The sequence below is a fragment of the Entelurus aequoreus genome, linkage group LG01 (assembly GCF_033978785.1).
Source record: "Entelurus aequoreus isolate RoL-2023_Sb linkage group LG01, RoL_Eaeq_v1.1, whole genome shotgun sequence".
In the NCBI taxonomy this organism is placed as follows: domain Eukaryota; kingdom Metazoa; phylum Chordata; class Actinopteri; order Syngnathiformes; family Syngnathidae; genus Entelurus; species Entelurus aequoreus.
This window is the reverse complement of record NC_084731.1, coordinates 83,434,005-83,578,183: the sequence shown is the minus strand read 5'-3', so window position 1 is coordinate 83,578,183 and position 144,179 is coordinate 83,434,005. Positions and strand designations below refer to the sequence as shown.

Sequence of the window (144,179 nt, the reverse complement as noted above, 5' to 3'; positions counted from 1 at the left end):
CGGAATAGTGTTCCACCCATCTCTCTATCTGCTTGCCTTTGTCCTGGATGGTCTCGCCCGTGGCAGACTTCAGTGGTGCTGTAACCTTCTTGGTGGGGCCCATGGCTTTCTTGATGCCTTCGTACATGCCCCTGATGTTTCCAGTATCAGCCGCTAACTGGATGCTCTGGCAGAGCTGGAGCCAGTATTTGTTAGCATATTGCCTTGCTAGTCTCTGTACTTTGCTCTTGGCAGATCTGTACACCTGCAGGGTCCTCTGGCTGGGGGATCGCTTGTATTCCAGGTGAGCTCTGCGGCGTTATTCTACGGCTGGAGTGAGTATAGAGGAGTTGGCCTCAAACCAGTCGTTGTTCTTTGTCTGCTTCTTTCCAAAGACCATCATGGCAGTGCTGTGTACTGACTCTCTAATGTGGTCCCATCTGTCTGTGGCTGAGCCACCAGGAGGATCTGAGTCAAGCACCTCTGAGAGAGATTGGGTGAATTCCGCTACCTTGTCACGATGTGCGGTCTTGCTCACATCTAAGCGGGGTTTGCCCTGGGGCCTGGAGCGATGGATCTTCTTAGGCAGAAGTCTCATCTTGGAGTACACCAGCGAGTGATCAGTATCGCAGTCAGCGCTGTGAAAGGTGCGGGTAAGTAGGACGCACTTCAACGCAGATCGCCTGGTGATGATCAGGTCTAGCTTGTGCCAGTGTTTGGAGCGAGGGTGTCTCCAAGACACTTTGTGCTGGGGCTTTGTCTGGAAGAAGGAGTTGGTGATGCTGAGGTCATGGTATGAGCACAATTCCAGGAGTCGTTGCCCATTCTCATTCATCTTTCCAAAGCCAAACTTTCCAAGACAGGAGGGCCAAGAGTCGTGGTCAGCGGCCACTCTGGCGTTGAAGTCACCTAGCAGTATCAGGTGCTCTTCTTTTGGGATCCTGTCGATAAGAGAGTCTAGCTGGCTGTAGAACTCGTCCTTGGTATCCTTGGTGGCGCTGAGTGTTGGTGCATATACACTGATCAGGTTGACGGGCCCAGTGGTGGTGTGGAGACGGAGTGATAGCAGTCTTTCTGTGCCTTGTTGACAGGGTTCTATCATTCCCAGTAGAGAGTATATATACTGTATATATATATATATATATATATATATATATATATATATATATATATATATATATATATATATATATATATATATATATACACAGTATAGTACATATTATAATAATATAATAGATGCATAATTAATAAATATTATAATCCCCTAAGAGCGGAGAAACCTGCGGAACAGGCTTGTAGGGATGAAATAGCCTCTCTGTGTTTTTTCCTGACCTAAGATATATTCCGCTCTACCCCGGTATTGAGCACTCTATATGGGATAAACCACAGAAACCTTGACTATATATATATATATATATATATCAATCAATCAATCAATGTTTATTTATATAGCCCTAAATATATATATACATATATATTACATTATAATAATGTAATAGATGCATAATTAATAATTATTATAATTGGTTATTAAGAGTATGTGAAAGTTCAACTTCTACCTTGTCTACTAAAATAGTTTTAATTAATCAGGCAGCTAAAATGTGTCAAACATGGATAAGTGTGGATAGAGTGTTTTGCATTTTTCCATCTTCCCTTATAATGGATTTAAAAATGTGTAATTTTGATTTTTTTTTTTTATGTTGATTGGACGTTTTTTCATAATAGCTACAAAGTTCAATGAGTAGGATGTGTTATGTGTGACCATGTTTGTTGACTTTTTGTGGTGGTTGATTTTTTTTTTGTGTGCACCATGACTCTGGAAGGTTGTTTGTATTAGTTCATATAATGAAATGCTGTTCATTATATCTTGCAAGTATACTTATCGGTTGAGGTACTTTTTTTTGTTGTGCACCATGACTCGGGAAGGTTGTTTGGATTAGTTCATGTATAATTATATACTGTGCAGTATGTCCTGCAAGTATACTTATCGGTTGATGTACTTTAGTTGGCCACTAGATGGTGACAAAATGGCAGCACTCAGACCCTTGGCTAGATGTATATGTTATGACTACACCACTCCCAGCCATGTCTCATTGAACTCATGCCATTTCAAATTGAAGGCCGAGCTGTAGTTTGGATACTCTTGCTTTAAACTGTCTTAGGAAATAGAAGCACTGTATTTTTCGGACAGTACGGCGCACTTAAAATCCTGTAATTTTCTCAAAAATTGACAGTGCGCCTTATATCCTGGTGCACCTGGAACTGGAAGTAAAACCATACATAGCGTTTCTGCACGTATTAATCATTCATTCATCACTCCAAGCAACGTTTGTAAGTTTTAAAATTTAACTAATATAATTCATACCTGCTTAACCGTCCCATGTGTGATGTCTGTAGGAGTGCTTTCATGCAAATTTGTACATGCTAATATGCTAACACGTTTACGAGTGCCTGTGTTAGTTTTATTACAATGGTATTATTTTTGTATTGTTTCAGTTTCACGAAACCCTCAATAAATTCTTTAAGATGTCACTGTGGAGTTATTGAGTTTGTTTAGCTGATTAGAAAGCTAGCTTCCGCAGTCAGTAGACAATGACTTCTGTTTTATTTGATCAGCCATTTTTGAGGCACTGTTTGGAAACAATTAAGGTATGTAAACAAACATTTACAAATTATTCCTGTGTAAATAACTAATTTCACAACGTATATATCTGCAGCTAATATATAATAAATGAAATATAGACAAATATTTTTAATTTAAAAATTATTTATATTAAATAATAGATAGCTTGAATCGGTTTAAATCGAGAATCAATTCTGAATCGAATCGTCAACTTAGGAAAACGAATGAATCGTTAGGTGCCCAAAGATTTACACCCCAATTATTGTGTACGATTGACTTTGTTTTGCTCAAACAAATGCATGTAATGAAAGAAAATAAATACATATTTTAGATATTGTGTTAATATTGTTACAGTGTCAATAGCACTCACCATGAATACATTTTAAAAATGTTGCTATAACTGTACAGTACTAAAATAAATTAGTCACTCCATACGACCTTGACAGCCATCCTCCACTGTATCTTCTGTTCGACAGTACCGACAAAGGTCAATACTTAACCTCAACCCCTTTCTCACATTCATTTTATGGATAAAGGGATGAAGGCATCCTGGTCCTTTAACGCTACACCACGGATGAGGACATTTCATCCATGCTCCTGTTTTGTCTCTAAATCAGCCGGCAAAGTTGTAGCGCGCCCTGCTATTTGTACATGACGCCGGCAACTGGGCCCACTTGGCTGATTGTCTGCTCCATCTGCCAGAGGTGACTGTGGCCAGATTAGAGAAGCTTCCTGGGTCATCTCCACATGTCCATGCATTCTCGGGATGAATCAGCCTAGCACCAAATTACTTCTTTCTTTGATTTTGTAGCTGCACACCGGTGAATCTGGTCCATTACAATAAAAACAAAAAAATGTATATATATATATATATATATATATATATATATATATATATATATATATATATATATATATATATATATATATATATATGTATAATGTATGTGTGTGCATGCTAATGGTTTGCTATATTAACGATTAGTGTAATCAAGATACTCCAGTACATTTTACTCAAATTACGATGTGCGATTTGACATCATTTAAAGGGGAGCTGCACTTGTTTTGGAATTTTTCTTATCGTTCACAATCATTATGAAAGACATGACGACATGTGTATTATTTTTATGCATTCTAACTCGTAAATGAAAATCCCGCTTACAACGTAGCCAATGGGAGGTCCTCTATTCAGCCCAAAAAAAACTATAAATAACCATGCAAAAACCACCGACATTACTCCATTTTCCTTTTTGCGACTTGAATATTAACCGAGTATTAGTGATATTGTTATTATAAGCACTAACGCACACAAATTATTTATAGCGGCGCCTTGATCACAAGCTTGTGTGCCTATGTTTACATCAAATGGTAAGCTGCGTCCTCGCTTCTGGACGTTTATTATAGATTATAAATCATGCCTCTCACCTGGGTAGTCGAAGGTTGAGGACGTTATTTTAACAAGTTGGTACAGTTTGACAGCCAATTTAGACCCGGTAATGGCGAGAATGACACGAAAAGACGCTTGGTTCCATCCCCCTTTTCTTCGCGCGGATTATTAATTATTCTTCATCTAAACGGGAAAATAACAAGATTCTATCAGTCGGCATCTTAATGACAGCAGACATTGTACAGTAGGTAATGTTTTATTATGTTTGTTGGCTCTCATGAAGTCTGCAGTGAGTGTTAATCAGTGATGGCGTTGGAAAAATCATGCCTCTCACCTGGATAGTCGAAATATGAGGTCTTATTCTGACAAGTTCGTACAGTTTGACAGCCAATTTAGACCCGGTAATGGCGAGAATGACACGAATAGACGCTTGGCTCCATCCCCCTTTTTTTTGCGCGGATTATGAGCCATTCTTCATCTAAACGGGAATATAACAAGATTATAATCCTAATGACAGCGGACATTGCACAGTAAGTGATGTTTTATTATGTGTTGGCTCTCAATAAGTCTGCAGTGAGAGTTAATCAGTGATGTTGTTTGAAAAAAGCGAACGCCGTGAAGCGTTTTTGAAATTAAAATGAGCAAAATACGTAAATAATAAATGTTATTATAAATGGGCTCGCTATCACATTACATATATACTTACATCATATATATGAAACCTTAATGGAGGTTTTTGGAAGCTTTTTTTTAAATGGCTTTTATCGGTAGAATAGAGCGACTCCCTGAAGCTCCATCACATCTATTTACTATTTAGAATGCATAAAAGGTGTGAAAATGTGTTCTTTTCTTACAAACCCCATTTCCATATTAGTTGGGAGATTGTGTTAGATGTAAATATAAACGGAATACAGTGATTTGCAACACATTTTCAACCCATATTCAGTTGAATATGCTACAAAGACAACATATTTGATGTTCAAACTGATAAACTTTTTTTTTGTTGCAAATAATCATTAATTTTAGAATTTGATGCCAGCAACACGTGACAAAGAAGTTGGGAAAGGTGGCAATAAATAATGATAAAGTTGAGGAATGCTCATCAAACACTTATTTGGAACATCCCACAGGTGAACAGGCAAATTGGGAACAGGTGGGTGCCATGATTGGGTATAAAAGTAGATTCCATGAAATGCTCAGTCATTCACAAACAAGGATGGGGCGAGGGTCACCACTTTGACAACAAATGCGTAAGCAAATTGTTGAACAGTTTAAGAAAAACCTTTCTCAACCAGCTATTGCAAGGAATTTAGGGATTTCACCATCTACAGTCTGTAATATCATCAAAGGGTTCAGAGAATCTGGAGAAATCACTGCACGTAAGCAGCTAAGCCCGTGACCTTCGATCCCTCAGGCTGTACTGCATCAACAAGCGACATCAGTGTGTAAAGGATATCACCACATGGGCTCAGGAACACTTCAGAAAACCACTGTCAGTAACTAAAGTTGGTTGCTACATCTGTAAGTGCAAGTTAAAACTCTCCTATGCTAGGCGAAAACAGTTTATCAACAACACCCAGAAACGCCGTCAACTTCGCTGGGCCTGAGCTCATCTAAGATGGACTGATACAAAGTGGAAAAGTGTTCTGTGGTCTGACGAGTCCACATTTCAAATTGTTTTTGGAAACTGTGGACGTCGTGTCCTCCGGACCAAAGAGGAAAAGAACCATCCGGATTGTCATAGGCGCAAAGTTTAAAAGCCAGCATCTGTGATGGTATCGGGGTGTATTAGTGCCCAAGACACGGGTAACTTACACATCTGTGAAGGCGCCATTAATGCTGAAAGGTACATACAGGTTTTGGAGCAACATATGTTGCCATCCAAGCAACGTTACCATGGACGCCCCTGCTTATTTCAGCAAGACAATGCCAAGCCACGTGGCTTCATAGTAAAAGAGTGCGGGTACTAGACTGACCTGCCTGTAGTCCAGACCTGTCTCCCATTGAAAATGTGTGGTGCAATATGAAGCCTAAAATACCACAACGGAGACCCCCGGACTGTTGAACAACTTAAGCTGTACATCAAGCAAGAATGGGAAAGAATTCCACCTGAGAAGCTTAAAAAATGTGTCTCCTCAGTTCCCAAACGTTTACTGAGTGTTGTTAAAAGGAAAGGCCATGTAACACAGTGGTGAACATGCCCTTTCCCAACTACTTTGGCACGTGTTGCAGCCATGAAATTCTAAGTTATATATTATTTGCAAAAAACAAATAAAGTTTATGAGTTTGAACATCAAATATCTTGTCTTTGTAGTGCATTCAATTGAATATGGGTTGAAAAGGATTTGCAAATCATTGTATTCCCTTTATATTTACATCTAACATAATTTCCCAACTCACATGGAAACGGGGTTTGTACATAATGATAGGCAATTTTCCCCCAACAAGTGCAGTTCCCCTTTAATACAACCTCTGGACTATTTTATACAACACAGAAGAATGACTCTATTCAACAATGTACAAATAGCTTTCTTTAAAATAGTTCTATTTCTTCTGTTTGTACTTTAATATTACCTCAGATATACAACAAGCAAGGCTGTAAAAAAGTGTGCTTTCATATGAAGACGAACAACCTATCACACAAAACAAGCTGAGTCCAGTGTGCATTTTGCTCTGAGCCTAGATATAAAATACTAGTTGTTAAAGGCACTGGAAAATAACGTTTTGGTACTTTGCTCTTATTTGTTTGTAATACAAAACACATTGCCAGAGCTTGTCGTGCTTTCATGTTGTCGCCCCCCCCCCCCCCACACAATACACACATGTGATTGGGTTTTCTTTAAAAAACCTTTTCTGGGAGATACAACTCTTGTCCCAGTCTTCCAATGTTGGGAGGTTCCAACATGCATTCACTCTCCATTGCCACTTATCTGTTTTGTCTTCGGAAGGACACTCTCCAAGTCAAATTAGTGTAAATAAATGGCTCCAGAATGAGGCTCTTGAGGAAGATGCCAGCAATTCTAGCAGCAGCTGGCGGCTCAGCACTCTGTAAATTGTCTTTATAGGGCTAACCTGACATGTACCTGCAATTGAGAGCCAATTAACATCTCAGTTAACGAGTTTAACATATGTTACTATGGCGATGACAATTGTAAAAAAAGAAAGAAAGACTATTAATGTTAATGATCCTAAAAAAAAAAAGAGTAAATACGTAAGAGTGGGTAAGTTACAGTCTTGTTAGACCCTGTCTACAATAAGCCGAATAACTCATTAAATAAATAACTATTTAGCCTAAGCCCAGTTTCGGCCAATCTAACCCATCGTTTAAGGTTCCCTTCCTCTGGTAATTTTTTACACGGGTAAGTGCGCCATCTATTTCTTGAATCTACGGCTCTTAGCTTTGTATGGACTCATTGATTGTTTACAAAAGTTCGGAGAGGAAGTGACATCAGAAAGAACGCACCACAGCCACCTTCATAATAAAGCGGTTTCGTAACTCGGAGCTAACCAGTGGAAATATGGAGGCGAGTCACACAGACATGCCCGTGTTTCTCCTTCCTCTACATGTACAGAAAAATGTCGTCCATTTGTCGAAGGAGAGACAACGAGAATGCGGGCTCCCGTGGATGTGATAAAAAAAAAAGGTAGCGTGCGGACATGGCGCGGTTGGTAGAGTGGCCGTGCCAGCAACCTGAGGGTTCCTGGTTCGATCCCCACCCACTGCCAACCTCGTCACGTCCGTGGTGTCCTTCAGCAAGACGCTTCACCCTTGCTCCTGATGGGTCGTGGTTAGGGCCTTGCATGGCAGCTCCCGCCATCAGTGTGTGAATGTGTGTGTGAATGGGTTAATGTGGAAATAGTGTCAAAGCGCTTTGAGTACCTTGAAGGTAGAAAAACGCTATACAAGTATAACCCATTTACCATTTGTATTACCTGGCCGTCGAGGGAAGACTACGGAAAACGGCGAATGCTTTTGGACTGGCAAAGCAGACTGTATCAGTTATTGCCCGCCATGTATGTCGCGGACTCAACGTCGAGGTCCAGAGTATATAAAGTCACCAAAAACGAATGGACAATGAAGGTAAAGGCAAAAGAGTGAGGAGTGTCCTGACCAGATATCTAGATCCCAAGATTGATTGATGTAAAATGTTATCTATCACATTGTTTACTTTCACGCGTCCATTAAATATTTTATAAATTTATGATGGCTCAGGTGGGATTCACTACAATAGGGCCCCACAGCACACTGGATTCCAGTTCAATTATTCAATCAATCAATGTTAATTTATATAGCCCTAAATCACAAGTGTCTCAAAGGGCTATATCCGCGATATCCGCGGTTCAGCGCCCACATAAGGGCAAGGAAAAACTCACAACCCAGTGGGACGTCGATGGGAATGACTATGAGAAACCTTGGAGAGGACCGCAGATGTGGGTAACCCCCCCACCCCCTCTAGGGGAGAACGGATGCAATAGACGTCGAGTGGGTCTGACATAATATTGTGAAAGTCCAGTCCATAGTGGATCTAACATAATAGGGAGAGTCCAGTCCATAGTGGGGCCAGCAGGAGACCATCCCGAGCGGAGACGGGTCAGCAGCGCAGAGATGTCCCCAACCGATGCACAGGCGAGCGGTCCACCCCGGGTCGCGACTCTGGACAGCCAGCACTTCATCCATGGCCACCGGACCTGTGTCCCTGTTGTGGTATTACCGTATTTTTCGGAGTATAAGTCACTCCGGAGTATAAGTCGCACTGGCCGAAAATGCATAATAATGAAGGAAAAAAAACATATATAAGTCGCACTGGAGTATAAGTCGTATTTTTGGGGGAAATTTATTTGATAAAACCCAACACCAAGAATAGACATTTGAAAGGCAATTTAAAATAAATAAAGAATAGTGAACAACAGGCTGAATAAGTGTACGTTATATGACGCATAAATAACCAACTGAGAACGTGCCTGGTATGTTAACGTAACATATTATGGTAAGAGTCATTCAAATAACTATAACATATAGAACATGCTATATGTTTACCAAACAATCTGTCTCTCCTAATCGCTAAATCCCATGAAATCTTATACGTCTAGTTTCTTACGTGAGTGAATGAGCTAAATAATATTAATTGATATTTTACAGTAATGTGTTAATAATTTCACACATAAGTCGCTCCTGAGTATAAGTCGCACCCCCGGCCAAACTATGAAAAAAACTGCAATTTATAGTCCGAAAAATACGGTAATTGGAATACCACAACACTGGATATTGTACAGATAAGTTACATTTAAGAACTTGCACACAAAGCAACACTGGAGGTGACTATGACGTGCGCATTTTCCGCGCATGCGTACTCGGTCATGTTGGGCCGGCGGACGGAGGGGCGGCAGGGGGTCTTAAACGACCATTGTGTGTGTGTGGACAAGGATAAGGTTAGGTGGGATTTACCATGGATAACCTTAGCCGGCTTAGTGTAGAAGGGACTTTAGCAATTTTTTTATCACGCTGCCGTGATGTAGCGGTCGTTGTGACCCAAAGATGCGGGGACAGGAGACAGGGTGCAGGTAAAACTGTATTTAATATTCAGTAAGCAAAAACTAGTGCAGCTGGGAGTGCACAAAAAAAAAACTAGTGCAACATGGAAGTGCACAGGAGAGAGCTTACATCCATTAGTAATGAAGCATAGGTAACAATAATAACGTTTTCTAGAAGTAGGGTATGGTATATGTATTCATGTGCAGGTGATCATGTGATAAAAAGAGTCAATTGCAGCTTGCGGTTATGGTCTGTTCCTGGCTTGTTTTGTATTTGTGTTGTTTTATTTTGATGTTTTGTTTGTATTCTGTTTTAGATGTGGTGGTTTCTGATAACGAGCTGTGTAACGAACAGCAGCTGCAGCCACTCGGTAATTAGTCTTGGGAGTATTTAGTGTTTGGGTCGCTTTAGGATTGTGTCTCTATGGTCCCTAGTTTTTTGTTGTTGTTGTTTTTTGACCACAGTTGATTTGTGGTCTTTGGCAATTCTAATAAAGCCTGCAGTCATTTTTGTTCGAAGTTTTTGCCTCAGCCAAAAAACTAACAAAACACATTGTGGATTATTAGTTTCACCCAAGACAATTATTTAATGAAAACATTTTTTGGAAATGGACGGAAATAGTAGATTTTTTTTTTTTTTACTATTTTGGTTTTGTATCACCTATATTTTGTCACTTCTCCTAAATCAGGGGTGTCAAACTTGTTTTCATTGCGGGCTACATCACAGTTATGGCTGCCTTCAGAGGGCCACAAGTAACAGTTAATGTAATATACATTTGCCTCTGCATTTTATTATTATATATGTTTTAGGTAAACTGTATGACATAAATCTATAGACTTTGCAGTAAAATCTGGCAACTAATAATTTTACTGTGGAATATATATATATATATATATATATATATATATATATATATATATATATATATATATATATATATATATATATATATATATATATATATATATTTTTTTTTTTTTAACAACGTAATACTGTAAGTGGAAAAACTGTACCACTGTTTATTTAATTCTGGCAAATGAGCTGCCAGTTTTTTGGCTTTAATTTAATTTGTTTCCATTTACAGTAATACACCGTAAAAACGACAACCGTAGATTATTCAGTAAAAAACTGGCAGCTCAGTCGACAGAATTATAACATAAAAAAACAGTCAATGAGCTTGTTTTAATTTACAGTAATATGCTGTAAAAAACAAACACTGTAAATGTTACCGTTAAATACATTGTCTTGTTTACAATGTACAATTTAATGGATTACTTGCTTTGAAATCACACGTCAAGCAGATATTTCAGTATTTTCTTTTTTTTTTAACAAAACAAATAGTTTTGAGCGCATCATAATAAAATATTTGCTGCAATATTGAATAATATTAATGTTTAAAAGGTATGCAATTGCCTGCAGTACATACTGTAAATTCCGGAATATAAGCCGCTACTTCTTTTCCAACACGTACAGCTAATTTATGGAGTTTTTACACTAACAGCCATAATACAAAATAGTGTTTTTTTTTAATAACCAAGCAAATGCACCTAGAAGGTGTTTTGTTGTTTGCGCTATGGCGCCATCTTTTGTCCATAGCGTTTCTACTCATATGGATTCTTCATTCATAACTCCAAGCAAGGTTTCATAAGTTTTACAGTATAATTAAAACGGTTTATAATTGCTAAACCTTCCCATGTGTGATGTCTGTAGGAGTGTTTTCATTCATATTTGTATGTGCTTTTGTAATGTAATGAGGCTAGCATAGCTAATATGCTAACACAATTACGATTGTGTGTGTTAGTATTATTAACTTACAATTGCAAATGCATTCTTTTGTATTGTTTCAGTTTTACAAATGCAATAGTAAATTCATCAAAACGTCACCGTGGAGTTATTGACTTCTGTTTTGCCCGACCAGCCATTTTACTGCCGTGTTACAGACACTGTTTGGAAACAATTAAGGTATGTAAATAATGATTTACATATTTTTTCCGTGTAAATAACTAATTTCACAACATATTTATCTGTTTAAGTTAAAAGTTAAAGTTAAAGTTAAGTTTATAGTCCGTTACGGCTAATAATAACATATAGTGAATGCGAGTTTTATCCTCGTGTGACTTATATCCTGGTGTGCTCTGTATAGTCCGGAAAATACGGTATATATTTCTTTGTCAAAATGGAAAGAAAAAATACATTTAAAAAGAAAATATAAAGTACTTTATTGACGCATATTAGTTCCAGGCTTTTACGGGCCAGATAAGATGACGTGGCGGGCCAGATCTGGCCCCCGGGCTCTGAGTTTGACACCTGTGCCCTAAATGCAAACACAAATTCTGACATTCTGCATGAATGAAAAAGTAGCCATATGAGCCATTTTGGTCACAACAGGATACAGTTCATTTAAATATTCCTGTGACGATAAAAAAACTTTTCCAGAAATACATTAAAAATAGGGCTGTGAATCTTTGGGTGTCCCACGATTCGATTCAATATCGATCCTTGGGGTCACGATTTTATTCAAAATCGATTTTTTTTCAATTCAACACGATTCTCGATTCAAAAACGATATTTTCCCGATTCAAAACGATTCTATATTCATTCAATACATAGGATTTCAGCAGGATCTACCCCAGTCTGCTGACATACAAGAAGAGTAGTAGATTTTTGTAAAAAGCTTTTATAATTGTAAAGGACAATGTTTTATCAACTGATTGCAATAATGTAAATTTGTTTTAACTATTAAATGAACCAAAAATATGACTAATTTTATCTTTGTGAAAATATTGGACACAGTGTGTTGTCAAGCTTATGAGATGCGATGCAAGTGTAAGCCACTGTGACACTATTGTTCTTTTTAAAAAATTTTTTATAAATGTCTAATGATAATGTCAATGAGGGATATTTAATCACTGCTATGTTGAAATTGTAACTAATATTGATACTGTTGTTGATAATATTCATTTTTGTTTCACTACTTTTGGTTTGTTCTGTGTCGTGTTTGTGTCTCCTCTCAATTGCTCTGTTTATTGCAGTTCTGAGTGTTGCTGGGTCGGGTTTGGTTTTGGAATTGGATTGCATTGTTATGGTATTGCTGTGTATTGTTTTGTTGGATTAAATGATGAAAAAAAAAATGGAAAAAAAAAAATGAAAAAATTATACAAAAAAATATATATATACTTAAAAAAAAAAAAAGAGAATCGATTCTGAATCGCACAACGTGAGAATCGCGATTCGAATTCGAATCGATTTTTTCCCACACCCCTAATTAAAAATATGTTGATTAAAAAATGATATCTCAGTTAAAACTACTGTCAGTCATTTTGCACCCATGCAAGTATCAATCAATCAATCAATCAATGTTTATTTATAGTCTCAAAGGGCTGCACAAGCCACAACGACAACCTCGGTACAGAGCCCTCATAAGTACAACAGCTTAGTCCTTTAAACGCAGCAAAGGCATGCCTGTTAGTCATTTGTTCTCCAAACACAATTGGCTGATAATGCTAATACGCTTGTCTTATCCAAATGTAAGTCATTTGGTCTGATAAATATTGTTTTAGCTTTATCTGAGCCCTGAGCTTCATTTCCTCAACTGTGTCAAGGGCAAAGTTGAATATTCCGCAAATAATCATGCGCTGGCAGACATGTTCATCAGCACATTTTGAGTAACACACGGCGCAGGCATTTATGTGAGGGGACGTGAATGTCACTAATGCAAATCAGGGTGTTGATAAACAAAAGAAAATTCACCCCCTGTGACTTCCAGCCATTCAACAGATAAGGCATCCCTACACCTTTTGTACTATAGCGAGCTTTGGTGCTGGGTCAGATTAGCATAAATGGGAAAGGGGAAAGTGGCAAGGCTTTGATTCATTCAGCTAAACTAGCTTGCGAAAGCTTACAAAAGGCTAACCTTTGAAAAACGGAATCGTCCCGTATTTAGAAACCAACCTGTGTATTTAGCCGTCAAGGGACGCACTTTGCTCCATATTTATAATACCATTAAAAAAGAAAATTGTCCGTAAAGTATTCCATCAAATGACAAGGCTAAGCTAATCAATGCCAGAGTGCCTGATGTGGGCCTCCGGAGGTTCGCTGGTCCCTATAATAATAATACATTTTATTTGGTATAGCGCTTTTCAGAGTACTCAAGTACGCTTTACAGGATAAACAAATTAAAATATAAAACAGTTCAAAGTAATAATATAAAATACTGGAAATATAAAAGCAGTACTTTGTAAAATACATAATAATACAGGACAATTACAAGACCGGACATTACAGGACACAGAACACTAATCACTGGATAAAAGCAGATCTGAATAAGTGTGTTTTGAGAAGGCTTTTGAAGGTGGGAAGGTCTGAGCAGTCACGGATAGGTTTGGGAAGAGTGTTCCAGAGGGTGGGAGCAGCGATGGAGAAGGCTCTATCACCCCAGGTCCGGAGCTTGGTTCTGAGTGATGGGGAGAGGAGGTTGGCATCAGAGGAGCGGAGGCTGTGTGAAGGGGTTTGGCGGTGAAGCAGTTTGGTGAGGTAGCAGGGGGCCTGGTTGTGGAGGGCTTTGCGGGTGAGTAGGAGGGTTTTAAAGTGGATCCCGTGAGGAACGGGGAGCCAGTGGAGTTTCTGGAGGACTTGGGTGATGTGCTCACGGGAGCGGGTGTGGGTGAGCAGGCGGGCGGCAGAGTTTTGAATGTATTGGAGTTTATTGAGAATTTTGCAAGATGAGCCGTAGGGGATGCTGTTACAGTAGTCAAGTCTGGAGGGGATGAAGGCATGGATCAGGGTTTCAGCGGCAGAGAAGGAGAGGGATGGGCGGAGACGGGCAATATTTTTGAGGTGGAAGAGAGCAGTTGTTGTGATGTGGTTGACATGGTGTTCAAAAGAGAGGTTATTGTCCAGAATGACTCCGACCGTTTGGCCTGGTCACATCGCCATTCCTCACGCGTCTGCGCAGACAGAAGCCGTCCAGAAATGCTTCGGCTCGCTGCCATGACGCGTCAGTCCCGCAATCTCCATCGCATCACCGAGCGACCACGTCGTAACATAAATATCTTCAAAAGGAAAGAGAGAAAACACAAGAACAAGTTGAATAGCTACTTCTTGGTTGGATTATTTGAGAAACAGCTAGCAGGTGATAGCATTTTCGAGGCTATATGGCGATTTGATGGCCAGAAGTAATCATTTTAAAATGAGGACGGGAGTAGAATTTAAGGCGAGCGGTAGCTGGTTCGTAAAATTCAAAAAGAGGACCCGTATCCAGAGCGTAGTGTGCTATGGCGAGGCTGCAAGCTCCGACAAAACCGCTTTGGAGGAGTTTTCCAAGCACTTCGAGGATTTTATCATCCAAGGGGACTTTCTCCCACAACAAGTGTTTAACTGTAACAAGGCTGGGCTTTTTTGGAAAAATATGCCTAAACGGACCTACATTAAGCTGAGGAAAAGGCATTACCGAGATAAAAGCCGATGAACTATCACATAACTTTGCTAGTTCATTCTAACGCTAGCGGCGACTGTAAGGTTAAGCCGCTGCTTGTGTAGCATTTCGAAACTTCCAGAGTGTTAAAAAAATATAACGCTATTAAAGACACTTTGAATGTTATGTGGAGGTCAAACAAGAAGGGAGGGGTGACGAGACAGATCTTCACAGAGTGGGTAAACTATGTGTTCGGCCCCCAAATAAAAAAATATTTATTGAACGAGGGCTTGCCGCTCAAGCTTGTGTTGCTACTGGACAGCTAACCCTCCAAGACTTTTGGAGGGATCATTTTACCAGCCTGACTTGTGTGAGACTTACTGATAAGGCGTGGAATCTGTGGCCCGAATCTGTTGCGGAGCGGCACACCACCTAAGTCAAACTTGCGTCTGCTGCTTTGTCGAGGAGATTGTGTCCCTCGAGGATGACGTGGAGGAGTTGGTGGACGAACGCAACATCGAGCTGACAACAGAGGAGCGTCTCTGTCTTCACGAGGAGCAACAAAAAGAGGCAGTGGAGGAGCTACAGTCGGGGTCAGAGGAGGAAACCACAGAGGATATCCCCTCAGCTGAAATTAAAGAAATGTGCGGCTGGTGCGAGAACATTCAGGGTGTTGTGTTGAGCACATTTCCGGACAAGACAGTGGCCAGTAGGATTCTCAATCTTTTTAATGGCTCCATTATGACGCACTACGGACAGACTTTAAAGCGCTGCCAAAAAAGCAAGGCACGCTGGACAAATTTCCTGGTGCAGCGTGGAACATGGCAGGCCCAGCCGGGTCTGACTGTAACCAGCAGCAAGAAGAATAGAGGAGAGGGAACACCAGCAGAAGATAACTCCCTTTTAGAACAATAAGACAGTGCCCCTTCCCCCCACACTCCCCCCTCCTCTCTCTCAACCTACACTCTCGTCTTTACATTCATCTCTTGTTGCTTGTTGAATGTTGATAGTTGTGTGCCTCAAATAGAACACAAAGTAAAGAGGAGTTACTCATTTTGTATATTGTTGAAACCTAGTCGTTAACGTTTGTGCGTGTGTTGACATTTCAGCTAGCCGTTGTTGCTGTTTGCTTAATAAAGTCAATGTCATGTCTGTGTTCATGTTTTTGTTTGGCCATGTGCTGTTTTGTTTTTTGGACACTTCCTTAGTTCCTGGTTTCACTTCCTGGTTTTGTTTTGTTTCCATGGTTACTCACTAGTTTCACCTGTTCCACGTTTGGACTCACACACACCTGTCTCACGTTTTCACATTGTCATGTCACGCACCTGTTCACAGTTAGTCACGCACCTGTTTTCACTTATCATGTCACTATATAGGCTTTTCTGTTTCTGTTGTTCGTCCTGGCGACATCACCCATTCATGCCATGTCCACAGTTCCTTGTCACGTTAGTTCTTGTTTCATCTCTTGTCACGTAAGTTTTTGTTTGTTTAATGTTCATAGTTCTCCGCCATTGTGCGCGCCTTTTGTTTTCTAGTCAAGTTTTTTACCTCCGCTGTGAGCGCCTTTTGTTTGTACCTTTTGTTTGAGTTTATAGTAATAATTAAATATGTCTTTACCTGCACGCCACGTCCGTTCCAATTCTTTTGCACCACGGGAGAGCAAACCACGCCAAAGACCAAGTCGTGACAGATGTCGCCAGCACGAGAGCTCTCCCGCAAAAAAATGGGACAATTTTGACGAGGTAACGTGGGAGGTCCTGCGCGCCATGGAAGCCGAGACACTCCGCCATTCCCCCATGGAGCGCAGGGATCTCATGTGGGGTCCGACCGGCAAACTGGTGCCGATCAGCTCCCGTTGGTCCGAGGATGGCGCTGCGTCACCGCAGTCCCGGAAGCGCCGCTCCCAACGAAGGACGTCAGGGAGGGCTTCCACAAGCATTGGAAAGGACGCATCGTTCCCGCAAGCTCCTCCCCCTCCGGGCGGAAACAAGCTGCAGCCAGCCCGGCTTCCCCAGGACGACGTCACGCCGCTGCCAGTGGGTGACGTCATGGATTTTTTTCCCCTGAACTCTTTTTCTTGTCAGCCACATCCAACCAAAGACTCTAAATCCATGATTAAATATTACCAAGACATGTTTTTAGAAATCAGATCCTGTCAATCACAGTCACCCAATTTTCATGCCCCGCCCCCCAGGACTCATGCCACGCCCAAGTCAGAAATTTTTTTTTCACCCACAAAAGCCCAGGTGGGGGGGAACGAAAGACCTTTTGGACAATTTAGAGGGGAGGATTCTGCCCTCCCCCTGAACCCCCTCCGCCCACCCCAAAAGACGGTTCCAGACCGCGGGGAGCGCGTCTGGGATCCGCTCCTTGAGGGGGGGGCTAGGGCTGGGAATTGTTCAGGTGGGGTGGGTCAGCATCGTCACGCCAAGCCACAGCCTCCAGCACGACCACCACCACCTGTCTTTCGACCTGCCAAGCCACAGCCACCAGCACGACCCCCACCACCAGTCTTTCGTCACGCCAAGCCACAGCCTCCAGCACGACCCCCACCACCTGTCTTTCGACCTGCCAAGCCACAGCCTCCAGCACGACCACCACCACCTGTCTTTCGACCTGCCAAGCCACAGCCACCAGCACGACCCCCACCACCAGTCTTTCGTCACGCCAAGCCACAGCCTCCAGCACGACCCCCACCACCTGTCTTTCGACCTGCCAAGCCACAGCCACCAGCACGACCACCACCACCAGTTTTTCGACCATGCCAAGATCTACCTGCTCCACGCCAAGCGCCACCAGTACCTGCTCCACGCCAAGCGCCGCCAGTACCTGCTCCACGCCGCCAAGTGCCGCCCGTCGCAGCCCCACGCCGCCAAGTGCCGCCAGTCGCAGCCCCACGCCGCCAAGTGCCGCCCGTGGCTGCCCCACGCCGCCAAGTGCCGCCCGTGGCTGCCCCACGCCGCCAAGTGCCGCCCGTGGCTGCCCCACGCCGCCAAGTGCCGCCCGTGGCTGCCCCACGCCGCCAAGTGCCGCCCGTGGCTGTCCCACGCCAAGACCAAAGCCAAGACCAAGACCCGCCAAGTGACCAAGACCAAGACCCGCCAAGTGACCCAAACCAAAGCCAAGTCCAAGACCAACCATGTCAACACCAAGACCAAGTCCAAGACCAACTACGCCAAGACCAAGACCAACCACGCCGAGTCCAAGACCAAGACCAACCACGCCAAGTCCAAGACCAAGACCAACCACGCCAAGACCAAGTCCAAGACCAAGACCCAGACCCTCGCCAAGACCAAGACCAAGACCCATGCCAAGACCAAGACCCTCGTCAAGACCCGCCACGCCAAGCTTCGCCGCCTGACGCACCACGCCAAGCTTCGCCGCCTGACGCACCACGCCAAGCTTCGCCGCCTGCCACGACAACGCGCCCACCTCCTCGTCGGCCAAGGATGTGGCCATTCCATGGGCGTCCGCCACGCCAGGTGCGCCGACCTCCTCGTCTGCCACGAATGTGGCCATTCCCAGGTCGCCCACCTCGTCAGGTTCAGCGGCGGTCTACCCGCCGTCGCCACCTGACTCTGCCCCGGTGGATTCGGGGACACCTGGTCTGGCGACCCACCGCCATGTCCCCCTCCCCCCCTCCCATGACTCTTGATCCTGTTTTTTGTTTTTGGCCATCTGGGATCTGTCCGTAAGGGGGGGGTTCTGTCATGTCTGTGTTCATGTTTTTGTTTGGCCATGTGCTGTTTTGTTTTTTGGACACTTCCTTAGTTCCTGGTTTCACTTCCTGGTTTTGTTTTGTTTCCATGGTTACTCACTAGTTTCACCTGTTCCACGTTTGGACTCACACACACCTGTCTCACGTTTTCACATTGTCATGTCACGCACCTGTTCACAGTTAGTCACGCACCTGTTTTCACTTATCATGTCACTATATAGGCTTTTCTGTTTCTGTTGTTCGTCCTGGCGACATCACCCATTCATGCCATGTCCACAGTTCCTTGTCACGTTAGTTCTTGTTTCATCTCTTGTCACGTAAGTTTTTGTTTGTTTAATGTTCATAGTTCTCCGCCATTGTGCGCGCCTTTTGTTTTCTAGTCAAGTTTTTTACCTCCGCTGTGAGCGCCTTTTGTTTGTACCTTTTGTTTGAGTTTATAGTAATAATTAAATATGTCTTTACCTGCACGCCACGTCCGTTCCAATTCTTTTGCACCACGGGAGAGCAAACCACGCCAAAGACCAAGTCGTGACAGTCAAGTCAAGTCAAGTCAAGTCAACTTTATTTATATAGCACATTTTCAACAACTTTTTAGATTGCACCAAAGTGCTTTACAGGTTAAAAAAGCATGGAGCAAACAAAAAACAAAAAACAAAAAACCAACAACAAAAAAAAAAAACAACTAAGCAAAACAAAAAAAACAAACAAAGAACATAAACAATGAGTGTGCTAAACAAGATAATGCAAATGCAATACGGTAAAAGGGGTCGAATAAAAAGTTTTAAAAAATTTGCAGAATAAAAAAAAATAAAAAAAATAAAAGTGCTACAAATTGAAAAATACAACTAAAGCGAAGGGGTGGGAGGGGGGGGGGACTAGAAATGGTGGCCTAGTGGGCGGACTCAGCTCGGGTCAAAGGCCAGCGAGAAGAGGTAGGTCTTAAGGAGGGTTTTGAAGACCCCCAGGCTCCGGGCTGACCTAATGTGGAGGGGAAGGCTGTTCCAGAGCTTAGGGGCGGCAACGGAAAAGGCTCTGTCCCCTCTGGTCTTTAGCCTGGATCTGGGGACCGCCAAAAGCATTTGGTCAGCTGACCTCAAGGCTCTAGACGAGGTATGGTGATGCAGCAGCTCGGTCAAGTATTGTGGGGCCAGACCATTTAGGGATTTAAAAACAATTAAAAGTAATTTAAAATCAATGCGGTGATGGACAGGGAGCCAGTGGATTGTAGAGCGGGAGACTCCCGAATTTCAGTGCCCCTCCTGAAAATCTCCCGGGGCAACCATCCTCCCGAATTTTTCCACCCGGACAACAATATTGGGGGCGTGCCTTAAAGGCACTGCCTTTAGCATCCTCTCTCACCTGAAAAGGAGACTATTATATATGTCTCCGTTATCCATAGGTTTATCTATAACCCATAAAGTAGGCAGGCACAGAGCTATTTCTCAGCGTGTGTTTATTCCAGCCAGCACGTTAATACACAACATCCGGATTCCCATCCTGCATTGCTTCAAAACTACGGCAAGTAGTAATGTCCAAAAACATAACAGAGACGAAGCAGAAGAACGAAGAAGAGACATGGCGACGACGAGTAAGAAGAATAAGTACGCTTGCAAGTTCCAAAATGACTGGAAAAAAATAATTTCAGTTCATCCAGGACAGCTCGAAGGGGAAGTGGTATGCATAAGAAATACTTGAAAATATATACACCCCCCCCCCCCCCCCCCATCTCTGGTCTCAAGGTTGGCAAGTATGTAATAGGCACTGATCCAATTCAGACAGGTTTTTTGGGGAAAACCACTTTATTTTGCTTGAGGAAAGTGATGCTATTGTCTTATAGTAGAAGGCTAAGCTTGCTCCACAACAAGTCGAGCTAATATTGATAACCTATTTCTAACCTTCTGTTACTTTTTGTGAAGGTTGAGGGTGGAGCAGGACTCATCTTGGCACACACTGAGCAACATCTCCGCAGTTAAAGGCACATTGCCACGAATCAAAAATGTTAGCCAGGCACTTTTTACTTCTTAAGATGAGACTGGAGGTTTCAATGGTGTTCTGTGATGGGTAATGCAACCAATACCAGCATTTTCGTTCTCCAAATCATATCTTGGGCATTTTGTCCTTCTAAACTATAGATGCGGGCGCATAAACTAAAACGAAAAATGGCTGACCCGGTCCAGGAAGTTTGTGTAGATTTATACCATATATGGATAATACGCTGACGATGTTCTTAACTGGTAACGTCACCAATTGGCAACATTTCAAACGGGCCGTTTGTAGGAAGTAAGCAGGAAGACAGGATTGTTGTATAAATATCTCTGCAACGCGTCCACACTTTGATTAACATTTTTCGGGACTTATGCAGATCCCAAATGCACAACCGCCGGTACCAATAGGCACGGAAAATTGGTTTTATATGGGCCCCTTTAACTTATAATAATATTACTATTAGGGTTGGGAATCTTTGTGTACTTCACACTTTGATTTTCGATTAATGTGCCACAATTCCATTATAACTTGATTATGCATTTTTAATTATTATATTCTATGTGATTTTTATTAATAAGAAAGTCCCGCTTGGTGAATATATTTATCGATTGCCACAACATAACAATTAAAAATAATAACACATATGGCACTGTTATATGTATGAGTCATGACTTAATTTTGGACAAAAATATGTGTAATATGCTTTAGAACATAAACAAACAAAAAACATCCGCAATGTAGTGAAGCAGCTATATTTGAAACGCAATGTAGCGAGGGACAACTGTATTCTTTGTTTTCTCCCCGTTATAACCCCAATTATCCCTCAAATCCTACAGCACAGGGGTGTTCAAACACTAAAAAATTAAAGCATTTTGAAAACCATTAGAGTGCCCCTCAATTTTGGTGAACATTAAAGGTCCCAGGGACCCAAAAGGCTCTCAGTCATAAAAGAGTTAAAAGATATATATAACTGTATATATATATTTTTTTACTTTCAAGACTTATATCTATGTTTTTTACATATATATGTTCTATATCCTTTTTTATAGCAAAAACACAAACTATGCAATATTTTCCCCTAAATTTATATTTTAAATGGAATATTTGTCAATTAATTGGTGCATTAAATTAGTCAATCATTCGTATCAACATTGATTTTGATTCATTATTATGTTTTGAACAGTGACTGTAAAAAAAAAAAAAATCTGACGGAAGTTCTCGGACCCTCAAAAGCCCCCCCCCCCCCCTACCCCCCCGCCCCTCACTCATAAAAGTGATACAAATTAATAAAAAAATACTTTACTTTCAATGCATAAATCTCTAGATTAACGTCTGTCGTTCTTTTTATTACTTTTGGAGCATTGACAGTTTTAAAGTAAAATACTGCCTTTAGGGCAGCTTTGTGTTTTTAGCGTCAATTATGCAACATTTTCTCGTTACTTTTCACCTGTTTGCTCTTTCATTCCACTTTTTAAAGTTTTTTTTTCCTGTAATAGTATTTTCAAAATGAGCCAAGGGCAGTTGAAAAAATAGCTCCGGGCCGCACTTTGGACACCCCTGCTATAGTACATCCCTGTGCTCTTTAAAAAAAACAACAACCTCTAAAACCTAACCTGTTTCATATCATCAATTCTTCTTTCTTCTCATTTATACCTATGGCTGTTATCTTCCTCTTTAACACCACTCTCACCCTCTCTCTCATATTCACTGCAAGTAATTATAACATGTTCACAACATATTTGTATTGTTTTACTTCATATACAGTGCTGTATCCCTAATTGCATAATTTTTTTCTCTCTTTACTGCACTTCCTATCCTTTTCCTCCATTTTTCATATATAACCTCTGCCTATTTCAGATTAATATGCGTTTTAATGTTTAATTTTCCTCTAGCTCCTTTCACCAATTCATCCGTCTTTTCATTCCCCTTCACACCTACATGTGCCGGCACCCACAAAAATCTAGCCTGTCTCCCCTAATTTATTATTTTTGTGACTCTCTGCCAGACGTCAAATGGAATATGTTGACGGCTGTTGGAACTGAGAGATGTTAGGCATGCCAGGACAGAAACTGAGTCAGCGCATATCAAAACTCCATATTTTTTAGTTAGCCCCATCCATTTCAATTCAACCAAAACTGCCACCATTTCCTCCTGTAGACCCTTAATTTATCAGACTTTTTTTTTGCTTATCTTAATTCCTTTAGTTGGAACCAGCAGCCCAAATCCTGTTTAATATATCTGTATAAACCAATGTCCCATACTTATTTTTAACAGGCCCACTGAGTGTACTTACCACCCCTCAAGTGTTTTCATTCTCAGCAAAAGCCAGTCTATGTCTGTGCATATCAACTTCCACGGTCCCACAAAAATGTCAGCCTGAATGCATTCCAAAATTGGCCAGATTCTTCTTATTGTACCGTATTTTCCGGACTGTAAGGCGCACTTAAAATCCTTTTTTTCCCCCTCAAAACTCGACAGTGCGCCTTATAACCTGGTCCGCCTAATGTAAGGAATACGTTTGATTGAGCTTACCCACCTCAAAGCTATTTTATTTGGTACATGGTGTAATGATAAGTGTGACCAGTAGATGGCAGTCAAACATAAGAGATAAGTGTAGGCTGCACTATGATGGCAATATGACTCAAGTAAACAACACCAACATTTTATATGTTCCATTGAAAATATAGAACCAGACTGTGCTCAAAAATCTGTCAAAATGTTTTAGTACAACTTTGGTAAGCTATGAAGCCGCACCGCTTGATGTGCTTCAACATACGAGTATTATTATGGTGTGTGTATAAGGTAGGATATATTATCTGGCGTTTTGTTTCGATATATTATGCAAAAGCAACTTTTCTTACCTTCTGGTACCTGCTGATCTGTATTTGGGATCTGCATCAATCCTGAAAAATTGTGTGTAGTTGATAAGCTTCTTTTTTTCTCTATCTTCTTGTTATGGGACATTCATCCTCCGCTTTTGCCATTTCTAGTATAACGTAGTGTAAAGTTCTTACTTATATCTGTCAGTAAACTCGCCATGAAAGCGCTAAAACATACTTGTGTTGTGAGTTTACATTATTCACCCAAGGAACTTTAGATATTAAAGAGTTCCGGTCAGATGGTTTTTCACGGGACACATTTCCGGTATTGTTTCCGGATGAGGAGATGCTGCTCCGTTGTTAATTTAAGTTAAGTCTGAATGTCATTAAAACAGTTAGCTCCATCTTTTGACACTTCTTCCACTCCCGTCCTTGCACGCTACACCGCTACAACAAAGATGACGGGGAGAAGACGCTGCCGAAGGTGAGCCACGTAAGTAAGACTGCCCACAAAACGGCGCATTCGGAAGCGACTGTCAGAAAGCGGCTTGAAGATGGTCTGTAAAACATAATCTATGCAACATTTTTGAACAAAGAACCACCATTACATGTTATGTAGACCACAAGGAAGTGTTTTACATTTAGAAAAATGTTATAATAATATGACTCCTTTAATGTGCCCTATAATCCGGTGCGCCTTATATATGAAAACAATGGACCATTCATCGGCAGTGCGCCTTATAATCTGGTGCGCCCTATGGTCCGGAAAATACGGTATTTCAAATTTTGTAGGACTTCCGCTGATTTCCAAATAGACAATAAACAGCGGGTCTTCTCAGGCATCCATGATTTAACAGGGTTTACATTTTATTCACACAAAAAGTTAGCTTAGTGTTGGGTTGCGTGAAAAACAAGATGGGGGTAGATTGCTGCCGTTTACTTTAAGTAACTCCACCCACCTCATTATACAGACCGTTCGCATCTGTCGGCCCAGCACGATTTTGGGGTCGGAGTTAAACCAAAAGAACACACAGAGGTGCCTTGACAATGGCTAACGAAAGCTCTGAAACCTGACTCTGAACCAGCTCTGGAGCCAGAGCAGCATCAGTAAAGGACATATGTGGAGAATTTTGGAATCCTATGCAATACTAAATACTGAAAGCTTGACCCAGTGGGGTCTTTAAGTTCACTGTGGAGGGAAAGCGTGACCAGCGCGCCTGCAGGAGCCAAGGTCACAGCCTCTGTCCATGGTGCTGAAGACAGAGCACCATCAGATGGGGGCATGGCAGTGCTGACGGCGAGACACAGCTAGCAGGTGATTACATTTTCCAGGTGGTACGAGTTGTCTAATCATCTGTTGTCTTTAACAGTAAGCAGCCGGGAGCAGAGAGGGAGAGAGGATACGGACGTGACTGAAAAGTCACGTTCTGGGGAAGAAGAACTTTGTTGAAACAATTTTAGTATTAAAACCTTTGTTAAAAACTGCACGCTTGGCTCTTGTGCCGTGTCTTCAGTGGAACTGCTAGGAAGCGACTTCCACATTCACATTTCATGAGTATTCCACATTTGGCTAAGAATGACGTCGCCGTCAGCAAAATATTTTTTCAAGGTTGTATTTTCTTCAAGTGGATTCATTGATGAACACGATTTAGTGTAACTGATTCATACATGTCCGACAAAAGTGTGTAAAACAGTAAAAAACCCTGTGATGGTGACAATCCAAGGAATGTTGAAAGTTTCAAACTTTCCATGAATTACATTAAAGGCCTACTGAAATGTGATTTTCTTATTTAAACGGGGATAGCAGGTCCATTCTATGTGCCATACTTGATCATTTTGCGATATTGCCATATTTTTGCTGAAAGGATTTAGTAGAGAACATCGACGATAAAGTTCGCAACTTTTGGTCGCTGATAAAAAAGCCCTGCATGTACCAGAAGTAGCAGACGATATGCGCGTGACATCACCGGTTGTGGAGCTCCTCACATCTGCACATTGTTTACAATCATGGCCACCAGCAGCGAGAGCGATTCGGACCGAGAAAGCGACGATTTCCCCATTAATTTGAGCGAGGATGAAACCATCGTGGATGTGCAAAGTGAGAGTGAAGGACTAGAGGGCAGTGGAAGCGATTCAGATAGGGAAGATGCTGTGAGAGGTGAGTGGGACCTGATATTCAGCTGGGAATGACTAAAACAGTAAATAAACACAAGACATATATATACTCTATTAGCCACAACACAACCAGGCTTATATTTAGTATGCCACAAATGAATCCCGAATAACAAACACCTCCCCCCTCCCGTCCATATAACCCGCCAATACAAGTCAAACACCCGCACAACACACTCAATCCCACAGCCCAAAGTACCGTTCACCTCCCCAAAGTTCATACAGCACATATATTTCCCCAAAGTCCCCAAAGTTACGTACGTGACATGCACATAGCGGCACGCACGTACGGGCAAGCGATCAAATGTTTGGAAGCCGCAGCTCATGTGTACTCACGGTACCACGTCTGCGTATCCAAGTCGAAGTCCTCCCGGTAAGAGTCTCTGTTGTCCCAGTTCTCCACAGGCCAATGGTAAAGCTTGACTGTCATCTTTCGGGAATGTAAACAATGAAACACCGGCTACGTGTTTGTGTTGCTGCAGCCGGCCGAAATACACCGCTTCCCACCTACAGCTTTCTTCTTTTCTGTCTGCGCAGGCATCATCATACCGAGACGTTTTCAGCAGGATATTTCGCGCAAAATTTAAAATTGCACTTTAGTAATCTAACCCGGCCGTATTGGCATGTGTTGCAATGTTAAGATTTCCTCATTGATATATAAACTATCAGACTGCGTGGTCGGTAGTAGTGGGTTTCAGTAGGCCTTCAAGAGGATCGCGCGGCCATCCCTCGCCACATCGCGCTCACTACATTTCAGATTCAGAAACTAATAATCCAAAACATTTTCCATATATTTTGGCATAAAATCAACTGTTAAATTGGGTCTTATTCATGCGTTGAGTATTACAGTGCAGTATTTGCCATATATTATTATGTTTTGTTGATCAATAAAGATGCGACTCATGTTTCTAGGTTGAGGGTGAATAATGCTAACAACACAACGGTTAATCTTGGCGCTACTGTAGCTTCACTGTGAAAATCAAGTTAACTTTTCACAAAACAAACTTTCTGGTGCACTTAATCTTCAAACTACTGCCTCATTAGTATCACATTTCCACATTGGTGAGGCTTTAGCGTAAACAATGTCAAAAGATGAGACGCGAGATGTACTAGTACCGGCGGGCCACTAAATGCTAACAAGACGGCTATCGGCAGCTGTCTGGGCAATGCTAAGTGGATATGAACTCTGTTGATGTTCTTCATCTTTGACATCATCAGCTCCACATGACGGTGAGACTTCAGCGTAAGCGATGTGGAATGACAACACAGGATAGGCAATGCTAACAACACAAATGCTAACAACAAGGCTAATGGTTGTAGTTGCGACTGTCAAGTTGATCACCTTTTGGCAGAGCTATGCACGCCTGTGGTTTCAGCAAATTGAAGACCAGGACTTAGCCAATATGTGGCAAAGTATTAACACTTAGTGGCCGGGCTACGGCCATAACAATGAGGTACGGAGGATCCTCCAGGCTACTGGTGAGTACTGTAATCTACAGTTGAATACTGAACAAGTGTGAAGGTAACTATACGGGGGTTATTTCATGTTTAGAGTGCTCTAAATATGTTAAATCAATTCCTATGGAAGGTTGTAAACAGTGTTTTAAATTTTTGGACATATTCAGTTTTTAAATTCTAACTCTAAGGTACACATCTTCCAGTCCCATGGACACAACACACTTAACACCGGGGCTAATGAGGCCACATTCACAATCAGCAACACCTTTATTCTATTCACATGTATTGTCCCGTTTAAAAATGCACTTTGAATAATACTGAAATAGCCAAGCTCTACTTCACATTGAAATGTTCTGAAAGTAGAACATTGCCTGTCCCCTGTGCATCTATCTATGCAAGTTTATCTAATATCATTGCAAAAATGGACCAACCAGATAGGTACAAGACATTGAAACAACGTTGAGAACTTGTTGAATTAGGTCCTGGCGTTGAGCAACTTAAACTTAACATTTGAACAAAATGCTTTTTTGACGGCTTTTAATCAATGTTGGGTTCTGATGTTGGTTTGACCATTGAAATTTGGTAATTTCCCAACCCTTATTCTACAATATGAATACAACGTTAAAACACCATGCTTTTTGACGATGTTTATTCAATGTTGGGTTCAGACGTTGATTTGACCATTAAATTGTGCTCATTTCCCAACCAATATTTTACAACATAAATACAACGTTGAAACAACATGCTCTTTGACGATGTTTATTCAATGACCGGTTGTGATGTTGATTTGACTGTTGAAATGTTGTAATTTCCCAACCAATATTCTACAACATAAATACAACATTGAAACAACATGCTCTTTGAAAACGTTTATTCAATGTCCGGTTGTGACGTTGATTTGATTGTTGAAATTTGGTCATTTCTCAACCAACAACCTGGATCAATCATTAGACATCAACGTTTTCTTAGTTAACAGTTTTGCAGTGTTGTTTCAAAGTCAGTTTTAAAGGACATGTATGTATAATAAACGTTGTATCAATGTCTTGTGCCTGCTGTGTATGTTTTCATTTTCTGCTAGTATGATTTGTGTACATGCTGTATAACCTTTCTTTAGTTTCCTAGCATGTATAGAAGCTTGACAAAGAACAACCCCATTGCACATCCTCTTCTTGCTCCACCACCAATGAGAAACAGACCTTCTGCACAGGGTCATATTCACACCACATCGCATCACACACAGACAACAGAGCCAAGACAAATCAGAACTGGGGCCATTATGGCATAAACAACAGCGGTGGTTGATTCACAGCAAACACGAGCTAGCAAAAAATCCAGATCTGCCATCTGCAGAGAAATCAAAACGAGTGACTCACCTGTTCATGTACGTATTTTTTTCCCTCAAAGATGACGTTCGCAAGCCAGGGATATGCTGCCCCTACTGCTGCTTTGTTTGCATCTGATTACTATTGCTTTCTAAGTTACAACTAAAATCCTTTTATAATTTCAATGCGTGCCATTGTTTGTACATGGAACAGAATGATATAGTGATTCAGGTTTAAGTGTAATTTAGATGAATTACGACAGAATATTTTCCATCTTTAAGCAAAATGGAACGTCTTGGAAATCACTAGCTTTGCCCTTCGGTTCTGCTTGAAGAGATGCAGAAGATAAGCTCAGCCCGATTGTTATCTATATGCACAGACACATATTCTTCTCTCTAGTTAAGTAGTGTCACAAGGTACAAGGTACTGAAGAGAGAGAGTGGAGGAGAATGTGTGTGTGCTCGGCACACACGTCAAGTTAACTTTGAGTTCCGAGATGGACAAAAGCATGAGAGATGGATGACCATTCTAGAGATTGTTTCGACCTTTAGATCTCACAGCGTTGGTATTGTTTGTACTTACCCCTTTTTGTAAAATAAATTGTCAAACTTAAATTCTAGTAACCTGGTAAGGGGGAACCAACACAGAAGACCTATTCCTCGCAAATATTGTACTGTACCTGTGCAATATTCATGCTATTTAATCAGCTTTTTGATTTGTGTTGCGTCTGACCAGTCTTCCTCTAAGGGAATAAAACACACTGGTCAATCCCAAGTTATTTCGGATGACATATACACTACCGTTCAAAAGTTTGGGGTCACCCAAACAATTTTGTGGAATAGCCTTAATTTCTAAGAACAAGAATAGACTGTCGCGTTTCAGATGAAAGTTCTCTTTTTCTGGCCATTTTGAGCGTTTAATTGACCCCACAAATGTGATGCTCCAGAAACTCAATCTGCTCAAAGGAAGGTCAGTTTTGTAGCTTCTGTAACGAGCTAAACTGTTTTCAGATGTGTAAACATGATTGCACAAGGGTTTTCTAATCATCAATTAGCCTTCTGAGCCAATGAGCAAACACATTGTACCATTAGAACACTGGAGTGATAGTTGCTGGAAATGGGCCTCTATACACCTATGTAGATATTGCACCAAAAACCAGACATTTGCAGCTAGAATAGTCATTTACCACATTAGCAATGTATAGAGTGTACTTCTTTAAAGTTGAGACTAGTTTAAAGTTATCTTCATTGAAAAATAAGGACATTTTACTGTGACCCCAAACTTTTGAACGGTAGTGTATGTTCAGTAAGAAGGACCACCAAGACAGAATAGCAATATTATCAAGTTTTACTAAAGCTTTAGGAGACCAGCCCTCACAATGCTATAATAGCAGCATCAAGAAGCGGTCTAAAAATCCAACGGAAAGAGTCAGCTTATTTAATACGAAAACAGCCCCCTCCCGCCCAGAAAGAAATATAGCCTTCTTGTTCTAAACCGATAAGGCCTCCTCCACAAAAAGGGAGTACATTATACTCTCTATAGACATTCCAGCGCCTTCAAGGTGAAACACAGAGTTTACTAGCGGACATAAGATAAAAGCACGGAGATCACGAGAAGACACACTACATAGGAAAATACTAGCTGCTTTAAACATGACCATGGATTAAAAAAGAACACTTAAAAATATCTCGTTCTCACATTTGTCACACTTGTGAGGTGGAATGGATTATCATGTCAAAGAAGAAATGCTCACTAACACAGTTTTAGACAGATTTGTGAACAGTATTTTGTGTATATAGTAAAAGTTTTAGATCTTTGAGTTCAACTCATTAAAAAATGGGAGCAAAAACAAGAGTGTCGCGTTTACATTTTTGTTTAGTGTATGTTGGAATTTCCTGTGTGGCGCTACGTATCGCTTCTCTACTACATACACTATACAAGCAAGGGGCATGAAGTAGTCTTTGCTTTTACCTCAACAACATCATTGATTATTACTTGCTACAGACTTCATGAAAGCCAACATACATAATAATCACTTACTGTCCAATGTCTGCGGTCACTAGGATGCCGACTGCTAGAATATTGATATATTCCCATTTGGATGACTTATTATTCTTGCAAAGACAAAAGTAGGCGGAACCAAGTGTCTTTTTGTGTCGTTCTCACCATTTCTGGGTCTAAATTGGATGCCAAAGTTGACCAACTTGTCGGTTTATGTCTTCATCCATGTATTATCCAGGTGAGAGGCATTATTTATGATCTAGAATAAACTTTGGCGAGCTCCGAGGCGTGAAAGCAGCTCAAGTCGTTCGCTCCCTCAGATCATGGTGCCGCTAAAAATAGTTTGTCTGCGTTAGCGCTTATAATAACAATATTGCTAATAGGCAAGGCAAGGCAAGGCAACTTTATTTGTATAGCGCTTTTCATACACAAGGCTGACTCAAAGTGCTTCACAGACAACAAAGTGAAATGAAAGAAAATAAAAGCAAAATTAAAATGCAGACAATAAAAATAAAATAAAAATAATAATACTTGATTATTGTTCAAGTCACAAAATGTAAATGGATTATTGTTAGAGGGATTTATGGGCTTCCATTAACTCCTTTATAAGCGTACTTTTATTTACGTTTAGTTAGAATGCATTACAAAAGAAAAAAATACATCCGTCATCTCGTCTCTCATAATGATTGTGAACGATAGGCAAAATTCCCCAAAATATGCAGTTCCAATTTAACCTCGAATAAGAAGTACCGCTTGGTGAATATCTTTATCGATCGCCACAACATAATTGAAAATTATATAACACATTAATCAAACTTAAATCAATATAACTTTAAGTCAAAAATATGTTTTTTAAAATAAAATATATCTGTTATATATTTGAAGTGTGATGTGGCGAGGGACGACCGTACGGTATCTTGCTTTCATGTTCATTGAAATAGCAATTTGAAACCGCAATATAAATTGCCCAATAGTCTGTTACCCAATTTTCTAAGTGTATAATGGAAGAAATAAAATGTAACCGTCACACAAAAAATACAGAGGTAAAGGCAGCATTATTTTTTAAAAATGCATTAAGGCACACATTTGTTCAGGAAAAAACTGTTGAATTCTGTAGCGTATCCCTGGTCTCTCTTGCACTTAAGAGCAGCTGTAGCGGTAGCACCGGCTATGTGGTTGTAGATGAGGTATTTCCTTATATTTTATGAATGCTTAGAAAAAAAAACCTGCTTATAAATAATGCACTGCTGAAAATACCCTCTGTAGTACAGACCGTAAAACCGTGGCTCAGACATGTATGTCACAGGCTGACATTAATGGACACCATGTGCAGTTCATTTATTAATTTACTGAGCAAGAGTGCAACAAGAGTCATTGGTTTGCATTTTTTCCGTGTTTTATTAGTCGGCAACAGAGGTGGAGGCAAGTGGCAGGAGCGCTAACGTGGCAATCATTCACCAATGGCCTCAGCCCACCTTGGTGTAAGTGCAGCGCCTAATTTCTATTGCCCTTCCGAGGCCATTATGCCTGCTAACCCAATAATGTAATTGACTGGCTTTGGGGACTGCAGCTTGCTACGAGCAATCTCCTCCAAGGTGGAGACGGTGTCTACGTGTGTGTGTGTGTCGTTTACTGGATGAAATACTGTCAGCTGCAATTGAAACAGATTGCCGCCCCACAGTAGAGTTCATGTTTGGCATTTTGGCAGCTTGCTGTTCTGTTTAAGAAGCTATCATCCATTAAATTAACCCCTTTGCTCCACGTAACTTTCTGATGTTTCTTAAAACAAATGCTCTTTTAGTAAGCGTGTCTGGGATCGTGGCCGTAACTACTATCGAGGTCCTGTCCTGTGTGTTGTTTTCAAGTGACAAAAAGAAGATGACCTGACCTTCTTTGGTCAACGAACGCAGTAGTTTGTACAGAGTCCTGCAGACAAGGAAACATAATATAACTACTAAGTACTTTTACATTTACAGTCATCACATCACGCTAAGAAATATCGCAGGTTTACTACATTGCATTTTTTTTATACAGAAAAATTTAAGCATATTCTATACCAGCTCAGTGGCCTTGTGGTTAGAATGTCCGCCCTGAGATCGGTAGGTCGTGAGTTCGAACCTCGGCCGAGTCATACCAAAGACTATAAAAATGGGACCCATTACCTCCCTGCTTGACACTCAACATCAAGGCTTGGAATTGGGAGTTAAATCCCCAAAAATGATTCTCGGGCGCGGCCACGGCTGCTGCTCACTGCTTGCCTCACTTCCCAGGGGTGATCAAGGGTGATGGGTCAATTGCAGAGAATAATTTCACCACACCAGTGTGTGTGTAACAATCATTGGTACTTTAACTTTTTAACTTTAATATTTTGTCCAAAATGAAGTGTTAAAGGCCTACTGAAACCCACTACTACCGACCACGCAGTCTGATAGTTTATATATCAATGATGAAATCTTAACATTGCAACACATGCCAATATTAAATTACTAAAGTGCAATTTTAAATTTTGTGCGAAATATCCTGCTGAAAACGTCTCGGTATGATGACGTTTGCGTGTGACGTCACGGACTGTAGAGGACATTTTGGGACAGCATTGTGGCCAGCTATTAAGTCGTCTGTTTTCATCGCAAAATTCCACAGTATTCTGGACATCTGTGTTGGTGAATGTTTTGCAATTTGTTCAATGAACAATGGAGACAGCAAAGAAAAAAGCTGTAGGTGGGAAGCGGTGTATTTCGGCCGGCTGCAGCAACCCAAACACAGCCAATGTTTCATTGTTTACATTCCCGAAAGATGACAGTCAAGCTTTACCATTGGCCTGTGGAGAACTGGGACCACAGAGACTCTTACCAGGAGGACTTTGAGTTGGATACGCAGACGCGGTACCGTGAGTACGCAGCTGCGGCTTCCAAACATTTGATCGCTAGCCCGTACGTGCGTGCCGCTATGTGCATGTCACGTACAAAACTTTGGGGACTTTGGGGAAATATATGTGCTGTATGAACTTTGGGGAGGTGAACGGTACTTTGGGCTGTGGGATTGAGTGTGTTGTGCGGGTGTTTGATTTGTATTGGCGGGTTATATGGACGGGAGTGGGGAGGTGTTTGTTATGCGGGATTAATTTGTGGCATATTAAATATAAACCTGATTGTGAGGAGCTCCACAACCGGTGACGTCACGCGCATATCGTCTGCTACTTCCGGTACAGGCAAGGCTTTTTTATCAGCGACCAAAAGTTGCGAACTTTATCGTCGATGTTCTCTACTAAATCATTTCAGCAAAAATATGGCAATATTGCGAAATGATCAAGTATGACACATAGAATGGACCTGCTATCCCCGTTTAAATAAGAAAATCGCATTTCAGTAGGCCTTTAAACTCATTGGTATTGGTGTCATTTTTGACAATGTTGTGGCGATCAATAACAAAGTGGGACTTTCGTTTCTGGTTTAAAGATGAACAATGCCATCAATATGGCAGCTAATCTTGGCGATATTGTATCTTCCCAATAGTGATAGTAATACCCAATATTGTATGTTCACCATGTTTTTATGTCAATATTGATAGTAATACCCAATATTGTATCTTCACCGCAACATTCAGGTTAAGGATGGGTACCGTTCACATTTGTTTCCATACAGTACCGGTTCTGACTCGTACATGCACATGCATCCTCTGCTGTTGCCATTTCTAATACAAAGTAAAGTATAATTCAAATGTATTTGTCAGTAGACTCCATACAGTGTAGAAGTGCTTAAAAACTACAACATGGCTTACAGAAGACAAGGCACAGTCGAAGTAGAGCCACGTAAATAAGACCTTCCACAAAACGGCGCATGCTAAAGAGATGGTCAGAAAGCAGCTTGAAGATCGTCTGTAAAATATAATCTATTTTGACCAAAGAACCACTATTACATGTTATGTAGACCACACGAAAGTCCTTTAAATGTAGAAAAACAATCATATTATGACCCATTTAAAGTACCAGGAGAGTGAAAAAACAACTATATTGAAGATATTATCATCTGATTTATGAAACCAAAAGACTTCCAAAGTTTTTCAATTAATAGATATGATCAAAATAGTACCAATCTCATAGATATTCATTCACAAGCCATTTTGAGAGTTAATGAGGAAGCCAGTCAGGTGATCTGTGATGTAGAGAAGGAACCTCAGATCATTTACCATCAACAACAATGCTAATCAAGTCGATTTTGTAAGAGCCAACTACGATTTCTTTGTTAAAAGTTATGATCCACAACCTTATATTTTTGAGCCGGAACATAAAGAAGCTGAGCAAAAAGTTTTAGAAACCAAGTGCGAAACGAATGAGGCTTTATTGTGACACTGTAGCAGTAGCAGCATACATAATTCCGTAATATTCAATCACAAAAAGTTAGGGTTAAAAACAACTGGCAACTAGCGTCTTCTTGTGTCTTTCTCGCCATCTCAGGGGATGTCAAATCCGACTCGACTATCGGCCCATGGCCACATTTGTCTACTACCAGGCGAGAGATGCATGAATTATAATCTAGAATTTTGATCTAGAAATGTTCTAGAAGTTTGAAATGAAGCAGAAGCAGTCGTCGGTTTAGTGTGTCAACAGTAGTTGCGTAAGCTAGCATTAGCTTACTGCTATCAATGCACCGCTAAAATAGGCCGTCTGAGTTAGCATTTATAATAACAATATCACTCAAATTTGGTTAATTTTAATGTCACGACATGTAAATGGAGTATTGTTGGCAGTTTCTGGATGTTTTTAGAAAGTATAATTGGCTGCAATACAGGACCCTTGATCTGGTGACTCAATTCTCAGCTATCTTTTTACAATTTCGAATGCATAACAAAGCCAAGAAAATGTGATCCCGTCTTACATACGGATCGTGAATGATAAACAGCACATCTCTTTGCAATTTGTTTGTACTTCCAGTTTGACTGATCTGATAATATGGTCAGAGTGCAGAAGCGTTACTCCAGTGACGTAGAATCTATGCAAATTGCCTGAGACAAACGGAGCAGGATAGTCCAAATGGCCGACTGAATTTGTGGCATTTTGTGATGTTTAGACTGCATTTTTGAAACGCAGGTGAGCACTCCCAACAGGTGTAAAAGAAAGGGCATCTCTATCCTCCTTCAAAACCGCACTAAAACAACACCTCCAGGCAACTTCAACCCTTGACTAACACCCTCTCCCCTCCACATCCCACCTCCCCGGATTGTAAATAACCAAATGTAAATAATCAAATGTATTTCTAATGTATATACTTGTTCTTATGCTATCTGAACTCACTATGTTCTCTGCTCGCTGTACATATCCTACCAAGTCAGACCTACACTGTTTCAATGCCCATTTCTCTGATGATGCAATTGTTGATGACTGAAGTGCTGGAATCAACCAAACCCTCCTCAACCCACCCCCCGGATTGTAAATAATGTAAATAATTCAATGTATATACTCTGATGATTAACTTCTGTGATGACTGTATTATGATGATAGTATATATTTGTACCATGAATTGATTTACGTGGACCCCGACTTAAACAAGTTGAAAAACGTATTCGGGTGTTACCATTTAGTGGTAAATTGTACGGAATATGTACTGAACTGTGCAATCTACTAATACAAGTTTCAAACAATCAATCAAAAACACTTTGCGGATTGTATATACAATTAGATATGGTTTAATGGATACAATGAAACAATTAACTATATAAAGTCAACTTGTTTTTCCACATTGCTGGTACTTTCAGAGCTCCTGCACTCTCATACTCTCATTCGATGGATGCAGGCCCGATCCCTGGGTTGGACCAGGTGGGTTTTGTTCAAATTTTTTCAGGTTTTTAAATCTTGTATTTTTCTTATTTTATGTTACATCTAGACTAGATCATATTTGAATCATTGCATAGAGCATTTAGATGAATTAGTCAACAGACAGCATATTAATATAAATATTTGATGATGTACATGCCCGGAATAATCCATTACATTCATGTAATTTCAATGAGTTCTTGTGGATGGTGACTGGCTGCATCCATCTCCCGTCTCTTGCTTTCTATGTCAGTTTGACCTCAGTATTTTTCCAATCCTGGTTATGGCCTCGGCAGAGTATATTTACTTGTAATTAGAATAAAAATAAATGATTAATCCACGCGAACCTTAGGCAGAGCCCTCATGGATTTGCTATGAACTGAAAATCACTCCGCTCAAACGTTCATGTTTTTTTACTCAGTGTGGGGCCTAACAAAGTCACACTGTAAATGTGATAGTGACAGATAATGTGAGCAATTGTGCACTGAAAACAACACATGATGAGACACACTGTGGGACGTTGGTGTCTCTCGGGAGCAAATGCAGCCTAATTGGAAAGTATTGATTCTCCACCGGCCATTTGTTACACGCCAGCTACCAATCACAGGACGGCTCCCAAGTCCTAGTGAGGATTCCCGTGCATTGATCTTGATTAGCTGTTTCCAATTAATTGCTCTGACACAGGGGAAACAACCGTGTGTGTGTGTCCGTGTATGTCTCTGTAAGGTGGTGGACACTATCAGTAAAATGCAGTCAATGACTTCAGTCCCGGTGCATTTTGTCGGCATCTTATGCAGTGAGATTGCATTTAAAAAAGAAAATTGGAAGTGCGTGTTTAAATAATACCAGGACTAACGATTTTACAAATAGTATTGTGTATTTATTAGTTTTATGTTTATAACATTAACTTAATGTGCGTGGAAGTAGCATCTAACAAGCCCAGGCAGACTTCAACGGCCTCATGCCAGCAGCTCCTGGTGGATAAAGTGAACGTAAGACTGTCTTTGAAGAACTGTAGAGACAAGCTGGTAGAAGTTGAAACACAATAACAAGTTAGATTTGTAGAACGTAAAAATGAGACAGTGACACCATAGTTTGATATAATATTTGGCCATTTGACCTGCAATTGTGTTTTTAGCTCTCCGTTGCATTGACCCTAAGTGTGATGGTAAGGCATTCCCTACATAGAAATTCTGCAACAATGCAATTTAAAGAAAATAACCCGAGGGCTAGTGTTTTCCTGTATGAATCTGATCAACAGGCTACTACCCTATAAAGGTAAGTACACAAGAACACTTGTACAGAGCTAACGGAGGCAGAGAGATGGAAATGTATGTCTCCCTTCGGTAACATGGCTCATTGTCCATGTTGGATAAATGAGACGGCGAGACACCAATCAGAACAAACCAAAAAGGATTTTGAAGTCATCTTCAGTCTGCTGGACGAGGTAAACTGATCATTATAATTACATTACGTCATACGTTCCAAGAACGCCGGGGTATTAGTGATTCCCAGAGCCCCAAAAAAGTCTGCAGGCTCTAGAGTGTTTTAATCTGCTAGATATGCAACCTCAGTAGAAGCATTATAATTAAGTTCCACATTAAAACTCATTTATATACTGAAGCTTTTGGATAGATCCTGTCTAGACCAGTTGACCTGCCGCTTTTCTTTTCTCCTCCGTCCGCCCCCTCTGCTAGCTAGGATACCAGGTGGCCACGGATAATCTCTGGAGAGGTACCAGCCTGGAAGAGGCGTTAGCTGTTCCAATTAGTGACCCGGGGTGACTTCTCTTCTATGCATCAGTTGGATACGTCTGTGTTGTCGACTTGTCTACATGGAAGAATTTCCCCTTAGGATCTTTCATGGCTTCCCGATGGACTACTGGACTCTCACATTATTGAATCATGTAACAATTCAATAACTGGCATCCATTGCAGCCGGTCACTCAGGAAGGGGGTCCCCACATCTGCGGCCCCTTCCCAAGGTATCTTCTTTTCCCCAGCTTGTACTTTTGGAGTTGTTCCTTGTCCGGGTGTGCGTTCTGATCAGGGGATGTTGTTGTGGTTTGCGAAGCCCTTTGAGGCACTTGTGATTAAGTGCTATATAAATAAATTACGCTTGAGTGACATAACTACTTTATTGTATTGTTTTTCATACAATATTTCTTATCTAAAAGTATTTATTTTACATTTTTAAAAGGATTGTTAAATGGTAAAATTGTAGTGTTTTGGGTGGAGAAAAGCACGGATTAAATGTATTTTAATTATTCAATAGGCAATTTTGAGTTATAAGCTCGGTCATTGAAACCAGTTGAGTTGGTAAGGTTAGGTACTACTGTACTTGACTAAGACAAAATATACAATGTAGAAATATACTTTATTTTAGGCTTCTCAAGTGATAACCTTTTAATCAGATTAATCACACTTTTCCAATTAATTCATCAATCTCGCCCATGCGGACTATGTTGCGCCTCTCTCACCAACTTAACAGTAAGATAATTGACAGGACACAATTATATACATACTGTATGTTTTTTAACAGCTATACGTGAAATTAAAATGCAAATCAAGCTAAAATATATGACACGCCATTAAATCATTTGTCTCTCTCTGCATACTTTACTCCCCCTTTTCCCATTTGTTAAAATGACGACGAAAACACCTGCGTGCCGCCAGAAAACTAAAAGAAGAAGAAAAACGCCTACGTGCATTTACTGCTGAAGCTGCAAAACAACCAAAGAAACGAAAAGTTTTGTCTGTAGAGACACAAAAGAAAAAGGGAGGTTACCCGGATAAAAGGACAGTCAAGGATCAACATTGGCCTGGCCTTCACTCATTGGCGTGAGCTCAAAGATGAGGAGGATTTTCGGTCGATGTTGCCCTGGCTCTGTTCCTGCTAAACTTGTAAGTGACTTTCGATGTTCAAATCAAAATGATAATGCTAATGTTAGCAAGCTTGATAGTCCACAGTTCCACACAACTTCCTTCGAAAAAACTCTTCCGCCAGTCTTTCTTTGCTACATTCTTGGTAGCGTCATGACTGTAGCGGAATTTCTTGATAGTGTCTGCTATTTAACATCAGCATAGCCATTAGAGATGTAATATTTGTGCCAATATTACAGTTTGATCAGTCAGTTTGATGCTATGTGCGCTAGTCCTCATGGGAAATGTGGTCTTCCTTCTTGCAAAACACTAGAGTTTTGGTCCACTGGCACCGCCAAAATCATCCAAAACGGAATGTTCTTAAGTGGTACTTTAAAACAACAATTAAATTAAAACAACAGGGGCAACATCATAAAAATGGTAACAAAAGTTTAAAGGTCCATTAACTAAAAGCTTTTCTGAAAAGTGCAGTCTTTAAATGTTTTTTTAAAAGAGTCAACACGGTCAAGCTCGCAGAGGGACTGGTGCAAGTCATTCGAGTGTCTGGGGCTACAGCCTCAAATGCCAGGTCTTCCCGAGGTTTAGGGATCTTTAGGAGACCATGGCCTGAAGACCGAAGGTTGCGCCCTGAAGTATATGGGCACAACAAATCAGCGATATACTGAGGGCTCTTCCATACAACGCATGGAAAGTCAGAACTAAAATCTTAAACGCAATGTGAAATTTGACTGGAAGCCAATGAAGACTTGATAGAATGGGGTTGATGTGGATGGTTCTGGCAGCCTCATTCTATAGTCTTAAGTCTCTTTAGAGTTGACTTGTTGAAACAAGTGAAAACAGAATTACAACAATGGGAGACGAGATGAACGTGTGAATGATTATTGTGAGATCAGATTTTGACTACAAATTCCTCACTTTAGAGATAAGTTTTCATCTCTGTGCCGAAGCACCTGAGTTACACTTGATCACCGAGGTAGCATAGCTGCTGCAGATCCTAAAGCTCTGAGTTTGTACAAGTTTGTGCTATCATTCCTTGCACTTGTTTAGTATAGGCCATACGCCGATAAGTTGGTCAACTTTGAAATTCAATTTAGACAAGGAGATATCGCTACAAAAACGTGGCAAGATATTCGTAGTCAGCATCCCAGTTGGAGCGGACATTATACAGTAAGTGACTGTTTTGGGATCGTAGTTTGTATTTCTTATTTAGCACTTAGCAATAGGGCTACATGATGCTTCGCGCTTCACTAGAGCTAAATCTGTTTATCACTCAGCTTCTAAAACGTGTATGTCATCCTCTGTATATTCATGCTCAAAAGTCCACCATGATTAGTTGATGTTGGTGAAGAAAAGAGCGAACTTTGCGATGTCTTTGGTGAAATCAATGCACCTAAAAAAAAGTTCTGGCAATGCTTAAAATGACCTAAATACGTAAATATTACATGTTATTGTGCCAGTTACTACAATACATATATACTTACAGCCAACGTTCCCTCTAAGGTGCACGCCTGCGCAATTGCGAACTGCTCAAGCGTCCTCTGCGCACAGCAAATATATGCCGCGCACCAAATCAAATCCCATCTGAATTTTAAACAAAATAAACACATTTATTCTGTGTAATTTTGCAATGCAACTCTGAGTGACAGTGACAACAAGCGGCCCTAATGGTGTTCGTCAACACCGTTCAATTGAACACCCTTCAATTATTGTAACTTCTATCGAGATGCTTCGAGGACAGGAATTATATCGATCACTTTATTGAGAAAAACTGTTTATATGCGGCCATAACCACACCAAAAACACGAGTAAAAAACTTCTCTCTTGAAAAACTAGTCATTCTCTGCCGTACAAACCAGGCCAAAACCAACTTGTCATCTGTCACCAACACGCATACCACTAAGCCAATGGTGCGTTTATGGCCAAACAAAAAGTCGGACAACTCAAACACCACACAAAGTTACACTATGACTCCTCAGTCATACGTGTGCTTATTCTACTGTCATTTATTATTAATGTTAATTTATTTATATTAATCATGGAATGCTGTTACTAGAGAAAGTTACAGGAATGCACACTTCATCCTATGCTTACATTTCATTGTGCAACATGAGGATGTTTAAGGGGAACTACATGTGATCTCTGAAAGGGGTACAAATTATTTCCAAAGCAGGACCCCCACCCAGACATATTGTACAATACTAATCCATAGCTTATGAAAAACAAGATTTATTTTATTTTCATTACAAGTGGGCCAAATCACTAATATTACAAAATAATCTCATGAAAATGACTCCTCTCATTGGAGTGTTATTATAAAAGATTGGTTTGAGACAGGTGTGCTGCTGGTATTGCCACATGTGATGTTGCTCACATGTGCTCCACTGAATGCTCAGGGAGTTTTTGTGTTTGCTCAGACACATGAACAATTAGAGGGAACATTTCTTACAGCATGTGTATGAAACACTTTTGGAGGTTTTTAGATGTTTTTTAGAAAACGGAAAAGATCGAAACCCCATTATCTGTTGTTTTTTTTATGATTTAGACTGCACAAAATATTAAAATACATCCGTTCTTGTCTCTTCAAAAACATTAAAAAAAAGAGTAGAGTTCCCCTTTAATGTTGGAATATAGGTAAAGAAAAAAAAGCGTCAAGACGCTTGACTGCCTGCCGCCGTCGCTATAACAAAGAGGTGTGGGTGAAATGAAAACGCTGCAACCAAAGGCATCAAAGAGCACAAAAGAGCTGAAGTAAACAACTTGCCACCACTGTCATGTGGGGAAAACGCACACTTTAGAAAAAGAAAGAAAAGACCAAATGAAGGTGCTTACAGAATCGAGCGGACTGCGTGCTGAGCATACTTGGCGTGGACGGTCTGCAGTTATCAGTGCTTCCTTAGTTCCCGTGCTGTTTACTCTTTTCAGTCGTGGCGCCTTGTCCTGATGACGAAGTAGTGGAGCTGCTCTACCTGCTCGTTTTGCAAAAGAGTTAACTAAAGCGATGGTAGTTGGTATGTATGGCCATTAAATGCCTCAAGAGACGAAGGATGAGAGTATTCTCGGGGAGTTGTGCAAAGCCTACCGTATTCTTAAAATCATTTTTTTCCCTCAAAACTTGACAGTGCGCCTTATATCCCGGTGCGCCTAATGTATGGAATAATTATGGTTTTGCTTGCCAGCCTCAAAGCAATTTTATTTGGTACATGGTGTAATGATAAGTGTGACCAGTAGATGGCAGTCAAACATAAGAGATATGTGTAGACTGCAATGTGACTGAATTAAACAACACCAACATTGTATATGTTCCATTGAAAATATAGAACATCACGGCACTCAAAAATCTATCAAAACGTTTTAGTACGACTTTGGTAAGCTATGAAGCCGCATCGCTTGATGGATTGTCGGCGCATTATACATATGAGTATTATTATGGTGTGGGTATAAGGTAAGACATATTATCCGGCGTTTTGTTTTGCAACATTATGCAAAAGCAACTTTTCTTACCTTCTGGTACCTACTGCTCTGTATTTGGGATCTGCATGAATCCTGAAAAAGTGTGCGTGTCCGCCTTTGTAGTCTGTAGTCAATAAGCTTCTTCTTTTTCTCTATCTTCTTGTTATGGGACATTCATCCTCCGCTGTTGTAATTTCTAATATAAATTAGTGTTGAGTTATTACATATATATGTCAGTAAACTCGCCAGGAAAGCGCTAAAACATACCGGTATAGTAAGTTAACATTATTCACCCAAGGAACTTTAGTTATTAGAGTTCTGGTTGGACGGTTTCATTTCCGGCTTTGTTGTTGTTTCCGGATGAGGAGATGCTGCTCCGTTATTGATTTAACCTCTTAAAGCCCAAGCTGTTTGTTTACATATTTTTTTTTATTTATCTTTGCTATTTGGGCTTATTGGACCTTAATTAGAATAAAAACTAAAAATCATCTTTTTATATGATGTACTTAGTCCATAAGTAACACACGTGTACTTCATGTGTAGTGACATGCTAATTTTTATTTTTACACTTTTTTTTTCCAAATTCCATTGTATGTTATACTCTTCTGACACCACCAGATAGCAGTATACGTGTCCATATGTCGGCATAAGACCCCAATTCAGTAGTGTAGACAATTTTGGAAACAAGAGCGAAAAGGTGCTGTCCACACATGTGGCCACTAAGGCCTTTAGAGGTTAAGTAAAGTCTGAATGTCATTAAAACAGTTAAATGTGTTATTGGCCCAGGCCTACTTGTTACCAGCTGCTGTGAGCAAAACGTAATCAACAGTTATCGACTCGGCACATTCAATTTTTTCAGAACTTTTTTTAGAGGTGATTCGTGGAAATATGAGCATGGTTTTTAATTTTAGAATGTGTTTTGGTGTCAAAATGTTGATGGGTGTACTATGTAAAGTTGTTCGAAAAATACAAGTTGGGCGAATGCCGAATTCAACCAAAACATTGGGTTTTACTCGCTAACAGACACCAAGACACTCACAACTCTGTTTTCCAACCATGGGAACAAATTAACTTAATGTGAAGGAAGTGGTGGATGTTTATCCATGAAAATATGGAGAAGCTGCGATAGTGTTTTTAACAGAGAAGCAGCTCGAAAAGGATAGTGTAGAAGTCCACGCTCTAAGGTAAATATCATTTTTATAAGATTACGTCATAAAACTACAGTAGTTGTATTTATTTATAGTAAATTCTTTTAGATTGTTTTTATACAATATTTCTAGCGAAAAGTTTTTTCTTTCATTTTAAAAGGCATGTTACTTATTCAAATTGTGGTGATTTGGGCGACCAAGTACGGATTAAGTTGATTTTAATACATTTTAATGACAACGTTAATTCGCATTACGAGTTTTTGAAGGTACGAGCTGCGTCTCAGAACCAAATAAATGTGTATCCCGAGGTACCACTCAAACGATGTGGGTCCACTGTGGGCCACTCAATATATAAATATACAGCAAAAAGATCAGAGTCCTACATGAAAATGAGGCTAAAAGAATGTTTTTGAGGTTTTTAATGACTATCAATATGTCTCAAAGGCTTGTGTCTTACTCATTGGATTTGTTTACGTAATGAACCTCAGATACCCCCAGAAAATGAAATATACATTTGAAGTTTTTTCAGATATTCTTTCTTGAGCTTGAGGTCCTGAAGATATTAGAAGTCTTTGTAGACATTGTTAAAGCAAGTAGAGCTTACTTGAGAATGAACCTTTGAAGTAATATTTACAGAGAACCTCTATGTAGAACAAGTATGAAAAGCTTTTAGGTAAATTTTATTTGAGATTTTTTTCAGTGTGTGTGACCCGCAGATAAGCATTACTCCCAGAACTAAAAACAGCTGTGTGAACAAGCAGGTGATACAGACACACTACATTGCAAAAAGTATTTGGCCACCCATCCAAATGATCATAACCAGGTGTCCTAATCACTTGGCCCAGGCGTATTAAATCAAGCACTTAGGCATGGAGACTGTTTCTACAAACATTTGTGAAAGAATGGGCCGCTCTCAAGAGCGCAGTGATTTCCAGCGTGGAACTGTCATAGGATGCCACCTGTGCAACAAATCCAGTCGTGAAATGTCCTCGCTCCTAAATATTCCAAAGTCAACTGTCGGCTTTATTATAAGAAAATTGAAGAGTTTGCGAACAACAACAACTCAGCCACGAAGTGGTAGGCCACGTAAACTGACAGAGAGGGGTCAGCGGATGCTGAAGCGCAGAGTGCAAAGAGGTCGCCGACTTTCTGCACTTTGTCAGTTGCTACAGAACTCCAAACCTCATGTGACCTTCCAATTAGCCCACATACAGAACGCAGAGAGCTTCATGGAATGAGTTTCCATGGCCGATCAGCTGTATCTAAGCCATACATCACCAAGTCCAATGCAAAGCGTCGGGTGCAGTGGTGTAAAGCACGTCGCCACTGGACTCTAGAGTCCAGTGGCGACGCCTTTTCTGGAGTGATGAATCACGCTTTTCCATCTGGCAATCTGATGGACGAGTCTGGGTTTGGAGGTTGCCAGGAAAACGGTACATTTCGGACTGCATTGTGCCGAGTGTGAAATTTGGTGGAGGAGGAATTATGGTGTGGGGTTGTTTTTCAGGAGTTGGGCTTGGCCCCTTAGTTCCAGTGAAAGGAACTTTGAATGTTCCAGGATACCAAAACATATTGGACAATTCCATGCTCTCAACATTGTGGGAACAGTTTGGAGCGGGCCCATTCCTCTTCCAACATGACTGTGCACCAGTGCACAAATTAAGGTCCCTAAAGACATGGATGACAGAGTCTGGTGTGGATGACCTTGACTGGCCTGCACAGAGTCCTGACCTGAACCCGATAGAACTCCTTTGGGATGAATTAGAACGGAGACTGAGAGCCAGGCCTTCTCGACCAACATCAGCGTGTGACCTCACCAATGCGCTTTTGGAAGAATGGTCGAGAATTCCTATAAACACACTCCGCAACCTTGTGGACAGCCTTCCCAGAAGAGTTGACGCTGTAATAGCTGCAAAAGGTGGACCGACATCATATTGAACCCTATGGTTTAGGAATGGGATGGCATTTCAAGTTCATATGTGAGTCAAGGCAGGTGGCCAAATCATTGTTTTTGTTTTTAATGTATGTTTTATTGTTTTGTTTTTTAATGTATTGTATTCTGTTTTTATATGTTTAAATGGATCTTAAGGTCTGCAATAAAGATTGATGATGATGATGATGATGATTTAGTAAATTTGAGTGTTTCATTTTTTTCCAGCTCTTTGTAAATTAACTTGTACACACAGAACGTTTAAACTACACAAAAAGGGGATTTTTGTAGATTGTTCTCATATAAACATTGCTTTAGATCCAGTGGCACGAGAATGTTGCTATTTTCCTCGAGACCAATCAGCTTTGATGAATGGAGTGACAGGATGGAAGGCGGGGTCGGGGGAGAACAGGAACAAATATCATAGGGAGGGGAAGGTACTTGGTGTTTGTGAGGAGACTGCGGTGGTAGATGTCCTCTACGGTGATTAATTCCAGACCTGATGTGATTTATGGCCTACTCGTGGATGTTTTGTGGGTCACTTTGGTGCCACATCACTCAAGCTGTGCAAACAACAAGTCCGATTGCACCGTTGGTTAACCGTAAGGACACACACACTACACACACACGAGGCTGCATTTATTATATTTCACTTTTAATGCTGGATATGTAGAATTATTCTGAAACTAGGCTAAAAAGGCAATATTGGATTGTAAAATCATAGCCTGAAAAAGATTCAATCCCACGTTCACTGATTCTGGTGGTCAAAGTTATCCATATTTTGTGCATGCTATTTTTCAATTTATACTTTTGTGTGCTTAAAACTTTTGCATACAAATGTGTGCACCTTGAGATGATTGTGAGTTCTTGTGGGGACTACAAGGGGTATATGATACTCTCAAAGACGTGACAACATTTTCCAAAGCATTGGCATGTTGTACGTATTCTTACTTTTGAGTACACTCCGCTTCTCTCCTGGTACAAATTGTGTGGCATTTTGCTAGTTTTGACTCCAGTCTCTAAAGTCTGGATAGCATGCACCCCTAAAAATATGTAAACTTGCACTATTGATGTGCGATACCACAGATTTTCTTTCCGATCCGGATTTTTTTCTAAAATGTAAAACACTTCCTTCTGGTCTACATAACATGTAATGGTGGTTATTTGGTCAACATGTTGCATAGATTATGTTTTGCAGATCATCTTCAAGCCGCTTTCTGACAGTGGCTTCCGGATGCACCGTTTTGTGGGCGGTTTTATTTACGTGCCTCACCTTCGGCAGCGTCTTCTCCCCGCCATCTTTGTTGTAGCGGTGTCGCGTGCAAGGATGGGAGTGGAAGAAGTGTCAAAAGATGGAGCTAACTGTTTTAATGACATTCAGACTTTTCTTAAATCAATAACGGAGCAGCATATCCTCATACGGAAACAACCACACCGGAAATGTGTCCCGTGAAAAACCGTCCGACCAGAACTCTAATAACTAAAGTTCCTTGGGTGAATAATGTAAGCTCACTACACCGGTATGTTTTAGCGCTTTCATTGCGGGTTTACTGACAGATATAAGTAAGAACTTTACACTACTTTATATTAAAAATGGCAACAGCGGAGGATGACTGCCACATTACAAGTAGATAGAGAAATAGCAAAAGCATATCACATACGGCGTTGGCACGGATGTGCGCAATTTTTCAGGATTTACGCAGATCCCAAATACAGATCAGCAGGTACAAGAAGGTAAGAAAAGTTGCTTGTGCATAATATTGCGAAACAAAACTCCAGATAATATATCTTACCTTATACACATAGCATAATAATACTTGTATGTTTAGTGCGCTGACAATCCTTCAAGCGGTGCGGCTTTATAGCGTACCAAAGTCGTACTAAAACATGTTGATAGATTTTTGAGCGCCATGTGTAATGTCCTATATTTTAAATGGAACATATGAAATGTTGGTGTTGTTTACTTGAGACCCATCATAGTGCAGGTTACACTTATCTCGTATGTTTGACTGCCATCTACTGGTCACACTTATCATTACACCATGTACCAAATAAAATAGCTTCGAGGTGGGTGAGCTCAACCAAACGTATTCCTTACATTAGGCGCACTGTCGAGTTTTGAGGGGAAAAAAAAGGATTTTAAGTGTGCCTTGTAGTCCGGAAAATACGGTAATATCTGTTTTTAGCATTTTCGTTTTAAATAAAAAATATCAAAATGACCCCCCTCCCCCCCCCCCCTCTCCAAAACAATTGATATATAATGAGAAAAAGCTAAAACGTTCTAATAATTAATAATAATGTACTAAGTGACCTATAATACATAGCTGACAAAATATCAGTTTTTAGCATTTTATTTGAATAAAAAAAATATGAATGACTTTGCAGTATACATCCCTTGGTGGAAAAAGTCTGGACACCCCTGAATTAAAGTATCAAAACTATTGATATTTTGATTTGAGGATTGATATTAGAGCATAAAGATCTGGTATCGGTGGTATCGATATTTCAGTATTGATATGCACATCACTACTTTGGACTGCAAATCGTAAAAACGCTATCTCGATTTAGTCAAAGCTCGATGGTTTCTCTGAGAAATTGTTAATACATTTTTCAATGTTTGCAAGAAAACAGTGGGAAAAAGCCATGACTCAAAGAAACCGGAGTGGTACACCATTTACAAACTCCACGTTTTTAGTCCGTAGGTTTACGCATAACTGCCATGTTTTTTGACAAAAGACCAGCCATTTACCCCACCTCTCTTTTTATGGGCCTGCATGCACCGTATAACACGCACTAGCATATCATAAAAACATGTTTCCTACGCTAAGTTCTCAGTGCTGGGCCGGATGTCCAATTCGTATTTTTATGACAAATTTGATAATTTTTATGGTCGTTCACATTGCAAAAAAAAAAGTGATTTCTAATGTGAATGCAATCTGACCCGCAGGCGGACAGACGTCGCACGCACTGCACTGTTTACAGAACTAAACAAGGCTTCGACTACAGTCGTAGCATTTGTGGCAATTTCAAGTATTTTGTGTAATCAAACTCAACATTTTTTTTAACCAAATTATTGCATGTAGAAGATTAAGAAGTGTGCCAAGTATTTTGGCTCTGGGAGTCTTAGGGGATAATTAGCTTCGATGTCTGCTTGAAGAGCGTGGTGGAACTTTCACATTTGTTCCTAAAACATATTTTTTTCACCTGTTTTCTGCTTTGTTAACTATTTGTTTTGTAACCGTCTATTTTTGCAAATAATTATAACGCTTATCGCTTTTTGATGACGTTCTGGTCGGGTGAATGCAACCTGAGCGCAGTAGCGTTCACATTCCTATAATATGGTCCGCTACGACTAAGTCTGACCTGAACAAACTGCAACTTGTACAGAACAGAGCGGCTAGACTGCTACTTAAATGTTCTTTGCGCACTAATATTTCATATATGCATTCACGCCTGTCCTGGTTGTCTGTTGAACAAAAGATGCATTGTAGTCTCCTTATGTTCTTTAGAACTATCATTTTAGATCAATCACCAGATTACTTTTACAAACAGTTTTTAAAATCAACTAACAGACATATTCATGACACTAGGAATGCCAGCAATGGCTATTTGGCACTTCCTGCTCCCAGGACCAATCTCCTCAAACATACAGTCACGTATAGATGTACATCACTCTGGAATCAATTGCCATCTCACATTAATCTCTCACAAAGTAAATTGTCATTCAAGACAGCTTTGAAGATACACCTATTGCAGCTGCCCACATGACGTGAATTTTTAATACTGGTTTTAACTAGCTTTTTATATTCTGTTGTATTTTTACATTGTATAATGTCTGGTAATGCATGTATTCTTTGTATTTTAATTTTGTATGCTCCTACATGGACCCCAGGAAGACTAGCAGTCGCCTTGGCGTCAGCTAATGGGGATCCATTCAATAAACAATAATCATTGAGGATGTATCGCAGATATATCCGATTTATTTCCACATACAAAAGAGACATGAAAAATTCGTAATTGCACTGTTCACACGAACATGAAAAAAATCCGCTACAGGTCGCGTATGATTTCAAAGATAAAATAGAGGTCATTGTACATCTAATATATTGATGACCAGAAGTATTATGTGCCAGTGGTTGCATTTACTAAATTAAACAAATTGCGTCTAACAAATGATGTTTTTATATGGACAAACCTTTTTTTTAAATCTCAATTGTGCAGATGGAGGTTTTTACTAACCAGTGTGGTGGAGATGTCAATTTATTTTTATTAATCACATTCGGAAATATTTTACTCGCTTGATGTTCTATTTCCCAACAGTCTGAGGCCCCTTCTACACTAAGGTTATCCAGGGTAAATCCCACCTAACCTTATCCTTGTCCACACACGCACACAATGCCTTCGTTTAAGACCCCCTACCCCTCCGTCTGGCGGCGCAACGCAACCTAGTACGCATGCGCGTTCTTTCTGGCGTCACTTCCTCTCCGAACTCAGTTTGTAAACGATCGATGAGTCCATACAAAGCTAAGAGCCGGAGATTCAAGAAATACACGGCGCACTTACCCGTGTAAAAAATGATCCAAGGACGGGAACCTTAAACGATGGGTTAGTCTGGTTGATACGGGGCTTAGGCTAAATAATTATTCGTTTAGGGAGTTATCCGGCTTAAAGTAGACAGGGCCATGAAAGTCTGCAAATGCTTTCTGACTGGTTGGTTATTGGGCAAGTCAAAGAAAGGGGATGTTAAGAGGGACCAGCCCCTTTAAGAGAGACGGCTGTGATTGTTTGTTTGTTGAACCGACCACCTCCTCATTATCCTTTCAACATCCAAGCAGAAGTTAAAAGATTTCACTTTCACACAAAAACATCAGAACCCTAGCACCTCCAAAACCCTCAAATCTAAACTCCAAACATCCCAGAACAAGCTAGTCAGATTACTTCTAGACCTCCACCCCAGATCCCACCTCACTCCTACCCACTTCTCCGAAGTGGGCTGGCTCAGGGTGGAGGACAGAGTAAAACAACTTGCACTGAGCCTAGTCTATAAAATCCGCTACACCTCCCTGATACCGAAGTACATGTCAAACTACTTCCTTAACGTAAATGACCGCCATAACCACAACACCAGGGGGTGCTCCACTAACCACGTTAAACCCAGATTCCGAACTAACAAAGGTCTTAACTCATTCTCTTTCTATGCCACATCAATGTGGAATGCGCTCCCAACAGGTATAACAGAAAGGGCATCTCTATACTCCTTCAAAACCGCAATAAAAGTTCACCTCCAGGCAGCTACAACCCTAAACTAACACCCTCCCCGGATTGTTAATAATCAAATGTAAACAATCAAATGCAGATACTTTTTCTTATGCCTTCTAATCTATCTCTCTCTCTCTCTCTCTCTCTCTCTCTCTCTCTCTCTCTCTCTCTCTCTCTCTCTCTCTCTCTCTCTCTCTCTCTCTCTCTCTCTCTCTCTCTCTCTCTCTCTCTCTCTCTCTCTCTCTCTCTATGCCCACTACTTGCTGTCCATATCCTACCAAGTCAGACCTACACTGTTCCAATATCCATTTCTCTGTTCTCAATGGTGATGACTGATGATAACAACCAAACCTAAACCCCCCCACCCCGGATTGTAAATAATGTAAATAATTCAATATCATTATCTTGTGTGATGACTGTATTATGATGTTAGTATATATCTGATTGTATATATCTGTATCATGAATCAATTTAAGTGGACCCCGACTTAAACAAGTTGAAAAACGTATTCGGGTGTTACCATTTAGTGGTCAATTGTACGGAATATGTACTTCACTGTGCAACCTACTAATAAAAGTCTCAATCAATCAATCAAACCGTAAGATTTGTAACTCCAGGATGTTTGTGGACCAGGTCCAAGAGTCGTCCTTAGAATGCAAACGAGATGGCAAGTCTGAGGAGGAGGCAATTTCCCAGCATGCTTTGTTGTAGTAACAATTATCACTTTTGGACTGTGTTATCTTTGATGTGTTAATTTGCACAGACAAGGTGTAATAGTTAAATTGGTGTTGTTTTGAGTCGTTAACAAATAAATTAAAGCCACTTTTAGAAGTAATCGGCCAAACTTAAACATAATGGTTAGTGCAATGCATCCTATTAACACCAATGTTGCCTCCATAATGTTGTACAGCAGAGGTTTAAACATCGTCAACCACAAGTACAATGTTAAGTTGTTTATGTTGCGTGAACTGGGCTAAATATAACCAACCTATAAAAGAGGCGGGGTCGATTGCTGTTTTTTTTGTCAAAACATTGCCTCGGACAGAATTTACGATGGTCTGCAGCAATTATTCGTATGCCTTTATGGACGTAAGACTGGGTCATTGTCAACGTAAAAGAGACAATTTTTGTCAGAGATTTGTTGCAGTTGGAACATTATGAGGCTTTAACGGTAAATTGCATCTAGTTTTATGTTTGTGACCGGTCCAACATTATTGTTTACCAAGCCTGCTGTTATTACTGTATCCTGGCCTGATATATATCAGTCTAATCTCAGCAAGACGGGTTGGAAGGTTAAAGGCCTACTGAAACCCACTACTACCGACCACGCAGTCTGATAGTTTATATATCAATGATGAAATCTTAACATTGCAACACATGCCAATACGGCCGGGTTAACTTTTAAAGTGCAATTTTAAATTTCCCACTAAACTTCCGGTTGAAAACGTCTATGTATGATGACGTATGCGTGTGACGTCACTAGTCAAACGGAAGTATTCGGACACCATTGAATCCAATACAAAAAAGCTCTGTTTTCATCTCAAAATTCCACAGTATTCTGGACATCTGTGTTGGTGAATCTTTTGCAATTTGTTTAATGAACAATGGAGATTGCAAAGAAGAAAGTTGTAGGTGGGATCGGTGTATTAGCGGCTGGCTGTAGCAACACAACCATGAGGACTTTGACTTGGATAGCAGACACGCTAGCCGCCGACCGCACGGATGATCGGGTGAAGTCCTTCGTCCTTCTGTCGATCGCCGGAACGCAGGTGAGCACGGGTGTTGATGAGCAGATGAGGGCTGGCTGGCGTAGGTGGAGCGCTAATGTTTTTATCATAGTTCTGTGAGGTCCCGTTGCTAAGTTAGCTTCAATGGCGTCGTTAGCAACAGCATTGTTAGGCTTCGCCAGGCTGGAAATTATTAACCGTGTATTTACATGTCCAGGGTTTAATAGTATTGTTGATTTTCTGTCTATCCTTCCAGTCAGGGGTTTATTTCTTTTGTTTATATTTGCATTTGAGCCCGATGCTATCACGTTAGCTTCGTAGCTAAAGTGTTTCGCCAATGTATTGTCGTGGAGATAAAAGTCACTGTGAATGTCCATTTCGCGTTCTCGACTCTCATTTTGAAGAGGATATAGTATCCGAGGTGGTTTAAAATACAAATCCGTGATCCACAATAGAAAAAGGAGAAAGTGTGGAATCCAATGAACCCTTGTACGTAAGTTACGGTCAGAGCAAAAAAAGATACGTCCTGCATTGCACTCTAATCCTTCACTCTCACGTTCCTCATCCACAAATCTTTCATCCTCGCTCAAATGAATGGGGTAATCGGCGCTTTCTCGGTCCGAATCTCTCTCGCTGCATTGTAAACAATGGGAAAATGTGAGCAGCCCTTCCTCCTGTGACGTCACGCTACTTCCGGTATAGGCAACGCTTTTTTTTATCAGCGACCAAAAGTTGCGAACTTTATCGTCGTTGTTCTCTACTAAATCCTTTCAGCAAAAATATGGCAATATCGCGAAATGATCAAGTATGACACATAGAATGGATCTGCTATCCCTGTTTAAATAAAAAAATCATTTCAGTAGGCCTTTAAGGGGTTAATCACCACTATTTTTTGGCGACATGGGAAGCTAACAAGCTCGATAATCAATGAGTCGTGGTTGCTAACAAAGATAACGTCACGTTACACACTCATAAAATATCTTGGCATGTCTGCTCATAAGCCAATGGTGTTCCCTGCCCTAAATTCATGTCTGGAAAACAAGACTGCCCTACTGGGAGCACAGAAAGGATGCCATGCATGCATGCTGCTAACCTGCAAAGCCTCAGCCTCGTCTTTGACTGATTCGTCCCTTTCTGCTTGCGAGCATATGTTCGTTTGCCCAGGTGGAGAGTTAGCACAGTTGGCTTCATTAACACCTTACGCAAACCTCGAAATGATTGCATCGGACCAAGTCAGAATGAGGTCAGACATGCACGCTGCCGCTTAATCCGGCATTACCATTGAGATGCAAATTCATTTGGGAAGAAAAAGGCGCGCAACTCTGGCTGAAGTAATCATTTTGCTCCCAATGGAATCCGACATATTTTTTTCCGTGTCTCTGTGCTCATGCTAAATAATGCCAGAGAACGGACAGAGGCCGCATGAGGTCATTGACTGCATCAAAAAGTAGCAGATGCTCAAGTTAGACCCGCTGCCTCTCCCTTCAGGCATACTGTGTAATTGGAGTTACATACCCGCCTGCCTTCACACAAACTCCTATAAATCAGAAACTTTGCCGGCCTGACACTTTGGAAGGTGGGTGCAACTCTTGAGCAGTGAAAAGCAGGAGTTATCTCTTGGTTGTTACACCTCTGTTGCTGTTGGACCTCGGGTTTTCAATCAACGGACCACTAAATGGTCTCGCAAATCCTAAATGCATTTTAAAAAAAAAAGTTTGAGCTATATGCGAACGAAGAAACGTGGATTCTGTAACAAAGATGTTGCGTAAAAGGCCTCTCATAACCAATGTATGTATTGGAACACTTTGAGATTGATGTAAATGATAAGTATATACCAAGTAAAATATATTATTACGTTACCATATACTACTTTAATGACCCTGACTAGGGTTCACTTTATTTCTTTCATCCAGGTATAGATATAAGAGCACAATTTGACTAAACTTTTTCCGAAATGTCAGAATCGGGATAAGGAATAAGTCATTACATTTTGGGACTGATCCGGGTTATTTGTAATGCGTTTTAGTCTTAAGTGTCATGGCTCGTTTACCGGGTCATGTATACACTGCAAAAACTGAAATCCCAGTAAGATTAAATATCTCAAATAAGGGTGATATTTGCTTATTTTCTATCTGAGAAGATAATTATTCTCACTAAGCAGATTTTCTGTTAGTGTTTTACTTGTTTTAAGGGTTTTGGTCCTAAATTATCTCAGTAAGATATTACAGCTTGTTGCTGAGATTTTATGACCTATATTGAGTAAAACATGCTTGAAACTAGAATATCAACTGTTGCAAAGCTGTGTCATCAACACTCACAAGTATAAAAGTACTTTTTTAAAGTAATAATTTCTTATTTTCAAGCATGAAAAAAAAATCATGACTTTGACACAATTGTGTCTCATATAAAAACAGATGACAGCCAAATGGACTTTGCTGTTTTATTTTCAATGAAACAATAAAAAAATACGTACTCATAAGGTAGTACAGTTGTTATTAGTGAGAATATACTTATTTTAAGGTATTTTGGTTCATTGAGGGTAGCTAATTTTACTTGTTTTGGAAAGTCTTGACAAGCCAAATGTTCTTGTTCTATTGGCAGATAATTTTGCTTAGTTCAAATAAAATACCCCTAATTTTTGTATTTTTTTTTTCTTGTTTTTGAACACTGACTTTTTGCAGTGTAGTTTCCTAATATTATTCTTAATTTATTGTCTATTTCTATTTCAGTACCCTCCTTAATTGCCATGGGCGCTGATTTCCTGCACCTGCCTCCGATTAGTGGTTGAGACGCTCACCAGCTCCTGATCACTAATCAGAGAGCTAAATCTACCTGCCTCGCGCTACACTCAGTCTGGCAGTCTTGTTTGCTATGCACGACTGTTTGTTTGTTAGCTTTCTTTGAGAATAATCATCATCTGCTTTCTGCCGTGGTTTCTGCATCTTGGGGACACGACCGCCGCAAACATGCGACCTGTTCGCAAAACTTCTTATTGTGTCTGTTTTTATGGTTAGGCATTGATTGTTTTATATCTTTGACTTAGACAAAATTTATTGAGCCACAAGGGAAATTGTTCCACACAGTAGCTTAGTTTCAAAGGATGGAAAGGATAATGCAGGTATTAAGTAGACTAAAACTGTACAATAGTAGCAATAAAAAATATAACATATATGTAATATTTATACATTATATATACAGTATATATTATATTTTTATATAATGTACACAGGTGTACTCCGCCTTCCACCCGAATGCAGCTGAGATAGGCTCCAGCACACCCCGCGCCCCGAAAGAGACAAGCGGTAGAAAATGGATACAGTATATACCAAATCCCAATTACCATGTACAATATTACAGTATATGTAAAGGCTGCAGCATAATACAGAGAGTAGATGCAGCAGAAAATAGACATTATATACAAAGAGAGTTAGCTAACATAGAAGCGGTCAGGTAATAGACAGATATCATCTATTGCTGCATGGCGAGTGATTATACAGCTGGATGGAGTGCGGAATGAAGGAGTTGTTGCTTTTTATTGGTTATGGATACATGTTGATTAAACGTTCAGGACAAGTGTCAGAAATGGGGTTAGGAACAAGTGATTGCAGCAAATTCCTTAGAGGTGATGGACAGCTGGGCAGCGCCTGAAAAGCTGCAGCCTGCCACCGTAGCCCCCACTCCTTCCCCTCTGTTGCAAGTCCTAAGTTGTATATTGTAATATGTATATGTGCTTTGCAATGGAGTTTTTTTCCCACTTCAGGGGGGCCAGTCTAGATTGTATTGTTTTTTACTCATCCTCCCCCAGCGTTTACGCTTTTCCCATCTTTTACTGCGCGCCGTGTGGCGACCCATCATCGTTCCTGTTCTGTAACCCTGTACACGGTTTGTTTGTCTAACCTTGAACGGGTTTGTGCTGAAAACAAAGTTTTGTTGTACTTGTGCAATGACAATAAAGACCTACCTACCTACCTTGATCCAGATCACCGTCTGCATACAAGAAGTATGACCTCGTGAATGTCTGCTTATTTGTTTTCTTATGGCACAGATTATAATAAATGCAACATGTGTTATTTTGACCCTTTTATAAAATACTACAATATACACTACCGTTCAAAAGTTTGGGGTCACCCAAACAATTTTGTGGAATAGCCTTAATTTCTAAGAAAGTTCTCTTTTTCTGGCCATTTTGAGCGTTTAATTGACCCCACAAATGTGATGCTCCAGAAACTCAATCTGCTCAAAGGAAGGTCATTTTTGTAGCTTCTGTAACGAGCTTAACTGTTTTCAGATGTGTGAACATGATTGCACAAGGGTTTTCTAATCATCAATTAGCCTTCTGAGCCAATGAGCAAACACATTGCACCATTAGAACACAGGAGTGATAGTGGCTGGAAATGGGCCTCTATACACCTATGTAGATATTGCACCAAAAACCAGACATTTGCAGCTAGAATAGTCATTTACCACATTAGCAATGTATAGAGTGTATTTCTTTAAAGTTAAGACTAGTTTAAAGTTATCTTCATTGAAAAGTACAGTGCTTTTCCTTCAAAAATAAGGACATTTCAATGTGACCCCAAACTTTTGAACAGTAGTGTATATAGTTCACTGGTTTACAATAAGAAGATTTGTGTTTGTAATATTGCGTTTTCATGCCTCACCTTTTACTATATCTTAATTTTTAAAAATGCACATTACATAATGACTTTTTTTTGTCACTATGTATTTAAAATGGATTTCAAGGTACAGTTCTGCAAACTGACTGATAATGTTCACTAGTTTTGGCTTTAGGATATTAAGAGAGGAAATTCAGAACAAACTACTAACTGCACATAAGCAGAACTTATTTTTTCTCAGTAGAGGCTGTTCTTTAATTCTGGCACAAAAGCAATCAATCAAAATTGATATTAAACAATCCTGTTGTGAAGACTTTTACATCATGTAAAGTCAGCATCAGTGCACTGGTCCACAAGAGGAGAGACCGTCTGCAGCTGAAGCCTGAAAGAAAAAGAGGAAAAAAAGAGAGAATTTGAGCCCCTCTGGAAGTTACTGGATTCATCCCCGTCACAGCTAATCGTATTCCCCGGGTTGAGAGTATCATTAAAGAGCCGAAATAACAAAGTGGCAAAAAGTGAAACACAGTGCAGAAGACTGATTTGAGAGCACAGCGGTGGGCGGATTAAGGGAGGATGTTCATTTGTGACATATTGGAGTTCAGAGAAGCCTGCTAAAGACAAAAATGATTTCAAAAGTTCTGCACAGAGAAAACAGACCTTGTTGCTACTATACTGCAGGTGTCCGTTATAAACATTACAGAAGCTGTTCAAACCTTGCTATTAATAGGGAGAAACAATATATCAATTACACTGTTATGATCCGCTGCCCGGATCATGTTCTGTTTGGTTTTTGGACTCCCTCAGTTCCTGTTTTGTGCACCCCTGGGTTTGTTTTCAGTTACCATGGGTGCTTATTGTCTTCACATGTCTCTGATTGGTGTTCGGGACGCTCACCTGTTTCCCGAGCACTATTTAATACTTCCTTTGCCGATCAGTCGGTCTGGCTCCCTAATTTGCTACAAGCAACAGTTAACGACGATTTGATTCCTGTTTTTTTGTATATCAATCATTCAATCAATGTTTACTTATATAGCCCTAAATCACGAGTGTCTCAAAGGGCTGCACAAGCCACAACGACATCCTCGGTTGAGATCCCACATCAGGGCAAGAAAAAACTCAACCCAATGGGATATTATATAGCATATATAGTATATTAGCTTCCACATTAAGCTCCTTTTTGTTTGCTAGCTCCCACGCTAGCCCCCTTAGCTTTTGCCTTCTGTGCTATGAGCACACTTTTGTTTGTTCCCGCCTGATTTATTGCTAAAATAAATAATTTCCTACCGACACGCTGTGTCCGAAGTCCGTCTGCATTTTGGGAGAACGACCCCCGCATCACTACGCGACCCGGTCGTTACAGTAGGAAGCCAGCCTGACTGACCGGCAAAGGCAGGACTAAATAGTGCTTTGATTAGTGCTCACGAAACAGGTGAGCGTCCCGAACACCAATCAGAGACAGGTGAAGACAATAAGAACCCATGGTAAGAGAAAAAGAACCCAGGGGTGCACAAAACAGGAACTGAGGGAGTCCAAAAACCAAACAGAACATGATCCAGGCAGCGGATCATAACAAACATATCTATATTTAACTGCTGACTTGATCGGGTTCGTATTTTAGTATTCATCTTCATGTTCAAGTTCAGGTATGTGAGCAGGGAAACTCCTGTAGAGATTCCACGCATTCTGCACGTTTCACCCGAGTGGAGATCAGTGCGAGTGTGAGATTCGGAAACATGCAGTCGATGGTATCTGTGTCCTGACTGTACAATGACTTTGTGACTCGGTAATCTGTTGCTGCTGTCCCCAGCAGGGCACAACATATACAATTAAACATGGCTAAGTCATCGTTTTTCTTTTTATTATTTAGATTTAAGATTTTTAACTGGGATGTCTGGATTTGGCAATTACTTTATGAGTAACAAATCAATAATATTCATTAGTCTAAGCCGGTGGCCCTCAAGCTGTGGCAGTTGTAACTACACAATGATGAAATACATTTCAAATGTATGCGTGCGGCATCTTTTTGCACGTGTGCAGACTCTGTTTGCATATTGAATAAACAGCTCAGCAACCCTCCTCCTTTGTGATTGAGCCCACTGTCCCTTGGTTAGGCCCTATCTGAGGGAACATGTGTGTACCGTAAGAAGAAGATTAGAGTCTTCAAAGAAAATAACCTGATATTACTGTATATTGTCACTTTTTGTAAATGTTTTACATTATATCCTACAGTATTAAACGATGACATTACTATTTATTATGAAGTCGTGTGAGCATGTCAAAATTGTGATCTTTAACTACAAATTTTAACAACTTGATGTCATTTAAAAAAAAGTAAATTTATTATTATTATATATATATATATATATATATATATATATATATATATATATATATATATATATATATATATATATATATATATATATATATATATATATATATATATATATATGTATGTATGTATGTATGTGTGGGAAAAAATCACAAGACTATTTCATCTCTACAGGCCTGTTTCATGAGGGGTTTCCTCAATCCTAAAGAGATTTAATCTCCTGAGGATTGAGGAAACCCCTCATGAAACAGGCCTGTAGAGATGAAATAGTCTTGTGATTTTTTCCCACACATACATATTACGCTCTACCACGGTATCGAGCACTATTTTTTGGATAATCTAATTAAGACAAATATATATATATATATATATATATATATATATATATATATATATATATATATATATATATATATATATATATATATATATATATATATATATATATATATATATACATATGTATATACTGTATTTATAATATATTATTATATCATTATTTATTATTTTTATTATATCATTATCATTATTATGACATTTTTAAACACTTTTATGACTTTTTCAATATATTTAAAAATATATATATATATTTGGATTGGCAAAATGTTTTTCTGGATATATTTTCCCCAGGTAATTGCAATAATGCATTTTATAGACATATTTAATATGATAAAAAAAGTAGCTATTTTATCTATGCTCTGATGTTGTAGTGCCTAAGTCACAAACGCGATTCTAAAATGTGTTATGTTTTTGTCTTCACTTGATAAGGAATGCAATAATGGGTTATTTTGTCTGAACTTAAGACTTTAAAGCAGAGGTGTCAAAGTCGTTTTCACTGAGGGCCACAATACAGTTATGTTTGGTCCCGTAAAAAAAATATGGTAAGTTGCAATAATTTCACCTCAAAATGTAGTGTACATTACTGTAAATTGAAAAACAGTACTGCTGTTTTTATGGTTAAAAAAAAAAAAAAAAGGCAGCTCAGTTGCCAGAATTTTACTGTAAAATGTACTTCTTTTTTAACTGTAAATAAAAAATACTGCAATTTTACAGTACAATTTTGGCACCTGAGCTGCCAGTTAGTTTTTTGTTTTTTTTACCACAACTGTAGATTTTTTGGTGTATTACTGTAAATGCCAAAACGGCACCACGGTATATTACAGCACAAATGTACAGGTTTTATCATTTAGAAAAAAATACTGTAGAAACCACAATCAATTTCACAATTTTACCATGAAATCTATTGCTACTTTTACATTGCACAATTTGATGGATAACTTGCTTTGAAATCATTATTATTAGTATTTATTTCTATTAAAAAAAAACGGTTTGAATGTTTGATAATATATTTTTGCATAATTAGACAATATTAAAGTTAACATAATTTGCGATTACATGGAGTACATACATTTTTTTAAGAAAGAATACAATTAGGAAGAAAAGTTACAGTACTTTATTGATACATATTATTTGCAGGCTTTCGAGGGCCAAATAAAATGAAGTGGCCGGCCACATTTGGCCACCGGGCCTTGAGTTTGCTTCAAAGAGTATTCTTTTGCAGAAGGGACACAGTTGGACAGTAACAGTTCCCTCTGATTGGGTCTGACACGACACAGTAGGTGTATAAAGTGACCAATCAAAAAGGAGGGGAGTTGCAGAGGCCGTGTATTTTCAGTGCCAAAAGGAGGCGCATGCGTATTGTGGAGGGGGGCGTGGTCGGCGCACCTCCTGCAGGAAGGGAGTGTGTATGGCCAGGCTTCGAAGCCCAGCTGACAGGTGAGTAGATTGCCCAGCTGGGGATGGTTATCTAATCACCTGTCTCCTTTATCAGCAGCGTCCGAGGCCATGAGGGGGAACGCTGAGGAGAGAAGGGAAGAAAAAAACCACACGAGCGAGAAGGAGGCCATTATAAACATCAAAATAAAAGACTTGTTTGAACCTGGACTTCGGGCTCCCGCAGATTCTGTCGGTCCCAGGAGAACCCACACACAGAGACTTTCACAGTATAAAAACAGAGGAACACTTCACTAGCGCAAACACGCAAAGTATTGTTTTTACCCGAAAGTATCTTGGCACTCTTTTCAATTCCTACATGAGTCTTCCCATCGCAGACTTTTATCCATGAAAATATGGAGAAGCTGCTGATGGTGTGGCTACGGAGACAAAAATCCAACCACCAGCGTAAAACCAACGTAATCTCAGAATTTCTCTAATGTAAACGTTGTACAATAATATTACGTAACTTCATAAAACTATTGTAGTAGTTAATTACATTGTATTGTTTCTCATACAATGTTTCTTAACTAAAATAAATACATTTCAATGGCCGACACTGATATGAGATACAAGTGTTTTGAGTTAGGAGCTCAGTCATAGAACCAATACACTATATTGCCAAAAGTATTTGGTCACCCATCCAAATGATGAGAATCAGGTGTCCTAAACACTTGGCCCGGCCACAGGTGTATAAAATCAAACACTTAGGCATGGAGACTGTTTCTACAAACATTTGTGAAAGAATGGGCCGCGCTCGGGAGCTCAGTGATTTCCAGCGTGGAACTGTCAAATACAGTCGTGAAATTTCCTCACTCCTAAATATTCCAAAGTCAACTGTCGGCTTTATTATAAGAAAAGTGAAGAGTTTGGGAACAACAGCAACTCAGCCACGAAGTGGTAGGCCACGTAAACTGACAGAGAGGGGTCAGCGGATGCTGAAGCGCATAGTGCAAAGAGGTCGCCGACTTTCTCCACAGTCAGTTGCTACAGAGCTCCAAACTTCATGTGACCTTCCAATTAGCCCACGTACAGTATGCAGAGAGCTTCATGGAATGTGTTTCCATGGCTGAGCAGCTGAATCTAAGCCATACATCACCAAGTCCAATGCAAAGCGTCGGATGCAGTGGTGTAAAGCACGTCGCCACTGGACTCTAGAGCAGTGGAGATGTGTTCTCTGGAGTGATGAATCACGCTTTTCCATCTGGCAATCTGATGGACGAGTCTGGGTTTGGAGGTTGCCAGGAGAACGGTACATTTCGGACTGCATTGTGCCGAGTGTGAAATTTGGTGGAGGAGGAATTATGGTGTGGGGTTGTTTTTCAGGAGTTGGGCTTGGCCCCTTAGTTCCAGTGAAAGAAACTTTGAATGTTCCAGGATACCATAACATTTTGGACAATTCCATCACTCTGCCAACCTTGTGGGAACAGTTTGGAGCGGGCCCCTTCCTCTTCCAACATGACTGTGCACAAAGCAAGGTCCATAAAGACATGGATGACAGAGACTGGTGTGAATGAACTTGACTGGCCTGCACAGAGTCCTGACCTGAACCCGATAGAACACCTTTGGGATGAATTAGAATGGAGACTGAGAGCCAGGCCTTCTCGACCAACATCAGTGTGTGACCTCACCAATGCGCTTTTGGAAGAATGGTCGAAAATTCCTATAAACACACTCCGCAACCTTGTGGACAGCCTTCCCAGAAGAGTTGAAGCTGTAATAGCTGCAAAAGGTGGACTGACATCATATTGAACCCTATGGGTTAGGAATGGGATGGTACTTCAAGTTCATATGTGAGTCAAGGCAGGTGGCCAAATACTTTTGGCAATATAGTGTACGTTAAGGTACTACTGTATACACTTTTACTTCTGGTTGAAACGTAACTGACCCGTTTTTTTTTTGTTTTTTTTACCATTGACAATTATTTGTCAACATTAAAGTGACTAAAACAGGCAAGCAAGGACGAGTATTCAGATGTATTGGAGCTCACGCTACTCTTTGCCATACTCACACCGACTCCAGTACGTCCAGATGCTGCTTTTTTGTGTCCATAAAACGGAGCAAAGCCAGCATCCGAGCACATGCGCCTGGTTTCAAATGATTCCAGATGCCTGGTGTGATTTATCTCTTGATGTTGCGGCTTGATCTAATCCACAAATCCACCGTAGAGTTCCACTTTGCTCATGTCCAATCACAGCAATAGATTGTGTCCTTCTGCGGTGTGCCGAGCACCCTCGGAGGGCTCCGATACAGTCATGTGGCCGTCCATCATTCTCGAAAGCTTAAATCGAGGCCGCCTCTCCCCTGCACACTTGATGAATCGGCAGCCATTCAAAAGATCATTTGAACGCCGTTGGCCGTGCCTCACATTCTCTTGACCCCTGCTGTGTCGGGTCCCCTGTTTGGTCAGCGTGCCCTTAAGTCGTCGTTCATCAGATCTTAGGAGACCAAGGCGAGTTAAAAGGAGACTGATGGATGTACTGCACTGAGCATTGAACGGATTCTAGTCGTCGTAGACAGCAGAGATTGGGTTTAAATGATCACATAGTACAGTAATCGTGTTTATCGGCATTTTGCCCACTGCCTTCTATACATTGAGAAGTCAACATGAGCAACTCCATCGTCTATCCATTAGATTAGAATTGATATCATTCCATCTCCATTGTTGGGGTCCCTGTAGGTGGGGCAAGAGGTTCCCGCGTACCTGCTGCGTCCGACTCAAGTGGGGCATACTCTCCTGGGGGAGGGGTTTGGCTTGTGGTGGCCCGGTTGCTCGTGGGGCGAGGCGGTCTTCCCGTTCGGCTGCGGGGAGTCTTTGAGTGTCCCGTTTTTCTGCCCCGCATGGGGCAACTTCACTGGTTTTGTGCATACATACCGTATATTACCAAATGAATTGCAGACGAAACTGAAACTTACAGAACTACTTCCATTTGGAGCCTTCCGTTCTGTCCTGAGGGACAAACAGCGAGAGACGTTTGCACAGTGCCTGTGTTTTTAAAGATGTAAATCTCTGTTGTTTTACACTTCTCTTATGTATTTTAAAATGTATGTCTTAATGTATTTATTTTGAAACTGCTCTGTGACATGTGCTGTTGACCTCTTGGCCAGGTCACCCTTGTGAAAGAGATCTTGATCTCAATGGGTTTTCTTATCTGGTTAAATAAAGGTTCTAAATAGTAGCCCGGGCGTTTATTTCACAAAATGGGGTCAGACCCCGGGCGGCTATTAGGACATGGGCGGTTATTTGCACAAGGCTTTTATTTATTTTTGCACCAGCCTGCACCAGGCCATTATTTGGTTACAATGGTTACTGTCCAGTATTTTTTTTTTCGAACAAAAAACTTTAAATGTAAAAGCTATTGTAAACATACAAACAAAAAAACAAGAGATCAACATGAGGTAGGCTATCAAAAGACAAGAGATCAACAAGGCCTCAACATGGCAGTAGTGCAACAATTGTCAAATAGAAAACCAATACTAAAAATAAATAACGTTTTTAAATAAAGCAGCCTACCGGGGAAAAATAAAATTATGGTACCAAGTACTCAAGTATAAAACCCACCATCAAAACAGAACAATAATACTGTAACAATCCCATGAATGTAGGCTCATAGACTTCTTCGTTTGTCTTGTCTTTAATATACAAGATGCAATGTAACCACACAACAGCTCCAATGTGAGTCTCTCCTCTTTCCCGGCAAAACTCGAACCAACACTTCCTATCAACAATGTCACTTCCCTAACTTCCCCGGAAGTCCCGCCCCCCAGTCAAAGCCATTGGCTAACACCCCGTAGCCAGCCGCTACATCACTGTCACTTAATCAAATAAAGGCTACAGTACTCCAAGTTTTAAATAAAGCAGCATACGTGATGTATCCACTGACACAAATTAGCATCAAGCTCGTCGCTCACTTTCTTCCTACCTCCACCAGATAAGCGAGTCTGTTTTCCATCGATTGCCGACTGAGATAGTAGTTATCCCTTTTTTTGTTTCCATTCTCGTACACGTTTTGGGTCAACGTTAAACTGCCTGGCCGCTGCCAAATCCGAATTCTGCTCCGCATATTTCACAACCGCTAGCTTGAACTTTAAGTCAAACTTTCTGTTCTTCTTCCCCCTTAAAGTATTCCCGTCCATCAGTTGTGGTGTACCGGTATCCTGTTCATTCAACTCACTGCTACTGTTGCTTGCCATGCTGAAACTTTTCCTCGTGGGTTTGTTGTTGTCGTTGAGTGTGTGTTGCGCTATACTGCAATATGTTGATTACCCAGAATCCTCACGTAACGTCTGCTGTTACCGTAATTACCAGAATTACTGCACCTTTGCTTTTCCTTTTAGCTTATAAATTGGGTTTAAGGAAATCAATATGATTTTAATCTAAATTATGCAAATAACAGCCCATGGGCGGTTATTAGGAAGAGGCGTTTAATTCACAAAATGGGGTCAGACCCCGGGCGGCTATTAGGACATGGGCGGTTATTTGCACAAGGGCGTTTATTTGGTAATATACGGTACATTTACGCACACATAGGTATATACCAGGGGTGCTCATTACGTCGATCGCGAGCTACCGGTCGATCGCGGAGGGTGTGTCAGTCGTTCGCCAGCCAGGCATTAAAAAAATAGTCCTAAAAATGAGCGATCATAAATCTTCACTATGACGTCACTTTCATCACTTGATTGACATTCACGGCACCCGAGGGTCTTCTGAGATGACGCTGGCTGCTGCCAGCTCATTATTAAGAAAAAAATTACCGACAGGAAGGCGAGAAACACTTTTTATTTCAACAGACTCTGGCGCCGTACCTGTCGTCAAAACTCCAAAGGCCGACTGCACAGTTCCTGCCTTCACAATAAAAGCTCTGCTTCATCCTGCCTGCGCTAAGAGTCTCAGAAAGCTGGCGTGCACAAGCTAGCAAGCTACGGAGTTTGCCGCCAATGTATTTCTTGTAAAGTGTATACAAAGGAGTACGGAAGCTGGACAAATAAGATGCCAAAAACCAACCACTTTCATGTGGTATAGGACAGAAAGGAGGACTTTTTTTCTCCTCCATTTGAAAATGCGGACGTTATCAGCACCACTGTCTGATTCCAATCAATGCAAGTCATCAGAATCAGGTAATACACCAACTTATATTCTTGTCTTCATGAAAGAAAGGAATCTATATGTGTTAAACATGCTTGCATTATCATTAAACACCTTTAACTTGTTAACAATATTAACTATATGTGTTAAACATGCTTGTATTATCTTTAAACACCTTTAACTTGTTAACAATATAACTACGTATATGTGTTAAACATGCTTGTATCATCATTAAACACCTTTAACTTGTTAACAATATTAACTATATGTGTTAAACATGCTTGCATTATCTTTAAACACCTTTAACATGTTAACAATATTAACTATATGTATTAAACATTCTTGTATTATCATTAAACACCTTTAATTTATTAACAATATTAACTATATGTGTTAAACATGCTTGCATTATCATTAAACACATTTAACTTGTTAACAAAAACATATATTTCATAAATAAGTAAATATAAATTATATATATGAATGAGGTAGATCCCCACGACTTGATCAATTGAAAAGTAGCTCGCCTGCAGAAAAAGTGTGAGCACCCCTGGTATATACGCCCACACATATGTACACAAATACCGTACAGTACATACATACACACATTCACCGTACAAATAAACATATATACATACTGTATGTGGCTGCGAAGGACATGTAAAAAAAATATATATATATGGATAAACACTTTTCAAGTCAAGGCCTTGTTCCAACAGAGAAGCTTTCCCATTTACCCAGGTAAATAAAGTTCCTCTTGAGTTTCCACCAAAAACTACCCTTGTAGATTTAGTTTTTTAGGAACTATTTTAAGTTCCTAGTAGCGAGGCGGGACTCTCAATTAGTTCTGGGAACTTTAGAGGAGTGTGGGCTGCACTCTCGACCACTGATTGTTTAAACACAGTTAGGGGTGTTTCTAGAACTAACTATTCTAAGCTTCATCCGCCATTACAGTATCATTGTTTATGTAAACGATCGTGCAGTTTCGTGCTGTTTATTATTCTTTTTGTATTTGTATTTTTTTATTTTAATTTTTTTATTAAATCAACATTAAAAAAAACACAATATACACTTTCAATTAGTGCATCAACCCAAAAAACCTGCCTCCCCCATCCACACCCACTCACACAAAAGGGGTTGTTTCTTTCTGCTACCAATATTCTGGTTCCCACAACATAGACAACACGGTCTGCAAGGGACACAGTCCCTGAAGCACACATGATCTAGTGGACCTGCTGGTCCACTAACATTTTCATTAATTACTATTTTTTATGTAATTGTTTTTATATTGTTTTACTTTCTTTTTTATCCAAGAAAATGTGTTTTATTTATTTATCTTATTTTATTTTTTAAAAAAGGACCTTATCTTCACCAGACCAGGTTGTCAATGAAATTAGATTTGTTTAAAGGGTTTTTAAAACCAGGTCCAGTCCAGTGTTTATTATTCTTTACAAACCTCATTTCAATATGCAAAGCTACAAGAAGTGGACAGACTATTTTAAAAGTATTTCCAGAGGACTATAAAGTACCCACTTGCAAGCGGCGAGGTAAGCGGATTACTTACCTGACTTAAATCACATCAAATATTCACTATTTACTTTGTTACATGTTGTAAAAGTAGTCGATTGTGTAGTTATTCATCTCAACCCGATTGAAGCCAGTGCTAATACTAACGCTACAGCGGATGCGTTTATGTTGTCCCCGTGGAATAAACACTGACATTCTTTATTTATATGTTGTTATTTACAGCTGAAATGGACCTGACTCTCATGAATTCAGCATTTGCTGAGAGGCGGACTTTCTGACATTCTGACTTTAGACGCTGTGGATAAAAGCCTGGCTGACTTTTTATGTAAAATAAACCGTTTTGTATATTATTGCTCTGTATTTGATTTACTTACACTTAAGTAAAAGAAATACGACCAAAGATTGTCTGTTTATTTACATGGTTGGTATCAGTGAAGAAAATGTCAAAAACCACTCCTCCGTAATACGTCATCAGCCTGATTTGTGTAATTTACCCTTAACTGTGAAATGAAGTTGACACACAAACCCCTACAGGGTGGCTCAGCAACCCGTGGCTCTTTAGCGCCGCCCTAGTGGCTCCCTGGACCTCCTTCAGAGATGTGTGAAAATGGAAAAAAATGAAGAAAAAAATACATTTTTTGTTTTAATATGGTTACTGTAGGAGAACAAACATGACACAAACCTTCCTAATTGTTAGAAATCCGACTGTTTATGTTATTTGGCGAGCGCCGTTTTGTCCTACTAATTTCACCAATCCTTGAACTCATTGTAGTTTGTTTACATGTATAACTTTCTCCGATGCTGCCACAGAAAGACGTTGTATTGTGCCACTCCTTCTTTGTGTCATTTTGTCCACCACAAAGGTGAGCTTTGTTGATGTTATTGACTTGTTGGAGTGCTAATCAGGCATATTTGTTCAGTGCATGCCATCACCGTCACAATGTTCTGCCCTGCAGCACGTTGCGGAACATTATGGGCAGTGTTTGCAAGTCGGCTTTTTATAAGCGACTTCAGGCTCGTTGTTTTTTTTTGGAAGTCACTCGAAAATTTTGTGAGTCGTCGGTTATGGTTTTCTGTGTTCGTTTTTGATCGAATGGTTGCTTATTTGGACTTGCTTTACTGTCACCACAATAAAGCAAAACACAAGTGCACCGAAAGTCTGTCTTTTCTTCACACTGGTTTTTGTACCCTCAAACACACTGACACACGGTATAGCTCTGTTGGTAGAGTGGCCGTGCCAGCAACTTGAGGGTTCCAGGTTCGATCCCCGCTTCTGCCATCCTAGTCACTGCTGTTGTGTCCTTGGGCTAGACATTTTACCCACCTGCTCCCAGTGTCACCCACACTGGTTTAAAAATGAAATTTAGATATTGGGTTTCACAATGTAAAGCGCTTTGAGTCACTAGAGAAACGCACTATATAAATATAATTCACTTCACTCCACACACATGACCCATGTGCAACTACTCCAGAGCCCACACTTTCAGAAACAAGTGACGAGACAAAGTAAGGATTAGTGGCAGTAAGGGGGAAAACTTAATAAGAAACATAAATTTAAATAATTATATTTTAATGGGAGAAAGAGAGTGCACTAAAGATTAGCCCTGAAATTGTCTTGAGGGCTTTTAAAATAACCACCTGCCGATAATGCAAGCGTGTGATACCTGTTCATCATGCTAATACCAAGAAGCAGGAAAAAGCCCAACAAGACACATTAATGAGCTAAAAAAAAGCCTCCACGTAACTTGTCACACAAATCAGAGCTGTTCATCATCTTCGTGAATTTATTGGAACTACTTCAACAAACAGTGACGTTTAAATACACCTTACTGCATTATTTACTTCCACCTAGGGTTGTACGGTATACCGGTACTAATTAAGAACCACGGTACTAATGAATTAAAAACAGTACTATATTGCTTCTGAAAAATACCAGTGATTTATAAAAAAAATTTTCGGACTTGACGGCGCACCGTCGTGACATTGCTGGTGAAATGAGCATGTTAAGCAATGCTTACGCACGGTGTACTTACAAGCAGACAAACTGTGGAGACATAAGAGGGCGAATGGACGTATTTTGGCTTAAAAACAAAAGATAAAGGAGAAACTTTTCAACCTGAAGCGCCACTCTAGAAGAGGTGGTTTGAACATGGCTAGCTAGCTAGCGGCTAACGTACATCCGCTGTCAGCAGTGTTTTGGCTAATTCCAAACGACTAATCCTTGCCTAAATTGCGTCAAATAAAATTTGTTTCTTACAAATATCATCCCTGCAGGACGAGGAATAGCCAAACATGCTTCATTATACACCGCAGGAGAATATAATAGCTAACCGCTAACAGCAAGCTAGTGCTCCTGAATGTAAACAAATGCCATGGGTGGATCGACACAGACAACAGTCGATACTAAAATGATTACATCAATATTTTTTACGATCTCAAAATCTAATGTCATTTTTTAATTGTTTATAAAGTCAGGAAATATGTCCCTGGACACAATAGAACTTTACTTTGGACCAGTGTATGACCCTGTAACTACTTGGTATTGGATTAATACCAACATTTGAAGTATCACCCTAAACGTATGTAAAATATCAAAAAACAGACGTATAGGTACTTATTATTATTTTAACAGAAGTGTAGGTAGAACATTTAACTATAAAGAGAATAAATACATAAAATACATCAAATAAATTAAAATCACAACTCTCATGCCAAAGAGTAAAAATATGTTTTAAGACATGATTTAAAATTCATTAAAGAGGGAGCCGTTTGAATAGCAAGAGGGATATTGTTCCAAAGTTTTGGAGCCACAGCAGAAAATGCACGATCACCTCTGGATTTTAAACAGGTTTTTGGGACGACAAGAATAAACTGATCAGTTGACCTCAGAGACCTTGTGGGGGTGTGCATTTTTAAAAGGTCTGACATATATTGTGGCGCTAATCCGTTAAGATAATTAAAAACAAACAACAATATTTTAAAATGAATTCTAAAATGAACTGGGAGCCAGGATGCTAAAATGGGGGTAATGTGTTCATGTTTTTTAGTGCCAGTTAAAATGGTAAATGGGTCATACTTGTATAGCGCTTTTCTACCTTCAAGGTACACAAAGCGCTTTGACACTATTTCCATCAACCATTACACCCATTCACACACTGATGGTGGGAGCTGCCATGCAAGGCCCTAACCACGACCCATCAGGAGCAAGGGTGAAGTGTCTTGCTCAAAGACACAACGGACGTGACGAGGTTGGTAGAAGGTGGGGATTGAACCAGGAACCCTCAGTTTGCTGGCACGGCCACTCTCCCAACTGTGCCACGCCGTCCCCAACCAATAAGCGAGCAGCATCATTTTGGACTAACTGCAATCGAGCGATTGAGGCCTGGTTCATACCAACGTAGAGGGAGTTGCAGTAGTCCAAACGTGATGAAATAAAAGCATGTATTACCCGCTCAAAGTCGTTAAAAGATATAACTGATCAAATTTTTGCTAAAAGTCTTAGATGATAAAAACTAGATCTTACAACGGAGTTAACCTGCTGCTCCAATTTAAGATCATTGTCGAACTTAAAACCAAGATTTGTGACTGTTGTTTTTCAATTAGGCATCAGGGGGTCCAATCACTGGGGGAGGAGCATTCTGTTTGACTTTGGAGTCAAATAAAATGATTTTTCTAATTATTATTTTAAGGGGTTTTTACTATTGAAATAACTTTTGAGTGATTTTCTAGTATGTATTCTACATTATGTGGATAACTGCCCAGTGAATAATCACATAAGTGGTGCCACATTTAAAAATAACTAAATGCATATTGAGGCGTTTGTCAAAAAAAAAATCCCTGTCGTTTTGAGTAACGACAGCTGGGTTTCAGGCTTGTGTATAAAATAATAACGTAGGCTTTTTGCTCGTTTGTCTGCATTTGAATCCAGGTTTCAAATCCCAAGAGTGAACATGAAAAATACATGAAAGCACATGGAAAAAAAAGTGGGCAGCACATTAAACCATTGTATTATTGCCGTCCCAAGTCTCAGCCAGCTGCTGTGGGAACTAAAAGCGTTGGTTTTTCTAAGTATATCCTAAATCCTTATTCGACTGTGTTTTGAATTATAAACGAGGCTCGGGTGGATTATGCTTCAGACACCTGCACCTTTGGACATCGGAAGACTGCAGCCACATTCCGCAAATCCCTGAGATTTGCCTCTGGCATTTAATTAATCCAAATGGAAAACAATATGGACTTAATCAACTGTGACATCTCTAGATTCTCTCTGGGGAGCAACGCTTATTGTCTCTCTGTATTAACTCAATTTTAATCATGATCCGATTGGACTGAACCGTACTGGCATCAGATGCTCTGTCACTATGTTGAATAAGGACATCTTAGCCTGGCAGAAGATGAGGAAGAACAGCATGATGACTCCTCATTTGGTGTTTTGGGTATAGTGCCAGCCAATCTGAGCAGTTTTAAAACGAAAGCTCCACTATTGTCACCCTCAAAACTTTGACTTCTTTTGTCCAAAAATAAATTGTATCTGTTCTCTTTAGTGGTGGGCCGTCAGGGCCAGCGAAGCCTTCTCTGCTGATTAATAAAAGTTAATTTTAATTTACTTTCCATAAAGTATTCATCTTATTCTCTTCATGTCTTATTAGGCTCCAGTGTTGCTTGTTTTTAGGGTAGAGTTTTTATCCAATCAGAATTCAGCTAAGTTGTTGCCAGCGTTGTGTGAATTGTGCCGGTTGATAGACAGTTGCGATCGCCAATCAGATGACGAGTTGTTGACAGTAGCCCATCTAGGTAGCCTTACGTTAAACGTGACTGTGATTGGATTTTCACTTGTCACTCCCAAGTGAGTATCCAATCACAAGTTTTCATTTGCGAAAAGCAGGAAGTGAACCCGGCCAGCGGAGAAATCATCGGTACTCACTTAAAGTTAAAGTTAAAGTACCCATGATTGTCACACACACACTAGGTGTGGTGAGATGTGTCCTCTGCATTTGACCCATCCCCTTGTTCACCCCCTGGGAGGTGAGGGGAGCAGTGGGCAGCAGCGGTGGCCACGCCCGGGAATCATTTTTGGTGATTCAACCCCCAATTCCAACCCTTGATGCTGAGTGCCAAGCAGGGAGGTAATGGGTCCACTTTTGTAGTCTTTGGTATGACTCGCCCGGGGTTTGAACTCACAACCTACCGATCTCAGGGCGGACACTCTAACCACTAAGCAACTGAGTAGTACTCACAAAGAAGGAGAGCAAAACATGAGTTTAAATATTTGTATTTATTAATTTAGTTTTTTTTTTTACAATAATTGTAATTTTGACAGTACCAGGTAAGATATGTTTTAAATGCTTTATTGATTTTTAAATGTGCCGAAATATTTTGGTGATTCAATGCCCAGGAGTGCACAAGTGTGTTTCTGTGTAGTATTTCTCCAGCCGTGGCCATGTGGTGACATAAATTATGGTATTTTGAGGGGGTATTTATTAAAGTCAGACATCACTGAAGGCCTAGGTAGGAAACGCACAACCCGCCACTGGTTCTCTTAGTGTACTCTAAGTCCCCAGAGTAGTTCAGGCCAGACGTGCTACAAAGGACTACCACAGAGTTTAAGCTTATTCACAGGAAAATACCTGATCTAAATATCCCTAACACAGAACTTAGAGCTTTATCACACTCATCCTATGACCTTAAAAGCTTGCCTCAGGGTTTGATGAACGAAACATTGTGAAATCCTCTCCTAAATACTCTTTGCATTAGTCCACAGAACATGTTCTCTTGTACTATCTGCAAGTGTATGCCGCTTGCATCGAGTTGTTGGAGTAACACTGGACTAGTGTTGTAACAATACCAATATTTTGGTACCGGTACTAAAATGTTTTCGATACTTTTTGGTACTTTTCTAAATAAAGGGGACCACAAAAAATTGCATTATTGGCTTTATGTTAACAAAAAATCTTAGGGTACATTAAACATATGTTTCTTATTGCAGTTAAATCCTTATATAAAATAGTGAACATACAAGACAACTTGTCTTTTATTAGTAAGTAAACAAACAACGGCTCCTAATTAGTCTGCTGACGTATGCAGTAACGCATTGTGTCATTTATCATTCTATTTTTTTGTCAACATTATTAAGGACAAGTGGTGGAAAATTAATTATTAATCTACTTGTTCATTTACTGTAAATATCTGCTTACTTTCTCTTTTAACATGTTCTATCTACACTTCTGTTAAAATGTAATAATCACTTATTTTTCTGTTGTTTGATACTTTACATTAGTTTTGGATGACACCACAAATTTGGGTATCAATCCGATACCAAGTAGTTACAGGATCATACATTGGTCATATTCAAAATCTTCATGTGTCCAGGGACATATTTCCTGAGTTTATAAACATAATATATATATTTTTTAAACGAAATAAGATGTTGTGATGCCAAAAAAAAACGACGGAATCATAGTAGTATCAACTAGATCAGTGACTGTACTTGATATCATTATAGTGGATGTCAGGTGTAGATCCACCCATGGCGTTTGTTTACAGTTTGATGCCGGTGAGCTACGGTGTGTAGTGAAGCATGTTTAGCTATTCCTCGTCCTGCAGGGATACTTGTAAGAAACATACTTTATTTGTCGCCATGGAGACCAGGATTAGTGATTTACAAGTCGCTAAAACACTGCAGACGGCGGATGGACGTTAGCTGCTAGCTAGCTAGCCATGTCTTAAAGCACCTCTTCCTGAGGGTGTTTCAGTGTTATAACTTCACCTTTATCTTTAGTTTTTAAGACAAAATGCGTCCGTTCTCCCTTTTCAGTCTGCACACTGTGTCTGCTTGTAAGTACTCCGTGACTGTGCGCTGCCGAACATGCTCCTCTGCTCGTAAAACCAGCAATGTCATGACGTGACGACGACGCGGGCGCGGGGGGGGACCGGTACTATTCAGAGGCAACATAGTACCGAATATGATTAAGTAGTATCGCAGTACTATACTAATACCAGTATACCGTACAACCCTACACTGGACTAACTAAGGTGAGTATAGTCGTTTACGATTTGACACGCTTTTTAAAGCTGGGAAGGAAGGAGAGGACATTTGATAACCAACTAGAAGGTGACTCAATAGAAAAATACAGCACCTGATCCGGGTCAACAACGACGTATTTCTCTCTCAGACTGACATTTACATGTTCTGTGTATGGCAGGCAGACAGACACGGGATGTGTTTATATAATTCCACACAAGCTCGCAGACTGTACAGAATTACGCTGTATTATGGTTGGCACTACAACAGTAGCAAGGACAAGTAAAACATATAAAACCGCTCAACAGTGCTCAAGGATTTGACAAAGTTAAACTTTTAAAGAGTAGCGGTGCTTTTTGCATGAACCTTTTCAAATTGACTTTCCCCCAATTGATGTAGTTATGTTGGAGGTAAAACCGGTGACATAAATAATTTATTTCATAATTCAGTTTAAATTGAAAAATGTCTTGGATCACAAATACATTCTGAATCTGAAATGGAACGAATTGTGAGTTGTTGTAAGGTCCGCACCCTAGTGATGTGTGACAGATACAACACCGGCAAACATTTTAATGGCTCCGTACACAACAACAAATTGGGGAGACCTGAGACCTTTCAGGTCTTTTTTATTGCCTTTGAAGATCATGCAACAGAATGTTCATTATAAAAGTTATCCATCCATCCATTTTCTACAGCAGAGGTGTCAAAGTCGTTTTCACTGAGGGCCTCGTCGCAGTTATGTTTGGCCCCAGAGGGCCGCTTCTAACGGTGAATACTATTATTACACAATTTTTTAATGCATTTTAATAGTAGATTTTTTTAATAACTAAAATTTTAAAAAATATATGGTAAGTAGCAATAATTTCACCTGTATATTACTGTAAATGGAAAAAGAGTACTGCTGTTTTTATGGTTAAAAAAAAAGGCAGCTCAGTTGCCAGAATTTTACTGTAAAAAGAACATTTAGTTTTTTACTGTAAATAAAAAAAATTATGCAATTTTACAGTAAAGTTTGGCACCTGAGCTGCCAGTTTATTTGTTGTTTTTTTCCGCAAATCAACAACTGTAGATTTTTCGGTGTATTACTGTAAATGCCAAAACGGCACCACAATGTATTACAGTAAAAAAAAAAAGTAGTTTTTTTTATTTAGAGAAAAATGCTGTAAAAAAACACAGTCAATTTCACAATTTTACCATGAAATCTATTGCTACTTTTACATTGCACAATTTGATGGATAACTTGATTTGAAATCATTTTTCTTAGTATTTATTTCAATTTAAAAAATGGTTTGAATATTTGATCATATATTTATGTATAATTAGACAATATTTAAGTTGACATAATTTGTGATTACATGGAGTACATGTATTTTTTTTCTCCCAAAATAGACAGAAAGAAAATACATTTAGTAAGAAAATTTACAGTACTTTATTGATACATATTATTTCCAGGCTTTCGAGGGCCAAATAAAATGAAGTGACGGGCCACATCTGACAATCACTACATTTGGGGCATCTCCAAGTGGATCTACTATGATTTTCTGACTCATAAATGCTGTTAAGATATTGGATACTCGTGTTAAACCATGTCAAGGCATCATATCATAAGGTTCATGTATTTGGGCGTGAACTTGCACGCAATTTTTGATGTCTCTGCCTGCTGTGTTTTGCAGACTGGCTACGTTGTGACGCCACAGCGATTAACTATTTGGACATTATGAGCCAGACGGGGAGGAGCTCTGTATGACGCCAGCTGAGTTTGAGGAAACACAGTAAAAGGTACGATGAAGTGCTATTTTATCTAAACTTGGCACGTGCATAATAACACTGAGGTGTGACATGCAGCTTTTTTCCCCCGCATATCTGTGTTAATCGGAGACTGTGCAGATGTACTCAATGTTGTAACCGGATGAGTCTATCTATTGTTTGGAAGAAAAATAGCAGTGGCGCTCGTCTTTAAGATATACATTTAAGAGTGTACATTTTCAAAATATACATTTGGATACTTTTGGGGCATGGTTTCATTTGCAGACACACGCAGAAAGTACGTCATAAATGTGAATGTGGAACAAAATTTATGGAAAGTTTAAACGAAGCATATCTAATAACATGTCATCTGGACCACGAGGAGGTGTTTTAAATTTCAATTAAAACCAGAATACTGTATTTACTGTATTTTAAATGCCCCAATGGTCTTGGCTTATCGTGATATTATATATTTTGTATTCCTTATTTTTATTAATGATACAAAATAATAATAAAAGTGATACTATTATTATGATAGTAATGGTCTTCTTATGTTTCGTAGCGGCTTTTATCATACGAGTGAGTCTTTGTGGCCCCGGCAGTCCTGCTGCACTGGCTTCCTGACCATTGCCAAAGTCCGGACACACACTCATGGGGAGGCGTCGTTCCAATATTACGCCCCCAGCATGGGCCTCAAGGATTTTGAGAATGTTGCATTTTTTAAAAACAAGCTCAAGACCTACCTGTTAGACTCGACGTTGAACTACCGTATTTTTCGGACTATAAGTCGCAGTTTTTTTCATAGTTTGGCCGGGGGTGCGACTTATATTCAGGAGCGACTTATGTGTGAAATTATTAACACATTACCGTAAAATATCAGATAATATTATTTAGCTCATTCACGTAAGAGGCTAGACGTGTAACATTTCATCGGATTTAGCGATTAGGAGTGACAGATTGTTTGGTAAACGTATAGCATGTTCTATATGTTATAGTTATTTGAATGACTCTTACCATAATATGTTACGTTAACATACCAGGCACGTTCTCACTTGGTTATTTATGCGTCATATAACATACACTTATTCAGCCTGTTGTTCACTATTCTTTATTTATTTTAAATTGCTATGTCTATTCTTGGTGTTGGGTTTTATCAAATACATTTCCCCCAAAAATGTGACTTATATATGTTTTTTTCCTTCTTTATAATGCATTTTCGGCCGGTGTGACTTATACTCCGGAGCGTCTTATACTCCGAAAAATACGGTACTCATTTGTTATTTTTGTATTTTACTATCTTTTTAATCTCATCATTTATCTAGTCTTTATTAGCATTTATTAAGTATTCATCAATTGTATTTCCTTTTTAATTGAAGATATAGAAAAAAAATCTTATTTTCAAATGTTACTGCATTTATTCTAATATCCTATTTTACCTTTACCACAAGGTATTTTATTTTCCAGCGTTTCCTCAGCAGTAGCCTGTGGCTCTGTCTCGTGGGCTCCTTGGCGAGGCGGCTCTTTAGTCCCTAGCTTTGTGCTCTGGGTTGGTGTCCTGGCCTGTCGGCAGCTGCTGGTGCAGTTGGCACCCTGAGATAGTGTCACCTGGCGTCTTGGATTTCAGCAACATGAGTGGCTGGGGGTCGACTATTTGAGACAGAAGGGGGACTGTTATTTAAATATTTTTGGGCTGTTATATTAAAGAGGGCTTTATAGGCAAAGTTGATGAATCCCAATTACCCACATTGTTGGCTACCTCGTAATAGCAGTTTTTCCACTATTTAGAACACACATAAAAGAAAAAGGTGTGTTCTTGTCTCACATAGGGATTGTGGAGGATAGACGCAAATCCCCCAAAATGTAGTTTTTCCTAGGTAGACTATGCGATCAAGTTGGCAACCTAAAATGTTGAAAGAGCCATATTGGACCAAAAAACAAATGGTAAATGTGTTATACTTGTATAGCGCTTTTCTACCTTCAAGGTACTCAAAGCGCTTTGACACTATTTCCACATTCACCCATTCACACACACATTCACACACTGATGGCGGGAGCTGCCATGCAAGGTGCTAACCACGTCCCATCAGGAGCAAGGGTAAAGTGTCTTGCTCAAGGACACAACGGACGTGACTAGGTTGGTAGAAAGTGGGGATCGAACTAGGAACCCTCAGGTTGCTAGCACGGCCACTCTCCCAAAAGCCTTCTATATACGTCTTATAATGAAGGCAACACATGACGTAAGTGTCTATATTGGCTATAATAGCCTACTATCAAAATTACAGAAATGTCGACATTTTATATTTATTCTACAAAATTTTACTACATTAGAAACCATTAGTAAATCAGAGGCTACTCAGAAGGTGAGATAACTCCTGGATATGATGGCCAAAATAATGGCCAAAGGTATAGATGTGTGTGTCCAAGTTAAAGGAAACGGCAGACTATCTTCTTCTAATAAATGTATTACAATCTTTGGCAAGCTAGTTAATGTTTGTTGTGGTCTGGAACAACATGGCACACAAAGAACTATCTGAAATGCAGCCAATATTACATACAGATAATGTGTCATGAGACATGCAAAACTGAATTATATACAAAGAGGATAAAAGTCAAGGTTATTAATTGAGCTCAAAAATACCTACAAATGAGGCATAATGATGCAATATGTACATACAGCTAGCCAAAATGGCATGTTAGCATAGATTAGCTTGCAGTCATGCACTGACCAAATATGCCTGATTGGCACTCCAACAAGTCAATAACATCAACAAAGCGCACCTTTGTGCATTCACACACAGCATACAACTTTTGGTGGACAAAATGAGACAAAGAAGGAGTGGAAGATTTTACATGTAAACAAACTGTTGCATCACAGTCCACACTATGGTGAGTTCAAGAACCGCCAAAATTATTAGGACAAAACGCTTTTCACCAAATACTCTCATCAGTGAAAGCATACACACAAACATATTAAACAGTGGGCATTCTAACAATTGGGAAGGTTTGTGTCATGTTTGTCCTCACACAAAAAAACATACTAAAACAAAAAAATATTCCCCCCCCCATCTTTTTCCATTTTCAATCCTTTTTAAAAAATGCTCCAGGGAGCCACTAGGGCGGCACTAAAGAGCCGCATGCGGCTCGAAAGCCGCGGGTTGCTGACCCTCGGACTCGTACATCAATAGCAAAACTAGTGGTACTTGCATGATATCGTGCCACCATCCACAGCGTGTCCTTCACTTTGGCTATGCAGCTAAAATCAAAAAATAAAACAAAACCACACAAGAAGATCAATTTCCCACTTTTATGAGTTTGCCGTGGACAGTTTGAGACCCTCGCAACCTGCTTCTTATGATTTTACTGGCAGATAAATTCAACCTTCCTCGAGCTCGCTGGGAATTTACTGAAACTCACTCTGAGCAAATATCAAAAGTTATTTCAGGAGGCGTTCGTTTATTCCGGTGAGGACCTTGGCCTCCCTCTTCCACCTCCTTTCATCAATGCAGCCTTCATCTTTGTGTCTGCTCCGACGCAAATGTTTCTGATCACTTATTCTTTTCTATCTTCTGTATTTCCACAAAGCTTCTCGACGGGGGAAATAAATGACCAAACAATACGCAATGAAAAACACTAGCTGATGATGTGAATCACTTTAGATGGAATTTGATGTGAGGAGTAAAGCTATAGATTTAACAAACCTGGCTAATTAAATACAGCACATGATGCCAACCCCTTTGGGGAGGACGGAATAGTTCACGTAATGATTTATTTTGCTGATTATCAATGGGCTTACCAAAGTGAGCAGGTTCGTGCTTAAAAGAGACGTTTGACACTAGATCCAACAGACTCATTTGAACAAATGAGTCTTTGATGATGGGGTAGAAAAGAAGGGTCAACTGTTGAGGGCGCTACCAGTCAAAATGTTCTTCAAATATAATGTTTATTCAAACTAACAACATCCAATTTAACAGAATATCATCAACAAATTCTCTTTTGTGGATGTGTTGCTCCTGAATATGAATATGGCAGTCATTTACCATAACATCAATTAGTTTTTGAGTAATTGATAATAACTAACTGAAGAAGTATAGAGCCCATTACCCCGCAAAGACGGCATGCCAAACTATTATTTTGATTCATTAATTGCATGTTGTTACCCTGGTCCACGATTACTTCAAACCTCAATTGGTCAAAAAATATATAACAAAATAAATAAATCGCTATGTCTGGGCTTCCCTGCTCGTTCATCTTCTCTTCCATAGTCTGTGTTTCCTCATGCTCTTTCAGAATTTAATCAAGCATCTTGAGGAAAACATCAGTAGAAGAGGATGCAAAACTAATTTTGTTTAATTATTTGCATGTTGTTACCCTGGTCCATGATTACTTCAAAACTCAATTGGTCAAACAATATATAAAAATAAAATAAAATCTCTATCTCTGGGCTTCCCTGCTCGTTCATCTTCTCTTCCATAGCCTGTGTCTCCTCATGCTCTTTCAGAATTTAATCAAGCATCTCGAGGAAAACATCACTTTTATCCAAACTCCAATCAAACTTCTTCTTTGAAGTCGGAATTATTAAAACAATCGCTGTAAATTATACTCTGGCATCTGGCAGCAATATTTGCTAATTCCTTCACATTCTGCAAAAAAAATATAATGATTCGGGCTGACGATGCTACCCAACACATATTACGCAATACGAAAATGTCTCCCGTCTTTTGTGGGTGTCCTGAAACCGATTAAAGACCTAAAATCCCTGCTATGTCTGTTTGGGGGGAATTTTACTAGAAAGCATTTTTCAGATCCAGAACTATACAAAAAAGTGCCAACGACTATTTAAAGTTAAAGTATCAATGATTGTCACACACACACTAGGTGTGGCGAAATTATTCTCTGCATTTGACCCATCACCCTTGATCACCCCCTGGGAGGTGAGGGGAGCAGTGAGCAGCAGCAGTGGCCGTGCCAGGGAATCATTTTTTGGGTGATTTAACCCCCAGCCAAGCAGGGAGGTAATGGGTACAATTCAAGGGGCCCTTTAATTTGTTCATGTATTGGTATGTCGTGTTATAGCAAGACTTATAGTATTTGTTACACTGCACTAATTCACAAATTTAAACATATATCCACATTTGGAGAGATTATCCTTCCATGTTAACCAAGATATGACCCCTTATTGATGCATGTCTGTGTCATTAAATGCTTTTCAAGCCCACTAAAGTACTTTGTGGTAGAGCCTGTTCACCCTTTGTTTGTTCCTTAGCACGATTTTTGACTTCACTTTCATGGGCAGTAACTTTGATACTGACTTCACTTTTACTTTAATGTGTTTTAAACACATTAAGCTGGCTACTCTCTTATTCGGGAGTGAGGGAGTGTGGCATAAAACGTTACGACACATTTCCCTTGCCCATGCCTGCTGTTGTGTGCCAGTAACTGAGAAAATGTCAGTCGATTCCACTTAGAGAGAGGAGGGCAAGTGGTAGGTATTCTCTACCGAAGACCAAGCCCTTATACAGTCTGATAGTCTAAAAGCCTTGCACATACCATTGACACCAATGTCTCCTCTGTGAAATATGTAAAATGGAATAACAAAGTACAGTTTAAAGTCTAGGATATTTTGTTTTAGTCAAAGGAACTTGAACACATGAGAAAGAAGGGAGGATACATGTTTTTTTTCTTCTTCTTTAGGTGCCATGTCCTGAGGGGGCCCAGTTGAGAGTGAGAAAAAAAACTCTATAGCAAAGCACATATACATATTACAACATACAACTCGAGACTTGCAACGAGGGCTGAGGGGGTGGGCATCCGGCCCAAAGCTGCCAGCCACTATGAGCGCTGCCTTGTCCGTCATACCACGTGGGGAAGCGTCGAAGGTGTGGGATGGGGTATTTTTTTGTTGACGCATATGTGTGTGTAACCCTGCAGTGTGTCTCTGTTCCGCGACCTTGGTGCTGTCGTAACCGCCAGTCAGTCCAAAGTCAACAACAACAGATGATAGGAGAGGAGTTTGTTGTGTCTTCGCTGCACTGCCCTTCGGGAGAGTCTCAAAGTCAGGGAAACAATCCAAGTTAGAATGTTTGTGTTTGCGAGCCGGCCGAGTCATACCAAAGACAATAAAAATGGGACCCATTACCTCCCTGCTTGGCACTCGGCATCAAGGGTTGGAATTGGGGGTTAAATCACCAAAATGATTCCCGGGCGCAGCACCACTGCTGCCCACTGCTCCCCACTGCTCCCCTCACCTCCCAGGGGGTGATCAAGGGGATTGGTCAAATGCAGAGGACACATTTCACCACACCTAGTGTGTGTGTGACAATCATTGGTACTTTAACTTTAAATAAAATTTGCTTTTCACTCTTAATTGTCTATTTCTGGTCCTCAACTTCATTATGCAGGGCAGATGGTCCTATGTTATCCAAAATCACAAGAGTGTCCAGAGTTCTGCCCGCATCCTCTAGTCATTTGTGGCAGCTTTAGGGTACTTTGAAGGCTGCAAACATCTTCCAATTTGTCGACAAACAACGCTTACTCCAATCGGCAGATGTCCTGTTATCAAGATTCCGAATAGGTAGATATCTTTAACGTCCTCGACTGGAAGGGTCGCCAGGCACGCAGAACTCCTTCTCCTCCCAAGAGTCCGTCGTGGGTCCAGCAATAACCACTCCATCAAGACAGGCAGGTTCCCCTAAACCCGAGATCTTGTCAATTACGTTGAGAGGCCAGTTAATTAGTTCCATTGTTTAGATTTGTAGAGCAGTGCAAAAAGAGTCAACAATAAAGTTCAGACAAGACAAAACAAAGAAGCAAGCACGAGAGGAAAAGGGAGCACCCTCCCTCAATGAGTGCCAGTGAGAAAACATTTGCAACAAAAGAGGGGAAATACCAGTGGCTATCTGCAGCCATCTTAAGTACAGATATGTCAGGCGTTGCCATCCCCATGATCTTTGGTCCTCTCTATCCTCTCTGGTAGGGCAAGGTCATCAAACTGCTCTTTTCTCAAAATGTGTCCAATGAAACAGATTTGTTTTGTAATAATAGTCTTGATAAGCTGTCTGCAAGTGGCTTATCAAGTTCATTGTTATTCTATCTGTCAAGGACATCTTTAGTATCATTCTTTAAAAACCACATCTCGGGAGCTTGAAGACAATTTTGCGGGGTCCTGCTGATTGTCTAGCTTTCAACTCCTTAGAGCAGCACTTAACCATACAGAGCACTTCTTGTTGTCAACAGGATATTGTGTGATGCCAGAACCTTTCCCAACCTTTTTGCCATTTAAAATCGTGCTTGATTTCCAGTTTGATGAGACCAAACTGAAACCGTTTCAGTTTCTTTAGTATATCACCCCTAGTATCAATGTTACAGTTCAGATTGTTAGTTTTCTTTGTAAATACCATTATGATAGAGTTCCGAGTGTTATTGCCCTTAAGAAAACAACAGAATAATGAACATTATGTTCCCCACTTAATAATCTGACGTGTACTTTGAGTGGCAGGGTGACATTACACCCACCCAGGAGGCAAAAAACATACAGGAGACAGAACCATCACATAACAGCAACGCTCAGTTGCTGGTGGATCTGAGCAATCTTCCAGAAGAAAACACTAACTAACATAAGGACTAACCAGCTACTGGTCGACCATGCAGTCACATGGGCACAGCCATCTGTATCACCGACCGACTCTGTAGCTGTGAAACTTTTGTAACTGACAGCCGCTACATAAACCTAGAGCAGTTCCACATACGCTGCCTTCAGCACATCTTGGGAATCACCTGGCAGTATTGTATACCTCATTTTGAAATACTTGTAAAGACTAACTGTTGAAGTATTGAGGCAACAATTACTCAGCACCGGCTAAGATGGTTGGGTCATGTGGTAAGGGTGCTTTCAAATCGACTACCTCACAGAGTGCTATAAGGCCAAATACCCTTTGGTCGACACTCTGCCAAAAGTGCAGATAAAGCGCTACAAAGACCAGCTTAAGATCCGACCAGAGACCCTGGAGAATGTTGCCACTGACCGTAACACCTAGCAGCAGCTAGGCCTGGATGGAACAAACATGTAGGAGGCAGAGAATACAGCCAGGCGACAGGAGAGGAGACGAGATTCGGGAGGAATGCGCCTGCATCTGTAAGTGCCCCTTTTTCTATTTATTGTACCTGCCCTACCTGCGGTAGAAACTGCAAATCCAGGATAGGACTACACAGTCACCAGAGGACTCCAAAGTGGACATCCTCATCAAACTCCATGCACAACTGCAAGCAAAGCAATCACTTGGTAAAGCAAGACCAGATAGAACAATCTTGAACACTGCCTGGATTGACAACAAGAAAGACAACAACTTTTTTCAACGCTCATGGATAAAGGGCTGCTTGGAAATATGCAACATCACCAAAACAGTGGAGATATGGAACACAACTCAAAGCCTATTGCACCAATTGACATTAAGTGTGGCATCTACCAACGAGATGCTCTGTCTGTCCCTGCTGCTGTCCTACATAGGCCTCAACCCACTAAGCCAGATCATCACAAAGATTGGATTCTGGTTTTGCAGAGGGGTATTCATCAGCCATCTTCTCAAAATGGATGACCCAAAGCTGAACGCCAAAATCTACAGCAATGACATTGGGATTTCATTTGGATAAGAGAAGTGTGGCAGAAGGGATCCAAAGTAAGGAGATATAATCAAAACGGAAGGAGTTGAACTAACAAAAAGCAATCTTGCAGTTGTTCAAGGCAACTGCAAATACCTTAAGATACAAATGCCTTTGGTGAGTAAGACCACTGACATCAAGACAAGAAAGCTGGTAGCAAGGCATTGTGGGATTCATCCTAAATCCAGCATCCTGAGACACATACACTAAATGGAAGTCAGGTGGAAGACTTGTGAGCGTCTGAGCCACAATCCAGAATAAGACAATAACTATAAGACACCATGGAAAGGGCACAAAACAATGAGCTGCAATGTGAAGACTGTGCAATGCAGAGAAGCAGAAGGAAGAGGAACAAAGATCAGGAAGATGGCCCCAAGTCGTGAATGCCACAAAAATCTAAAATTCCATGACAAAAAGCAGAATGAAGACAAACTAACAAGGCGGGACAAGCCCTTGCACGGCACGTACCATCGGCAGTTAGAAGAAACAGCTGTTATGGAGAAATAGTACCGGTTGAAAGACTGCACTGAGGCACTTATCATAGCAGCACAAGAACAAGCTCTTAACACAAGACCCACAGAAGCCTGGTTCTACTCCATTAAAGATGGCAAAAGGAGCAGGTTGTGCAAAGATGTCCCTGAGACAATCCAGCGTACAATCGCAGCGTTTACAAAGCCGGTGGGTAGAGCGTACCGTCGTAGTGAACAGAAACACACGTTTTCATTTTGGGTTGCAGTTCCCAACGTCAGCGCAATTGAGCGAGAGCTGAGATCTCTGTACAGAAAAGTTCAGTCCTAGGAAAAGCTATTTGTAAGATACTTCACAGAACCAGTACACTTGCTTTGTGTTTCTTGTCGTCCTAATTAGTAACCTGCATCAACAATGATTACAGTATATTCATTTAAAGTTTTAAAAAAAGCTTCAAAATGCCTCACCCGGCGTGAACCTCACTACACGTCACTGCCTTGTTTATACACTGCCTGCCCCAAAAAGCTCAGTCACTCTAATATTTTATTGCGCCGCCTCTGCAGCCATTCAATTCTCGTCAAGATTGATCTGGCTTCTGTACAGATTCATGGCAATGTCATCTTAGAACAAAAATGGAAGTCAAAAATCCATTGAGGGAAAAACATTGCTAAACCTGAACCTGACCAATTACAGCAACCATTGACTTGTTTGCTTTGTTTAATCCGGGTGGTGGTATTTTGCCCTAGCTTTTGAATATTTAATATAGCCATGCCACAAAATTTTGTCTGTATACGTACCATACTCGGCAGAACAATCAGCATCAAAACACTTTTAGGCATGTACCTCACTGAAACCTTCAGGGCAATTACTTTAACAGCATGCTCCTCACCCTAAGAAAAGTTTCCATGGCTGAAAATTGTCTGAGTATTTTAATGATTTTAAATTGATTTTTCTTCCTCCTCTTCATGGCCTGAATCAGAGTGGCACTTTCCCAGGATCACGTGACATACTGGTGCACCTGTCTAGCTGTCAATTATAATGGTAGTGGTAAAACGTGAGTGGTCGAGGGCACTGATTGTAGGGCACTCTAAAATCTTGGAATGTTTTTTTCTTGCTCCGTTTACTTGCATTGCAGTAAAATAGAGTGCTTTCCACTTTTCAATGGAAAGGCATAAAGTAGATTTTGGTGCCAAACTACGGCCAAATGCGGCCCGCCAACCCTTAGAAAATAGAATGGACTATGGCCCGCACAAAACATGGTAATTAACTGTTTTGTACTTCTTAGTTTAAACTCTAGATAGAGCTATGTCTTGAACAAGACAGAGTCTCCCAGATGAAAGAGATTGGAAGCCAATAATTAATTTTTCATCTTAAAGTAAATGGCGGAACCAAAGAGATGTAGGAATACAAGTGAGTGAAGACAATTTCAGACTCTGTGGACAAATTAATATTATTTCATAGAAACCAAGGGGGAATGTGTTTGTTTAATTTGTTGTGAGAGTGTGGCCATGATGAAAGACTACAATAATTATCACTCCAACCTCATCCATCTAAAATAAATATCCTAAATATTTGTTTAACACAGTAGCATCGCTAACCCAGCAAGCGTCTTCTCCTAGTAGGTCCACTCAATCGGCCGATCACGTCATGCTTTTTTTTTTTAACAAAATTGTGCTCATTAGAAAGGATATTAGATACACAACGTCCCAGCTCCAAGTGAGTTTTATAAACGCAGATACGAATGTATGCATTATGGCAAATGCTCTCCAAAATAATCTCTCATTTTCAGGAGGTAACGCGAGAGGAAATCTCGCAAAAACAAACATGCCTACTCGACCCACTTCCTGGGAAAATCATTAAGGAGCGGTTTGCAATATTACAGCCATCAGTGCTAAACATCATTAACTCATCACTCTCCTCCAGTACTGGTCCCCTAGCATTCAAAACAGCGGTTATTCGTCCTCTGCTTAAAAGACCTCGCTTCGACCCTGACCTCCTGCTAAACTACTAGCCGGTGTCACAGCTCCCGTTTATCTCTATAATCCTGAAATGCTCTAAAGCAGTGGTCCCCAACCACCGGTACCGGGCCGCGCAAGAAAGAAAAAAACGGAAAAAAAAACACATTTAAAAAAAAAAAATTAAATCAACATAAAAAACACAATATGTACATTATATATCAATATAGATCAATAGAGTCTGCAGGTATACAAAGTCCGTAAGCACACATGATTGTATTTCTTTATGAAAAATAAAAAAAATACAATAAAATCCACCCTTCCTCCCCCACCGTGGGACACATTTTCAAGCGTTGACCGGTCCGCAGCTACAAAAAGGTTGGGGACCACTGCTCTAAAGGCAATAGTTAGAGGTGCTACCTCAGTAGAAACATTTAAGTCCCACCTTAAAACTAATGTATATACTCTAGCTTTAGGCTAGATTCTGTTTAAACCAGTTGATCTGTCGCTTCTCTCTTCTGCTCTCCTGCAAAGACCTAACCTCGACTCTGACCTCCTGCTAAACTACCGGCCGGTGTCACAGCTCCCGTTTATCGCTATAATTCTGGAATGCTCTATAGGCAATAGTTAGAGGTGCTACCTCAGTAGAAACATTTAAGGCCCACCTTAAAACTAATTTATATACTCTAGCTTTTGGCTGGATCCTGTTTAAACCAGTTGACCTGTCGCTTCTCTTGTCTGCTCTCCTGCATGGAGAGGATCCAGGTGGTCAAGGATAATCTCTGGTCTGGAAGAGGCGCTATCTGTTCCAAGTGGTGACCCTGGGTGGACCATTTGTCTCTGCACAGCTGGTGACGTCGCTGCGTTGTCAACGTGGAAGAAGATCCCTCTACGTCCCTCTGCTGGCTTCCCGATGTGGTGGCCTTTTATTGTGGCCAACATAAAGTGCAATAATCCTGCTGCCCAAACAGCATTTTTATATGTCACACCTATCATGTGAATTAGCTCAGCAAACTAGAAGCACTCACTAACTAACACAGATTTGTCACCACTATTTGAGATAATTTGACTTTTTTGTGTCTTTTTTTAGTTGAACACGAGAAAAATTGGGACAAGAATAAAAACATTGCGTTTATCTTTTTGGTCAGTCTACATAAAAAGAATAAAGGTCATCCTTAAGCAAGCCACAAAAACACAACATTGAACTACGGCCTCAAAAACAAAAATATGTTTTAGGTTTGGGGTGCAACAATTCATTGACAATGTCGACAAAAATGTTCGGTATATTAAAAAAAAAAAAAAATCATCGACGTCACAGTCATTAAGAGTTTTTTTCCGGACGTAAACAGTAACGCAGACATTACTTTTCATGGCAGTATGTCTGTGATTTGGCAGCATTTAAAGCAGAAGCGGTCTACCACACTACTGGGTAAGATAGTTAGCCTGTTAGCTAGCCAGCTAACAAAAGAGACGGAGTTGTGTGAAAAACCTATTAAACGATTATTTTAGCCAAAATCTGCCAACTAACCTTCCCTATGGACCTGTGTACATCTTTCTAAACACATTATTATCACAAAATGCAGTTTTCTTATTGAGTAGTCTAAATACTATAAGTGTTGTTTTTTGTTGCTGCTATTTTGACTTGTCTTTGTTTTACATAAAAAAGTTATACTTTATTGGAACTTTGCCTGTCCTTGCTTTTAAATGGACAAAGGTTTAACAGTTACTTTTATTTATTATACATTTTTTTATATATTATATTTATTATAAAGAAGTAGTCATCTTTGTTGTTATTTAACACATACCTAAAAATTAGGGCTGCAAATCTTTGGGTGTCCCACGATTCGATTCAATATCGATTCTTGGGGTCACGATTCAATTCAAAATCGATTTTTTTCGATTCAACGCGATTCTCGATTCAAAAACGATATTTTCCCGATTCAAAACGATTCTCTATTCATTCAATACATAGGATTTCAGCAGGATCTACCCCAGTCTGCTGACATGCAAGCGGAGTAGTAGATTTTTGTAAAAAGCTTTTATAATTGTAAAGGACAATGTTGTATCAACTGATTGCAATAATGTAAATTTGTTTTAACTATTAAATGAACCAAAAATATGACTTATTTTATCTTTGTGAAAATATTGGACACAGTGTGTTGTCAAGTTTATGAGATGCGATGCAAGTGTAAGCCACTATGACACTATTGTTCTTTTTATTTTATTTTATATAAATGTCTAATGATAATGTCAATGAGGGATTTTTAATCATTGCTATGTTGAAATTGTAACTAATATTGATACTGTTGTTGATAATATTCATTTTTGTTTCACTACTTTTGGATTGTTCTGTGTCGTGTTAGTGCCTCCTCTCAATTGCTCTGTTTATTGCAGTTCTGAATGTTGCTGGGTCGGGTTTGGTTTCGGAATTGGATTGCATTTTTATGGTATTGCTGTGTATTGTTTTATTGGATTGATTAATTTTTTTAAAAATGAAAAAAAAAAATCAATAAAAAAAATAAAAATCGATTTTTTAAAAATGAGAATCAATTCTGAATCGCGATTCGAATTTGAATACATTTCTTCCCACACCCCTACTAAAAATGTTTGAAGCTGAATTTAAAAGCCAATGGTTAACATTTCATAATCCAATTAGTCAACTAATCGTTAAGACAGTTGATTAATCGACTATTCAAATAGTCATTAGTTGCTTGGAAACTGGACAATAATGAAAGAATGTATGCATTTGTGACAAGAGATGGCGAGCCATGAAACAAAACACTAGAACTTTAAGGTGTCATCATCATCATTTGAACCAATTTTTAACAAGATCTGAATTTGTGGAGCCGAGTTACAAATGTTGAAAGTTTTGTGGCGAAATCCTTTGCAATTTTATATCGCCCATCTGTCTATCTGTCATTCTAACGGCGGTTCTTTTGGTCATAGTCTGTAGGAGGAATTTGTTAAAGTAAGACCACTGTTTTTGGCCTAAAAATGGCCGACGGAAACTAAGATGGCCACTTTTTTTTTTTTGTCTTTAAACATGGGTTCTCGAGACTTTTACGTGCGTCCTGTGACGATATGAGAAACTGGTGGCAGGGGCAAATGTTCTATTTTTTTCAAGAGGGCGCTACAAAGTAAATTTTGACATTCCGTGTTTTGGACTTAAAAATTATGCATTTTTTCACCAGACTGGATGCGCTGGATGCGGTGAGTTTTTGTGCATGTTAAAGGCCTACTGAAATGATTTTTTTTTATTTAAACGGGGATAGCAGATCCATTCTATGTGTCATACTTGATCATTTCGCGATATTGCCATATTTTTGCTGAAAGGATTTAGTAGAGAACAATGACGATAAAGTTCGCAACTTTTGGTCGCTGATAAGAAAAGCCTAGCCTATACCGGAAGTAGCGTGACGTCACAGGAGGAAGGACTCCTCACATTTTTCCATTATTTACAATGCAGAGAGAGCGATTCGGACAGAGAAAGCGACGATTACCCCATTAATTTGAGCGAGGATGAAAGATTTGTGGATGAGGAAAGTGAGAGTGAAGGACTATAGAGGCAGTGCAGGACGTATCTTTTTTCGCTCTGACCGTAACTTAGGTACAAGGGTTCATTGGATTCCACACTTTCTCCGTTTTCTATTGTGGATCACGGATTTGTATTTTAAACCACCTCGGATACTATATCCTCTTGAAAATGAGAGTCGAGAACGCGAAATGGACATTCACAGTGACTTGTATCTCCACGACAATACATCGGCAAAGCTCTTTAGCTACTGAGCTAACGTGATAGCATCGGGCTCAAATGCAGATAGAAACAAAATAAATAAACCCCCGACTGGAAGGATAGACGGAAGATCAACAATGCTATTAAACCATGGACATGTAAATACACGGTTAATAATTTCCAGCTTGGCGAACCTTAACAATGCTGTTGCTAACGACACCATTGAAGCTAACTTAGCTACGGGACGGCGGCGGCGGGCGTTGTAGCTTTCGATGACACCCCGGCAGCCATCAGAGTCGGCAAGAAACATATATTTCCCCAAAGTTACGTACGTGACATGCACATAGCGACACCCACATACAGGCAAGCGATCAAATGTTTGGAAGCCAAAGCTGTACTCACGGTAGCGCGTCTGCTATCCATCTCAAAGTCCTCCTGGTTGTGTTGCTGTAGTCCGCCACTAATACACCGATCGCACCTACAGCTTTCTTTTTTGCAGTCTCCATTGTTCATTAAACAAATTGCAAAAGTTTCACCAACACAGATGTCCAGAATACTGTGGAATTTTGGGATGAAAACAGAGCTTTTTTGTGTTGGATTCAATGGGTCCGAATACTTCCGTATCAACCATTGACGTCACGCGCATACGTCATCATACATAGACGTTTTCAACCGGAAGTGTGGCGGGAAATTTAAAATTGCACTTTATAAGTTAACCCGGCTGTATTGGCATGTGTTGCAATGTTAAGATTTCATCATTGATATATAAACTATCAGACTGCGTGGTCGGCAGTAGTGGGTTTCAGTAGGCCTTTAAGTGCCTCTAAAATGCAATCGAAGTGGGAGATTAATGATAAACGAAGCAATTGCATCTTTTGCTGCTCGGGCCCTAATAAAACGAATGTATTCACAGAAATACAAGCAAAGACTTGGACAGCCACAAACCAACCAAGTGACGTTGGTCATTCAACTTGGGCATTTATTCTTGTAGGCCGTCATTTATTAGCTGATTCTGAGACCTTCTCATCACTAGCAAGGGAAGGATCACGCTCTTTGCCAAAAGCTCTGGTTTAAACAACACCTTCCCTGAGAAAGTCTGGAGAGCGTTTAATCCAATTCCACTTCGCCTGAAACTTTTCCTTCTTTCTTCCAATGTAATATTCGCCGTTCCTCACGTCAAGAAGATGACGACAGAATCTCACATGGCAGCTTTGTAACCTCACTAAACCCATGCAACACCAAGTTGGTTCTTCTTGCTCACTCCATGAAGACTTGGTTATTGTCCCACTAAGCCTCCCCTCACAAGTAATTAAAGTTTAAGCAACTATTTCAAAGTCGACTGCATTCATAACCTTGAGAATAATCTCCCCCCAAAAACAGTTCATATGTTTCCTCTTAGCTGTTTTAAGAGCAATGCAGATGTGTTTCATGTATTTGCACTAGTGTTGTAACGATACCAATATATTACCGGTACTAAAATTATTTTGATATTTGATACTTTTTTAAATAAAGGGGACCACAAAAAAATTGCATTATTGGCTTTATCTTAACAACAAATCATAGGGTACATTAAACATATGTTTCTTATTGCAGTTAAATCCTTAAATAAAATATTGAAAATACAAGACAACTTGTCTTTTAGTAGTAAGTAAACAAACAAAGGCTCCTAATTAGTCTGCTGACAAAATTGAGTAACATATTGTGTCATTTTCCATTCTATTATTTTGTCAACATTATTAAGGCCAAGTGGTAGAAAATTAATTATTAATCTACTTGTGAAGTGAAGTGAATTAGTGAAGTGAATTATATTTATATAGCGCTTTTTCTCAAGTGACTCAAAGCGCTTTACATTGTGAAACCCAATATCTAAGTTACATTTAAACCAGTGTGGGTGGCACTGGGAGCAGGTGGGTAAAGTGTCTTGCCCAAGGACACAACGGCAGTGACTAGGATGGCGGAAGCGGGGATCGAACCTGGAACCCTCAAGTTGCTGGCACAGCCGCTCTACCAACCGAGCTATACCGTCCCAACTTGTTCATTTACTGTTAATAACTGCTTACTTTCTCTTTTAACATGTTCTATCTACACTTCTGTTAAAATGTAATACTCACTTATTCTTCTGTTGTTGGATACTTTACATTAGTTTTGGATAAAACCACAAATTTGGGTATCAATCCGATACCAAGTAGTTACAGGATCATACTTTGGTCATATTCAAAGTCCTCATGTGTCCAGGGACATATTTCCTGATTTTATAAACATAATATACATTTTAAAAAACGAAAGAAGATGTGATGCCAAAAAATATCGACATAATCATAGTAGTATCGACTAGATACATGCCTGTACTCGATATCATTACAGTGGATGTTAGGTTTAGATCAACCCATGGCGTTTGTTTACATTTTGATGCCGGTGAGCTACGGTGTGTAGTGAAGCATGTTTAGCTATTCCTCGTCCTGCAGGGATGATACTTGTAAGAAACTTACTTTATTTTTCGCAATGGAGACCAGGATTAGTGATTTAAGGTCGCTAAAACACTGCAGACGGCGGATGGACGTTAGCCGCTAGCTAGCTATCCTTAAAGCACCTCTTCCTGAGTGTTTCAGTGTTATAACTTCACCTTTATTGTTAGTTTTTAAGCCAAAATGCGTCCCTTCTCCCTTTTCTGTCTACACACTGTGTCTGCTTGTAAGTACTCCTTGATTGTGTGCTACTGAGCATGCTCCTCTAAAACCAGCAATGTCACGACGTGGCGACGACGCGGGTGAGTGGGGGTGCGGGATCGGTACATTTCAGAGGCGATATTGTACTGAACATAATTAATTAGTATCGCGGTGCTATGATGATACCGGTATACCATACAGCCCTAATTTGCACACTTCAAAGAATAGCTACTGTTGTTTTTGCTTTAGTGTATCAAATACATCCGGCACGTGCTCTGCAGCTGAACATGCAATGTTACAGCCACGTACAACCTCTGGCTCAGCAGCTGGATGACTAAATGATAGGATGTTGCTGCAGGTGAGAGATAAAGACAACATAAGCCTAGTAACAGAAAATCCTGACTTCCATCTGTTGTCGTAAGGAATGTGGTGCTGCCGCCTAACAAGACGGATGAGCTCGCCTCAGTAGACTCTGCAGGGAGCTTTCCGTGCGAGTGAACTGAAGAAAACAAAGGCGTGCAAAGAATGGAAGTATAGCCATGACATTTTTATCCGTTATTGATGGCATGATTTGGGGGAATCTTTTACATTGGGAGTCTGAAGTGCAGATATAGCCGAGGTTGAAAAGCCACAGTGGTGATTGTTAACACGTTCCCATTGAATTCTCACCAGTGTCACAATGTGGACTGTTTTGTTTGTGAACGCTCAATCTGAGTCAGGGCTATATGTGCAGGCTACCAAGTTCTTTTACACCAGGGGTATTCAACTACATTGTTGTAGGGGCCACATTTTCAGAAAAATAATGACCAAGGGGCCAGACTTCTCCCATCGCTATTATTCCTGCTTTGAGAACCTATATTTTCTGTAGTGAAAATTTTTTTGGAGTACATTTTTTGTCAGTTACACATTTCTGAAAAAAATAACAAATGTACAAATACAAGTGTCCATTGCTTTGGAGGCTGACCTTCTGGGTGGTTTAAATGTCAAAGCAAGCATCTGCCTGTCAAAACGTGGACCTTGGGGTGTTGTGTTTTCCCGGAATGCAAAGGAAAGTTGGCGCGGGCAAGGCGTGAAGGTAAGGACATGTTTATTTTTACACTAACAAAAAGAACAAACGAAAAGCGCGCACAAGGCGGAAGTACAAAAACTTGGCTAATGAAACAAAAACTTGCACAAAGGCAAAAACTATAAACATGAAAACAAAAACACTTACTGTGGCATAGCATGAAGCATGAACTATAGTAAACGGGAACCTCATGGGTAGCAGAGGTAGTAAGGATACTGTCACCAGGACGATCAACAGAAAAAGACAGGCTTAAATAGCAGTGACATGATTAGTGACAGGTGCGCGAGTGCTAGGCGTGAGACAGGTGCGTGACATGAGGACAGGTGAAAACTAATGGGTAGTCATGGAAACAAAAACAATGGAGCGTAAACAGAAACTAAAGAGTCCAATAACTAAACAAAACAAAACATGATCCAAAAGACATGACACTGCCAAAGTATTCACACTTGTCTAAGTTCTTCTATACAACAGAAGTGCTGTCGTGTTTTGAATATACAGCGAAACCTTGATTTATGAACCTAAGTGGTTTTTGAACATGTTTATAAATCGAAAGCTCTTCCTGGCTTTGCCTAAAACCAGGCTCAAAACCAGAGGAGACAGAGTCTTTTCAAAAGCAGGGCCTAGACTGTGGGACAGACTTCCATTATCTATTAGATCCTGCCAGTCCCTGAGCCAATTTAAATCTAGACTAAAAACATTTTTTTTACTCCCTGGTGTTCAAATCCAGTCAGGCAGGATAACTTGGTGGTTCATTTCTTGTTTTATACATTTGTATTTATTTATTAAATTTAAACATGGTCCCCACACACACAGCAGGATGGCACAAAATGTTAACCGCTGAAGTTTCAATGTAAGGAAGGGGTGATCGAGCCATATGTCGATACTATCAATACCTAGTTACAGTAGAAGCAAAAAAGTCCCATCTTAAAACTCTTTTTTATACTTTAGCCTTTAAATAGACCCCGCTTTTATACCAGTTGATCTTCCGTCTCTTTTCTTCTTCTTCTTCTTTTCTTCTTCGTGGAGAGGGGGGCACAGATTAGGTGACCCCAAATGTTGCGCTAGCTGTTCAAAGTCAGGACCCTGGGTGGACCACTCATCTGTGCATCAGTTGGGGACGTCTCTGCGCTGCTGACCTGTCTCCACTCAAGATGATCTCCTGCTGGCCCCACTATGGACTGGACTCTCACACTATTAACTAGATCCACTCGATGTCCATAGCACCGGTCGCCCGGGGGGTCCCCACATCTGTGGTTAAAGTTAAAGTACCAATGATTGTCACACACACACACACTAGGTGTGGTGAAATTATCCTCTGCATTTGACCCATCACCCTTGATCACCCACTGGGAGGTGAGGGGAGCAGTGAGCAGCAGCAGTGGCCACGCCTGGGAATCATTTTTGGTGGTTTAACCTCCTATTCCAACCCTTTTATGCTGAGTGTCAAGCAAGGAGGTAATGGGTCCCATTTGTATTGTCTGTGGTATGACTCAGCCGGGGTTTGAACTCACAACCTACCGATCTCAGGGCGGACACTCTAACCACAAGGCCAAGATTTCTCATTGTAGCCCATTGGGTTGAGTTTTTCCTTGCCCTGATGTGGGATCTGCAGCCCTTTGAGACACTCGTGATTTAGGGCTATATAAATAAACTTTGATTAATTGATTGATTGATAGTATAGTATAAGCATATACACGATTCAAAAGTGATTAGATGGATATTTGTCTTGTTCTTATTATTACACAATTATTTTTTGAGTGTTTTTGTTAGTGTTTACAAACTCATGGACTAAGTCTCTGGTTACTGGAAGGCTTAGAGGGCACAAGCTAAATGTTTTAAATGGAAGCCAATTGTAGTTTTCACTTTTGTTCAGTTATTGTACCTTAGCCATATTTTTTGTGTTTAAAATTTAATACACATACTTGCCAACCTTGAGACCTTCGATTTCGGGAGGTAAGGGGGTTGGGGGGTGGGGGCAAGTTCGGGGCGTGGTTGGGGGCGTGGTAAAGAGGGGAGGAGTATATTTACAGCTAGAATTCGCCAAGTCAAGTATTTCATATATATATATATATATATATATATATATATATATATATATATATATATATATATATATATATATATATATATATATATATATATATATATATATCCTGAAAATATGCAAACAAAACTGTGTTTAGATAATTGATACTTCAAACTTGCATAAATAAATCTTAAGGAATATAACATAACTTGGCTTCTGAGAGCTTCAAAATGTAATGAATAAAATGCAAAAGTTGTTGATAAACAAGCAATTATTTTAATAATTAAATATGGTCATTTTAAATTAATTATTATGATCATTTAAAATTAATTATTTCAAATATGTTTATTTTAATGTATAATTCTATGGCTGGATGTAATAAGGAGTCAGAAAAAATATAAATTAAAATACAATTAATTTTGATGTTTTTAGCAAAGTATAGTAAAAATGTATTTATTTATTTATTTATTTTAATTAATAAATATATTTATTTTTAGGTAAGATAAACATAATAATAAAATGTATCTCTAGTCTGGATGATTTAGTTCTTGTCACCCTCTTGTCCTCCCGTCTCTTCCCCGAGCTCCATGAGCTGGGCAAACGCCTGGAGATGCCCTACGTCAACAACACGGTCGGCGGCCCGTCGGTGCGCAGCTCGTACATCGCCGCCCTCTACTTCACCCTCAGCAGCCTGACCAGCGTCGGCTTTGGCAACGTGTGCGCCAACACGGACGCCGAGAAGATCTTCTCCATATGCACCATGCTCATCGGCGGTATGCTGGACACCTCGTATGGAATAACGTGATTGGGTAGGCACGCTGTTTATATCGTGGGAAAGCGGACGTGAAAACAGGCTGTCCTCACTCAGGTCCGCATGTAGATTTTCGGGAGAATATTTGTCCCGAGAGGTTTTCGGGAGAGGCGCTGAATTTCGGGAGTGGAATTTTGCGATGAAAACAGACGACTTAATAGCTGGCCACAATGGTGTCCCAATATGTCCGCACAATCCGTGACGTCACGCGCAAACGTCATCATACCGAGATGTTTTCAGCAGAATATTTCGCGGGAAATTTAAAATTGCACTTTACTAATCCAACCCGGCCGTATTGGCATGTGTTGCAATGGTAAGTTTTCATCATTGATATATAAACTATCCGACTGCGTGGTCGGTAGTAGTGGGTTTCAGTAGGCCTTTAATGCTTCATTACACGCAGGATTCTCACAGGAATGAGGCCAACAACCTTACCTACTGTTTCAAATACCGTATAAAGGTGTGAAATATGATCCGATTTGAACACGGAACAATAATTTATTTTGTGTTTGTGCATGACTTCCTGTCTCGCACAAGATAATTTTTGCTGAATGATCCCCCGTGCTGCGACGTCTGCCAAAAATAGAAGGTCTGCGTGTACTTAGCGGAGGTCTCCGGAGCTGTGACACATTTCATGGATGCATAGTTTGCCCTAAAATGTCAACCAACACCATTGCTCCAAATCTCCCCCAAAACAGTCCAACAGCGAGAAAAAAACAAAACATACAAATATTTGTTTTACGTTCAAACCCAATTCATTGCAGATTTTAAGCATGGAAAACTTGAAAGAAAATGTTATAAAAAGGCCAACCTTGATCTCACCGTCTTAACATTTGTACGTACCACTGCTGTTTAGTTGCCAGATGTCTTCAGATCAGATGTTAAAGGTGAGTCGCGAGCTTGAAACTATCCCTTGAATCACCAATCTTCTTTCAAACTTATCAGGTTGATAGTGAGCCCCTTTTTTTCTGTTTCCTGGAGAAAAGTACAGTATAAATATCAGTCATCCCTGACACACATTTAAAAATGGATACAAAAAAGTTTAATGGTTCTGTGATGCAGCTTTTACCTAAAAAAAAAAAAACTTGTATTGTGAATGTATTTCCCCTCAAAAAACACTCCTGTTCAAATAAGTAACATGCCTTCTAAAAATTAAAACGGTTATTAAATAAATAATATATGAAAAACAATACAGTAGAATGTACTACAAAGAGTAGCTTTATGAGGCATTGTAATAATAATGTACATTTTATACCTTGTAGAGCATACTTGTAAACCCTCCCGTTTTTAGCGGGAGAATCCCGATATTCAGCGCCTCTCCCGACAACCTTCCGACAGAGATTTTCTCCCGACAAACTCCCGGTATTCAGCCGGAGCTGGAGGCCACGCCCCCCAAAAAAAAAGTCTGCCGCAGCTGCGATTGGACCTGACCAGCCTCCGGGTACAAGTACTGGAGTACCAATTGCTTGCCAGGGAATATCTTCCCCAGGAAGCAAGGATTGACCGGTTTTAGTTTAGTCTTTATTTGAAGGGACAATGTACAGAAACATTAAGCTCAAAGACAGATATGTTCTGTACCAGATTATAGCTAAATAGCTAATTTCCATCTGCAGTCCCTGGCTACCTAAATTAAAGGGATACAAAAATCATGCAATAAAATTATGACAATAAAATCATACACAAGTATTAAGAAAAAAGTCATAAAATGCCCTTTCATGGACACATACTTAATATACAATACAACCACACCTCATTTACATCATCACACAAAGACAATACATGCTTTTGTTCACATCTGTCATCATTTGTAAAAACAACCTTGATTTTAACACACACACCTCACAATTTACAATAAAAAATGCTCTCATGGATAAATATAATACACATTAGGTTGATGTGTCAAACATAATGCCCATCTTAGTGACCGTGTGAGCAGCTTTGATTGCTCCAAAGCCACTTTTTAACTTCAATTGTGAATGAAGAGTAATCTGTTAGACTTTTCAAGTTTGTTGTGAGGTCGTTCCATTCCTTTATGGCTTTATATGAAAAGGCTGATTGTGCAAAAGAGGTTTTACATCTGGGTACGCTACACTGCCCCCTGGTGGAGGCTCGTGTGTTTCTAGTTGTCACAGCAGATGTAAACTGGACAAAGTTTTGGGCCATGCTAGGGAAAGATGGAAGATTCCACACTCTCGTGCATTTGATGAAAGCACTTTTGTGCGTGCCACACAGCAATGCATCATCAGAGAGGGTGTTCAGCATGGTTAGAAAAATAGTGACAGAGAATAGAAAGAGGATGGCCAATTCAACCCTTAACAAAGCATTGTACTTTCAAGTACAACAATGAGTAGATGAGTGTTGTGTGTGTGTGTGTATACGTGTAAATAAATGAACACTAAAATTCAAGTATTTCTTTTATTTATATATAAATGATAAATGGGTTATACTTGTATAGCGCTTTTCTACCTTCAAGGTACTCAAAGCGCTTTGACAGTATTTCCACATTTACCCATTCACACACTGATGGCGGGAGCTGCCATGCAAGGCGCTAACCAGCAGCCATCAGAGGCAAAGGGTGAAGTGTCTTGCCCAAGGACACAACGGACGTGACTAGGAAGGTAGAAGGTGGGAATTGAACCCCAGTAACCAGCAACACTCCGATTGCTGGCACAGCCACTCTACCAATTTCGCCACGCCGTCCCTATATATATATAATAAATAATAATATATAATATAATAAAATAAATATATATATATATATATATATATATATATATATATATATATATATATATATATATATATATATATATATATATATATATATACACAGGGTATATATATATATGAAATACTTGAGTTGGTGAATTCTAGCTGTAAATATACTCTCCTCTTAACCACGCCCCTAACCACGCCCCCGCCCAACCACGCCCCCCACCCTCGACCAAGCCCCCCCCTCCACCTCCCGATATTGGAGGTCTCAAGGTTGGCAAGTATGTTGTAGAGTGAACTTCTACGGTCTAACACACTATCAGCATCTTTTCCATCATATTTTCATGGATAAATGTACACTGTTTAGATATTATTTTAGTATTTTTACCTGACATTAGACCCTTTCTGTTTCAGTATGTTGCAGGCTAATGTTATAGCCCTAGGAAAGGTGAGATATGAATGCAGATGGCCGGACACGATGTGGCAGTGATGGCAGCTTCATCCAGAATCAATGTATTTTCTTTTTACAAACAAAGTCTCTGCATTTACATTATGCAAGCAAAAATAGTCAATTTAAATGACACATGTCAATTTACTTTCTATCTTTCTTTAGTTTATTTCGAACATGAACACACTTACAGCATAATACATCACACAATTTCATATCATTTCACTTTACATCATGTCCGAAAAGGAGTAGGTAGAAGCAAAGCTTATTTAATCCTACCCCTTCCCCACTTCAGAGCGTTTACAAATACATACGTCCATTTACTGACTTTTTTTTGTAGGTACAATGACATCCGTGAATAATTAATACAGCAGTTTTTTAATAGATAATTAAGCCAGTCATGATAAACATAATGAGATGAAGAAGAGGTGTTTCTCATAATTCTTCTTCTTTGTACTTTGTAAGCACAATTAATTTGAACAACCTCTTAAACTGTACATATCAGTACAGTGTTTAACTTATTTATTTATTTCATTCCATAATTTAATTCCACATACTGATATGCTAAAGGTTTTTAGTGTTGTATGAGCATACAAATGTTTTAAATTAGATTTTCTTCTAAGGTTGTATTTCTCCTCTTTAATTGAGAAGAATTGTTGTACATTCTTTGGTAGCAGGTTATATATAGTTTGCGTTGTACATCATTTTAGCTGTTTGCAATTTTACCAAATCATCGAACTTCAATATTTTTGACTCAATAAATAAAGGGTTTGTATGTTCTCTATATCCAACATTATGTATTGTTCTAATTGATCTTTTTTGTAACACGGTTAACGAATGAAGCGCACATTTGTAATTATTTCCCCATATTTCTGCACAATAACTCAGATATGGTAACACTAGCGAGCAGTAGAGAATATTAAGTGATTTTTGGCCCAGGACGTATTTTGCTTAATTCATTATTGACGTGTTTCTTGCCACCTTATGTTGTATATTTTGTTTATGAGATTTCCAGTTCATTTTATCATCTATTAATACTCCCAAAAATCTGGTTTCTTTTACCCTTCCAATATCTACTCCGTCTATCTATATTTGTGTATGATGCTCTTTTCTACTGTTTTATTTTTTTAGTTTCAATAACAGTCAAATGAAATAGTTTCCATACATCCAAACAATTTCAGTGTCATCAGGATTCACATACTTTTAGAAGAACTGCAAACCTCAGATACATTAACATGTAATCTTCTCAGTAAAAATACACACAAGTAAATATACATGTACTTCAACCTCAAAGAAATATACAAATGTGTGCTACTTGCATCTCCACCGCCGCCATAGCTCCCACTGCCAGCCATGAGCACAGCAATTTATTAGCTTCCTAGCATGCTACTTAGCACTCGACCTCGCACTTAACTTTGCTTGAAATGTGCCCAAAATGTGCCTAACATGTTCTGAATACAGACACCGGCAGCAACACTAGAACCAACAAGTCAACATACCTAGGAAAGGGGAGATATGAATGAAGATAGCCGGACACGATGTAGCAGTGATGGCAGCTTCATCCAGAATGACCAAAGCAAGCCAACAGCTCCCCTCCAGTCTTGTAGACATAACTAATCAATCTATGAGCAATCTATTAAAAGAAGGCAGCCTTAACTTGGACACACACATCTATACCTTTGGCCATTAAAAGCCAGTCATTTCCAGGAGTTATCTCACCTTCTGATTAGCCTCTGATTTACTAATGGTTTCTAATGTTGTAAAAATGTGTAGAATAAATATTACATTTCAACATTTCTGTCAACAAAGATTTGCTGCAGCCTGCGACACATAGTCATTTTGATAGTAGGCTATTATAGCTAATATAGACACTTACGTCGTGCGTTGTCTTCATTATAAGACCTATATACGGCTTTTCATTTTTTGCGGCTCCAGACAGATTTGTTTTTTGTATTTTTGGTCCAATATGGCTCTTTCAATGTTTTGGGTTGCCGACCTCTGCTTTAAGGGGACCTACAATGCAAAACCATTGGTCCCTGTTTTTGTGTATTTGCGATATGCATACAGTAGGAGGGGGATTCATGTGACCCGATGCGTCTGGTTTTACTTGACACATGAAACGTGAGCAATTTGGGGGTGTGCACTATCCACTTTAGCTGCCAAATTGTGTTTCTTTGTATCCATTAAACCATAGCCAATGTTATCTACAATCCGCAAAGTATGTGAAAATACTGCACTGCAAAAACTGAAATCTAAGTAAGATTAAATATCTCAAATAAGGGTGATATTTGCTTATATTCTGTCTGATAAGATAATTCTTCTCACTAAGCAGATTTTATGTTAGAGTGTTTTACTTGTTTTAAGGGTTTTGGTCCTAAATTATCTCAGTAAGATATTACAGCTTGTTGCTGAGATTTGATTACCTATATTGAGTAAAACATGCTTGAAACTAGAATATCAACTGTTGCAAAGCTGTGTCATCAACACTCACAAAAATAAAAGTACTTTTTTAAAGTAATAATTTCTTATTTCAAGCATGAAAAAAAAAATCATGACTTTGACACAATTGTGTCTCATAATTAAAACAGATGACAGCCAAATGGACTTTGCTGTCTTATTTTCAATGAAACAATAGAAAACACGTACTCATATAGTAGTACGGTTGACACAGTACAGTAAACTGACAGTTAATATTTAAAAATTTAACATGTGACATTTCTAACAATTTTGAACAGAAATAGTTCATGCACATTAAGGTAAATTCCTCAAAATTACAATTAAAATATTTTTGGCCGGGGGCCGGGCTGTATATATGCGCACTAATTGACTGAAAGAGCACGCACTTGGCGCGATGATGTCATGTTGTCGATGGGAAAATGCATTTTTAGACCATATGATTTGCCTGAGCGGCGAGGAGACCCCGAGAGTAACGAGCCTTGTTGCCTTTCCATTAAGAACAATAAATTAGTTTTTAGTGTAAATTTGCTGGTTTCAAGAAATGTAATGGCAAGCGCATATCATTATGTCAAGATAATGGCACTAGCATTTACTTAAAGGCCTACTGAAATGATTTTTTTTTTCATTTAAACGGGAATAGCAGATCCATTCTATGTGTCATACTTGATCATTTCGCGATATTGCCATATTTTTGCTGAAAGGATTTAGTAGAGAAAATCGACGATAAAGTTCGCAACTTTTGCTCGCTGATAAAAAAAAGCCTTGCCTGTACCGGAAGTAGCGTGACGTCACAGGAGCTAGTATTCCTCACAATTCCCCATTGTTTACAATGGAGCGAGAGAGATTCGGACCGAGAAAGTGATGATTACCCCATTAATTTGAGCGAGGATGAAAGATTCGTAGATGAGGAACGTTACAGTGAACGACTTGAGAGGCAGTGATGGACGTATCTTTTTTCGCTCTGACTGTAACTTAGGTACAAGCTGGCTCATTGGATTCCACACTCTACTTTTTATATTGTGGATCACGGATTTGTATTTTAAACCACCTCGGATACTATATCCTCTTGAAAATGAGAGTCGAGAACGCGAAATGGACATTCAGTGCCTTTTATCTCCACGACAATACATCGGCGAAATGCTTTAGCTACGAGCTAACGTGATAGCAACGTGCTTTAACTGCATATAGAAACAAAAAAAATAAACCCCTGACTGGAAGGATAGATAGAAAATCAACAATACTATTAAACCGTGGACATGTAAATACACGGTTAATACGTTCCAGGCTGGCGAAGGTTAACAATGCTGTGCTAACGACGCCATTGAAGCTAACTTAGCAACTTAGCAACCAGACCTCACAGAACTATGTACTCTCTCCTTTTTCTATTGTGAATCACGGATTTGTATTTTAAACCACCTCGGATACTATATCCTCTTGAAAATGAGAGTCGAGCACGCGAAATGGACATTTAAAGTGACTTATCTCCAAGACAATACATCGGTGACACACTTAGCTACTGAGCTAGCGCGATAGCATCGTTCTCAAATGAAGATAGAAACAAAATAAATAAACCCCTGACTGGAAGGATAGATAGAAAATCAACAATACTATTAAACCGTGGACATGTAAATACACGGTTAATGCTTTCCAGGCTGGCGAAGGTTAACAATGCTGTGCTAACGACGCCATTGAAGCTAACTTAGCAACCAGACCTCACAGAACTATGTACTCTCTCCTTTTTCTATTGTGAATCACGGATTTGTATTTTAAACCACCTCGGATACTACAGGCTGTATATCCTCTTGAAAATGACAGTCGAGCACGCGAAATGGACATTTAAAGTGACTTATCTCCAAGACAATACATCGGTGACACACTTAGCTACTGAGATAGCACGTAGCATCGTTCTCAAATGAAGATAGAAACCCATCAACAGCCGTGCTCACCTGCATTCCAGCGATCAACGGCACGACGAAGGACTTCATCCGTGGGTTTGGCGGCAAGCATCGGCTAGGCGTAGTAAGTAGTCCTTGTTGTGTTGCTGTAAGTATTGTAATGCCCCGCAGTGGAGAAGGAGTCACACAGACGAGGAAGCGCTGCTCAATCGCTTTATTAAAAAGCGGTAACTGGTTGTAGTTCAAAAAGTAACGCACACACATACACAAGCTGCTGTTAGCCAAAACTCACGCTCACACACACAAGTTCTCCGCCAACTCACTCGCGCATGCGCGTTTCCCAAACCCTTAAAGACAGTACACTAATGCAAATATCACAGATATTACAGTATTGTACTTAGCCGCTAAGACACCGATCGATCCCACCTACAACGTTCTTCTTTGCAGTCTCCATTGTTCATTAAACAAATTGCAAAAGATTCACCAACACAGATGTCCAGAATAATGTGGAATTTTGTCGAAGAAAACAAGAGGCTTTTCTATCGGGTCCGATGGGGTCCAACCACTTCCGTTGCTTTTGTGACGTCACGCGCATAAATCATATCCAAAGGAGTTTTTTCAACCGGAAGTGTGGCGGGAATTTTAAAATTGCACTTTATAAGTTAACCCGGCCGTATTGGCATGTGTTGCAATGTTAAGATTTCATCATTGATATATAAACTATCAGACTGCGTGGTTGGTAGTAGTGGGTTTCAGTAGGCCTTTAATTTAAGAATATATTTCAACATATTGAGCAAAAAGGTCTAATTTTTTTTTCTACCAAGAAAAGTGCACTTGTTATTAGTGAGAACATACTTATTTTAAGGTATTTTGGGGTTCATTGAGGTTAGCTAATTTTACTTGTTTTGGAAAGTCTTGACAAGCCTTTATTTTTTAGTTTTATTGGCAGATAATTTTGCTTAGTTCAAATAAAATACCCCTCATTTTAGTATTGTTTTTGAACACTGCCTTTTTGCAGTGTGTCTTTACATCACAAAATGCCACAAATTCAGTCGGCCATTTTAAATATTGCACTCTGAATATCTTTGGCAATTTCCGTAGATTCTACGTCACTGGAGTAACGCTTCTGCACTCTGACCATATTATCACATCAGTCATACTGGAAATATGCAAACATTGGAAAGAGATGTGGTATTTATCATTCACAATCCGTATGTAAGACAAGAACACATATGCTTGGGTTTTTTCATGCATTCAAAATCGTAAAAATAATAACTGACAATTGAGTCAACAGATCGAGGCTCCCCTATTGCGGCCATTATACTAACTAAAAACATCCAGTAACCGCCAACAATATTCCATTTACATGTCATGACCTAAACATTAACCAAATATGAGTGATATTGTTATTATAAGCGCTAACGCAGAGGGACTATTTCAACGGCACATTGAGCTAATGCTAGCTTACGCTGCTATTGTTGACACACTGAGCCGGCGGCTGTTTCTGTTTCGTCTCAAATTTGTTGAAAGTAAATTCTAGATTATAATTCATGTATCTCTCACCTGGTAGTAGACAAATGTGGCCATGGAACGACTTTGGCAAAAAAGACACAAAAAAACGCTAGTTGCGGCATCTTTTGTTTTAGTCCTTTAGGATTGTGATTGTATCTTAGTTTTAACAGGATTATGTGACTCCCGCCGGTCTGCATCCCAATGAGAGTGGGAATTGTACAGTAAGTATTTGTTTTATTAATGTTTATTACGGTTAGTTTGTATGTTTGGCACCTAATAGTGCTGCTAATGCTATGTTACAAAAAAGCCACATCCGTTTAGCAGTCGGCTTCTAAAACTTAGTGCTCATCCTCTTTGTGTTCAGACTCGAAAATATATGGGTCTGGATAACAATTTGTCCCTAAGTAATTGTTGTTGGATCTCACAAAGTCGGCTTGAATCACCTGACTGGCTTGCTCCTGAACCAATTCTAAGCAATGCAAAAAGTATGCATGCAATAGTTGGCCCCTTCTTGATTAACAAAGAAAATGTTGTTATATTTACATATAATTTTGGTCGGTAACAGTGAAGCAATGACTCAAATAAAAACTTTCAAAATAATAATCTTTTTCTCAATGATTAATGACATTTTGTGGGTCGACATCGTAAACACCCAACTCAAGGTCATTTCAGCAAATACAAAGACTTCTATGGGGTCTCAGTAAGGATATTTCCAGCTTTAAAACTGTTTTATTCAGGGAATACATATTTTATTCATCCATGGATTAGTTAATATTTAACAAAAGGACATCATAATATTAATCCAGTTAATCATAAAAGATACGTGTGTAAATCCAGTCCTCACTAGTGTTAGTTCATCAAGTAATCTTATTTAGCTTAGCATTTGACAAAAATGTAGTGCTTTGTTAAACATAGAGGTACATAATATACAGTAAACCTCTTTCTCAATGGGACTGTCCGGCCCGCAGGATGAGTTTGCCAAGTACCAAAATGAGCCGAAATTTTTTATTGAAAGAAACAGCTGTTCTTAATGTGTCCTCTAGATGTCGCAATAGCAATTATTTGTATCTTTGTAGATGATGCTACATATGTAAAAAAAAACAAAAAACACATGATGTTAGTACATCAATCGAGGAAAATGAGCAAACTACATACCTAACATCCTGTAATTTGATTTTGATATTATTTTTCCATCTTGATAGATTGAAAATTAACACCAATGAGTTGACTGATGAACATTATCAAATAATTTAGTCAGAAAGTATAAATAACGACACATAAAGATAGAATACTATTAACCGCAATGTGTAAGTGTAAAAAAAAAACCCAACAACATTATGATTTGTACATTTTCAGAACGTGCTTGTTCTATTTTTAATCAAAGAAAACAATCTGAAGTTGTCTTTATTTTTAAGTTATCGTGCCGTGATTTTACCACTTGGGAGTAGATTTTTCTCCATGTGGCCCCCGATCTAAAATGAGTTTGACACCACTGATTTAGCCTAAATACTTAATGTAGTAAATGTTTTTTTTTTCCCAATGCATCAAATGCATGTGTACAGTAATTCACAGCCAGTGTAAAAAGTGTAAACACTGCAAAATGTGGTTTACCGTAATTTCCGGACTATAAGCCGCACCTGACTATAAGCCGCACCAGCTAAATTTAGGGGAAAATACAGATTGATCCATATATAAGCCGCACCCGACTATAAGCCGCAGGGTTTTGATGTGTAATTACCGCAGTATATAGGGGTTCCTGCTACCACGGAGGGGATTGTCGGGACAGAGATGACTGTTTGGGAACGCAAAGCGTCCCATTTATTAACAATACATCTTTCAATCAATCTTTCACATCTTTGACATGGCGAACAGCATTCGTGCAGAGTACAAATAATACAACGGTGCAAAGTAATACAAAGTGCTCGCCTGTACGTTATCAAAATAACCAGTCTACCGGTATATGAAAATTCAGTCTTTAATCATTGTGTCATCGTCTTCCTCCTGCGTACTAAAACCACAGAAATCCTCTTCGTCGGTGTCGGAGAAGAACAGGCCGTAAATAAGCCGCACCCTTGTATAAGCCGCAGGGACCAGAACGAGGGGAAAAAGTAGCGGCTTATAGTCCGGAAATTACGGTAGTTGAGCAAAATGGATAACTGTTGTGTTATATGCCGCTAACATGGGTGATCAAAAGACGTTGTTTTATTACATTTATTTATACCATTATTTTTGGCATTAATTTGTGTACACATGGATAAAGATAAAAATAGATATTGGTAATTTGATTCAATGAGAGTAAACTAATGCAAATGTTCATTTAGTTCACAATCAGCACATTGCCAATAGAGCTTTGAGTGACATAAATCATGACATCACACCTATAAATCTAATAACAAAAATAAAATAAACAATGCTCCAATGAGGCGAGATTACATTTACTGTGCTATAGGTGGGTTAGGGTGAGAAAACCAAGCGCTACCATTCTCCCATTCTCCCATTCGCCGATCGTGTAAGATTTCTTCACTGATACAAAGGAAGCCTTGTTGCATTCAATTTGCATTAAACATTTTGCAAAATTTCCGCGAGAACGTCACGCTTCAACACATTAAACCTTTTTCAGCCACCTGACATGTCAGTGCCCCAAAGCCAGACACAAATTAAGGCCCGGAATTTGTTCCTATCTCCTCAGGCGTATGCCGTTATGTGTGCTGATCGAGCAGCCTGGATGATGTCACAGATGCTGCGAGTTCAAAGCCATCCAGGAAAGGTCTGCTTGATTACACGGCAGATCGGGAGTATGAAACTCTGGTCAATGAACCAAATAGTACACAAAAAAAAAACATTTATTGTAAAATAATAATCATCCCACACTTTGGAACTTTTGACAACCTTGGTGCGTTCAAAGATGGCAAAATAAAGTGGGAAAAGTCAAGGCCCAGCAAAGCACAATGTAACAAAATGACCTAAACACAAAAAAAACCCTGCGAGTTTCGGAACTGTATGTTATTTTTACGATAACATATTTGCGGTGTTTAGGACCTCTAGTGTAGCTTACGTAAAGTGTCGATTTATAACGTTCCCTGAATGCAACATGAAAGGGGACACTCGTAACCTTTTTGCTAAGCTGTCTGCCATGATTCCACGCCCATCTCATTTGAAAAAAAAGTTGGGCCAAAAGTCTGGATCTGAAAAAAATAAATAAAAATGATATTGAATTGAAAAAAATGGTATAAATAAATAAAAAGATTTCAATCTGAAAAAAGCAAAAGATCAAAATCAATATCAATACATCAAAATATATTGAAGAGAAAAATACAAATTTAGTTTATTCATAATTACCGCAGTGAATCACAATTAGAATCAATCTAAAAAAAAAAAGTGCACTTATTTTTATTTTGAATACACCGACGTATGTTTCAAAATTCAACACTAAATCTAGAATTTTCAACTTCATAGTTTATTTTATCAAGTACAAAACTTTACTTTAGCTCCATACATCAATGCAGTATCTTTTGACCCGTCAACCACTTAAAAAGATATACAAGTCTTCAGTTTTTGTTGTTTAATAAATGTATTTTAGGGTTTTCATTTTTGAATTATGCTTTTTTCCTTAAAGGGGAACGGCACTTTTTTTTTTTTTTTCCTATCATCCACAATTATTATGAGATGCAAGAAGACACGTCTTTTTTTAAATTTTTATTTTAAAGATAATAACAATCGCTAGCAAGATGCAGTCAATGTGAGTCATCGTAGTAGCCGTGAAAGCCTTCTAAAACAACATAAAACCCCTCCATCAACGTTTTATATACACACTACAAGTCCACATATAATGCAGTAACAGACACGTTCATAACAATGTTCAATATTTATCGTAATTTTTAACATTGCCGGAACTAATTATTCGGCGCATTTATTTCCGTTTCCATAGCAGCGCACTTTTGCGTGTCTTCTAATCATGACAGACCATAACAACTACACTATTTTTGGACCAATGAGGATTCACAACCTTATCTTTTTGAAGCTGAAAATACAGAGGATGAACTACAGTTTCTAGAAGCCGGCGCAAAGGGAGAGGGAGACGTTGGAGCAGACGGAAGCCGATAGAGTGAGGTGATAGTGACTCGAAGCTGTAAATGTGGAACTTAAAGCCAAGCAAATGGAGTGCTTACCCAAAAACTTCGGAAGAAACGTCCCTGGCCAGCTGGACCAAACAGACAACTGTCCATCGAGTGAGTCACACTTTACATTGATCATGATACACGCAGCACGTCAGTGCATACGCTGTCTGGCTAGCTGTGTACAAACAAAAACATGAAATGTGGGCGAATACTTTACCGATTGTACAATATGATTGTTCATGTTTTTCAGTCAGTACATATTGGTGTCTTATCGCATTGTGTGCATTACTAACTCAAAGACGTTTCTTACTGAAGTAGAAGCTAGCTTATTTTTTGCCGTAGCTAGCTTTTACAGCTAATATTGTAGCACGCCGTTGTGTTACTATGCTAGAAATAGAGTTCTTCAGTGTTCGCTCTTACAATAACAAGCTACAACTGTTACGGAAGGTAAACAAATTATTGTTGACATTTTTTAATTCATCTTTAAAGTGATTACTCCAACCTACTCAGTGGCCTAGTGGTTAGAGTGTCCGCCCTGAGATCGGTAGGTTGTGAGTTCAAACCCCGGCCGAGTCATACCAAAGACTATAAAAATGGGACCCATTACCTCCCTGCTTGGCACTCAGCATCAAGGGTTGGAATTGGGGGTTAAATCACCAAAAAGGATTCCCGGGCGCGGCACTGCTGCTGCCCACTGCTCCCCTCACCTCCCAGGGGGTGAACAAGGGGATGGGTCAAATGCAGAGGACAAATTTCACCACACCTAGTGTGTGTGTGACAATCATTGGTACTTTAACTTAACTTTAACATTAAGAGATATAATTGATTGCTCTGATTAGCTGCATTGCTAGCCACTGAGAACAATATTATTAAAAACGATTATTTTTATATGTTAGAATGAAAAAAAAAACAACAAAAAATGTTGTCTTCTTGTCTTTCATAATGATTGTAAACGCTTGGCACATTTAAAAAAAAAAAAAGGTGCAATTCCCCTTTAGGGCTACTATCAATCCATGTATTTGCTTTGCCACTGAAGCCTACACCAGCTAACTTAAGGTGAGAGGTTGACTTTAGAATGATTGTCTTGTCAATTACAGAGCAATTGTGATTTAGGAAGACCTGAACTCCCTACAGCAGAAGGTCCTGGCAACCAGCATGGCAACCTAGGTCTGACCCATACTCCCTGCACATGTTACATTATGCCAGTTCTTCTCCAAAAAGTGGGACGGGGCGAGGGTCATGGGCGCCTATCCCGTGGGTGCTTGGGATTGATGGCAACTTTATATCTTTAAAATAATTTTTGAAAAATAAATCTTGTTGTAGTTAATTTTGTGGCGAGTTTGGTCCGTTTTACAAAATAATAAAGCCACAAATCATATGGGACATTAACTTGGCTGAACATCTTTTTTTTTTTTTAATCACACACACACACCGAGCACTTACTGACAGAAATGTAGATAGGCGCCTACGGCGAGGGTTATGTGTGATCCCAGGGAACATGCTTTATCAGTATCAATGACTATCATGCTTCAAACCCTGCTTCGAAAAGCTGTGCACGAAGAAAACGGACTTCCTTACTTTGATTTGAAAAAAAAATCCACATATATTGTTTTATTTATTTTTATTTGGCAGGTCAGATTGTTTTTTATATTGTGCTCATGAGTTACTCTTACTGATCAATTTGAATGCATTATTGAGTCTATTTAATTTAAATTTTCAGTAAAAAATGCTTGAAGTGTGTCAAAAATGCTTATATTTCAAATAAGGATTTGTCTATTTTTCAAAAATGTCAGGCTGTTACCATATTTTCCGGACTATAGAGCACACTGGGATATAAACCGGACCCACTAAACTTTAGAAAAAAAAAATGGTTCCATATATTAACCGCACCAGACTATAAGCCGCATATATATATATATATATATATATATATATATATATATATATATATATATATATATATATATATATATATATATATATATATATATATATATATATATATATATATATATATATATATGTTGTGAAATTAGTTGTTTAAACTGAAACATTTTGTAAATGTTTGTTTACATACCTTAACTGTGTCTGTAAAACTGCTGATTGACATGATCCGTGGCCTGGATCATGTTTTATGTTCTGTTGGCTTTGGACTCCCTTAGTTCCTGTTTGTGCACCTCTGGGTTTGTTTTAGTTTCCATGGGGATTAATTGGGTTCACTTGCCTCTAGTTAGTGGGCGGCACGCTCAGCTGCTGTCAACCACTAATCAGAGAGTTGTTTATTCACCTCTCTCGCCACACTCGTCCTGGCTTCATCATTTGCTACATGCACCTGTGACGTGAGTATTGCTTGTCTCTAGTCTATGCTAAGTGGTAGCCTTAGCTTCGAGGGCGATCGGCACGTTGTCCCTTCGGCTTGTTTTCTGTTTTTGTACCTCTTTAATTTTCGAGAATAAATCATGTTCCTACCTGCATGTCCTGTCCGGACTGGTCCGTTTGCATCCCCCCCCACGTGACACTGATCAAACAAAAGCTAGCTCTCCAATCAGCTAAACAGACTCAATAAGTCTGCGGTGACATTTTGGAAACTGTAACAATACAAAAACAATGCCATTGTAAGTTAATAATACTAACACAGACACTCGTAAAGTAAACGTGTTAGCATATTAGCTCATGCTAACGACGCTGCCGTCATTATATTACCATAGCACGTACAAATATGCATGAAAAAACTCTTACAGGCATCACACATGACGGTTTAGTCAGTAACACTAGTTTTAGTTACATTGTAAAACTTACAAAAGTGTCTTGGAGTGACAAATGAAAAACCCATTTGTGTATAAATGCTATGGACGGCTAGAAGTGAGCAATCTTGTCCAAAAGATGATGCCATAGCACAAACAATAACACCTATTCAGTGTATTTGCTTGTTTTTTTATTTTATTTTTTAAAATTATTTACATTATGGCCTTCAGCGTAAACAAATCAATAAATTATCTGCACAGTTTCTTAAGCTGCAGGGTTCAGAACCTAGGAAAAAAGTAGCGGCTTATAGTCCAGAATTTAAGGTGTTATTTGTTGTAAATGTATCTATATTTATTTTCTGTTTTGTTTAATGTTAATAAGGTTACAATGTTATGCAGAGGCGTACTTAAAACAATTTTGTATACAAACGATACTAGTATATGTAGGCTCGGTGGAACATAATTGGCAATCACTGAATCATGCCATTGTCGTTGTTGTGTTCCATATACACTATAGGTCAAGATTTCCCATTATGAACCTCTTCTTAATGTCGACGGTACATTTTCGTGCAGGGTTTTTTTTTTCTTCCACACATGACATTTCCCATGACAGCGGTTCCTCTCCTCCTCTGATGCCTGAGGCATACACTTAGCAGTTGATCACTGGAGGTCGTCTTCCTGCTGCGTCCTTGGATCTAAGTTGTTTCATCGTAAAACGTCGTTCTGATGCTCACAGATCCTCCTCCCCCCCACTCGATGCCACTCTTACTGTAAGATGCTAGACTTGAGGTGTCACAGCCCATGCGTTTTTAGGCGCATCCATCAACCACCGAGATGGCTTTTTAAGATCTGCTTTACTGGATATTTTCTGCATGGCATTTTTAGCTGTCCTGAAAATCTGCCCACACACAATACAGTTTCGGTGCCAGTAATTTGTTTCTTGACTGGTATATGTGTCATTATTTATGTTTATCCTACGCACCAGTGGATATTATGCATTAGAGCTGCATACAGCCAGATATAGACTGTGTCGTGGGAAAGCAGGCACCCTTGACAGAAAGTCTATCCCTGTGTTGGAGAAGCTTGCAAGCATTCGGATGGGCGGAGCTACAATTCCGTGTTTGAATATCAGCTTAGCTTATTGTCATGATCATGATCATTGCCGAAGAGGGTTTGCCAATGCAACATTTCCAACTACCGTATTTTCCGGGCCATAGGGTGCACCGGAATATAAGGCGCACTGCTGATGTGCGGGTCTAGTCAGGTCTATTTTCATACAAAAGGTGCACCGGATTATAAGGCGCATTAAAGGAGTCATATTATTTTTATTTTTTTCTAAATGTAAAACACTTCCTTGTGGTCTACATAACATGTAATGGTCAAAATGTTGCATTGATTATGTTTTACAGATCATCTTCAAGCCGCTTTCTGACAGTGGCTTCCGGATGTGCCGTTTTGTGGGCGGCCTTATTTACGTAGCTCACCTTCGGCAGCGTCTTTTCTCCGTCATCTTTGTTGTAGCGGTGTAGCGTGCAAGGACTGGAGTGGAAGAAGTGTCAAAAGATTGAGCTAACTGTTTTAATGACATTCAGACTTTACTTACAGTAAATCAATAACGGAGCAGCATCTCCTCATCCGTGGCTCAATAGTGCAATAACAACGCCGGAAATGTGTCCCGTGAAAAAACGTCCGACCGGAACTTTCTATTAACTAAAGTTCCTTGGGTGAATAATGTAAACTCACTACACCGGTATGTTTTAGCGCTTTCATGGCGAGTTTACTGACACACACATAAGTAAGAACTTTACCCTACTTTATATTAGAAATGGCAACAGCGGAGGATGAATGTCCTATAACAAGAAGATAGAGAAAAAGAAGATTATCGACTACGGACTACAAAGGCGGTCGTGCGCAAATTTTCAGGACTTATGCAAATCCCAAATACAGATCAGCAGGTATCAGGAGGTAAGAAAAGTTACTTTTGCATAATATGTCTTACCTTATACACACACCATAATAATACTTGCATGTTGAAGCACAGTACAATCCATCAAGCGGTGCGGCTTCATAGCTTACCAAAGTCGTACTAACACATGTTGATAGATTTTTGAGCACCGTGTGTAATGTTCTATATTTTCAATGGCACTTATAACATTCTGGTGTTGTTTACTTGAGTCAAATTGCAGTCTACACGTATCTCTTATGTGTGACTGCCATCTACTGGTCACACTTATTTCACCATGTACCAAATAAAGCACAACCAAAATTATTCCGTACACTAGGTGTACTGTCGAGTTTTGAGAAAATGAAAGGATTTAAGTGCGCCTTATAGTCCGAAAATTACGGTGCATAACAGCTTTTGCATATGTTGTGAAGCCAAGGTTAGTTACCTGTTGATGCTAAAGAAACAGACTTGATAAACTTTTCATTTTCAAATTTGTTTACTGCAGGAAGGCGATTCATTTGGTTTACCTGACACATGAAAGGTGACAAATTTAGGTCGTACACTATCCAGTTTAGCCGCCAGATGGCAGTAGAGTGTTGAATATCTTAAAATGTGTTTTGTGGCAATTCCAACTTTGACTTCAGCGTCAGTTGCTATGTAAAGTGGCGCTTTCCATCATTTTCAGCAGACCACGTTGAATTCCTCTCACACGACATCCACCCAGGAGTAGGGCCGTAGGAATCCCTACCCCAGTGTTTTTCAACCACTGTGCCGTGGCACACTAGTGTGCCGTGAGATACAGTCTGGTGTGCCGTGGGAGATTATGTAATTTCACCTATTCGGGTTAAAAATATTTTTTGCAAACCAGTAATTATAGTCTGCAAATTATGTGTTGTTGTTGAGTGTCGGTGCTGTCTAGAGCTCGGCAGAGTAACTGTGTAATACTCTTCCATATCAGTAGGTGGCAGCCGGTAGCTAATTGCTTTGTAAATGTCGGAAACCAAAAATAAACAAAAGGTAAGTGCCCTTAAGAAAAGGCATTGAAGCTTAGGGAAGGCTATGCAGAACAAAACTAAAACTGAACTGGCTAAAAAGTAAACAAAAACAGAATGCTGGACGACAGCAAAGACTTACTGTGGAGCAAAGACGGCGTCCACAAAGTACATCCGAACATGACATGACAATCAACAATGTCCCTACAAAGAAGGATAAAAACAACTGAAATAGTCTTGATTGCAAAAACAAAGTAGATGCGGGAAATATCGCTCAAAAGGAAGACATGAAACTGCTACAGGAAAATACCAAAAAAAGAGAAAAAGCCACCAAAATAGGAGCGCAAGACAAGAACTAAAACACTACACACAGGAAAACAGCAAAAAAGTCCAAATAAGTCAGTGTGTGATGTGACAGGTGGTGACAGTACACCTACTTTGAGACAAGAGCTATATTGATGCATGCTTGGTTATGCTTTAAAGTCATATTCAATAATTGCGACAACGACTTTTTATTGTCAACTGAATTTATGATTTCTGCTGGTGGTGTGCCTCTGGATTTTTTCAACGCAACAAATGTGCCTTCGCTCAAAAAAGGTTGAAAAACACTGCCCTACCCTACTGGAAATGTGGAAACCCACCGCAAGTATATGAATTGTTTATGTCCTTTAAGTGTGCTCTAGTACTTGGCTTCAGCTCAAATATCTGAAGGAGTACATGACTTGACTGTTCAATGCAGTATTGTTCTGGATCATGTTACAACAAAACAGTTAACACTTACAGTATGTTGATTAATTCAATCTTGTTTAGTTTTAAAAGGTTGTTGTTTATTTGCGTGCAGATATTGTCTTGCAAAAGTATTAACACCTGTTAGGTCTTGCAGCTTTTTATTGCTTTTATACATAAAATAATGTTTATTTTTGGGGGGTTTTTGAGTGTATTTTACAAACTTGCACCAATGAATAACAAATGTATAAGGTAAACTATTTACCCCTTTTAAAGTGACTGACCTAATTTCGCAGAGATCTAGCGAGCTGATACCAGCAGTGTCACCGTTGGTGAAGTGGATATCGCCTGAGTACAATTAATGTGTGTCAAATGATTGTAGTTTGGGAGGTCCAGTCTTACGTTCATTAGTATTCCTGCTACAATACAACATGAAGACAAAAGAACACCGCAAGCAACTGAGAGAAAATATCATTAAAAAGGTTAGGACAGGAGATGGCTTCAAGAAGATTTCCAACTCACTCCGCATCCCACAGACTTCAGTCGAATGCCTAATTAACACACAGAAGGGTACAGGGTATTTTTCTTAGTCTGCCTGCAGCTGGCCGGCCTCACAAACTGAGTATTCGGGCAACAACAAGAAGACTGGTGAAGGAGGCCACCAAGACGCTATGACCACTTAGGGACTTAATTAGGAGCTTCAGAGACCCAGATGGGAGAGACTGTACACCATGGGTGTCAAACTCGGGCCCGCGTGTAATTTCACTTGGCCCTTGAGGCGATATCAAATTAACACTAGAACTGGCCCGCCGATTACATACAGCGGCGGTGCCGCGGTGACACCGCATACTTGCCAACCCTCCCGGGAGACTCCCACATTTCAGTGCCCCTCCCGAAAATCGTCACGTCCGCTTTTCATCCAGTCTAACGAGTGCAGGCCCAGTCACATAATATGTGCGGCTTCTGCACGCACACACAAGTGAATGCAACGCATACTTGATCAACAGCGATACAGGTTACACTGAGGGTGACCGTATAAACAACTTTAACACTGTTAGAAATATATGCCACACTGTGAACCCACACCAAACAAGCATGACAAACACATTTGGGGAGAACATCCGCACCGTAACACAACATAAACACAACAGAACAAATACACAGAACCCTTTGCAGCACTAACTCTTCCGGGACGCTACAAGGTGTGTGTGTGTGTGTGTGTGTGTGTGTGTGTGTGTGTGGAGGGGGTAGGGGGGTGTATTTTGTAGCGTCCCAGAAGAGTTTGTTCAAATGGATGAAAAGCGGACGTGACGACAGCTTGTAGAAGACCTTAAAGGCAGTGCCTTTAAGGCACGCCCCCAAGACTGTGGTCCGGGTGGACTACGACACCTGCCGGTCTCGTCTCCGCGAGACCGGCAGGTGTCGTAGTCCACCCGGCGAGTGACCGCGGCGAGGCCCGGGAGAGGAGAGAGGCTGGAGCGAGGCTTGCCAGGCCGGACGGGACCCCATCGGTGGGAAGGCGAAAGTGCCGTGACGCGTCTCGGCAATTTGGGTTGTGAGTTTTAGCCAGTAAAGAAACCGAACTGAAATTAAGAAGAAAACCAAGTGAATTAAGAAAATGAGTGCGAAACACAAGAAATTCGAGGAAGACTTGGAGGAGATCTGGAAATCGCTTAACTCCCTGTCGGAGGATGTAAGGACAGTGGCCAAACAGCAAGACACACTCATGGAGTTGTTGACCGAAATCAAAATGCTGAAAAACATCATCAAGGAAAAAGACAAGAAAATTGTTGACCTACAAGCAAGAATTGACGAAATTGAACAGTACACCAGAATGGACGATTGAATTATAAGTGGACTAGAAACCAAACATCGCACATATGCAAGAGTGGCCGGGACTCGCAGCAGGGACGCTGACAAGGACGCCGAAGCTCCGGCAGACGACCTTGTGACACTTGAACGGCAAGTAATTAACTTTTTTTCCAGTAAGAACATGACTCTTCAAAGTGGCAGCATTTCAGCGTGCCATACTATCCCCAGGAAGGACAGCAGAACCAACCCAGCCATTGTGATCCGGTTTGTAAATCGTAAACACAAGACGGAGTTACTACGGCAGGGAAGGAAGCTGAAGGGAACTGGGGTTTACATCAATGAACATCTTACCAAGAAGAACGCTGACATTGCAAGACAAGCACGCATCCTCAGAAAAGAAAACAAGATACAAGCAACATGGACACGGAACTGCAAAATCATGATTCGGCTAAATGGACCATATGAAGAAGCCAAAGTTGTCATGATCCGAGAGCTCCGCGACTTGGATCAATATAGATGAGACCTGCTAGACTTATGACTGACACGGCTCATCTTTGGCTGGAGACGGGGAAGGCTACGCAGCGAGAAGGTGAGACAACTGAGAATCAAAAGTTTCTAAGAGCTGAATACATGGACTATAAACTGTATGACTTTGAAAATGATGTTGACCCAGAAAACCATCTGTTCAACTCAATCAATGCTACATGTGACTACTACACCGAGGAACAATTCAATGACAATGTTAGTTTAGATAATACATTTTCTTTAATACATTTCAACTGTAGAAGCTTATATGCAAATTTCTCAAAGATTGACGAATACCTGAAGACTCTAAATGGCAAATTCAAAATAATAGCACTTTCTGAAACATGGATCAATAAAGACAGAGGTATCGATTTCTCCATTGACGGGTATGAGTTGTATCACTGTAGTAGAAGAAACAAGAAGGGAGGAGGTGTGGCCCTGTTTGTTGACTGTGAATTGAAATGTAGACCTGTGGAATGTATGACAGTGGTAATTGATGATTTATTTGAATGTGTAACTGTAGAGGTAGAAATAGAAAAGAAGAGAAATGTTATTGTTACGTGTATATATAGGACACCTGGGTCTAAAGTAGAAGCATTTAATGATAGTTTGGAAGAATTATTGTGTAAGGTGAAGGAAAAGAAAACATTTGTCATGTGTGACGACTATAACATAGACCTGCTAAGCTCACCCAGAAATAAATCAACAAGAGACTTCTTGGATGTGGTATATAGTAGAGGGCTTTATCCATTGATCACCAAACCCAGTAGAATAACGACAAATTGTGCAACGTTAATTGATCACATCTTTATAAATCCATCCATCCATCCATCCATCTTCAACCGCTTATCCGGAATCGGGTCGCGGGGACAGCAGCTCCAGCAAAGACCCCCAGACTTCCCTCTCCAGAGCAACATTTGCGACTTCCTCCTGGGGAATCCCGAAGCGTTCCCAGGCCAGAGAGGAGATGTAATCCCCCCATCTGGTCCTTGGTCTGCCGCGGGGCCTCCTCCCAGTGGGACGTGCAACGAGGACCTCCCTAGGGAGACGCTCGTGAGGCATCCGCACGAGATGCCCGAACCACCTAAGCTGGCTCCTTTCCAAGCGAAGGAGCAGCGGCTCTACTCCGAGTCTCTCTCGGGTGACTGCACTTCTCACCCTATCTCTAAGGGAGATGCCAGCCACCCTTCTGAGGAAACTCATTTCGGCCGCTTGTATCCGCGATCTTATTCTTTCGGTCATTACCCACACTTCATGACCATAGGTGAGAGTAGGAATGTAGATAGCTCGGTAGACCGAGAGCTTTGCCTTCTGGCTCAGCTCCCGTTTCGTCACAACAGTGCGGCAGAGAGACTGCAATACTGCCCCAGCTGCTCCGATTCTCCGGCTGATTTCCTTCTCCATCTTTCCCTCACTCGTGAACAAGACCCCGAGATACTTAAACTCCTCCACCTGGGACAGAGTCCTGTCCCCTACCCGGACTGTACAAACCATCGGTTTCCTGCTGAGAACCATGGCCTCAGATTTGGAGATGCTGATCCTCATTCCAGCCGCTGAACACTCGGCTGCGAACCGATCCAGTGAGAGCTGAAGGTCACGAACCGAAGGTGCCATCAGGACCACATCATCTGCAAACAGCAGTGACGCAACCCTTAGCCCCCCGAGACGTATACCCTCTCCGCCATGGCCACGACTCCGCCTAGAAATCCTGTCCATGAAAATCACAAACAGGATAGGTGACAGAGCGCAGCCCTGGCGGAGACCAACCCCCACTGGAAACGGATCCGACTTACATCCAAGCACCCGGACACAACTCTCGCTTTGGTTGTACAGAGATTGGATGGCCCTCAACAGGGTTCCCCTCACTCCGTACTCCCTCAGCACCTCCCACAAGATCTCCCGAGGGACGCGGTCATACGCCTTCTCCAAATCCACAAAACACATGTAGACTGGATAGGCATACTCCCAGGCCCTCTCCAGGATTCCCGCAAGCGTAAAGAGTTGGTCAGTTGTTCCACGACCAGGACGGAATCCACATTGCTCCTCTTGAATCTGAGGTTCGACTATCGGCCGGACCCTCCTTTCCAGTACCTTGGCGTAAACTTTCCCAGGGAGGCTGAGTAGTGTGATACCCCTGTAATTAGCACACACCCTCTGGTCCCCCTTTTTGAAAAGGGGAACCACCACCCCAGTCTGCCACTCCCTCGGCACTGTCCCAGACTTCCACGCAATGTTGAAAAGGCGTATCAACCAAGACAGCCCATCAACACCCAGAGCCTTCAGCATTTCTGGACGGATCTCGTCAACCCCCGGAGCTTTGCCACTGTGGAGTTGTCTAACTACCTCAGTGACTTCACTCCGAGAGATCAACGTCGATCCCCCATCATCCTCAGGCCCTGCTCCTATCAGGGAGGGTGTGTCTGATGTATTTGGGTTCAGGAGTTCCTCAAAGTGCTCTTTCCAACGCCCCACGACTTCCTCACTTGAAGTCAGCAAAGTCCCATCCTTGCCGTACACAGCTTGGATGGTTCCCTGCTTCCCCCTCCTGAGGTGCCGTATGGTCTTCCAGAACAGCTTTGGTTCCGCCCGATAGTCCTTCTCCATGGATTCCCCGAACTGCTCCCACACCCTCTGCTTAGCCTCGTCCACAGCCACGGCCGCTGCCCTTCGGGCCCGCCGGTACCTTGCAACTGCCTCCGGAGTCCCCTGGGATAACATACCCCGGTAGGACTCCTTCTTCAGTCGGACGGCTTCCCTGACCACCACTGTCCACCAGGGTGTTCGAGGGTTACCGCCCCTTGAGGCACCTAAGACCTTCTGGCCACAGCTCGCATCTGCAGCTTTAGCAATAGAGGCTTTGAACATTGCCCATTCCTGTTCAATGTCCCCAACCTCCACAGGGATGACAGAGAAGTCCCGCCGGAGGTGGGAGTTGAAGTCCTTCCGGACAGAGGACTCCTCCAAACGTTCCCAGTTCACCCGCACTACACGCTTGGGTTTGCCAGGTCTGTCCAGAGGTTTCCCCCGCCATCTAACCCAACTCACCACCAGATGGTGATCAGTTGACAGTTCAGCCCCTCTCTTCACCCGAGTGTCCAAAACATACGGCCTCAGATCAGCTGATACGATTACAAAATCGATCATTGATCTTTGGCCTAGGGTGCTCTGGTACCAGGTACACCTATGAGCATCCTTATGCTTGAACATGGTGTTTGTTATCGCAAGTCCGTGACTAGCACAGAAGTCCAATAACAATCCACCACTCAGGTTCAGATCAGGGAGACCGTTCCTCCCAATCACGCCAGTCCAAGTATCACTGTCATTGCCCACGTGCGCGTTGAAGTCCCCCAGCAAGACTATGGAATCCCCTGCCGGCGCCCCATACAGGACCCCATGCAAGGTATCCAAGAAGGCTGAATACTCTGAACTCCTGTTTGGTGCGTATGCACAAACAACAGTCAGAGTTTTCCCCCCTCCAACCCTAAGGCGAAGGGAGTCGACCCTCTTGTCCACTGGGGTGAACTCCAACGTACAGGCACTCAGCCGGGGACTCGTGAGTATCCCCACACCCGCCTGTGCCCTCACACCCTGAGCAACTCCAGAAGTGAACAAGGTCCATCCCTTGTCCAGGAGTGTGGTTTCAGAGCCCTTGCTATGCGTAGAGGTAAGCCCCACCAGATCCAACCGGTAGCGCTCCACCTCTCGCACCAGCTCAGGCTCCTTCCCCACCAGCGTAGAGACGTTCCACGTCCCGAAAGTCAGCCTCTGCTGCCCCGAATTGGTCCGTCCGGAGCCTCCACTTTCACCGCCATCCACTTGGCAGCGCACCCGACCCCACTGGTTCCGACCGCGGGTGGTGGGCCCACGTGGCAGAGAAGATGGCGTGTCCACGTAGCTTCTTCGGGCTGTGCCCGGCCGGGCTCCGTGGCAAGCCCGGCCACCAGGCGCTCGCTGACGAGCCCTACCTCCGGGCCTAGCTCCGGAGGAGGGCCCCGGGCTTCCTCCGGGCCGGGTAACGCATCCTCTTTTAGTGTAGTTCATGGGGGGTATCGTAACCCTGATGGGGGGGGCATTCGGGTGCTACACCTTGCCCAAGGGTGACCCGGAACTATGTAAGGCAGGGGCGTTCAACTCCCTGAGGCTTAATACAAGCCCACATACCTATATCTTTATAAATGACATAAAAAATAATATAAAAAGTGGACTAGTAATTAATGATATAAGTGACGACTTACTTTTGTTTCTTACTTATGACTGTCCAATTGATAAAAAGAGGGAGGAAAAAACTCATAGATATGTAAGGAAAAGAACAGAAGAGGCAATAAATAGGTTTGGGAAGGACTTATTTGAAACAGACTGGAATGAGGTGTATGGTGGAGAAGCAAATGCTGCATATGAGGCTTTTCTTAATATATATTTATCATTGTATGAAAAGCATTGTCCGAATGTATGGAAACAAAGAGACAGCTACAATAAAAAGCCTTGGATTATAAAGGGACTACAGAATGCTTGTAAAAAGAAAAACACACTTTATAGAGATTTCATAAAAGTAAGAACAAAGGATGCTGAAACGAAATATAAGGTTTACAAAAACAAATTGATAACAATAATGAGACAAGCAAAAAGAGAATATTATAATAATTTACTAGAAAAAAATAAAAACAATATCAAAGGAACTTGGAATATTCTGAACAAGGTAATAGGAAAAACATCTGGGCCTACAAACCCACCAAGCCATTTTATCAATGAGGATAATAAGATGATAACAAATATGAATGAAGTGGCAAACGGATTCAATTCTTTTTTTGTGAATGTTGGACCCAAATTGGCAGAGAGTATTGGAGAACATAAAGATATACAGAGTGGATGGAGAGGGGGAAGCAAAGTGCTACAGTCCATGCTTCTAGGAGATGTTAGTGAAAATGAAATTGTATCTGTGGTAACAAAACTGAAAAATAAGACATCAACAGACAGTGATGGTATAGACATGATAATTGTAAAAAAAGACTATTGACTGTATCATCAAACCTCTTTATTATATTTTTAATCTTTCTTTTCAAACAGGGACCTTTCCAAATAAAATGAAGGTAGCAAAGGTAATTCCACTCTTTAAAACGGGAGATAAACTTAGATTCACTAATTACAGACCAGTGTCACTACTGTCACAATTTTCTAAAATAATTGAAAAAATATTTGTAAAAAAATTAGATAGTTTTATTGAAAAGAACATGCTATTGAGTGAGAGCCAGTATGGATTCCGGACCAATAGATCCACTGCTTCAGCTGTAATGAATATAATTGAGGATATAGCAACAGCAACTGATAATAAGAAATACACTATAGGGGTATTTATCGATCTTAAAAAAGCATTTGATACTATAGATCATTCTATATTATTGTCCAAGTTGTATTCATTTGGTGTGAGAGGAGTAGTTTTAGACTGGCTAAGAAGTTATTTAGATAATAGACAAGAGTGTGTGGATTTTATGGGTAATACATCTGAACAAATGAGGATTGAATGTGGAATTCCACAAGGTTCGGTTTTGGGACCAAAATTGTTTATTTTATATATTAATGATATATGTGAGGTATCAAAGTTATTGAAATTTGTATAATTTGCGGACGACACTAACTTTTATAGTTCGGGACACGACTTAAAAGTATTATCAAAAATTATTGAACAGGAAATGACTAAACTTAAGAGATGGTTTGATGCCAATAAATTATCATTAAATGTAGAAAAAACAAAGTTCATGATTTTTTGTAAGAGGAAAAGGGAGGAAACGATCAAATTGTCAATAAATGGAATTGATATTGAAAGGGTTTCTGAACTTAGATTTTTAGGAGTGATACTGGATGACGGTCTGACATGGAAATCTCATATTGCACATCTACGGAAAAAGATGTCTAAGAGTATTTTTATATTAAATAAGGTCAAATATGTGTTAGATTATAGGGCAATGCGCATATTGTATTGTGCACTTATATTGCCATATATCAGCTACTGTGTGGAAGTGTGGGGGAACACATATAAGAGTAACATAAAGGCATTGCATCAACTACAGAAAAGAGCTATAAGGATTATTCATAAAGTAGATTACTTAGAACACACTAACATATTATTCATTCATTAAGGTTTATTGAAATTACAGGAGCTAGTAAAGTTACAGACATTATGTGTCATGTTTAAGGCTAAAAGCAAAACATTACCAGCAAATTTACAAAAAATGTTTGTCATCACTTCTGAGAATGAAGAGCATAGAAGAAAAGGTCATTTCCAACATCAGTATTCAAGGACAACTTTAAAACAAATGTGTATATCAGTGGTGGGGGTTAAACTATGGAATTCTCTTTATAATGAGATAAAAGATTGTAAAAATATATTCCAATTGAAAAAAATATATAAAGACAGAACAATAAAATCATATGGACAGCCATAAGTGTTTACATTTTGCTTTATATTTATTAATTTACTTGTTTTTTGCCTGGTTTTGTATTTTTTTGTATCATCCCGTGAGGTGTATATTACTTCTTTTGTTTTTTTGTTCGGTTTGTACTTCATGAAGTTTTGCACTTGTGTTTTTTTTGTTTTGTTTTGTTTTGTTTGCGTTATATTTGGATGTAATTGTTGGTTCACATATCATTAAGTAAGACTATGTATTATGTGAAGGGGGCAGGAAAATATAAGATTTTTCTTCATCCTGCTCCTTCTCAGGCATTGGTGTGTAACGGTGTAACTGAATAATTGTGTTATAATTGTCTATCAAAGATGCACATCAATGAAGGAGATAAATAAAAATGAAATGAAATAATGACTGATGAATACCTTCGTTGGATAATGAAGGTTGCCTCAGCTCAAAGTCTGAGCCCCGACATTAATGAACTAGCATCCAATAAAAGATGCCAGGTATCTGGCTTGGGCACATCAGATTAGATCAGTGTATTGCAAACTGAGCAGTTTAAAGTCCTGAATGGTTGGTTTATTCATTGTTATTTTATTTTCAAATGTATTAGCCTGTGGAAAAAGTTCATGTTGATATTTACCTCAGAAGGCTGCAAATTGAAAAGAGGCATTCAATTTTTATTTAAATTGTATTTGAAATGCCATTGATATTTTTTTATTATTATTATTATTATTTGAAACTAGATTTTCCATGTCACTATAAAGTTATATAAGCCTTGCTTGTTCAATATTCAATGCAAAACTTTTTTGGGTCCCTATTAAAAGGTTAATTTGTTCAACCTTGGCCCGCAGCTTTGTTCAGTTTTAAATTTTGGCCCACTCTGTATTTGAGTTTGACACCCCTGCTGTACACTGTTGCAAGGGTTTGTCACCAGTTGAAGCTGAGAGAAAAAACACTATTGAAAAAAGTTTAAATACAATTTTGCTAGGGATTTGAGCTGACAAAATTCTAAATAAAGACTAGATTGAAGGAAAAATATATCGAAAACTAGTGAAATTATATGTCTGTGCAGCTTGTTAATTTTACTTGGTAAGACATCCTAATTTAAGATCTACCAATTATCAGAACTTTTAACATAGACATACGTATTTTATTTGAAAAACAAGCATTATTCAACTTACAATTTTTTAATTAACCATCCTTAGGATGTTGCAAAATGTGGGGGAAACCAAAATATATTGTTCACATTTTTCAACTAGAATATACACAATATAGTTATTCATCATAAAATTAAAATTATGATGTAAAGTCAATGACCAAAAATAAGTAGGTAGCTCCTATCTTGCTGATTGTATTGTACCATATGTCCCGGCAAGAAATCTGCGTTCTAAGAACTCCGGCTTATTAGTGATTCCCAGAGCCCAAAAACAGTCTGCAGACTATAAAGCGTTTTCTATTCGGGCTCCAGTACTCTGGAATGCCCTCACAGGAACAGTTAGAGATGCTACTTCAGTAGAAGCATTTAAGTCCCATCTTAAAACTCATTTGTATACGCTAGCCTTTAAATAGACCCCTTTTAGACCAGTTGATCTGCCGTCTCTTTTCTGCTCTGCCCTCTTTCCTGCGTGGAGAGGTTATTAGGTGACCACAGATGACGCGCTTCCTGTTCAAAGTCGGGAACCGGGGTGGACCACTCATCTGTGCATCAGTTGGGGACGTCTCTGCGCTACTGACTTTTCTCCACTCAAGATGATCCCCTGCTGGCCCCACTATGGACTGGACTCTCACACTATTAACTAGAACCACTCGACAGCCATTGCACCGGTCGCCTTCCAAGGTTTCTCATTGTATCCCATTGGGTTGAGTTTTTTGCAGCCCTTTGAGACACTTGTGATAAAGGGCTATATAAATAAACTTTGATTGATTGATAGTCCGGATTTGACCTTCCATACAACGGAAACGCAGTCTCACCACGTTTGGTCCTGACTTTGGGCACCACAGCAGGAGACCATTCCCTGAGCTTTTCAGACCCTTCGATGGTTCATATGACCATGAAAAGAGCTGTTTTAAAGTCTATTCTCTAAGCAACAGGAAGCCAGTGCAGTGACCTAAGCACTGGACTAATATGGTCGTATTTCCTGGTTCTAGTCAGGACTCGAGCAGCAGCATTTTGGATGAACTGCAGCTGCTTTGTGTTTGTTGTGGTTTGTGCAGCCCTTTGAGACACTTGTGATTAACGGCTATATATATAAACTTTGGTTGATTGATTTAAAACTTGGGACATTTTTAGTAAAACATTTAAATCTTGGCAAGTGGCAAATCATTTGCAGTGTGCTACAAACAACTACAGTAATTTTATGAGGTAATCTAGTGATATTGTACAGCATTTACCCTGCGGACTGTACTAATGTCTCCTGTCTAGTGTCACGGTCGGGCTGTGTTAATTAACAATAGGAATGAGGAAATTGTTGTTTATTTTGCACATAGACGTCTTTGAGTGACATGTCAGAAAGGTTTCTCGCACGAGAAATAAGGAACTGGAATACATCGGGAAGACCTTTTGGTGGCTTGTCCATATTTTCATGGATTAATATCCGCTGTGTTGATGTTGTTTTGGTGCGGAAACTGATTTTTGATTTGGTGTGGCACAGACTGACTGCAGACTGCTATGTGGTAGAACATGTTTTCAATGTTTTTTTTCTGATTCAGTGTGTGTCGAACTTCGCACTCCAAGTTACGATGAAGGGCAGGATTGTGTTGATCTCTGGCTGTAGGCAATTACTACCAGCGGCAGGTGTAACACTTATAGTGCTATCTTGTACATTTTCAAGTGTAGGTGAGGCAGTATAGTTGCCTTCAACTGCAATATTTGGAAGGAAGATAATTTTGGCCAAATCAGAATAATTATTGGTTTGTCGGAGCCAAAGGGGCGTAACAACAATGGAGGAGTACCTAATCCTGTTGGTCAATACAGAGCCTAAATCACGACATGATTGGCTGTTCGGTGTGTCACACAGAATCACTTCCGAAAAATAGATTTATTTTTTTTAAAATGATCTTCAGCAATAATTATCAGCATATTAATGAACTTGTATTTATGTACTTCATGAGTACACGTTAAGAAATTACGAAAAAGTAGTAGTCTAAATATTCATATATCCAATCGCATCTTACCAATGGATTTCATAGGGGATGCTCTTAACTCAAATTATGCTCGCAATTTAAGTATAACAAAAAGCTGGGAGTGTCACGTGTGGGTTTACGCAGCTTACTGCGAGGTTTGTTCTCCCGGGATGCAAACAGACCATTCCGGACAAAGCGTGCAGGAAAAAACATGATTTAATTCTCAAAACTCAAAAAGGTACAAAAACGGAAAACAAGGCGAAAGCACAACGCGCTGATCGCACTTGGAGTTAAAGTAAATACTTAGCATTGACTACGGACATAGAGAACTTAGGAAACTGTGGCATGGCATAAACATGACTTACATAGTCCAGGGATGAGACAAACAATGACGCCAGACCGACTGACTGGCAAAGGCAAACTTAAATAATGCCTCTGGGAAGCAGGTGAGCACTAATCAGAAACAGGTGAACACAATGAGTAACCATGGCAACCAAAACAAACTCACAGGTGCACAAACAAGAACTAAAGGAGTCCAAAACTAACAGAAAACACAAAAACATGATCCGGACCACGGATCATGACAGGGAGACCCATCATATTTCAAAAAACTTGTAAGTAAAAAGGTACTCGTAAGTTTAGGTACCACTGTATCTGTCTTGATACACAGTACCAAAGTCCAAATATAGCTGGCGCTCTTTCTTTAAGCTCTAAATCAGGGGTGTCAAACGGCCCGCAGGATGAGTTTGCTAAGTATAAAAATGAGCCGAAATTTTTGAATGAAAGAAACAGCTGTTCTATATGTGTCCACTAGATGTCGCAATAGCAATTATTTGTATCCTTGTAGATGATGCTACATATGTAAAAAAAAAAATAAATCACATGATGTTAGTGCACCAGTCGAGGACAATAAGTAAACTACATAAATAACGTCCTGTAATTTGATTTTGATATTATTTTTTTGATATTATTTTTTTATCTTAATAGATTGAAAATTAACACCAATGAGTTGACTGATAAACATTATCACATAATTTAGTCAAAAAGTATACATAACGACAAATAAAGATAGAATACTATTAACCGCAACATGTAAGTATAACAAAAAAAAACAACAACATTATGATTTGTACATTTTCAGAATGTGCTCGTTCTATTTTTTAACAAAGAAAACAATTTGAAGTTGTCTTTATTTTTAAGTTATCGTGCCGTGATTTTACCAGTCCGGCCCACTTGGGAGTAGATTTTTCTCCATGGGACCCCCCCATCTAAAATGAGTTTGACACTCCTGCTCAAAAGTCAATATGTGCTGGGACCTTCTGTTAAGATGAGTTGCTTTGCATTGTTTTGCTCTATTACTTGAGGTGACAACAATATATTTTGGCCTCCATGATTATGATTGACTGAAGGATTAAATAGAAGCTACCTGAAGGTCAGGCTGGAGCCCCAGAAGTGATGGTAACTCTCCAGACAGAATAAAACTAATGATGCAGTAGAGTGGCCATTGTCATGTCATAATGTTAAAAGTTTAAAAGTTTATGATCAAAGTGCCCCGTGTGTGCAAGTGAAGCTGAAAGCCTACTTTGAGGCACGGAACCTTTCTTTATAGAGTGAGAAACAATGGCTTTACACCCTGTGTTGCCTCTAATGGCCTGTAACTAGAAACACCGCCTGACCACAGAACATAACTTTATTACACATATTATTCATGGCTTGCAGCATGTCCTTTTCATTTGTCTGATTGGGACAATAACAAACCACACTGATGACGATAATTACCACCTGGTACCAAGCTCAAACGCCGGCATCATCTTTCCGGTTCAATGATTAGAAATGATTGGGTCCTAGTAAATGGTTCACTGCAAATGTCCTCAAAATTTTGAACAAAGTGAGTCACCTTTCTTGAACATCGGAATTGCTGCTGATATAAGAGCTACGGTGACATCGGGGAATGAAGCTTTTTTTAATTAATGAGACAGTCAGAGATTACAAAGAGAAAACATAGCCAGGACTTGTGATCTCGCCAGAAAGATGTCCAGGCATCAAATAATTGTCTCTGGCCCCCTGCCTGCGAGAAGCAATGATGAGAGATATAGCAGATTAGTCTCGCTTAACAAGTGGTTGTCTAGCTACTGTAGGACGCAGGGACTAACGTTTATTGATAACTGGCCCTCTTTCTGGGGCAAACCAGGCTTGCTGATGAGAGACGGCCTTCACCCTAACCAGGAAGGCGCCATCATCCTGTCTAGAAACATAGACTACTATTTAAGTCTCACTTGACTGACTACACTAGAGCAAGCCCGGTCACAGGCAATTACAATGTCTGTTAGTCCGGGTGAGGAGTCAGTTAAGCTAGAACTAGCCAGCGCCAGGCTGGATAATCCATGTACGCATAGCAATTCTCTTAGAATAATACACAATTCACATAATGTTTTTTCTGTTGTGTCTGTGTCAGAGGTGGACATGCATTCTACTGAGGTGGCAAATTATGATATGTCCAGTCTATTGCAGCACCAAGCAAACAATCGGAAAATTCCCGTCATATCAATTCCTAGATATGGTCGAAACTATTTAAAGTGCACTACGCATAATAAACGCAACATTGTTAATATTGCCACTACGGATAATCTTAACAAAAACTCGTCAAAACAGCCCAATACCTATAATATGGGCTTTTTAAACATAAGATCATTGTCTCCCAAGGCGTTATTGGTTAATGAGGTCATTAGAGACAACAATCTTAACGTCATTGGTCTTAGCGAAACCTGGCTCAAACCGGACGAATTTTTTGCGCTCAATGAGGCATCTCCTCCTAACTATACGAATGCGCATGTTGCCCGCCCTCTTAAAAGGGGAGGGGGTGTCGCACTAATATACAATGAAAATTTCAACCTTACCCCTAACCTAAATAATAAATATAAATCGTTTGAGGTGCTTACTATGAGGTCCGTCACACCGCTACCTCTCGACCTGGCTGTTATCTACCGCCCCCCTGGGCCCTATTCGGACTTTATCAGTGAATTCTCAGAGTTCGTTGCTGATCTAGTGACGCACGCCGACAATATAATCATAATGGGGGACTTTAATATCCATATGAATACCCCATCGGACCCTCAGTGCGTGGCGCTCCAAACCATAATTGATAGCTGTGGTCTTACACAAATAATACATGAACCCACGCATCGCAACGGTAATACAATAGATCTAGTGCTTGTCAGGGGTGTCACCACCTCCAAAGTTATGATACTTCCATATACTAAAGTAATGTCCGATCATTACCTTATAAAATTTGAAGTTTTGACTCTTTGTCAACAAGCTAATAATAATAATAACTGCTATAGCGGCCGCAACATTAATGCTGCCACAACGATGACTCTTGCTGACCTACTGCCTTCGGTAATAGCACCATTCCCAAATTATGTCGGCTCTATTGATAAACTCACTAACAACTTTGACGATGCCTTGCGCGAAATTATTGATAGTATAGCACCGCTAAAGCAAAAAAGGGCCCCTAAAAGGCGCACCCCATGGTTTACAGAAGAAATTAGAGCTCATAAATTATCATGTAGAAAACTGGAACGCAAATGGCGCGCGACTAAACTTGAGGTTTTCCATCAAGCATGGAGTGATAGTTTAATAACTTATAAACGCATGCTTACCTTAGCTAAAGCTAAATACTACTCAAATCTCATCCGCCTCAACAAAAACGATCCTAAATTTCTGTTTAGTACAGTAGCATCGCTAACCCAACAAGGGACTCCTCCCAGTAGCTCCACCCACTCGGCAGATGATTTTATGAATTTCTTTAATAAGAAAATTGAACTCATTAGAAAGGAGATTAAAGACAACGCATCCCAGCTACAACTGGGTTCTATTAACACAAATACGACTGTATATACGACGGACACTGCCCTCCAAAATAGTCTCTCTATTTTTGATGAAATAACATTAGAGGAATTATTACAGCGTGTAAGTGGGATAAAACAAACAACATGTTTACTTGACCCACTTCCTGGGAAACTTATCAAGGAACTGTTTGTATTATTAGGTCCATCAGTGTTAAATATTATAAACTTATCACTTTCCTCCGGCACTGTTCCCCTAGCATTCAAAAAAGCGGTTATTCATCCTCTGCTCAAAAGACCTAACCTCGATCCTGACCTCATGGTAAACTACCGACCGGTCTCCCACCTTCCGTTTATTTCCAAAATTCTCGAAAAAACTGTTGCACAGCAGCTAAATGAACACTTAGTGACTAACAATCTCTGTGAACCTTTTCAATCCGGTTTCAGGGCAAATCACTCTACGGAGACAGCCCTCGCAAAAATGACTAATGATCTATTGCTAACGATGGATTCTGATGCGTCATCTATGTTGCTGCTTCTTGATCTTAGCGCCGCTTTCGATACCGTCGATCATAATATTTTATTAGAGCGTATCAAAACACGTATTGGTATGTCAGACTTAGCCTTGTCTTGGTTTAACTCTTATCTTACTGACAGGATGCAGTGCGTCTCCCATAACAATGTGACCTCGGACTATGTCAAGGTAACGTGCGGAGTTCCCCAGGGTTCGGTTCTTGGCCCTGCACTCTTTAGTATTTACATGCTGCCGCTGGGTGACATCATACGCAAGTACGGTGTTAGCTTTCACTGTTATGCTGATGACACTCAACTCTACATGCCCCTAAAGCTGACCAACACGCCGGACTGTAGTCAGCTGGAGGCGTGTCTTAATGAAATTAAACAATGGATGTCCGCTAACTTTTTGCAACTCAACGCTAAGAAAACGGAAATGCTGATTATCGGTCCTGCTAGACACCAACATCTATTTAATAATACCACCTTAACATTTGACAACCAAACAATTAAACAAGGAGACTCGGTAAAGAATCTGGGTATTATCTTCGACCCAACTCTCTCGTTTGAGTCACACATTAAGAGTGTTACTAAAACGGCCTTCTTTCATCTCCGTAATATCGCTAAAATTCGTTCCATCTTGTCCACTAGCGACGCTGAGATCATTATTCATGCGTTCGTTACGTCTCGTCTCGATTACTGTAACGTATTATTTTCGGGCCTCCCTATGTCTAGCATTAAAAGATTACAGTTGGTACAAAATGCGGCTGCAAGGCTTTTGACAAAAACAAGAAAGTTTGATCATATTACGCCTATACTGGCTCACTTGCACTGGCTTCCTGTGCACTTAAGATGCGACTTTAAGGTTTTACTACTTACGTATAAAATATTACACGGTTTAGCTCCAGCCTATCTCACCGATTGTATTGTACCATATGTCCCGACAAGAAATCTGCGTTCAAAGAACTCCGGCTTATTAGTGATTCCCAGAGCCAAAAAAAAGTCTGCGGGCTATAGAGCGTTTTCTATTCGGGCTCCAGTACTCTGGAATGCCCTCCCGGTAACAGTTAGAGATGCTACCTCAGTAGAAGCATTTAAGTCCCATCTTAAAACTCATTTGTATAATCTAGCCTTTAAATAGACCCCCCCTTTTTTAGACCAGTTGATCTGCCGTTTCTTTTCTTCTCTCCTCTTCTCCCCTGTCCCTTGCGAGGGGGAGTCGCATAGGTCCGGTGGCCATGGATGAAGTGCTGGCTGTCCAGAGCCGGGACCCCGGGTGGACCACTAGCCTGTGCATCGGTTGGGGACATCTCTGCGCTGCTGACCCGTCTCCGCTCGGGATGGTTTCCTGTTGGCCCCGCTGTGGACTGGACTCCCGCTGATGTGTTGGATCCACTGTGGACTGGACTTTCACAATGTTATGTCAGACCCACTCGACATCCGTTGCTTTCGGTCTCCCCTAGAGGGGGGGGGTTACCCACATATGCGGTCCTCTCCAAGGTTTCTCATAGTCATTCACCGACGTCCCACTGGGGTGAGTTTTTCCTTGCCCGTATGTGGGCTCTGTACCGAGGATGTCGTTGTGGCTTGTACAGCCCTTTGAGACACTTGTGATTTAGGGCTATATAAATAAACATTGATTGATTGATTGATTGATTAATTGGCACAAAGTATGAGAATCCGATGACATGAAGTGCAAAAAGAAGTTTGTAGTGTATAGGTATAAGAAATGTGTATTAGAAGAACAGGGATGACAAGAGAAAGCTTTTCACAACTTCCTTGTAATTGGAAGAGCTTTGCCCAAATAATAGGGATTACGGTCTTGCTATATACAAAAGAAGATATGACTAAGGATGGCAAAAGTTAAACCATCCAGCAAACTCATTGACTATATTTACACCGCATGCCAAAGCGGCCCAAATTGTTTTTTTTCGAAATTGGATTTTTATTCCAGCTGACTGTTTACACTGAAAGTAAAATGTGATCTTTATCAGACTCCAATGTAAACGTGCTCAGACCCCAATGTGGCCCCAATGTGGCCTCGACGTCACTTGCATGCGCAGTTCGATGAAGTGAAAACAAAAGAAGTTGACCCGATTCCGCCAATGAACAAGGAAGTCGCTTCAACTACAAAATATAATAAAAGTCGCTACACCATAAAAATTAGTTTTTTTTTATATGGGGAAAATAAATTAAAGTACCGTATTTTACGGACTATAAGGCACACTTAAAATCCTTTTTTTTTCTCCTCAAAACTCGACAGTGCGCCTTATAACCTGGTGCCTAATGTAAGGAATACGTTTGGTTGAGCTCACTCACCTCAAAGGCTATTTTATTCTGTAAATGGTGAAATGATAAGTGTGACCAGTAGATGGCAGTCACACATAAGAGATACGTGTAGACAGCACTATGACTGCAATATGTCTCAAGTAAACAACACCAACATTTTAAATGTTCCATTGAAAATATAGAACATTACACACGGCGCTCAAAAATATATCAAAATGTTTTAGTACGACTTTGGTAAGCTATGAAGCCACACCGCTTGAAGGATTGTCGGCGCATTAAACATACGAGTATTATTATGGTGTGTGTATAAGGTAAGACATATTATCTGGCGTTTCGTTTCGCAATATTTTTCTAAATTTGATTTTTATTCCAGCTGACTGTTTACACTGAAAGTAAAATGTGATCTTTATCAGACTCCAATGTAAACGTGCTCAGACCCCAATGTGGCCCAAATGTGGCCTCGACGTCACTTGCATGCACAGTTCGATGAAGTGAAAACAAAAGAAGTTGACCCGATTCCGCCAATGAACAAGGAAGTCGCTTCAACTACAAAATATAATAAAAGTCGCTACACCTTAAAAATTGGGTTTTTTTTATATGGGGAAAATAAATTAAAGTACCGTATTTTACGGACTATAAGGCACACTTAAAATCTTTTTTTTCTCTCCTCAAAACTCGACAGTGCGCCTTATAACCTGGTGCCTAATGTAAGGAATACGTTTGGTTGAGCTCACTCACCTCAAAGGCTATTTTATTCTGTAAATGGTGAAATGATAAGTGTGACCAGTAGATGGCAGTCACACATAAGAGATACGTGTAGACAGCACTATGATTGCAATATGTCTCAAGTAAACAACACCAACATTTTAAATGTTCCATTGAAAATATAGAACATTACACACGGCGCTCAAAAATATATCAAAATGTTTTAGTACGACTTTGGTAAGCTATGAAGCCACACCGCTTGAAGGAATGTCGGCGCATTAAACATACGAGTATTATTATGGTGTGTGTATAAGGTAAGACATATTATCTGGCGTTTCGTTTCGCAATATTATGCAAAAGCAACTTTTTTTACCTTCTGCTGATCTGTATTTGGGATCTGTATAAGTCCTGAAAAATTGCGCGCGTCCGTGAGTCGATAATCTTCTTCTTTTTCCTCTATCTTCTTGTTATGGTACATTCATACTCCGCTGTTGCCATTTCTAATAAAAAGTAGTGTAAAGTTTTTACTTATATCTATCTGTCAGTAAACTCGCCGTGAAAGCGCTAAAACATACCGGTGTAGTGAGTTTACATTATTCACCCAAGGAACGTTGGTCATTAGAGAGTTCCGGTCGGACAGTTTTTCACAGGACACATTTCCTGTGTTGTTGTTCCCGGATGAGAAGATACTGCTCTGTTATACATTTAAGTAAAATCTTAATGTCATTAAAACAGTTAGCTACGTCTTTTGACACTTCTTCCATTCCCGTCCTTGCACGCTATATCGCTACAACAAAGATGAGAGAGAAAAGACGCTGTCGAAGGTGAGCCATGTAAATAAGACCGTCCGCAAAACGGCGCATCCTGAAGCGACTGTCAGAAAGCGACTTGAAGATGATCTGTAAAACATCATCTATGCAACATTTTGACCAAAGAACCACCATTACATGCTATGTAGACCACAAGGAAGTGTTTCACATTTAGAAAAAAATTATAATAATATGACTCCTTTAATGCGCCCTATAATCCGGTGCACCTAATATATGAAAAAATATTTTAAAAATAGACCATTCATCGGCAGTGCGCCTTATAATCCGGTGCGCCCTATAGTCCAGAAAATACAGTAATATATATATATTATTTTCATTCATTTATTTATTTATCCATCATATAATATATGATTGGATAAACACTGTAATATGTTTAGGAGTGTGATGATCTGTCACTTCACTTCAAACCATTTTAAAAACAAAACCTCTCAGGTGTGAATGAATGATGGGTTCTACATGTAAAGCGACTTTGGGTACTTAGAAAAGCGCTATATAAATTCCAGGTATTATTACTTTTGTTTGTGTTTCCTTGTTTTGTGTTTATTTTCTGCAAGTGCTCCTATTTGGTTTCCATTTCCTGCATGTCTCCACTGACAACTGCAACCAGGTGTGCCAGGCTGCCAATCAGGGACAGGTGAGGAAAACGAGCGCTCAATCAGGCCGCAACTATTCCTGCCTCACCTGTTCCTCAGGGCTCTAGGATTGACTATGTTTAGAACCTTTGTATGCATGACTGCTTATCCCTATTTTGAGTATTAAAAGACTCTTACCTGCTTACCTTACTAATAACTATAATGATGATGTATTATTATGATGATCCACATGAATCAGCTAACCTTACACCAGACCAGAACAAATTAAGGCCCGGCCCGCCGCGGCCCGTTAAGCTTTTCAGTCTGGCCCACCGGACATCCCCAAATAAGTTTTTTAGATCTTTAAGATGGAAACTGTAGCCGCCATTATGATGTGCAGTGATGTTTTCAAATGACCGTAAGTCTTGAACCATACAAAGTATTTATATGGTTGGAATCTGCGCTTTTGTATGATATACTAGTTACTATGGTAATCATAGTAATAAGCAGTGTGGGTGGGGAACGTTTCCACAGAGTGTTTCCAGAGCTAGCCTGACAATGTGGGTGTCAGGGACAGACGCGGAAGGAGATTTTTACAACAAAGTTCTAAAGCTTAGTGATACATCAGATATATCAGATTGTAGGTTTTTTTTTTTTTCACCCTTCGCGTTCATATTTCGTAAATGTTGTTGCATTTCGCTTGATTGTAAAATATGTCGACCGAGTGGGGGTGTGACGGTCATAAGTTGCCTTCTTTCATCTCCGTAATATCGCTAAAATTCGTTCCATCTTGTCCACTAGTGACGCTGAGATCATTATTCATGCGTTCGTTACGTCTCGTCTCGATTACTGTAACGTATTATTTTCGGGTCTCCCTATGTCTAGCATTAAAAGATTACAGTTGGTACAAAATGCGGCTGCAAGGCTTTTGACAAAAACAAGAAAGTTTGATCATATTACGCCTATACTGGCTCACTTGCACTGGCTTCCTGTGCACTTAAGATGCGACTTTAAGGTTTTACTACTTACGTATAAAATACTACACGGTTTAGCTCCAGCCTATCTTGCTGATTGTATTGTACCATATGTCCCGGCAAGAAATCTGCGTTCAAAGAACTCCGGCTTATTAGTGATTCCCAGAGCCAAAAAAAGTCTGCGGGCTATAGAGCGTTTTCTATTCGGGCTCCAGTACTCTGGAATGCCCTCCCGGTAACAGTTAGAGATGCTACCTCAGTAGAAGCATTTAAGTCCCATCTTAAAACTCATTTGTATAATCTAGCCTTTAAATAGACCCCCCTTTTTTAGACCAGTTGATCTGCCGTTTCTTTTCTTCTCTCCTCTTCTCCCCTGTCCCTTGCGAGGGGGAGTTGCATAGGTCCGGTGGCCATGGATGAAGTGCTGGCTGTCCAGAGCCGGGACCCCGGGTGGACCACTAGCCTGTGCATCGGTTGGGGACATCTCTGCGCTGCTGACCCGTCTCCGCTCGGGATGGTTTCCTGTTGGCCCCGCTGTGGACTGGACTCCCGCTGATGTGTTGGATCCACTGTGGACTGGACTTTCACAATGTTATGTCAGACCCACTCGACATCCGTTGCTTTCGGTCTCCCCTAGAGGGGGGGGGGTTACCCACATATGCGGTCCTCTCCAAGGTTTCTCATAGTCATTCACCGACGTCCCACTGGGGTGAGTTTTTCCTTGCCCGTATGTGGGCTCTGTACCGAGGATGTCGTTGTGGCTTGTACATCCCTTTGAGACACTTGTGATTTAGGGCTATATAAATAAACATTGATTGATTGATTGAATATTCAGTGTTTTATCATTCATAGTTAATACTGTAAATCCTACATTCTTTATTTTCATGTACATTCTGGGTGTCTCATTCAGTAAAAAAAAAAAAATTCCATTCTGTTTTTTAAGGGCGATCTGTCATAACGTTTGTAACATTCAATCAGACATTATTTTGAGGTTTTGTATTAATGTTCCTAAAAATAGAAATATACCGGTCCCCAGACACATTTTTTCTCTACATTTTGCCCCCCCGAGTCAAAATAATTACCTAGGCCTGCCTTACACAATGAAGTAAAGGGAAACTTCATATATTTGAGTCATTTTGAAGTGAAAAATTATTATTTAAACTCACATTTTGGCGAGCTATAAATATTGTAGGCTTGTTGCCAAGCTTTCTGCTTCCGGATTATAATTTTGGGAAGAGTGACGCGTGTGTAGAACGCTGGGTCCGATTATCGATCAAAGGCAGTGTATTACAATTGCATCGTGGAGCTATTTTAATCCCATTTTTTTAAAAGGTAAAAAAACTTGAAGGTTATACACGTGTTAAAAATCTACCCTCTCCCAAAATAAGTCAATAATTTGTTTTTGGTGCATGTAAACATACTGAGTGTGTGTATGTGGTATCATCTTAGGTTAGGGGTCCTACCAAGAATGTAATAATAGACAAGTAATTCTGTGGATCCCTCAACCTTCAGGCATATTCCATTCCACGGCCAAGCTCGTAACTCAAAACACTCATAATTCAAAGCAGCCCCTTTGTTATGTTCCACGTAGTGATGGTTTGTTTGTGTTTCTTCCCCTATTGTTTCTACAGGTCACACTCATTCACTGCCTCTGCTGCCAATCAACCGGTTCCTGTTTCCAGCTGCTCCTCATTTCACCTGTTAATCAGCCAGCCAATCCCAGTACACCATTCATCCTCCCATCCTGCTTAAAACCACCTGCTCAACACTGGATCAGGTTGATTATTTTTCTGCCATGCTGTGTTGTAGCCTTGATAGACTCTACTTGATTTTGCTATTGTCAGATCTACTTTGACTTTGACACTACTTTGTTTTTGTACCCAGTTTTGTTAAGCTCTTTGCTTAACTTGTGCCACCCGATTTTTTTTTTTGGTCTTGGTTTTTGTATACTTTTCAACTGTCCGTGTTTTCTAAGTATCTGTATAGCAGGGGTCACCAACCTTTTTGAAACCAAGAGCTACTTCTTGGGTACTGATTAATGCGAAGGGCTACCAGTTTGATACACACTTAAACAAATTGCCAGAAATAGCCAATTTGCTCAATTTACCTTTAACTCTATGTTATTATTAATAATTAATGATATTTACACTTAATTGAATGGTTTAAAAGAGGAGAAAACACAAAAAATGACAATTACATTTTGAAACATAGTCTATCTTCAATTTCGACTCTTTAAAATTCAAAATTCAACCGAAAAAAATAATAGAAAAACTAGCTAATTTGAATCTTTTGGAAAAAATTTAAAAAAATAATTTATGGAACATCATTAGTAATTTTTCCTGATTAAGATTCATTTTAGAATTTTGATGACATGTTTTATATAGGTTAAAATCCAATCTGCACTTTGTTAGAATATATAACAAATTGGACAAAGCTATATTTCTAACAAAGACAAATCATTATTTCTTCTAGATTTTCCAGAACAAATTTTTTTTAAAGAAATTCAAAAGACTTTGAAATAAGATTTAAATTTGATTCTACAGATTTTATAGATTTGCCAGAATCATTTTTTTTTAATTTTAATCATAAGTTTGAAGAAATATTTCACAAATATTCTTTGTCGAAAAAACAGAAGCTAAAATGAAGAATTAAATTAAAATTAATGTATTATTCTTTACAATAAAAAATAAATTGACTTGAACATTTATTTAAATTGTCAGGAAAGAAGAGGAAGGAATTCAAAAGGTAAAAAGGTATATGTGTTTAAAAATCCTAAAATCATTTTTAAGGTTGAATTTTTTCTCTAAAATTGTCTTTCTGAAAGTTATAAGAAGCAAAAAAAATAATGAATTTATTTAAACAAGTGAAGACCAAGTCTTTAAAATATTTTCTTGGATTTTCAAATTCTATTTGAGTTTTGTCTCTCTTAGAATTAAAAATGTCGAGCAAAGCGATAAATACAATTTTAAAAAATAGAAGCAGCTCACTGGTAAGTGCTGCTATTTGAGCTATTTTTAGAACAGGCCAGCGGGCTACACATCTGGTCCTTACGGGCTACCTGGTGCCCGCGGGCACCACGTTGGTGACCCCTGCTGTATAGTGTGCAGCCTAGTCTTGGGAAAGGTTAGACCGAGGCCTCTATACACTACGTACTAGTGATGGGTTGATGAGACATCATGAAGCGTTTCGACACATTGCAAAACTGTATTGATACTGTGTCGATACTGTGTCACTAAATACTGACATCTGCTGGACATTAAAAAAATCCCTACAGGCAACCTATGGACCGACTCAAATGACACTAATTTTATGACCTAGTACAGTGGTTCTCAAATGGGGGTACGCGTACCTCTGGGGTACTTGAAGGTATGCCAAGGGGTACGTCAGATTTTTAAAAAATATTCTAAAAATAGCAACAATTAAAAAATCCTTTATAAATATATTTATTGAATAATACTTCAACAAAATATGAATGTAAGTTCATAAACTGAACATCAAATCAAGTAGGCTATTCCATTCATTACCATAAACCCAGAGTTTCCCCCATACCATGATGGTTTGACCCTCACTAAAATGTCTGTCAAAAAGAAATGCAACAATGCAATATTCAATGTTGACAGCTAGATTTTTTGTGGACATGTTCCATAAATATTGATGTTAAAGATTTTTTTTTTTGTGAAGAAATGTTTAGAATTAAGTTCATGAATTCAGATGGATCTCTATTACAATCCCCAAAGAGGGCACTTTAAGTTGATGATTACTTCTATGTGTAGAAATCTTTATTTATAATTGAATCACTTGTTTATTTTTCAACAAGTTTTTAGTTATTTGTATATCTTTTTTTCCAAATAGTTCAAGAAAGACTACTACAAATGAGCAATATTTTGCACTGTTATACAATTTAATAAATCAGAAACTGATGACATAGTGCTGTATTTTACTTCTGTATCTCTTTTTTTCAAACAAAAATGCTTTGCTCTGATTAGGGCGGGGGTCGGCAACCCGCGGCTCTAGAGCCGCATGCGGCTCTTTAGCGCCGCCCTAGTGGCTCTCTGGAGATTTTTCAAAAATGTATGAAGAATGGAAAAAGATGAGGGGAAAAAAAATCTATTTTTTTGTTTTAGTATGGTTTCTGTATGAGGACAAACATGACACACACCTCCCTAATTGTTGTAAAGCACACTGTTTATATTAAACATGCTTCACTGATTCGAGTATTTGGCGAGCGCCGTTTTGTCCTACTTATTTTGGCGGTCCTTGAACTCACCGTATAGTTTGTTTGCATGTATAACTTTCTCCGACTTTCTAGGACGTGTTTTATGCCACTTTTTCTGTCTCATTTTGTCCACCACACTTTTAACGTTGTGCGTGAGTGCACAAAGGTGAGTTTTGTTGATGTTATTGACTTGTGTGGAATGCTAATCAGACATATTTGGTCACTGCATGACTGCAAGCTAATCGATGCTAACATGCTATTTAGGCTAGCGATATGTACATATTGCAGCATTATGCCTCATTTGTAGCTATATTTGAGCTCATTTAGTTTCCTTTAAGTCCTCTTAATTAAATGTATATCTCATGACACATGTAATATGGCTTTTAATTTTTTGCGGCTCCAGACAGATTTGTTTTTGTATTTTTGGTCCAATATGGCTCTTTCAACATTTTGGGTTGCCGACCCCTGGATTAGGGGGTACTTGAATTAAAAAAAAATTCACAGGGGGTACATCACTGAAAAAAGGTTGAGAACCACTGACCTTGTATATACAATAATATAAACCAAGTCATTGTATTTCATTTAGGATTATTTCATATCTTCATTTAAATAAAAATATATTTTTAATCTTTTTTAGATACAGTCAATAAATAATGTGAACATGTATCATAACATGGAAATCTAAGAGAACGTGTTGTGAATGAGGATGCTTGTGGACTGGG

The 144,179-nt window shown here is 39.9% G+C and overlaps 1 long non-coding RNA gene across 1 annotated transcript; it reads right to left on the bottom strand.

The window, feature by feature from the left end:
• Positions 1 to 57,540: 57,540 nt before the first annotated feature.
• Positions 57,541 to 102,957, bottom strand: LOC133643082 (uncharacterized). Its single transcript, XR_009824648.1, has 3 exons — positions 102,760 to 102,957; positions 98,944 to 99,075; positions 57,541 to 57,617 (listed from the first exon to the last, which is right to left on the bottom strand). It is a non-coding gene; the product is annotated as an uncharacterized LOC133643082 (long non-coding RNA).
• Positions 102,958 to 144,179: the final 41,222 nt, after the last annotated feature.